Genomic DNA, 143,155 nt, shown 5'->3' on the forward strand with positions numbered 1-143,155 from the left:
ATGAACAAAAGGGACAAAAATCAGCCTGTCCCTGCCTGGATCTCTAAGCAGACCTGAGGTCTGGTGTGGTGGCGGACATCTTTAATCCCAGCACTCAGAAGTCAGAGACAGGCGAATGTCTATAAGTTCAAGGCCAGCCTGGTCTACATACAGAGTGAGTTTCAGGACAGCCAGGGCTACACAGAGAAAGCCTGTCACAAAAAAAGAAAGAAAGAAAAAGAAACAAAACTCCACAAAGAAGTCAGCCTATCTCAACTCTTCCTGCAGGGCAAGCATTAGTGACCAGCTCTGAGAATATGCTAATTTATTGTTCCCCTCACAGCCTACCTCTCCCCATGATATCTTAGAAACATGTTTTCTGCTGCTTAGCCCTTCATGTGGGGGGTGGACAGGGAAGAGATCTTTTTGTCATGGGCCTGTCCTAGTGGGCCTGCCAACTCTGCCCATATCCTCCACACATGGTTCCCTGGGTGGCTAGGTACTGCTCTGCATTTCCCACAGTAGGGTGCTCAGACTCCCTGTCATCACCCTGGGAGCTCTTCCAGGAAGCTATCCACATGGCTCAAACTAAGGTGGCCTGGAGGCCCTCAGGTGAAGTTATATTGAAGCTTTGTAAAGATGTAGCACCCTATGTTAGGGTCTGAACCATGCCCCCCTCCCTCAACTCATTGGGCCAAGACATAACTACTAGGATCTCAGAATGTAGCCTTATTTGGAAATAAGGCCTCTGCAGATACAAGTACTGAGGAGTTGGGACAAGGTCATGTTGGAGTAGAATGGGCCCTTATCCAGTATGACTGGTGTTCTTATAAAAAGGGAACTTGGACACAGAAGCACAGGGCCAAGGCCATGGGAAGACAGGAATGACACTGTCCTAGGCCAGGAAGCTATGAGAAGGTGGACAGAGGCCAGACATAGATCCTTCTCTGATGCCTCTAAAGGACTGCAGCCCTGCAGACCCTTGAGAGGGGCTTGTGGCTTCCAGAAACAGAGATGGTAAATGCCTGCATCCAGGGCACCCAGTCTCTGGTCCTTTGTGAAACCCTTCTGGGTTTTCATATGCCTGGTAAGGGGAAGCTTCTGAGCCCATAGTAGGTTACTTCTACTCACCCAGAGCCTATACGTACCCCCACCCTGCACCCTCCAGCTTCTAGGATTGGAAATGGCTCAGGGTAGAATGTGAAGTTTTGTGGTTCCATAGAGAATGAATATACCTAAGGAGCCAAAACTACAGTGGTCATGCTTTTTGGACAAGGGGAGATGGGATTTCAGGCTGAGGGTCTGAACCAAGTACCATAGCCCTGCACAAGCACCCCCAAACCCATGGATCAAAAGACCCAATTTTCCCTAGGTAGAGGGATACCCATCCAGTCTTCGATGCCCTGACTGATCACTCCAGGAGAGTTTCAGGGACTGGCACTGCAGGGCTGCAGAGGGCACAGGGCTGGGAAATGTCACCTGAGTAGGGAGAGCAGGAACAGTTATATAAACATACAAGTTAAAAGGAATCCATGTTAAAAAAAAAATGAGACAGAAGGGGTGGAAGGTTCTAGGAAAAACAGCAGAGTGAGTGAAAACTTCCAAGGTACCAGGTAAGCCACACTAGGGGACGATCTGGAGGACAGGTGGGAGTTAGGCAGAGTGCATGTGTCCAGGATAGCTCTAAACACTATACGTGCATGTGTGTGCACCCTCACACAACACCTTTTGTTAAAATACATGACTTCAGTAAAGAGCAATATACAAGATCAACATGGAAAGTTAGTTTTGTTTCCATACACTAACAATGAATAGCCTAAAATAAATAAATGAGAATTCTGATGCTAAAGATGTAGCTCAGTTGGTAGAGTGTTTTCCTAGCATGCATGAAGTCCTGGGTTTCAGTCCCAGCACACCAAAAGCCAGGCGTGGTGGTACATGACTATAAGCCATAAACTCAAGAGCTAGAAGTGGGAGGATACAGGGTTCAAGGTCATGTTCAGTTACCTATTAAGTTGGATGCCAGTCTACATTACAAGAGACTGTTTTTAAGAAAGGGGGGGGCGTGTTGCTGAAGTGGTAGTTCTGCGGTTAAAAGCATTGGCTGCTCTTCCAGAGGACCCAGGTTCAAGTCCCAGCACCCACATGGCAGATAACAATAGCCTGTAACTCCAGTCTGAGATCCGACACCCTCTTCTGGCCTCAATGGGCACCAGGCACATAGCTGATGTATAGACATATATGTAGGCAAAACACCCATACACATAAAAACTAAAAAAATAAAAAAGATATATATATATATATACCAGTCAATGGACCAGTGTAATGGCTCAGCAGATAAAGGTGCTTGCCGCCAAGCTTGATGGCCACTTGAGTTTGAACACTCGGATCCACATAGTAGGAAAGAACAGACTCCTCCAAGTTGTCCTCTGTACCCCTCATGTGCACATACAGATATACACACACACATTAAGTAAATGTTAAAAATAAATGAATGTAATAGTTAAAAAAAAAAAACTACTCAAGAATAAACCAAGGAGGCAAGGCAAATGACCAGATTTTGCTCAGAGTAATTAAATGGAAAGACAGACTGTGTTCACAGATTAGAAAACTTCATACACAACCATTTAAAAGCACTGTATAGTGCTGTCGAGATGCCTCGGCAGGTAAAGGCATTTGCTGCCAAGTCTGACAACCTGAGTTTGATCCATAGGCCCCATATGGTAGAACGAGAGAAACCAACTCCCAGTAGTTGTCCTCTCCAAAATAAATAAATAGTTTAATTAATTAAAACCTATAGCTTTTCCTACAATCCATAGCAAAATCTCATATTTAAAAAAAAACAAGTCTTCGGTCGGTGGTGGTGCACGCCTTTAATCCCAGCACTTGGGAGGCAGAGGCAGGCAGATCTCTGTGAGTTCAAGGACAGCCTGGTCTACAAAGCAAGTTCCAGGAAAGGCGCAAAACAACACAGAGAAACCCTGTCTCGAAAAACAAAACAAAACAAACAAACAAACAAAAGTCTTTATAAATCCTTTGTGTGTGTGTGTGTGTGTGTGTGTGTGTGTGTGTGTGTGTGCACATGGTGTGGCACCCATATGGTGATCAGAAGATAATTTTGTGGAGTTAGTTCTCTCATCCACCTTAATGCAGGTTCTGGAGAATCTATCAAACTCAGGTTGCCAGCTTTGCACGACAAACACCTTTACCTGGCCCCAGGAAAAATTTAAGGAAGAAAAATCTATGCTCAAATTCACTTTGTTTGAAACTTTTATTTTGTTTGTTTGTTTTTGGTTTTTGAGACAAGATTTCTCTGTGTAACAGTCCTGGCTGTCCTGGAAGTAGCTGTGTAGACCAGGCTGGCCTCGAACTCACAGAGATCTACCTGTCTCTGCCTCCTGAGTGCTGGGATTAAAGGCATGTGCCACCACTGCCCGACTCCTAAGGAATCTTAAGGAACCACAAGTAGCCATAGAAATCTTATAAAAGAGTTAGAAGATTCACATTTCCTGGTGACAAAGCTTACTACAAAGTACAGTAATGAAAACTATGTGACATCAGCATAAAGAGATACATTGACAATCTGGATACAACAAAGTGCCCAGAAACAACCCACCCATGTCAGAATTCTCAATAAAGGAGGGGCCAGATAAGACGGCTCAGCCAGTAAAGTGCTTGCCACTGAGCCTGACAACTTGAGTTAAGTCCCTGGGACCCACACGGTGGAGGGAACTGATGACTGCATAGTCAGTCGTTCCTTGGCCTCCAGGCACACACTGTGTCAGATGCATGGTCACATACATACACTAAATACATAAATGGGGTTGGGGGAAAACCTTGACAAGGAGGCCAGCACTATTCCAGGAGGAGAGGTCCATTTCTTTAGGAATGGTTCTGGGAAACCCGGTATTTACAAGCAAAACAATAGAGTTGCTCAGTGTGCCTCAGTGGAGGGAGGCTTGTCTATGCCTAGAAGCTGAGGTTCTGTGCGGTACCAAGGTTGTGGTGCCACTGGAGTGCCTGGGTACAAGGCTGGTGTAGGGATCACATAGCCATGAGCCAGTTCCCCTTACAGGGCCACAGGCCAGGCCAATGGGGATGAATGGTGGTGTGGGAACACAGGCACTTAAGGAGTGGAGGGGGTAGAAGCGCCAGTAGAGGGGGCCACCAGACCACACTGCCCTGCTCTGGAGCACCTCTTCCTCTTGGCCAGCAGGAGCATCCCACCATCACCTCCTAGTCCCCTCTCCTGGGTCATGTTCTCAGAGGATGACTCACCTGTTTGGCCTTTCTATGCTTTCCTCCACTGTCTACTCAAATCTAAGTTCTATCCCTGGCTCTCTCTACTCCACAGTGAACAGGAAAGCTGACTCTTCTCAGCTCTGATGTAAAGCTGTCAGCATACATTAGGTGCTCAATAAACATCTAAAGATAGGAGGTGGGAGGAGAGGTGGAAAAAAAGAACAGAAGTTAGAGGCAGAGGCCTGGGATGGGGTCTAGTTGCTGCCACACAGTGCAGCAACCCCAGAAGAGCTCTGAGAATCAGGAAAATAATCTGGCCCCCAAGCACAGGGACAGCTAGAGTGGGCACAGCCAGATGCCAGAGAGAACATCAGAAGGTAGGGAGAGTAGATGGAGGCACAGAGTGGCCAGTACCCCACAAGGAGGATGACAGGCTTTCTAAAATAAGACTGAGGTGAGAGGCACAGGTTTAGGACTTGCAGAGATGGGCCCTTCCCTTGCTCCCTCGGCCCCAACCCTTGGCAGGCCACTCCTCTTCTGCATTAAACTGCTCTGAGCTTCAGTTTTCACTTCTGCTAAATGGCATCAGCACCACCTCTTGGGAAAACGGAGGGTCCCTTAGGGAACAGGGGTAGTGTCTGCCCCTACCTGGACTCACTCTGGGTTTCCTATAGACTCCACCCTTTATTTGTAGGAATTCATACCTGGGGCTGATGCTATCCAGGGACAGTGGCTTCTCAAGAGAAGAACCACCAGGACAAAGGAGACCAAAGGTGACAGCTGGAATTCAGGCAGGTGGCTTGAATTAAGTTCATTCTGTATAGTTTGGAGGGGTACCCTGCCTGCCCCCAATTTCCCAGGTTGTTTTTCCTATCTTCCCTTCCACATGTGTGCCCTTAGCTAACGCACTGTTTGTCCTGGTCCAGATCCTGAGTTGTATTCCTGGGTTCACAAGTTTGGGGAGGGTAGGGGGTGGCTGAGGGCAGATTCTGGCTCAATGAGATGATCTCATTGAGCAAATGATGATCAGCAATGGAGCAAATGGTTGCTTGGCAGCTGAAGTTTGGGCAGGGATGTTGAGGACTCTGCCTTGACAAGGTAAGCAGAGGCCTGAGACTCTAGAGTTCACTTGCAGAGACTAGCATCTCCAAGTGTTATGTGGGGACAAGCGGAAAGGAGGCAAATCTAGCAGATAGGTTTCTTACTGGGTATGTGGCACACTGCTCAGCAGGGGCGATCTGGGTAGGGGACAGAAGACCCCCCACTCGTATCCCACCAGCAAATGAACAAACAAGCCCTAAGTAGGACAGGTGAGACCAGAGAGCCAGTTGAGGGCAAGGCTGCAGGGGCGAGAGTGTGGCTCAGATGCGAGTCACTGGACTGTCCTCCGCCCCTAAGGTCTGGGGGTCTAGGGGCTGTAATGAGGGCTTCTGGGCAGCACCAGTGCCAGGTAAGCTGTGTCCCACAGTAGCTCGCTCTCGGGTCCCCTGACTTTTGTCCTCCACCTCTGGGGGCCGGAGCATCAGGAAAGTTCACCGGATCGCGCGAGGGAGCAAGGCAGCCCCCAGTTAGGAAGAAAGGGAAGGGGAGGTTGTTCAAGAGCCAGCAACTCAAACGCAGTTCGGGATGGGAGGGAAGCTGCCGGGCCCAGGAAGAGGAGGAAAATCCCCCTGTCCATCCCACTTCGGGGTCAGAAGAAAGTTAAGGCCAAGGAGTTGCTTCTGGCTGAGGAAGGGCTGTGTGGACTGTGCCCACGCAGCCGGAGGCAGGGGGCTCCGCGGCTCGCCTCCCCTGTCGTCCCGGGGCCAACCTCTCCCCGCCGGGTCCCCCCGGCCTGGCTGCTGGCTCCCCCGGGCCCGCGGCCCACCTTCTACCGCGGCCCGCCTTCCCGGCGGCGGGAGCGGGGCCCAGGCCGGCGGGCGGAGGCGGCGCCACCCGGGGCGCTGACGTAGCGGCCGCTCGGCGGCCGGGGGTCCCTTCGGTGGGGCCGCGGCTCCCCGCCCGCCGCCCCCGCGCGTCCATTCGCTTTGTGTCCCGCGCGCGGCCGGGCCCCCCGCGCACTCTCAGCCTTGCGCCCCGCGGCCCGGCGGGCGGCTCCCGGCGCGGCCCCAGCAGCCCGCGCCGGCATTGTGTGGACGCGCCCGGCCGCGAGCGCGCGCGCGGGCCCAGCCGAGCGCCCCCGGCCCCGTCCGCTCCGGCCGCGGCGCCCGCGCCCGCCGCCCCCGCCGCCCTCGCCGCGCGGCCCCCGGCCCGGCCCGGCCCGACCCGGGCAGCGCAGCGGCGGGGCGAGCGGCGGCGCGGCAACATGGCGACGGTGCCCGTGTACTGCGTCTGCCGGCTGCCCTACGACGTTACCCGCTTCATGATCGAGTGCGACGCCTGCAAGGACTGGTTCCACGGCAGGTGAGCGCGCCGCGGCCCGCCCGGCCCACCGAGCCCCGCGCCCCAGCCGCGCGCCCGGGGCCCCGCCGGGCACCGCAGCCGTGTTCGGCCGCCGGGCCGCGCGCCCTTTTGTGCCCAGGGCGGGGGCGTACGGCCGCGGCGCACAAAGCGAGGCCCGCGGCCGGGGCGGGCGAGGGGCGCGGGGAAGTTGGGGCTCCGGCAGCTATGGGGCTGGGACCCGGCCGCCTGACAGCGGGGCCGCAGTGGCCGCGGAGGCCCGGAGCCGGACGAGGCCCAGGCCCGGGGCCCCCGCCGCCAGCCCCCTGCGAAGTTGCAGGAACTTTCCCCGCGCGGGCTCGGGGCGGCCGGGCCGGGAGAGGCGGGCGCGCGGCCCGGCGCGGGTCCCCCGAGAGGCGCGACTGGCGGGCTCCGGAGCTGGCAGGGCTAGGGCAGACCCGGGGACGGTAGCGAGGTGGTGGCCGATGCCCCTAGTCCCTGCCGGAGCCGGGAAACCTCCCCAGGACCTTGTCCTGGCGGGCAGGACCCCTCAGGGGACCCTGCGCGCCTACGGCCCGGGCTGGCCTGCGGGCCTAGGCGCGAGTGCAGTGACAGACCGATGTGAGTGTCTGTCTGTGTGTTGGGGTGGGGGTGTTATGGCTTGGCCACCTCCTTCCTGGCCTGCTCAGTTCCCCATTTTCCTCCTCTCCTCTCCATGCAGGGACACCCCAGTTTTGACATGACCTTATGCTCTTTAAGGAAGGTGGGGAGGGGGAAGGAGGTGAGCCCGGAGATACTAAACCCGCCCTCGCGGCCCTTGCCGGTGGCCATGACCTGGCCTTGTGCCTACTTTTCAAGAGCCTAAGTCCCTTCCTACTCAGAAGTAAGAGGAGGAGAAAGAGGTGATCATCCTGCTTAAACTGCTCCAACAGGTTCTCTTGTGTCTGACTTTGCCTGTGGGATGTGCTTGGGCCTCAAGAGGGTTGGCCCGAAGCTGGACAGGTCTGTCTGTCCCCTGGGTGTGAGTTTTTAGCAGCTAGTAGCAGGCTGGAGGGAGAGAAGCGTGTGTAGTTCTGGATGGTCTCTGACCTTCCTTCCAGAGAGAAGCCCCTCCTGTTTGCTCACATCCAGGATCTTTAGTAATCTTAAAAGAAAGCTGTGGCCTCTGGTCTAGTCAAGTATGGGGAGCTAGGAAGCAGGGATGCGATGGGCCTGCTCACATCTGTAGGCCCTGGGACAGAGGCTGACCCTCATGGGGTAACCTGACTGGCCTGAGGAAGGGGTGGCCTTTTATGGCCCGCCGAAATCTCTTGAGCATCCTGTGCTGCCTCCTCCAAATATCTAGGGCTGCGGAGAGCCCTCAAAGCTGTGTGACCCCTGGGTTCTGTTCCAAACAGGGCCGCTCTAAACAGCAACCAACTGATGTCCATCTCTAAGGGGCCGTGGACAGATCACAGTGGGTAAGAGCCTAGAGGCCTCCCCAAATGCAGAAATGCTGGAAATCTGGTCCTGAGTAGCCCCAAGAGTGGTGGAACCCCTTCTTCCTGTCTCAGTCCAGGGCTTGCAGTTGGGTACCTGTCAGTTGGGCTCCTGCCCAGGCAGGCAAAGAAAGGGGAGAGTAGATCAGTGACCAGTCTTGGTACTTTAAGAGATTTGTTGTCTGTTTTTGTTTTGTTTTTGGAGGCCTAGTCACCTTACTACTTCTCTGAGGATTTCAGTTTGATCTGAGACAGGCAGTTCATTAGCCCAGATGCATTTACACCTATTTGGGCTCTGGGTTCTAAAAGGGCTCAGTTATGGCAGGTGTTTTCTTATGCTCAAGTGCACCCTGAGTGGTACCTATTCGTGGGTTTAGACCTCTGGCTAGCTCTGTGCAGGGTCAAGGGTTGGGGCCTAAGTGAGGCAGGGAGGGAAAGGCCTGGGTCTCTTCCTGCTCCTGTAGCCTGGGACAGATCCCTGGGCTCCTCTCAAGTCTCACTTATTCAAGAGTGGAAGGCATGTGGTCAGCTCCACATGTGTCTCTCCCTCCAGAGATTCTTGGAAGACCCTTGATGATTCTCTTTAGAGCTCTGGATTGTTAATTCCGTCAGAGTTTACATCTTACCTCACTTTTAAACAGCCTGTATGCCTTTACACTTTTGGTCTTGAGGAAACAAGACTTACTGAAGAAAATTTTAAAGCAGTATCCCCAGGAGTGGTAGAGCATATCTATAATCCCAGCACACACGAGGTGGAGGCAGGAACATCAAGAGTTCAAGGCCACCCTTGGTTATATATCACATTTGAGGTCAGCCTCCGGTATATGACCCTGTCTCAAAAGTAGCAAGAAAGGCTGCTGAGATGGCTCAGCAGATAAAGGCTCCTCCTGACAGGCCTGTTGACCCCAGTTCCATTCCTAGGACCCACGTGGTAGATGTAAGCTGTCCTCTGATGTCCACAAGTGCACCATGGCGTGAGCTTCCCTCCATACTAAATTTAGAAAGTAGTAAGAAATGCACCCAAACACCAATAACAACAGAAGGGTAGAAGTTTGCTGCACATCCCCTCCAATCCACTTCTCCTAAGGGACTTAGTTGGCTATGCCAACTTTGAAACCAGGGCGAGAACTTTGGCCCAGTGCTAGGGACTGACTGAATGGCACACTTCACTCAGACTTCTTTAGCCAGGTTTCGCTCCTTGAAGTACTTTTCCTGTTTCCAGATCCCACACGGAATTGGATTCCTTACCCTGGCAAATGTTTCTTTTGAAAGGAAACTTTGTGTCATTCTTCAAAATGGAGCATTATTGTAACTTGCCATACACAGTAACCATAAAAATAAACACAGTAGCCAGGCGGTGGTGGCACATACCTTTAATCCCAGAGCTTGGGAGGCAGAGGCAGGTGGATCTCTGAGTTGGAGGCCATCCTGGTCTACAGAGTAAATTCCAGGACAGCCAGAGCTACACAGAGAACCCATTTTGAAAACAAAAACAAAACTAAATAAAATTCCATAGTAACCCAAAAGCCTCAGTTTGTCCTACCTGGGGTCACATTACACATTTCCAGCAAGCCTTTGAGGACAATTGGAATGAGGATCTCTTAAGTCACCTATGCTTACAATGATGGGGTGTTGATTCTTGGTTGCTTCTGTGGCCTAGAACTTGCTTGGGATGGCTGCTTACTAAAGCCTAGCTTGATTCCATGATGAGTGTGCCTCTGTAGAGGCACCAAGCTCCACAGCACCCTTGCAGGCAATTTATTTGGGGACAGTCCTGGTGGAATGGGATGAGGTGTGTACCACACTGAAGATGGTTTATCCTGCATTTTTTGGAGAGGATGGTGGGGTTTGGGGAGCATGGGGAAGGACCCTCACCTTTTGGTCCATGACATGTATTGGCTGAGTCTGAGTGGCCTCTCCCTAGGCCCCTGCAGGATTCTTCATCCAGTCCTGCCTTGGCTATGATGACTCATATCCCTTTGCTTTCCTGGGATCTCTGTGGTGCCTGAGAGTTGGGGCTTGGATGTAGGAGGGATGGATTCAAAGGCAGGACCCTGTAGGAAGCAGCTGGAGGCCAGTTGCCCCCCAGAGGTGTCATGTCTGGTCCATTTGGTAGGAACCTGGAGCCCTACAGAGGCCTTGGGAACCTATCTTCTTTACAAGTCTTAGCCTTGTGCAGAGCCTTGGGTCAGAACCCCCAGTCCTTCCTCGGGTCCCCTGTGCAGCACCCCTGCCACATGTGTTGGAGGACCCGGCCTCTCACTTGTCACTGCCTTGCTTGGAAGAGTTTTGACCTCTGGGAGGCAGGGATGGCTGCATTAATTCATCCAACATCTTTAAGCCTGACCCTCTGACCCTCTTATGGGTGCTCATTCCATCAGAAGGTTCCTTGGAGGCATTGCCAATAAAATCGACTTCAGAAAGCTTAAGAGACATGCAGGTGACTTAGCGACAAAAGTCTCACTCGTTCCTCAGGAAATATTTGTCCTGTGTTCTAGGAGGGGCTCAGAGATGGCGGTGAGGCCTCTGTAACTGGCCAGGTGGGCCTCTTGCCTGTCTGTCACGAGGCTCTTGTGTATGGTCTAGACTTGCAGATGGACTTCTAGCTTACTCTGGGGGGTGGGGTGTCTTGTCTCAGAGTGGCGAGTGAGATCTGTGGGAGCAGAGAAATAGGAAGGAAGGCAAGGAAGTCAAGGGAGAGGGGACTTAGGTGTAGGCAGAAAGTGCACCGTAGGGTCAGGGCGGGGATCTGGGCCAAGCAGTGGCAAGAGCAGGCTCTGAGGATTGCTTTTGTTTTTTGTCTGTCTGTCTGTCTGTCTTCGCCTCCTCCTCTTCTTCTTCCTCTTTTTTTTTTTGAGTCAGGGTCTCACTGTGTGTCACTCTTAGGCCAGCTTTTAAGTCTTTATCCTCCTGCCTCAGCCTCCTGGGTGCTTCACTTAAAGGTTTGTACCACCCTACCTGTTGAGACAGGTTTTGTCAGAATCCTAGTGATTGTGTTAGGACAGATGCAAGGTAGAGGTAGGGAGCCACCATTTCAGCGAGAGGGTGGGGCTCCTGGGGACATCATGTCTGTCCCCCTGGGCTACCTGGCCCCCTACCTGGCCTCTTCTTGGGGTTCTGTTTCAATGTCCAACTCCCTCAGACTGAGGTGGCCTGTGTGGGCTTTCCTTGTGTCAGCTTAGCCTTAAGGTCCTTGGAGCAGAGCTGCATCTGGAGTACCTGGAGACATGGAGTGGGGCTCATGGCAGTGCTCAGCGTGCCAGCTCTGTTGTTGGCCAGCAGAGTTCGTGTCCCACAGGAAGGAACATAGCCAAGAGCTGTCTGGGCTGTCAGAGACGCTGATACTGAATATGGGCAAGAGACCCTCTCCACTGAGATGGCATGGAGATGTATTTAGGAATAACAATCCATCATTTTTGTTAGATTTATTTATTTTATATGTAATGCGTTTTGTACATATGTATGTGTACCATGTACATGTCTGGTACTTATGGAGGTCGGAATAGGATGTCATATTCCCTGGAACTGCAAGTATGGGCGTTTATGACCTGCCATATGGGTGCTGGGATTTGAAACCTCTGTATTCTTAACCTCTGAGCCATCTCTCCAGCCACTAACCCATCATTTTAAGACAAGGAATTCTCCCTCTGTGAGTTTGCAAAGTTCTGGAAAAAATAGGAAGAGTGTCCACTCAGTATCGGAGGAGACTAGGGATCTTGGTTGTGTTTCCTGAGAGGGTGCAGATGTCTGGAGGGAGCAGCTTGGTGTGAGCCTCGTCCTAAGCTCCATGATGTTTGCTTTTTTTTCCTACTGGGAATATCTCGCTGGCAACAGGCATGGTACAAGCACAAGATTGCAGCCCGTATTTGTTTGGGGCCATTTGGGCACCAGGCGTAATTACAGATGGCCCAAGATCTGGGATGCCCAGTGCCAACTCCACTATCCCGGGCCACCTTCTTCTCTTTACCATCTCCTCATAGTACCTCACACTTGCCAGACTCTGATTTAGAAAGAATGAAGGGATTGCTGTTGGAACTGGGCCACCGTCTAATGCTGCATGGTGGCGTGGCCTGCAAGAATCTTCTAACTTCTCAACCTCCGTTGTGAGGAAAACAAGTCTACCAGCTGGGTCCTCAGACCATGATGGTGACAGTGGGGCTGCAGGTGCTTACTGTATTTAGGCCATGCTGAATGCCTGTGGGACTCTGCACGCCTCACCCTGTCTGGTCTTCATACAAACTGTGAGTGGAAGAAGTCTAGTCTAGTGGGTCACAGTGTCAACTTTGTTGTCAGCGCTGACCTAGAGGCAGCCAAGTCTCTGTCATGTATGGCTTTCCTGACCCCAGCAGTTGAACTGTGAGCCAGGGCAGGTAGAGGTGTTCACTCTTAAGATGCTGTGACGAGGAGAGGTGTCTTCTTGTGCTCTTCTCGGTCAAGGTTGGAACAGACACTGGGTGCTGATAACCACATGAATTCATGGATGTGGCAGTATGTTGTGGTGTGGGCCCAACGGGAGAGTCACAGGCAGTGCTGAGTGTGGAGAGGTCCTTGTCCCAGCAGCCGTCCGAATGGTCCCTGCTGGGTCTCAGTGTATCCCTACCTCTCAGGAAGGGGCTGTCACCTTTGTCCCCTTCCTTCCCTGCTGCTCATCTTCAGTTCCCTTATTTCTGGTGACTTTCACTTTTAGTTTTGTGGTTTGGTGGCCCTGGACTTCTATAGTAGTCCGCTGCCCTTATTAAAGCACTGAGTTTAAAGAGACAGAAAAACCTATCTGGAACTCTAGCTTGGTTGGCCGTCATCTCAAACCCTGAGACCTGGAGGTCTTTTTCAGGCAAGTGGAGCAGTCAGTCTCTTGTCTTTCTGAAAACACAGAGGTGAAATGCAGTTAGTGTGAAGTTGACCATTTTAAGGTAGACAATTTACCCCTGCACCACACAAGGAAGAGTTCAATGACATTCAATGCATATGTGCTGTGTGACCCTCCCCTCTATCCATCAAGCAGCCATGCCTCTTTCCCTGCCTGTCCCCATCCCCTACTGACTGGGCAGCCTTCTAGCTCCGTGGGTTTACCCATTCAAATATTTAGTGTAGACAGAATCATACAACGTTGAACATTTTGAATTTGACACCCATTTCTGTTTCTGAGGCTAATATTGAGGTTCAATTGTTAGTGTTTTTATTTTATTTTATTCAAGACAGGGTTTCTCTGTGTAATAGCCTTGGCTGTCCTAGAACTAGCCCTGTAGACCAGGCTGGCCTCAAACTCAGAGAGATCAACCTGCCTCTGCCTCCTGACTGCTGGGATTAAAGGCGTGCGCCACCACGCTTGGCTCTGAGTGTTTTTTTAATGACTGAATAATATTCTACTGCCTGGGTGACTAGGCCACAGTTCTCCACTGTCGGTTGGGTTGGGTTATCTCCACATGTGACTGTTGTAAATAGTGTTGACATGCACATTTGTGCACAAACGTTTGCTTGAACACCTGTTTCCAGTTTTTCTGGGTATACTAACCACATGTGTTAGCACTGAACTGCACCCCCAGCCCTATATTTAACTTTTTGAGTAACCAACAGGGTATTTGCTGCAGGGCCCGCCCCATGCTCCCATCTGCACCAGCGATTGCTGTTTTCCCGTCTTTTTATTATAACCATCCTCATGGGTGTGAGTGCGAAGTAGTGTTTGCTGGTGGTTTTGACTTGTTGTCCCTGATAATTGATGGTGTTGGGCATCTTGCCTCTGCTGGCTGGTGTTTTGGTCCTTGGCTTTGAGAGACGTCTACCTAAGGTCCCCGTCTCCCAGTGCTAGACACGGAATCCAGAATTATGCACTTGGTAGGCAAGGAGTCCACCACTGAGCTACACTCACTCCCAAAGCCCACTTTATTTAATTATTTATTGATTATGTGTGTTGGGCTGTGTGTACATGCTCGTATGCCATGGCAGCATGTGTGTGGGCAGAGGACAGCTTGCAGGAGTTAGTTTTCTCCTTCCATCGATTGGATCCAGGGCGTCAGCCTGAGGTCGCCAGGCTTGGCAGCAAGCACTTTTACCTGCTCCGCCATCTTGTCTGCCCTTTCCTTTTTTTTTTTTTTTTTTTTTTTTTAAATTGGATTGTTTCTTTTCATTGCTGAGCTTTAGAGGTGCTTTATGTATTCTAGCAGAATTCTAGCAATTACACCTTCATCAGATACATGATTTGCAAGTGTTTTTCTTTGTTTTCTATTTCCCTGAATTAACTTTTTATGTTCTTTCCTTTCCTTTTCTTCTTTTGGTTTTTTGAGACAGTGTTTCTCTGAGTAGCCCTGTTCTTGAACTAACTCAGAGATCTGCCTGCCTCTGCCACCCAAGTGTTGGATTAAAGCACGTGCTGTCAGCACCCCAGCTACTTGCTTGTGGTTTGATACCATCTGTTGGTGCATAAAAGTTTTTAGCCTTAATGAAATCTAACTTATTTATTTATATTTCTTGTTCATGCTTTTAATGTCCTAAAATCTCTTGTCAAATCAACTGTTATAAGGTTTAACCTAGTGATTTTTTTTGAAGTTTCATACTTTTAACTCTTTATTTAAAAACATTATTTATTTACTTATTGTGTGTGTGTGTGTAGGCACATGAACACATGCACACCATCATGTATATCAGTGTGTGTGTGTGTGCTTGCGTGTGCATGCATGAATACCATCATGTACATGTGAAAGTCAGAGGAAAACTTATGAGAATTGGTGCTGTTCTTTCTATCATGTGGGACCCAGGAATTGAACTCGTGTTACCAAGCTTGGCAGCAAGTACCACTTAGCCACTAAGCAGTCTGCCTGGCCCTCAACTCTTTGATTTAGGTTTTGAAAATCTTTTATTTGTAGTTGTTGTTTTTGAGACAGAGTCTCACTGTGTGGCCCTGACTGGCCTGGAATTTGATCTGCAGACCAGGCTGGCTTTGAATCACTGAGATCCACCTGTCTCTGTCTCCTGAGTGCTAGAGTCAAAGGTGTGTGCCACCAGGCTTGGCTTTTAAATTTTTTTTTTAAATTTCATTTATTTATTTGTGTGGCAGGGGGCACATGCCACAGCGTGTGTGTGTGTGTGTGTGTGTGTGTGTGTGTGTGTGTGTGTGTGTCAGAGTACAACTTGCAGGAGTCAGTTCTCTTCTTCCACCATATGGGTCCTGGGGATTGAACTCAGATCATCAACTTTGGTGGTAAGCATCTTTAGGTGTTTGATCCATTGTGTGAGGTAGGATCTTGGGATATTTCTTTTTTTTTTTTTTTTACAGGCCATGTTCACTGCTGTGATGAAATTCCTAAGGTAGATGCCTAAAGGATGAAAAGTTTTTGGTTCCTGGTTTTTGAGTTTTGTGACATGGTTACTTGGCCACATTGCTTTAGGCTTGTGTGATTCATGCTTTCTACATGTTTATGTGTGTGCACACATGTGTGCAAATGTGAATGTGGAGGCCAGAGGTCAATGTTGAGTATCTCCTATCACTACCTTTCTATTCTTTTTTTTTTTTAAATTTTCCGTTTCTTTATTTCTGGACAGGATCTCTCACTGGCCTGAAATTCCCTCATTTGGCAAGGTTGTCTGGCTAGCAAGCCCCAAGGAACCTCCTGTCCCATCTCACCAAGCGCTAGGACCACAGGGGTGAAATACCGCAACATGGGTTTTGTTTGTTGGTTTGTTGTTGTTTTAACATGGGCACCTGGGATCAGAACTTAGGTCCTTGTGGCAAGCACTTTAATGAATGAGCCATCTCCCCAGCCCCAGCTGCCTTGGTTTTTTGAAACGGTCTTGCTGTGTAGCCCTGTCTCTCCCCAAACTCATGGTCTCTCTGACTCATCTTTCCAAGTGCTGGGATTATAAGTGTGCATCATTACTCAGCTTCCCATGGTATTTTGAAGATAACTTCTGCTCTATTGAATGTCCTCCCTTGTTGAAAACCATGTATATACATGGGGTTTATTTCTGATCTCTCAATTCTGTCCTCTAGGTATTTATGTTTCTATTTAGGCCAGTGCCACATGATTTTGAGTACTGTGAGTTTGTAGTGTGTTCTGAAATCAGAAGTGAGCCTTTATGCTCATTCCCCCCCCCCCCCGAATTATTTTGGCTATTTGGGAACAAGTATTTAGCCCCTTGTGATTTCATGTAAATTTGAGGATTGACTGCTACATTTCTGAAAAATAAAAGTAAAGAAAAAAGGCAGCTGGATTTTGACAGGGATTGCAGTGTTTATAGGTTGCACATTGCACTCTTGACTTAAGACTTCTGACCGTGAGCACAGCATCTCTCTCCATTCATGTGCGTCTTCTTTAATCATTCCCGTCAGTGCTTTGTGGTGTCCCAGTCTTTGACTTCCTTGTCTTGTTCCTAGATATTTTGAGGGTAGTGTTTCTGTAAGTCATTCACTGTCACAAGTCTTTCTCTGTCGTGCCAGCCAGCCCCCAAATAATGACACGGAACTTATTAATTATGAAAGGCTGGCCTGTAGCTTAGGCTTGTTTCTAACTAGCTCTTATAACTTAAATTATTTATGTTAATCTATGTTCTATCATGGCATTACCTCTCTTCCAGATTGCACCTCTTGTTTCCTCCCCATCTGGCTGGTTACTCTGCCCCTTCTTCCCAGTTCTCTTTCTCTCTGCCCCAAAGTCCAGCCTATACCTCCTGCCTAGCTATTTGTTGTTAAGCTTTTTTATTACACCAATCACAGCAATACATTTTCACACAGTGTACAATTATCCCACAGCAATTCACTGGTGGTGCCTGGGTCTTTTGTTTTTGTTTTTTTCTTTCTTTACTGTTGGACATTGGGTCCAGGGCCTTGTGTATACTAGACAAATACTCTACCACTGAGCTATACCCAGCACCATTTCTGGCACTTTTTCTTTCTTTCTTTCTTTCTTTCTTTCTTTCTTTTTTTTTTTTTTTTTGACAGGGTTTCTCTGTGTAGCTTTGTGCTTTTCCTGGAATTCACTCTGTAGCCCAGGCTGGCCTTGAACTCACAGAGATCCGCCTGCCTCTGCCTCCTGAGTGCTGGGATTAAAGACTTGCACCACCACCCTTTTACTTATTTTCATAGTTCTCTTGTAACATATAACTGGATTTTTCAGAATCACACATGTGCCCCAACCCCCTTTGGGTTTTATGCCCATGCTGGTATGGCACACCCAGATACTGGGTGCACAGTGCATGCCCTCGTACCTTTGAAACAGGGTTACCATCTTCCTTTTTAACCACAAGCTTTCCCGGGCCCCTGTGCCAGGTGCAGGCCTAGGCATTTTTGTACGAGTGGGACTCCTTTTGTATCGTGCATACTGTCTTCTTGCACAAGTCTCCATCTCCTTCCTCAATCACCATCATCCTGGGGGTTGCCTTTATGGCTGAAGCCATGTTGGGGACCCCCAAGACTTAGGCCAGTGATGTTTTTGAGCTGTGCTGGCTGCTCCATGCAGGCAGTGTGTGGCCTCACCAGCATGCAGGCTCCCCTGAGAGCTTGGTGGGTTACTCTTGCCAGGCAGACAAGCCAACTGAAGCTTAGTGGGTTCAGATTGCTGGGTCAGTGCAACCGAGTACCATATGCAGCCGCTGTGTCTGTCCCAGGTCTCTGCAATAGCCCCCTCCACCCACAGTGGCAGGAAACCCCAGGCTTGAGCACAGGACCCTGTCAGGCAAGGATGAGCACGCTAGCAATGTTCTGGGGGGGATGTCTGGAGTTAGAACTAGGCAGATCCACTGAGTGTGTAGGCTGGATAGACTGTAGAGTTTCTGCAGGGACAGGCCGAGACATGATTCGGGGTGCTTTGGGGGGAGGGGTTCAGGGACCCAAAGACCTTACAGGGAGTCTAGGAAAGTGACGTCATTCCAAGCCTGGAGTAAAGTCTCCATTCTTTCTCATCTCTTCTGATGCTCCTCCAAGGTTAAAGACCCAAGTGAGGGTCAGGGAAGGAGGTACCTGACTAGCTGCCTGTTGTCCAGCTACACCGCCTGGAGAGGGTGAGCGAGAGTGCAGGTGCTGCAGGGGTGGCCATGGGCAGGCCAAGGAAAAACTGCTGTCCATTCTGTTCGTCTGTCTGTCTGAGGAACAGGCCTCCCTGTGTCACAAGAGCAGCCTGAAGGAGCTGAGAGGATGGAGGCTGGCATGTGTGCTGGATGGGGCTGTGTCCTGAGGAGCTCTGGAACACATTCTCTGTCTGTGCACGAAGGGCTGGTCCCACAAGCGGCCCATGTGGAGTGTAGGATAGGTAACCCTGAGAGAGAATATAAGGCCGCCACTTATTCTCAAACCTAACACTTGGCTGGGCACAGGCCAGCATTTGGGAAGTGTGAGGGCTTGAGTGAGGGTTGATGAGCCACACTTGGGGGCCAGGCTGTGGCAGAGACCCTGGGCCAATACTCTAGCAGTGTGGTGGTGGTGGTGACCTTGGGAGCAGACAAACACAGGCTGAAAGTCTGTGGTGTTGCCTCTCCATCTCTTTTCCCCTTAGGAATCCCACTGAGGCAACTGTCTGTATTCTCTGTGACACCTTGACAAGCATGCAGGGCAGGTGGGAGGTGCTCACGGGAATGCGTGTTGGCCACAAGGCCCTGTTGTGGGACAGGGGGGCCTTTTCTGGGAGCCTTGTGCCCTGACTCACTGGCATAGAACACTGACCTGTCTCTCTATGGGAAGAACTGTGAACCGGAGTTCTGAGACCCTTGACATCCGGGAACTGTCCAGAATCTATTTTGAGCCTGTCTGTCTTGTAGAGGAACATATTGAGGAAGGGATGTGGTAAGCTTGGTGAGTGGGGAGGACCCGAAGTTCTCACATGCAGCAGGTCACACAGCACATGATTGCCCACCAGTGCCCTTCCCCTTAAGTGTGAGGACTTGTCACCATGAGCGCCTGTGCTGTCTCTGCCTAAAAGAGGACAGAAGTCTGCCACCCTCTGCCTAGCTGCCTGTGACAGGTGCTGTAGGACCGCCCCCCTGGGAGCAGCCTTTCCTGCCCATGTTTTGCATATGGCTCTGGGCACCTCTGATGCCATCCTGATCTTGCAGCAACTTCCCAGTTGGCCTTGGGTGTGAGGCTGCTCAGAAGAAACCAGCCAGCCAGGTTCCCCTGAATCATGGCCCCACTACTTGTGGTGGCCAAGCAAGGATCCTGCCACCCTTGGCAGTGCCTGGGGACTACACGTCATGCACAGTGGTGCCTGAATCCCAGTGGGCACAGATACCCTGCATAGGCCATGCTTAGAGTCAGGAGACATAGTGGTAAGCTGGCTCCTTATTTGTCTGTCCATCTAGATAGCCACATTTCCTGGGGTGAGGGATGAAGACAGTGACAGTCCTGGGTTGAATGGCAGAGGAGCTCCTCTGTAGTAGAAGATCACCTAAGAAGGTGTCTCCTCCTGTTTGCCTCTTGGTAGGTCTGAGTCTGCCTGGCCCTGTTCTGGCCTTGAGCCCACTAGTGTTCTTTGGAGAGTGGAGACAGTAGCTGCCTTTGGCATTGAGGTTCTCATGGTGTACAGTGTTCCCGGGTGACCCACTTAGTCCAGTATGTGTATAACTGACCCTTAGTCTCCCAGCACTCTCCTGTCACTGATGCCTGCTGGCCCCTCTGGTCTGTCCCCTGCCTGTTGGGGACCCAGATGGGGCCTTGGAATTGTGCTCTCTGGATTGGAGGTAATCCAGCTGCTGGGCAGTCTCCTTGGTGGCTCCCCATGGCCTGGTAGCAGTCTTGTATTTGAGCCTTTCTCTCCCACTTCTGAACCACTGCTGGGGTGGGTCCCAGAGTCACAGTTTCAGGGCCGATTCAAACACTCCAGAGCTGCAGGATAGAAGTGGACAGCTCCAGGGGGGCCTCGTATCAGCCCTGGAGGGTTCAGCTCTAGCCTGGAGCTGTGAGAAACGACTGCCTTGAGACTGGAGAGATTGCTCAGCGCTTGAGAACTTGTACTGCGCTTGCAGAGAACTCCAGTATCACTACCCAGCACCCATGTGGGTGATTCACAGCTGCCTATTACTCCAGTCCAGGGCATCCAACGCCATCTCCTGGACTCCATGGGCATCTGTACTCCCATGTACATTCTCATCCACAGACCCAGACACATACACATGTAATTAAAAAATAAAATAAAAATCTAGAAAGGAAGAACAAGGAGGATGGACAGAAGTAAGGACATGTGGACTGCCTGGGCCAGATGCTGCCCTTCTCAACTTAAGGCACAGGCAAGTTTGAGGATAACTCAGAGTCAGGAGAGAAGAATCAGCTTGATGGATGCCTTTCCCCCCTCACCTCTTGAACTCTAGTGCCTAACGAGGCCCTGAAGGCAGTTCTGGGAGTGCCTTAATGGGATTTATGAGCAGGGCTACCCCTGTGGATCTTCTGGGGTAGTGAGAGCCTGAGGCTGCTTCCAGGGGCCTTGGGCCCCCGGGCTGGGACTTCTGCTTTGTGCCTCATGCCCCTTGGATCTTCTTTTGGTTCCTTCCACACAGCGCCATCTCATCTGCAGAGCTGGGATGGATCTGAGGGAACAGGTCCAAGCATGGAGATGGCAGCTTTAAACAGGAGAATTTGTGTTCAAGTTGAGAAACTTTCTAATAATTGACACTGCCCCCCGGGGATACCATCTAGGGAAATGAGGTCTATGGTGGACAAGGGATGCTCAGTTTTGTGCTGTCGACATTTGGACTAGAGGATGTTTTGGAGTGGGGCCTGGCCTATGCACTGTAGTATGTATAATTCTGGTCTCCATCATGCAGATTCTGGTGGCTCCCCGAGCTGTGATAACCAAAGTATCTTCAGTCTTTACCACGGGAGGCAGACATGGTGGCACCCAGGGACAGGACAGGCCCCACCCCGAAATACTCTTTCTCATCTTGAGCCCCTGCAGTGCTGGCAGGTGGGGACGTGGACCTGTCCACTTACTTCAGTGCATGTTGGCAGGTGTGTGTGCCACATAAACAGCAAGCACTGAGGGTGTGGAGTTGAAGGATAGAACACCCCAGATTGTCAGATGACTACAGGCCGTACTGATCTTGCTACACTCTGGCAGCTGAACTTTTGATGTCTGGTGCTATAGTTTTATTTTGTGATTTCCTACCTGCTGCTGTCCATTCACGGTGAAATCCTTCTTCGCCAGAGCCGTGGCACTCTACCCACAGTCCTGATTTCTTTCTGATGACAGAGAGCCAGCAGGTTCAACGTGAGGTGTCTGGGCTGGCTGCTTCCCACATGTTCCACTACTGTTTTCTTTGAGCCTTGTCTGCCTCGAGGTCAAAACTCACTTGCTTTTCAAACCCTATCCACTTTCCTCCCTTCCCCCAAGACTAGTTCTCATACAGTCCAGGCTGGCCTTGAACCTGCTATATAGCTAAAGATGACCTTGAATGTTTTACCTGGTGCTTCTTCCTCTACCTCCCAAGAGCTGAGTTACAGGCGTGTGACATCAAGCCCTGCTTAAATGGTACTGGGGATGGAACCTATGGCCTTGTGCATGCTAAGCAAGTGCTCAACCAGCTGAGCCACACTCCAGCCCTTCTGTACACTTTTAAGGTTAGAGATGCTTTAGATTTGCAGACAGGTTGTGTACATGGCACTCAGTTTCCCTGAATGCTCACATCCTACACCACTAGAACAGGGGCCAGCATTCATCACTGCTGTCCATGGTCTGGGCTGACTCACTCTGCAGCCCCGTTCACAGGCCCTTCTGCTAACACCACACTGGAGGCTAAATTGTGCTTGTACTCTCTGCCCCTCTGGCTGTCATGGTGACCTCCCTGTCTCTGTCCTATCACTCCGGAAGGTGAGACAGCAGTGTAGGCTGGATCTGAGGATCCTTTTGCCTTTGAGGGGCTGCTTTTCCTCAGGTAGCCCCAACGTACCTGTGTGACACCTTGACAGCTCGTGGGGCCGTGTTAGGCCAGCCAGGTGGTAAGCTGCTGAGGCCAGGGGAGAGATCCAGTGTCACTTGGCAGATATCATGGTGATATCAATACACACCTCTGGTCTGCTGAGATGTGGGTCATGAACCCACTCTCCACCCTGTGACTATCTGGTCCTGACAAGTGGCCAGACTACAGTTTATGGGCCTGGGGCATTTCCTATTTACAGTTTCTTCTTCATCTCACTTTCTAGAAAGGAGAGAATTAACTCCATGAGTCTCATCTGGCAAAAGCAGGACTCTGGGACAGTTTGGTTTGGCTGTGACTCTCCATTGGGTGCGACTCTTTGTTGGATACAGGTTTACTGTCTTGAGACATTTGGTCCAAGCTCCGCTTCTAACAAGTGGGAAACCCACACTGTGCAGGAGATGGTGACTGTGGGGACCAGGGTCCTTGCTGCCTCTTGTGGCCCAGGGCTCCTTCCTTTGAGCTGCTTTGCTGAAGGAAATCACTGTACAGAAGTCAGCTTTCATCTGAGAACACCCCAGACGTAAGGCAGGCAATGTTGGTTGGCTGCCCCAAGCCTGCTGGGCTGCAGCCATTGGACTGTGGTGTGCCTCCTGCCATCAGCCCTGCTCCTCACTGGGTTTGTTCCTTGTCTGCAGTGATGTTAGGGGTCTGGGTGTGGGGACACAGGAACCACTGAAACTCCTTCATCTGCTCTAGGTTTCCCTCACTTCCCACGGCCCTGGCATCTCTATATTTGAATGTTTACAGTGATGTTGGAGCTCTGGGCTGGGAGACACAGGAACCACTGGAACCCCTCAGTCTGTTCTAGATCCCCCTCACCTCCAAATGGCCCCGGTGTCTCAACTTTTGAACATTTGGATCTTTACCTAGGTAGAGGTCTGTATGTCAAAACCTTGGCCTCAGCTCTTATCCAGGTCAACTCAGAGTGTCCTCATTCTGGGAAAGCCCCCGTTCTGTCACCTTGGGATGGGGGCAGGAGGGGCTCTGTGGACACCTCTCAGGTGTGCTTTTCTACTGGAACAGCTTCTCTGATTTAAAAAAAAATAGATTTATTTATTTTTTATTTTATGTGTGTGAGTGTTTTGCCTGTCCGTATGTTTATAGACCACCTGTGTACCTGGTGTCCACAGAGGTCAGAAGAAGGTGTCAGATCCCCTGTAAATGGAGTTATAGACGGTTGTGAGCCACTTTGTGGGTGCCGGGAATCTAACCAGGGTCCTCTGCAAGAACTAATTCTCTTAACCACCAAGTCATCTCTCCAGCCCCGACTCCTCTGCTCTTGACCCATCAGCTTTCAGGGATTTCAGGGTTTTTCTCACTCCTGGGGGGGGGGGGGTTTGTGATGGTGATGTTGTGAGACCACCACAGGATGGATGGTGGCAGTGCCATGCCTTGGTGACTGACCAGCCTGAGTGGACTGTTCACTCATGGCATTCAGTGTCCCCACCAACCCACTTGGAAACACTGTCCGCTGCTTGGTCCCTCACACAGTACCCCATAGCCTGTGGGCCCTGGTGAGAGTGTCAGCCAAGACAGTCCCTGAATGCCCCTCTGATGGCCAGGACTCAGGGGCCAGACCTTGTTCTCCTGCCTGCTGTGTGTGTCTACATCTGCTCATCATATGTCCCTTGGTGTTAATTACCTGACGTGTGGCTAGGTATCTCACCTGCTGTCAGCCACCTGCTCCTGGCCCAGTGAGTGAGGCCATGTTCCCACCAACCACAATTATGAAGGCTGCAAATGGCGAGAGCTTTCGCGGGCGGGCGTCAGGAGGTTGCAGAGTCCTGGCCCGTGCCAGCTCTCTGTTCATTGGCTGTTCCTGTTCCATCCTAGAGAGCCCCACCCCATCCTGCCTGTTCTAGGCTCCTGATTAGTCACCTTCTCATGGAATGAGCCACCAGAAGGCACAATCTCCCCCCTGCACCACCTGCTCCAGTCCTGAAGCTGTACCTCTAGTAGTCAGGGGCAGGGCCCATCTGGAGGCCCATTCTGGAGAAGGGCTCTCAGGAGCCAGGTCTCTGCCAATCTTTGTGTTTCTTATCTTTCATGGCTTTAAAAAAGGTCAAAGAATAAGTGGTAGAACATTTCAGCAAGATGAGTCACAGAGCTCACCCTCTAGCAGCAGGGATCTCCTGGGGCTGTCAGAGGTCTTCTGACTGAAGGGCCACAGGACACAGCTGTCCCCAGGGTCTGTCCCTTGCCCAGGGCTGAAGAGAGTAAGCTCACCTCCCTTGGTCCAGAGTCCTTATCTCTGTTAATCGGACCTTGGACTGCATTTGCTCTCCAGTCAGGTTTGTTTGCTGTCTCTGAGGGTTTCATCCAGGGAGAAGGCTTTAATTCCCAAAGCTTCTGGGAAGAGATATTTGCTCTACATCTGCATACAATTGGTTTCCTTAGAAACCACTGGAATAGATGCTCTGGAGCCTGCTTCAGATTTTTAAAGAGACCCTGTCCTATATCTGGAAGATCTAAAAAACCCACAGAGTGATTTTAGAGTACATGCAAAGACATTGTGAATATTCATTTAATAAATCAAACTCCTAGGCTGTGGAATGATAGAGCTGAGGAGTGATTAAATAAATGGCTATGTGCACTCACAATGGGAAATTATCCAGTTGCCAACAATGTGTTTACAGCGGGTTTAATGACTGGGGGAAATGTTTGCAATGTAACATTAAATGACTTGCTGTATTTATTAGTAGGGTGACAGCTGCTATTAATTAGTCAAAATAGGCTCAAATTTTAAAATATTTAAAGTTAATATTTTAGTACTAAAATTTTATTTTTTAAAATGAAGGGTTTTAAGCGCTATGATACTCTCCCTCAAGCATGTTTATACTTTCCAATGTGTTTTCCAGATCAGTCGTGAGAAAGAATGACTTGAGGGCATGATGCTCCTAGCTGTGGGTTGAGGAGAAGGTTTGTTGTAGATACCAGAGAGAGCACAGCCGGAGGCCTCTGGAAGGGTCCAGATTTGAACCAGGTCTTGAGAGGAGAGTCGGGGAGTGAGAGAGGGAGAGAAGAGAGAATAACCTGGGAACCCAGAGACCCAGAGGCCAAGAGGCAAAGAAACTAGCATAGCTACAATGGCTGGGTTATACAGGAATCAGGAAGGCTGGGAGAAGGGAGGCCCAGCCCTGGCTGCAGAGTTGAGGGTAGGGGACCTGCCAGCATGTCTCTGTAACTGGTATTGGCCATGCTGGGAGAGGCCGAGAGGCTGAAGAACAGTGTCCGCTTTGATGTGTTAATAGGCACCTCGGCTATTTGTCCTGAGCTTGAGACCTAACACTTTTATAGTTAGAAATTGAGTAAACTGGGTGTGGTGGTGCACACCAGCTCAAGAGGCAGAGACAGGAAGATTGCAATACATTTGTGGCCACCCTGCTCTACATGGCGAGATTGCTTCAGAAAACTAAAAACAAAACAAACAAAAAAGAGAAAGAGAAACAAAGGAGGCAAGGAAATCAACTTGTGGGTGTGTACTGTCTGGCTCCTTCTAGAGAAGTTTCTAGACACTGGTGTGGGAATAATTCTCCTTGTTCCACAGCTGTTGGCCGCAGGACTCTTGATGCTGAAGGCTGAGGGGGAGGGTAGCCCCACTCTTTTGGCACACTCTGCCCCTCTACCACTGTGACCTCACCCCCAGAGTACTTTAGCCTACTGCCTGCCTTGTCCTCAACCCCCAAGGGCCTGGGAGCTGCAGGCTCTGCCCAGCCTTGGGGGCTCCTTTCTTTCCCCAGACTCTGATAGATCCTCCCTCTCCCCTAAGAGCAGAGACCACTGTGCAGAGCGGTGGGGCCATCCTGTCACCAGCTGCACTCCTTGACCCAAGGGTGCACCTCGGGACCTAGTGCTAAGCCTTGCCACCAGCTGAGGGGAGCGAACGAGTCAGCTCCGGACATGCTAAGCACTGCTTTCCCCAGCAATGGCTCCTGTGTGGCTCTGAGGGTGAACTTAAGCTTCTGTAGAACTTGAGGTGCTAGGCTGGTGTCCAGTGGGGAACCCACACTTGCCAAGATGACATGATTCCTCACAGATGCTAGGGTAGTTACAGATACCAAATGGTTGCTGGCAAGCAGGTTTCCGAATACTTCCAGATGCCAGCGACTGCTCATAGATATGGGCTCTTCCATGTACCACCCAGTTACTCCCTGGTACTGCTGTTTGCAGACACTGAACAGTTACTTGTAGGTATTCAGGTCTCAGTGGCTCTAAACAATCATGAACAGGTATTTGAATACGTAAAGAGGCTAAGTCATTGGTTGCACATGCCAAAATGTTTTGGGCAGCTACTCCATCTGGAAGCAGAGTGACCCAAGGCTGAAATATAAGGAGCCTTGTCAATAAGATCACTCTCCTCCAGAAATTTCCATAGAGAACTTGTGATCTGTTTGTTTGTTTTGTTTTTCGAGCAAGGTTTCTCTGTGTAGCTCTGGTTGCCCTAGAATTCACTCTGTAGACCAGGCTAGCCTTGAACTCAGAGATCTGCCTGCCTCTGCCTCCCTGAGTGCTGGGATTAAAGGTGTGCGCCACCACCACCCAGTGAGAACTTAAGAATTTTTATGAGCTTTGTGAAATTGAGGATTTTGAGACACAGAGAATATTTTCTGTCTACCTGCATTATGTTAACATAACACCCAACTCTGGAATAGCTTGATTATGCTTTAGGACCTTTCTGAGTGTGCCAGGCACACAGTACCATGCAGGAGGTGCACGTCCTGTGTGTGTGTGTGTGTGTGTGTGTGTGTGTGTGTGTGTGGTGGCCAGTGGCTGATGTGCGGTGTCTTTATCACTCTTCACCTTAGTTTTTGAGACAATGTTTCTCACTGTACTGGAACATGCCGCTTCTAGCCTGGCTGGCAGTGAATCCCTAGGATCTATTCTCTCTTTGCTTCCCAGTACTGAAGTCACAGATGTGCCCCTTCCATGCCCTTTTGTATGTTTGTCCTAGAGATCCAAACTCAGGTTCTCATGCTGACATGACAGGTACTTTACCTACTGAGCCATCTCCCCAGCCCAGAGGCATATCCTGTGTGAACAGGTTGAGTGTGGCTGGCTGCCTGCCCCCCTGCATGTGCATGTGTCCTTTACAGGGGTGTGTGTGTGTGTGCGTGCACGTGTGCGCTCCTGGCCGGCCTTCAGTTGCAGGCTCATGTAGCCAGAGACCTAGTGCTTGAAGGGTGCTCCCAAGAACCCTGGATCTGGGTCTTTTGAGGTGGAGCTCATGAAACAAAAAGCAATCCAGTGTCTGCTTCATCAGGGCAGGCTCAGTTACAGCGCTGTTCTGATGTGGGTTTGTGCCTGTCCACAGTGCAGGAGATGCCATGATAATTCAGATTTAACAGCTACTCTCGCTTGGAGTTCTCCTGTCCACAGTGGCCATTGCTCGCCCACTGCCGTCCTGAATACCCTGTCCCCAGCCCCTGCCATGCCTTTCAGTGTCAGACACTTGCTCTCCTGTGGGCCAGGTTTGGAGGTGGGTGGCATTCCAAAAGCTGATTTCAGTGCAGGGTGCTGCATGTCACTGGGTCACCCAGTTCCCATGCTCCCCTGCTTATCTGACACAGAAATTAAACTGCTAACGCTGGTCATCAGGTGCAGGCCATGGAAGACCTCGAGGCCAGGGACTCAGCACCCTATGCTGCTCCAGCCCTGTGAATTCCCCACTCTGACAGCTTGGCCTGGTCGGAGGAGAGCCCTTGTGTGTGCATGTGTTGATGCATGTATGTGATGTCTGTGCATATAGTGTGTATGTATTTGTTGTATATATCATGTGTGTTATATTCTGCTTGTAGTATGTGATATGTTGTGTGAGTGATGTATGCAGGATGTAGGGGTATTTGCTTGGTGTGTAGTTTGTGTAATATATATGTGCATATTTTGTGTAGTATGTTTCTATATAGAAATGTGGTATGTATATGTGTATGTGTGATGTTTGTGTGTGCTATGTCTGGAGTGTATTATATGTATGGCGTGTTGTGTGTGTGTGTGTGTGTGTGTGTGTGTGTGTGTGTGTGTCTTGCAGTGGCCAGGTGATATGCTAGGACCCTACCAGCCTTGTCTAGTTTTCTGAGATTCTGAGGGAGGTGGCTGTCATCTGTAGGTCTTGGCACCAGTCACTTCCTCTGGGAAGAAAGGAGCAGGACCTGACGGGTGGACAGAGCTTTCTAGAGCAGCACATCTGTGATTGTCACCTGTGGCCACCTGGAGCTGCTTCTGTGAAGCCCTACATAGCGTTTTCTTGCAGTGTGGGCTGCCTTGCTCAGCCACCTCAACTGGGGTCTGACAGGACCCCCCCAAAAAAAGATGACTGTGACACCCTACATGTCATCTTGTGGATCAAATCCCTGCCATATTTTCAGGACCAGGCAGGCAGCAGACATTCTGGGTTTACATCCCAGCACCCTGTTGAGCCCCAAGGACAGGGCTCAGTTCTATCTGATGACCCAGAATGGGTGGGCCCAAGGAGTGACCCTCTCAGAAGCCCTTGCAGGCTCCACGGGAGGCTGTAGGCATTTGTCTGTGCCTTCGAAGAGCAGCTAACTTGCAGCTTTGTGCTCTGGCTGTGCCTGTGAAGAGGGATGACCTCAGAGCACTGACAGGATTCCTTGTGCGGAAGTGGACAGACCAGCGAGGCACATTTGCAGTGGGAGGGCCTTCCTCCCTGGGCTTCTGTTAGAGTGCTTACATGAGTTAGGAGAAAAGAAAAAGTGTAATGAACAGGCACAGGACCCCGAGCTTTGGTCCCCGAGACTGTCCAGACTCTGCTGCCTCCCTGCCTGCCCCTGAACCCAGATGTCCTGCCTGTTGCCTGCGTTTCCACCCCCTTGTTTCTTCCCTGGAGACTTTCCAGACTTACTGAGGACTGGGTGTTTTGTGGGGTGTTTGCCCACCTGCCCATGTCCCTCTGCGGGCTGCAGTTAGGGTGCAGCTGGGCTGGAGGGAGCCATGCCAGTGCCCATCACCCACTCAGTTCTGTGTGACCCAGTGCAGGCTCTCAGGGCACACAGGTGTTAAGCCTTGGTTTCCACCAGGGTCTGCTCATGATGGGACCCAGGACTCGGGCCCAGCCTCCGCACGCCTGGCCCCTCTCCCCTTGCCCCGTTATAGACTTGCTTCTCCTTCAGGAAAAGGAGAAGCTCTGCCCTGTATCTCCCACATTCCCAGCTGACATCTCTGCAGGTGGGCACACACAATGTTTTTTCTTCCCCTTCCTTCCCTCCATTCCCTTCCTTCATTTTTGGGAACTGAGCCTTGGGCTTTGCACACACTAGGTAAGTGATTTTGTATCGAGCTGTATCCCCAGTACTCTTTTTCACGTTTTTACTTTGGAGACAAAACCTCCTAAGTTACTCAGGCTGATCTTAAACTTAAATTTGCTATCCTCCTGCTTCAGCCTCTTATGTAGGTGAGGCTAGAGGTTATGCTACCAGGCCCAGCCTGACTTTTAATAGCCAAGTTTTAGATCTATTTTAAATTTATAAAAGCAAGAAGAACGAAGTCCCTGTATACCTCCCCTACCCTGAACAGCACCCCGTTTCCTTATGAGAATCTTTTACATTCATGGGGTGATTTGTGACAGTTGATGGGACCAGTATTGCTGTTTTAGCATTAACAAAGTTGGTAGTTTGTTTTAGAAGCAAGTGATTCTTTGTTCAATTATTTTTATTTTTATAAAATTATTATTTTTTTGTTATTTTATGTGTATGGGTGTTTTGCTTTCATGTATGTCTATGCACCACATGTGTGCCTGGTACCCGTAGAGGCTAGAAAAGAGTGTTGAATCCTTTGGGACTGGAGTTACAGACAGTTGTGAACCGCTATGTGGGTGTTGGGGAACGAACTCAGGTCCTCTGGAAAAGCAGCCATTGGTCCTAACCACTCAGCCATCTTTCGAACCCCTAGAAGCCATTCTTTCTATCACATATCCTATTTTTAAAAATCTCTTGTGTTTGTGTGTGGTGTGTGTGTGTATGTGTGTGTGTGTGTGTGTGTGTGTGTGTGTGTGTGTGTGTGTGGTATGTGCATATATGTGTATATATAGTGTGTGTAGTATGCTTTATGTTTGTGTGTATGTGTGTGTACATATGTGAGTACTCATGGGTCAGAGGACATCCTCAGATACTGGTCCACACTGTCTACCTTGCAGACAAGGCCTCTTGTTCACCATTGAATGTGCCAAGCTAGCAAGCTTTGAGAGAGTCTCCTGTCTTCACCTCCCATCTTGCTGGAGGAATGCTGGGGTTACAGACATGCTGCTGCATCTGCCTTCACATGTGGCCCGTTGATCCAAACTCTGGTCCTCATGCTCACACAGCAGGTGCTTCTCCGGTGAGCCGTCTCCCAGCCCTACCTCCTGTGGAGTTTGACCATAATGCCATGAGTCCATTGTAGGACAACACAGAACAATTTCCCTGAAGTCTCTGTGCTCCATCTATTCACGCTTTCCCTTAACCCCAACCCCTGGGAACTGTTGATCTTTTTTCTGCCACCGTAGTTTTTCAGGGAGTCCTACAGTTGGAATCACACTCTGAAGACTTTTCAGACTGGCTTCTTTCACTTTGCAGTGTATGTTCAAACTTTCCATGTCTTCATTCCAGCTAACATTCCCTTTCCTGGGTTTCCCACAGTTCAGCAATTCATTCTCTTCCTGGAGAGCACTGTGGTTGTTTCTACATTGTAGTTCTTATGACTGTGCACAGGTTTTAATGGCGACATGAGTTTTCAGCTCTGGTAGGGATTGGGGAGAGCAACTGTGAAATCACATGGTAAGAATGAGTTCATTTTCCTGAGAAATGGTAAAGCTGCAATACTCAGTGGCTGTGGCACCGTTGACAAGTGAGTGTCCCAGTCACTCCTTTCTCCACCAATGTTTGGAGTTGTCAGTGTTCTGGACCATCCTCATGGGCATCTCCTGATGACGTGATATTGACAGCCTGCTCATGTAATGGCCGTCTAGAGATCTTCTTGGTGAGGAGCTAGTTGAGGTCTAGAGCCCACTTTAAAATCAGGCTTTTTTCTTGTCGAGTTTTAAGAATTCTTGCAAATTTTGGATACCAGTCTTTTAACAGATATGTTTTGCAAATATTGTCTCTGTTTGCGGCTCATCTTTTTAATTCTCATAACAGCATCCTTTTCAGAGCAGAAGTTTTAGATTTTAACAAAATCCAACTTGCCAACTCTTTCATAAATCATGGCTTTGGGGTTGCATTTAAGTCATCAACAGGGCTGGAGAAATGGCTCAGCAGGTAAAGGTGCTCACTGCAAAGTCTGGAGCTCATGAGCTGGTAGAAGGACAGACTGACTCTGCAGAGCTGTCCTCCATATGTGCTCAGTGGTGTGTATTTGCTCTCATATGCATGCACACCCCTCCCCCTGCATGTATTCATAATGCTAACTTTTAAAAAGTCATCTTTAAATATAGGCTGATCTAGATTCTCTCATGTGTTATAGGAGGTTAATGGTTTTACATTTTACACGGGGTCCATGATTCCTTTTGCTATGAAGTATATTCCGTCTCTGCCTGATTCTCTTATATTCTTTTGCATGTGGATGTCCAGTCATTCATCAATACTTTCTTCTCCATTGTATTGTCCTTGTTCCTCTGTCACAGGCACATGATTGTGACTGTAGGGTCTGCTCCTGGCTCTGTATTTCATTCCATGGGCCTGATCCCTTATGGCCACGTGGTTTCCATCATCACTACCACGGCTGGAGCTAGATGGTGCTTGTCGTCTGTTCTATTGTGGTAGCTGTTCTGGGCCCTTTGTCTCTCATAGAAACCTTGGAATCAATGTGTTAATCTCCATAAAACGACGCGTTGAGATTTCTCCGATAGCTCCCAGAGACCAAGTTGGGAATAGCTGACATCTGACAGCATCAAGCCTTCCTGTCCATGAACATGGATTATGTTTCCATGTTTTTAGTTCTGTGATTCCCTTCGTCAGTTTTGTGGTTTCCCTTATGTTTGCCTTCTGTAGAAATTTACACTTTTCTCATTTCATTTTGATAGTAGGCCGTGAAAAGGATGTTCCATTTCTTGATTTTAAGTGTTTATCGCTGGGCATATAAAGGGAAATTGATTTTGTTAGCAACCTTCTGTCTTGTATCTTTGTCACATACTTATGCTTTAGCTTCAGGAGACAGTCATGCATCTGTGAACAGTGACCATAGGATTTCTTCTTTCCCAGGCGATATTCCTTTTCTTGTCTTATTGCACTAGTCAGGGCTTTCACATGGAATTGCTGGGAAGCAGCAGGGAGAGAGATGCTTGCTTCTTTCTTTCTTTTTTTTCTTTCTTCCTTTTCTTGAGATCATAATTTTCTTGATCTTGGCAGGATTCTGCTTTCTCACTGTGGGGTTTTTGGTTCATGGTAAATGTTCTTTGTCACAAGTTTCTGTCTGTACCCAGTTTGCTGAGAGTTAATCATGCGTGAGTCTTGAATTTTATCAAACATTCATTATGTAATTTTTTCTCTAGCCTGTTGATATATTATGTATATTTACTTTCAAATGTTGAACCAGCTGTGCATACCTGGAATTAATCACAGTTGATCATGGTATATAATTCTTTATATGTGGGATTGAATTTGCTAGTATTTTGCTGAATTTTTTGTATCAATATTTAATATTCATGAGAGACTCTGGTCAGTGGTTTTCTTGTAACATCTTTGTCTGGTTATGTATTAGGGTAAGACTGCTGTTGTGGAATGTATTAGGAAGGATTCCCTCTGCTTTGATCCTTTGAAATAGATTGTAGAGACAAGTGTGATTTCTTAGTAAAATACTTGATAGGATTCACTAGTGAGCTCATCCCCAGATGGTGCTTTCTGTTTTGGAAGGCTGCTAATTACTGATTGAGTTCTTCAGTAAATAAAGGTCCTCTCAAATTTCTGTCTGTGTGCATTTTAGCAGAGTATATCTTTAGGGAATTGGTCCATTTCAGGTAAGTCAGTAAAATTTGAGCGCATGGAGTTGTTTAGTTTGATTTAGTGTGTTTGAGTCTTCACATACAAAGTAGGTTTCTGCTAGAACACACATAGTTGGGTCTGCTTTTATCCTTTTCTTTTCTGCTATCTATTCTACTGGTCTCTGCCTTTTAATTGGTACATTTAGGACATTAATATTTAAAATGGTTGTTGATATAGTTGGATTACTATTTACTGTATCTATTACTGTTTCTTTTTTGTTTTTCAAGACAGGGTTTCTTTGTGTAGGTTTGGAGCCTGTCCTGGAACTCACTCTGTAGCCAAGGCTGGCCTCAAACTCATAGAGATCCGCCTGCCTCTGCCTCCTGAGTGCTGGGATTAAAGGCATGTGCCACCACTGCCCGGCCTATTATTGTTTCTTATTCATATATATGTATACATGTACACACACTCTCACACACATTTGTGTGTATGTGCGTGTATGTGCATGGATATGTATGTGTTGATGTGCATGCACCTTTGTGCCTATGACCAGAGGTTAATATTACATGTCTTTCTCAATTGCTTCTTCACCTCATTTTTTGAAACAATGTTTCTCACCGAATCTAGGGCTCACTGGCTAAGCCACCTGGCCAGAGCCACAGGGATCCTGTCTCTACCACCCAGTTTTGGGGTTATAGGAGTGTACCACCGTGCCAGCTTTTTGTGTGGGTACTGGGGTTAAACTGAGGTCATCACATTGTGTGACACTTGACTAACTGAGCTATCGCCCCACTCTGTTCTTCTTTTTTCTTTCGTTCTTTTATTATGCCCTCTTTGGTTTTAATTAAACATATTATAAGATTTTAGGGTTTTTTTTCCTCCTGTCAGTGTAGCAATAATATTTTTTATGTAAACATTTTTAGTGGTTGCTGTGGTGGTTTGAGAATGTCCCCAGAGCCCCATGTATTGAAAACTTGGTCCCCAGTTGTGGATTGTTTGGAGGTGTTATGAAACTTACAGGATGTGAAGCCTTGCTAGAGGAAGTGTGTTTCTGGGGCCTTTGTGGCCTCACCCTGCTTCTAGTTTGTTCTCTCTGCTTTGTGTTTGTGGTTGAAGATGTCATCTCTTAGCTTCCAGCCATGGTCCCTGGCTGCCGTGACTCTCCGACATTATGGACTCTCCCTCTGGAAGCATCAGCCAAAATAAACTCTCCCGTAAGTCACTCCCAGTCATGGTGTTTTATTACAGCAGCAAAAAGCTGCTGATACAGTTAGTTGCTTTTGAGTTTACAATGTACATTTATGACGACTCCAAGTCCTCTCTCACATAGCACTCTAGCTGCTCTTGGTAGAGGAAGAAACAGTATTTTAAGGATTCTTTTCTGTACTTTATAACATTGCTATTTTTAACTTGACTTATCCATAAACAACAGGCTCAGTATACACTGTTACTATTATTTTGAACAAATACTTACCAGTTAGGTCAGTTAAGGGTATGAGAAATGGGAGCCAGTGAGATGGCTCAGTGGGTGAGGGGACTACTGCCAAGTCTGACCACCCAAGTTCAATCCCTGGGCCCAACACCCTGGGAGAGAACCAGTTCCTGCGAGTACTTCTCTAGCCTCCATGTAGGCACCATGGTGATATAGCATCCTTGGATATATACTGAGGCCAGCATGGGCTGTGTGAGACCCTATCTCAAAAAGAAAAACTAATTAATTAAATTGAAAAGGGGGGCTGGTAAGCTGGCTAAGCCAGTAGGACACATTGCACACGGGCCTGGTGATCTTAGTTCGATCTCAGAATCCCAGAGGAAGGACAGAATTGCTCCTGCAAGCCTCTCTCTGACTGCCATATGCACATGAAAAATTTAGAGATTGCTAGACTCGGGATTCCATATGTCGCCTGATTCCCCAAGCCCTTTAAATAGTTCACTACATACTCTTGTTGCTCCCATGGTTTTTGAGAACTTGGATGTAAGTCTATCCTTGCTTCTCTGTAGGTAAGGAGCTTTCCTCCTGCCCATGGGCTTTTCTCAATCTTCTCTTTGTGTGTGAGTGTGGGGCTGAGTGTGTGTGAACATGCACACAGTGCATGTGAATGCATGATCACACATGTGGAGGTCAGAGGACAACTTTGGGAAGTAGGCTCTCTCCTTCTACCTTGTGGATCTTAGATATGGAACTGAGGTCATCAGGCTTGGCAGCAAGTACCCTACCCACTGAGCAGCCTTGCCCGTTACTGTCTGGGTTTGTTTGTTTTTGCTTTTAGTGTGCTTTATATTTTCTCTTGCAGATATACAGTTTTGAAAACAAGCATTCTGTTTACTTACTCCCCGCCGCACAGAAGGCTTGGCCTTTCACACATACCTGCATGCTTGCCTCTTTGTCTCTTCTGGAAGCTGAGATCACGTGGTTTGGTGTGTCCCACCTGGAGCTCCATGGTGTCTGTTACTGAGGCTGTATTGCGTTAGAGTTGTACCCTAGGAAGTGTCTCTCTTCACACTCGACCCCTCACGTGGTGCTGATGGTGACGGCCCAAGGAGTCAGGGTGTCCTGGGCGACCAAGTCTCTTGCTTGGGCTTCATGAGCTTGAGTCGCCAGCCAGAGGGTTGGGCTGGATGAGTGACAGTCGTAAGAGCGCCCCATTCTTGCTGCCTTGAGCCACTTTCTCTGAAAGCTCTGCACATACCAGCACTCGCTTTGGCTTGCATTCTGTAAAGACTTATTTGTGAGTGTCAGAGAGTATATATTTGAGACAGGGTTTCACTCTGTAGACCAGGCTGGCCTTGAACTCAGAGATCCACCTGCCTCTGCCTCCCAAGTGCTGGAATTAAAGGTGTGTGCTACCACACTCAGAGAAAATATTTTAAAATAAATGTATATACACTTATAAATTCAGATAGCTTCGACTGAAACAAAATCAGACTTTCATGATTAAAAATCTTTTAAGGGCCGGGCGGTGGTGGTGGCGGCGGCCGCGGGAGCACTCGGGAGGCAGAGCCAGGCGGATCTCTGTGAGTTCGAGGCCAGCCTGGGCTACCAAGTGAGTTCCAGGAAAGGCGCAAAGCTACACAGAGAAACCCTATCTCGAAAAACCAAAAAAAAAAAAAAAAAAAAAAAATCTTTTAAGGGCTAAGGGTATAACTCAGTAATAAAGTGCCTGCCGAGAACGCATGAGGTCAAACCCTAGCATCACACACTCAAAGGTTTTACATTTCCTTGTGTGGATGCTAACAAATACGAACTTTGGGGGATAGGGAGATGGCTCACTTGGTAAATTGTGTGCTGTGTGAGCATGAGGATCTAAAGTTGAGTCCCCAGCACCCACTTAAAAGCTAGGTACATGCCTGAAACCCCACTTGATAGGTGGTTCTCTGGAGTGGGCGGACATTCCAGCCTACCGGAATCAGTGAGCTCTAGGTTCAGTGAGTGACCCTGTCAGAAAGGAAGGTGGAGAGCAAGCAAGAAAGACGTCTAGTAGTGTTGACCTCTGGCTCCACATGTATGCTTACACACTGTACATTTACACCCACATATACACGCACACACTTGGATATGTGCACACATGTATACCTCATACATACACAAACAAATAAAATGCCAGCAATCCCCACCCATGAACTCATACATGGGCTCCTGCTAAGACTGATGCACTTGCTTGTTCTACAACATCAGTGTTAACGTTTGGATATTAACGTCCGCTAAGGGCCTGCGTGTGGATGCTTGGTTGCAGCCTGTCGCGCAGTCGGGAGGTGGCAGAACCTTAAGGAAGTGAAAGCCAGTGGCAGGAAGGCAGGTCTTTGGGGGTAGTGCCCTGGAAGGGTATGCCCACCCCTCCCCCGTACCTCTCTCAGTCTGCTTCCCAGCTGTGCTGAGGAAGACAAGCTTTTTTTTGCCACTGTTCCCACCTTCATGCTCTGCACCACAAGCCCAAAGTAGTAGATGAGTGACTCTGGACCAAGACCTCTCAAACTACAAGCCAGAATAAGTCTTTCCTCTTTTAACCCAGCGCTTTGATTTTCTCAGGTGTTTGCCACAGTGACAGAAAGCTGACTCACAATCAGCAACACCCTTTTAACTGCAGGTTCCATTGAGCATTTCTGACTGTGGTGTGTCCTTTTCTATAACTGTAAATTACAACTTAGTCATTGGTCAGCCAGATACCATTTCCTCACCTGATTTTCTTACAGAAAATGGTCTTTTCACAGCTACATCCTTAACACACAGTTCAGCACTAGACCAAAGTCTCTCCTAGGCACTTGTGACTCATTTGCAAGTGATCATTTATTTTGGTTCCTGATGTTTTCCATTGTCCTGAGTTGTCTTCATTACTGTGCCCAGGAGGGATGCAGTGACCCCTTGGGCTTCGGGGAGGAGGGGGGGGCAGTGTCGTGTCTATGTCTATGTGGGTGGGAGGGGCCAGTGCTCTTTCAGGTACACGTGCAGCCAGCCCTGACCTGGTTTTTTCATTCTGTTTTGAGATAGGGTCTTACCAGGTAGCTCTGGCTTTCCCAAAACCCACTATATAGACTAGGCTGGCCTTGAACTTCTGCCTCCAGAGTGCTGGACTTGCAGGTGTGCACACCACAGCCCACTCTCGACCTGGCTTTAATTAGAATAACAAGTGTGGGCCTTGCTGACTTCTTTCCAACAAATGCTGCTTTAAATAACCCTGTAAATGTGATTTTACACCTTTAAATGAGTTGGAAGTCGGATTTCCTGAACGCAGCCCTTCAGATTCCTGTCAGCTCAGTCCTCATGAACATCCTGGCCCTCAGTGCCATGGCCACTCATTCTCCCAGCTCCGGTTTGCTTAAAGACCTGGGGACATCTCTGCTGTGTCCTGTAAGTGCAATGATGGTGGCAGTGAAATGTGAAGGGACTCGAGGCTTCTCCCTTCCTCTGGGAGTGGTACAGCTGCCTCTGGGAGACACTCAGCTCACCCTGAGTTTCTTAGAAAGGTCACAGAGCATTGTCATCAGGGATGTTTGAGAGTACCCAACAAAACACATGGCTTTAGAGCTGAGTAACAATAAGTGACAATAAATGGGTTTGAATGCTGTATGGCACTGTGCCAGTGTTCCTTGGTCATAAACTCACTTCCCATCAAGCTGCAACCCCAAATCCCTTCTTTTCTCACGCTCTGGCACCTAACTTGCCATGTGTCTCTCTAGACTTAGCTGTTGTAGATATTTTACCTGAAAGTTGTTATACAGTGTTATCACTGTGTATTGGGCTCCCCCCCCCAGACTAATCTAGTTTTTTTCTATTCATATGTGTTGCTGAATATGTAAACTTTAGGTCAATTAATGTGTTACTTGTATGATCACATATTGTTGATCCATCCACCTGTCCTTGGATATGGGATGCCTTCGGTTCCCGTACATTCCACTATTTTTGGTGACTACAGCGTTGAGGGAATACAATTCTTAAATCTTAGATATATAGCTGAGTAAAACTGCTGGCTCTTATTTCATTGGATGTTTATTTTCTGGGGCAATCAATCTTCTTTTCCTGTGTCCGCACCATTTTACGTTTTTCTCAATTGAGGAAATTATGGAAGGGTCACAGTCTCTCCACATCCCACTGGGTGTGAAGTTGCATCTTGCTGGATTTTGATTTGCACTTCTCTAATGACTTGAATGCTCGGTGTCGTTTCATGCGCCTGTTGGCTGTTTACTCATCCTCTCTGGGGAAATGTCTGTTTGAGTCATTTGCTCATTTTAAAATTAGATTATTTTATTATTGAGCTATAAGAGTTCTTTCTGTATTTGGATGCTAGCCCCTTACCTGATGTGTAATATTAAATTTTTTCCTCCCATTCTGTAAGTGGCCTTTTCTTTTTCAACAGTGTTTTTGATGAACAAAAGTGTTTTTTAATTGAAAAATTCTTGGACAGCCTCCTACATACATACGATGAATTTTGGCCTTTTCCACACCCGCCCCATTATATGTTCCCTTCCGTTCCCTCTCCACTGAAGCTCATCTATTTCCAATAAGCCCTCTCCTCCTCCTCCTCCTCCTTTTTTGAGCCACTGAGTTTAACTGGAATTCCTTGCACAAGCATGGCTGGGGGATTACTTACTGGGCACAGGTGACTTATCAAAGGTACAGTACTGAAGAAAATGGTACTCCTGCCCCTGCCTAGTAACCATTAGCTGCCAGTGCGTCCCTCAGGAAGGGGTGGGGCTTCAGGAGCCCCTCCCCCATCCATGACGAATGTTGCCTGGCCCAATCTTAGAGGCACAAACGGTTTTTAATTTTGGTAAAGCTCAGTTTATCATGTGTGGTTGCTGCTGCTGCTTATTCTTTGGGTGTTGTTTCTAGTCATCCATTGCCAGATCCAAAAGCATGAAGATTTTGTTCATGTTTTCTTCTAACAGTTTTATCATTTTAGATCTTATATTTGGTTGATCAGTTTGTTTTCAGTCAGTTTTTGTGTAGAGTGTCAGGTGGACATTAAGGGGTAGAGACAGGCAGACCCCAAGAACTCACTGGCCAGCCACTCTAGCTAAATGGTGAGCAAGCAGGGTCAGTGAGACCCTGCTTGCTCGAGGCAGTAAAGCAGAGGACAATGGAAGAAGACACCCACTGTTCAGCCCTGGCCTCTCCATGCATGTGCACAGGTGTGTGCATCTGCAAACCCACGTGCATGCAGTATAACACACACACACACACACACACACACACACACACACACAGAATAGTCTTTCCTTATTGAATGATCTTAGAACTCTTGTCAAAAATAAATTGACCAGGGTATGTGGGTTTGTTTCTGGGTCTATTTTTATTCTGCTGTCTTTTTCTAGCTAGATGCCAGGGCCACACTGTTTGGGTTACTATGGCTTTGTTGTAAGTTGTGAGGTGTATGTTCTCTTAACTTCATTTGTTTTTGAAGATTGCTTTGGTTATTTGGGGTCCTTCACAATTCCATGTGAGTTCAAGGTCGGCTTTACTCTGGTCTCAGCGGCGTACAAATCTTGCCTGTATTTGAGGTACATTCCCCCGAATAGTTTATCCTGCTTGATGCTCGTGTAATCGATTTCTAGATCTTCTTTTCGATTATCTACTGCCAGTGTCTAGAACACGGCTGTGCTTGTGTGTTAATCTTGTATCCTAAAACTTCCCCTTTTATTTATTAGTGCTAACATTCCCCCCCCCCCCCCCCCCCCCCCCCCCCCCCCCGCCAGCTGAGGACCAAACCCAGGGCCTTATGCTTGCTAGGCAAGCGCTCTACCACTGAGTTAAATCCCCAACCCCAACTAGAATGTTTTATATACAGAGCTTCCATGTGATTTTCTGAATATTTACGCAAGTCATCTGCAAATGAAGATCATTTTACTTATTTCAATTTGAAGGCTCTTTATTTAGTTTTTGCTGCCTAATTGCTCTGACTAGCACTTATTCTTATTCTTATTATTCTTATTATTCTTATTAAGAGATTTTCTATTTATTTTACATACCAACCACAGATTCCCCTGTCCTCCCTCCTCCCATCCCCCATTCCCACCTCCTCCAAGGCAAGGTCTCCCATGGGGAGTCAGCAGAACCTGGTACATTCCGTTGAGGCAGGTCCAAGCCCCTCCTCCCTGCACCAAGGCTGCACAAAGTGTCCCACCATAGGCACTAGGCTCCCAAAAGCTGGCTCATGCACCGGGGACGGGTCCCGATCCCACTGCCTGGAGGCCCCTAAACAGTTCAAGCTAAACAACTCTGACTAGCACTTCTAACATTGTGTTGAGTAGAAGTAGCAATGGCTGACATCCTGCCTCATTTCAGATCTTCTGGGGAAAGGCTTTTGGTTTTTCATCATTCTGTGTAATATTAGCTGTGAGTTTTTCATATTACACCTTTATCTTGCTGAGAAAGTCCCTTTCTGTTCTTAGTCTATAGATTAAAAAATATGTATTTTATATATTTATATAAACACACACACACACACACACACACACACACACATATATATATGAAGAGCTGGGTTGTGGCACATGTCTTTAATCCTACCACTCAAGAGACAGAGGCAGGCCAGTCTCTGAGTTCAGGGCCAGCCTGGTCTACAGAGTGAGTTCTAGGTCAGCCAGGGCTACACAGAGAAACTCTGTCTCCCACCCCCAAATAAAAATAAATAAAATTATGTATAGGTATTGGATTTTGCCAAGTGTTTTTTTCTGTATCATTTGAGGTGCTCCCATCGTTCTTCCCTGTGTTTGTATGAGGTGAGACCATCTTAGGGAAGATGGGGGTTGCGGAAGGACTGGGAAAGATGGGAACAGAAGTGTGAAGGAGAAAGGACCACGTGAGCTGTGCACCTTGCCCTTTGCCTCAGAAGGGGTGAAACTTGCACAGTCCCTGCTGCTGTGTGACCTCCAGGGTGGGGCCCCAGGGCACACTCTTTCCTTGTGCAGTGTGATGCTGCAGGGATTGAAGCACAGGCTTGTGTCATGTATTGAACTGTCCTTGCATTCCTGTGATGAGTCTCACTCGGTTGTGGAGTACCACCCCCTTGTATGCTGCTGGATTTTATAATATAGGCTTTTGTTTTCCCCCTCTGAGACAGGGTTTCTCTGTGGAACAGTCCTGGCTGTCCTGGAACTCACTCTGTAGACCCAGGCTGGCCTCAAACTCACAGAGATCCACCTGCCTCTGCTTCCCAAGTGCTGGGATTAAAGGTGTGTGCCATCACCACCCAGCTTACGATATAGTTTGCTGAGGATTTTTATACTGCTATTAATAAGAGATGTTGGTCTGTTTTTTTTTTTTTTTGTATGCCTTTGTCTGGCTTTGGGATCAAGATATTATTGATCTCATAAAAGGAATCAGGATGGCTGGGGATAAATGATATAATCCTTGTCTAGCATATTTGAGGCCCTAAATTTTATTCCCAGCACCAAAAGAGGGGGTGGGTAGGGAATATTACTTTCTTTTCTATTTGTTTCTGAGACAGCTTGGTATTATTTTTTATAGAATTCACTAGTGGCGCTTCTGGGCTTTTCCTTTTTGTTACTTTATTCCGTGTGTGTGTGTGTGTGTGTGTGTGTGTGTGTGTGTGTGTGTACACATGCTCGCACCCAGGCATGTATCAAAAGTTGGGGGTCAACTAGCAGGTGTCTGTTCCTTCCACCCTTCGTGTCCAGGGAATCACACTCTCATTGTCGGGCTTGTGGTGAGCGCCTTTACCCTGAGCCATCTTGCTGGTTTCTGGAGTTTTCTGAGGGAGGTTTTGAGGAATGGCACAATGACTTACAGATCTGTTCATTTTTTTCTATTTTGTCGGTGTGTGTACATATATGTTGCTGGGTGGTGGGAATCAGTCCTTGGCTTTAGATGTGCCCAGCAAGCACTCTGCTGCAGAGTTACAACTTACTCTCCTCTTTTTGAATTACCTTTTGTAGTTTGTGTGTTCCTAGGAATTTGTCCATTTCACTTCGGCTACCTAGTTATTAGTCTGTAAGTAAGTCTGGTCTCTGTAATCTTTCTTTGAGCCCTCTCTTTGTGTCTGGTCAGTCTAGGTAAGAGCCTGAACACTTTGGTTTGATTGCTTCTCTCTGGTGTTCCTTGGTCAGCTTGTACACATTCTGCTCCCTCCCCAAGTCCTTAGTTAATGCTGGGTGTGGTGGCGCTCGCCTTTAATCCCAGTACTAGAGGCAGAGACAGGCAGATCTCTGAGTCCCAGGCCAACCTGGTCTACAGAAGTGAGTTCCAAGAAAACCAGGGCTACACAGAAACCCTGTCTTGAAACAACAACAACAACAACAACAACAAAGATGTCCTCATTTGATGAGAAAACAAGCCCAGATACAGAGATATGCTGCCCCATCAGGTGATGTTTGAGGAACGCAAGAAGTCAGGAAAAGGCCCTCCCTTTTCTTGCCCAAGGGTGGCAGAGGTCAACCTTGTCTGTCACTTCCTAGAAGACGATCACCTTGTTTTTTGAGACAGGTTCTCTAATTGCGACCTGAAGCTCACTGATTAGGGTAGGTCATCCGCCAGTGAGCCCCCTGGAAATGCCTGTCTTCACCGCTCCAATACTGGGTTGTAAGCATGTGCCACGACTTCCTGCTTTTCTTGATCAGTTCTGGGGATCTGATCTCTGATCTTGGTGCTTGCATAGCAAAGCCTTAACTGACTAAACCATCTCGTCAGCTCTCCTTACTCATTTTTAGTAGGTATAAAATTTATAGTGTTTCCCTATGAGCCAGTACATCATGAGCCCATATATTAAAAAAAAAAAAAAAAAAAGACAAAAGAGCACATTTGAAAAGTCATGCTAGACACAGCTGGAGGCAGTCTGGGAAGTTTGACTTTTGGTGGACTTGTAGAGCTTGCCCTATGCAAAATAGTGTATGGTGGTGGCTTCCAGACAGCCAGTTCCCTTAGCCCTTCCTGGGTGGAGACTCTGTGGCTGCCCTCAGGAAGTACCACTTTAAAATATACCAGGTAGCTCCCTCTATGCTTCTGTGCTTGCTGGAAGGTGGGTTGGTGTGTTCTCCAATCCAGTGCGATTTACCTGTCCCAGCACCCTGCCCATGCACTGAATTCTCACCCTGTTCTTCCGCTGCCTCCTTTACCCTAACCAGAGTGGAAGGGGTCGGAATAGAGCCCCACGCTTTCCTTTTGCTGGTTGTGATGTTAGAAGCCTGTGGGTATTGTGGGTCCTATCCATTGATTGCGTCCTCATTCCCTAAGGGCCTTTGGCTGCCAACTAACCAGGACCAGTGGCTGTCTCCTGGGCAGGTTTTCAGGCCTGGAAGAATCCTGGGAGGGAAGAATGGGACACATGGATCACTGTCTCTCAACCTTGCCCTGGCCTCCTGAAACTGAGTGGGGTGGGTGGTTGTGGTGTAGCTCAGGGTTCGCAGGTCTTCCCAGGTGTGTTCTGTTCCCTAGCTACCACCAGAGAGGCTGTGCCACTGTCTCCGAGACACTCCCCTGCCCTCCCAGGGTGATGATGGAGGTGGTCCTCACCGAGGCAGGCTTGCTGGATGACTGGCACAGCACTGGGTCCCCACAGCGAGCAGCTGCAGCTGCGTGCGGATCCCACTGCAGATTCGTGTTTGAGGAGGGCGGCTCTGCAGCCCTTTCTCTCCTCCCTCCCCAGGGACCACGGTCCCACACTGCTCCCCTGGCCTCAGTCTCCAGCAGTGAGCAGGAGCTAGCCCTGAGCTTATGGATGGAAGGTGCTGAGGGAGGCTGACGGGAGCATACTAACGTCTCTCTCCTCCTGTTTCAGCTGTGTTGGGGTGGAAGAGGAGGAGGCACCCGATATCGACATTTACCACTGTCCGAACTGCGAGAAAACCCATGGCAAGTCCACGCGTAAGTACCTCTGCCCTCATGGAACACCAAGGTCACGGCCCGGTGGCTCTGGTGCTGGGGACAACTCCAGTTTAGCTGACTGCCTTCTGATCGACTCTTGCCCCTAGAGGCAGCCATGCAGGTTCCACCATCACCAAGGCCTTGCCAGGACCACCCCTAGCACCTATAGTGGGCAGGTTAGCCCAGTGTGGGTTTGCGGCTCAGGTGATAAAAGAGGTGTTCAGGGCTCCCCGCTCACTCAGGCTGCACATGGATGTTTGTGAGTGGTTCTGTTGTCCATCCTCTAGGAGCTCGGCTTAGCCCACCCAGCATCCCTACAGGAAGTCTTTGAGGGTCTGGCTTTCCCACAGTGCCTGCTGCTGTGTATCCGATGCTTCTCCTTCCCACCCCTGTTCTCTGGGCCCTACTGTGCAGCAGGTGCTAAGAGAACACCCAAGGTGTAGGCTCAGCTCATACTGTGCAGTTTCATCCAAGCAGGCTTTGAGCTCCAAGGCTGAGGCCTAGTTACAAGTAGGGAGCAGAGCTGTGGCCTGGAGGAATACAGGGACTAGACCTGTGTGCGCATGTGTGGGTGTGTATCGCTGTCCTCAGGGCTCCTGCCTCTGTTGGTGTTAGAAGCACTCACATACACTACAGGTAGACATGCTCTGGCCGTTTCACTGTTCACATCCCATGCCCGGGGCCAGACTGGGGGATCCGGATGGGTCAGAGGGCACTGTGTCCAGCCGCCATCATAGTCACTGTGTTGCCCCCCTTTCAGGAGAACCTCACCCAGGCACTCAGTGCAAGCCGAGAGACCATATCCCCTGCTTAAGTGCTGTGAATAGAGAGAGACGAAGATGAGAGAGATGCAGACAGCGGGGTGGGGGTAGTGAGGTAGGGATGCAGGCAACGGAAGGGATACAGGCAACGCAGGAAGTGGGAGACAGGCACCAGGGGACTCCAGTGCCACGGGACTCAGGTAACAGTAGGACACAGACAATGGAAGGACCTGGGCAATAGAGGGTCCACACTCCTGTTCAGTGAGCCAAGGTTTATCTGAGAACCTGGAATATTGGAGCCTGGCCTGGCTTCTGGTGAGGCTGGTACTAGGTGGGTGGGCACTCCCTGTTCCTAGGCTCTGTCTGCTGTCTCTTGGCCCTTCGAGGGCCTGGCCTATGTGCATTGTTGGAGTGGTGGGGCAGCTCTGGTTTCTGGTCATGCCCTAGCACATCCTTAGCACCTGTCGCTTCAGGACTCTTAAGGCACCTTCCAGACCTCCCCAGGCACACAGCACTTATGCTCAGAGTGTCTTGCCATGGGGACAGCTAAGTCACTGATGATAAGGACTCTTCTGGTATCTTGTTAAGCTCAGGGTCTTCTTTATCTTTATATTAGAAATGAGACAAACATGGACCCAGAGCTGTTCTGTGGGGCCTGGGAGGCTGGGTCATGGCCGAGTGGGGTTAGATTGAAAGACATCAACAGGTGTGTTCTTAAGGAGGATGGGGTTAGGTCCCTAGTGAAGGTGATCTGGAAGATGCTGTGATCACGCTACCCTGGGTGGTTCATGGTGCGTCAGGGAGTCATCTCCAAGAGACTCTAGACTGGAGAGGAAGAAGTTGGAAACTGGGCTTGAGCCTCTCCCAGCAGTCACAAATGTTTGGAGAGGTCCTGACTTGGGGGCTCTTGCCTGAGTCTGCCCAGGGTAGAATGAAGGTGTGGTGCGGGGTTGCATCAGTGGTGAACAGTTTGATTCTTTTGGTGCTGTTGGGCATCCTCAGAAAGAGCATTTGTACAGTGTCAACAACCTATCCACCGGGGAAGGCATGTGTACTGCCTCACCAAGACCCAGCCCCTGGGCGTGGCTGGGGTTTGAGCAGAGGCTCCACAGTCAGCTGGGAGCCCAGGTACCAGCTCCAGTTCCCATTCCCACCACCAGCTCCTAGGGGGTGAGTGACATGGTCATTTTACCTGTGTGCCGCCTACGTGCGTGTTTGTCTGGTTTTGCCACTAGAACAAATGCCACAGGCTGGGTTGCTTAAGTAGCAGGAAATCCATTTTGTGCCGTTCTGAGCACAGAAAAGTCCAAAATCAAGGCACTAGCTCCTCCAGCATCTTCCCACAGGGTAGAGGGTGAGGGAGCCCTCCTGTGCTTGTGTCTCCACCACCAAGACTTCAGTTTCATGACTTAGTCTCCTCTCAGGTGCCCCACTTCCTAGTCACCTTGAGGACTAAGGATTTCAACATATGGATCTGGGGCACAGACCAGTCAGAGCCTGCTCAGGTGTGTGTGCACACATGTCCATTTGCGTGTGTGCTCAGAGGGGGCTGTGTAAACACTGGGGTTTGGACTCACTGCTGTTATTGAGAGTCTTGTACTCTATCAGACGCCATGGTCCAAAGTCCGAGCCCTTTCTCTACCAGCATATGGTCTCAGTTTTGAGCTGAGTGCCTATGAGCTCTGTGAGCAGTGCCTGTCTGTGACACTGGTCATACTTCCATCCCCAAAGCCTTGGTGACAAAAGGCCCTTCCATGCTCCTGGAAAGTTCCGGCCTGTGGCTGGTACTGGGAGCCCTCTTGAGGTTGAAAGCCTTGCTCCCCGTTCCTGTCCCTTCCACCCTGGCTTGAGGCAGGGCCTGCAATGGATGGGTTCAGGGAAGAGCAGGAGCCAGGGCCTCCCATGCTGCTTTCTCTTCATTAAGCAACAGTGGTGTGGGTTGTAAGCCCAACCCCACACAGTCTCTGGTGCGTTCTTTGAGGTGATTTTGGCCTGTGGGTCTTGGTCAAGGCCATGAGACAGGTTTATTCGACCAACAAAAATTTGGTACTAGAGTCTCAGGCTCCTAGACATGAGCCTTATGTGGCAGAGGCCAAAGGAGCAGTGTTGCTCTGCGGCCACAGCAGAGTCATATCTGTGGGAAGTGTACTCAGCTGGCTGATGGACCCCCCTCCCCCCCTAACTCAGGCTGTCACTGCCATGCTCCCTGTGGGGTTGGGGTGAGAACCCAGGTGGTCCCAGCACTGCCCTCTGTTGCAGAGAGCACTGCATGACATCCCTGCCCTTCAGGCCATCTCCATGGGTCTGTTCATGGGCACACTGACTGGGAGGTGGGGAAAGAGGATTGGATAAGGAAGGTCCTGACAGAAAGGTGGTAGCTCTTCATGTGGAGGCCAAGCAGGGTGTGTCCTCCCAGCACCTGGGCTGAGAACCTTCCAAGAGATGCCTGAGTGAGGAGGGCCAGGGCTGGAGTGGAAGCGTGACCTCCCTTGTGAGAGGTGGGGATGAAGATAAGGAGGTGCAGGTGTGGGCCGGCAGGCTCTGTGGGAGAGGTTTTGAGTTTGCTGTGTTGGGACTCCCTAGCTTCCTTTCTGCCCGCTGTGGTGCCCAGCTGGGATGTCTTCTTATAGGTGTGAGGGCCTCCCAAGTTGGGTGGGAGTTGTGCTTGGAACGGACCCATCCCCTGTCTCCTCTACAGTCAAGAAAAAGCGGACCTGGCACAAACATGGCCCTGGGCAGATGCCGGACATGAAGCCAGTGCAGAACGGCAGCCAGCTCTTCATCAAGGAGCTGCGGAGCCGAACTTTCCCCAGGTAGGTGACCTTCCTCAGGTGGGTGGACCGTCCCTACCCTCACCCATGTGGTGGTCCTCCATTGGGTGATTGGACCTTCTCCAGGTGAACTGCCTTCCACAGATGACTGGCTTTTCTCACTGGGCAGACCTTCCACAGGTGGGTGGGCCTTCTGGGGAGTCCAGGCCGTGCTGTCTAAGGGGCGGACCCATCCGCTGAAGCCCGGCTCCTCCCTTCATCTTCTGATCACTGCGCCCAAGGCTGTGTGTACTGTCCCTTGGTGCACACGCCTTTCACTGGGGACTCTCAATGTCAGGAACCTGTTGTGGGGCCAGGCCTTCTGGAGACAGGTCACTTCTCTCCTCTGTCTGCATCTCTTGAGGACATTGGCACTACTCTTACCTTTCTTCCTCTGAGTGGAAAGTACCTGACTCCGTCCTGGTGTCCGGCCACCTGCCCCATGCCCTTGTCACCTGGTGGAGGCCCTTGCCCTCCCTCTATTGCCTACACCCTGGTCTGTCTGAGGTCTGGCAAAGAAGTGGGCAAGAGCAGTCTCAGGAAGCTGTTCTGGGTCAGCCACAGTTGTGAGGCTGGTTCCGTTTGTCTGACAGAAAACTTTATTTCTCTCTTACTTTGGAAGGATAGTATCACTGGGCAGAGAGTTTCCAATTGCTGGGTTTCTTTTGATGCTTATTATGTGACTTCACATGAGCAACTGAGCTGCAGTTTACCCTGGCTCCTCTGAGTCAGGTGCTGTTCCTCCAGCTCCCTAACCTTCACTGAGATGTAGTTCACTTACTGTAACGCACTCATATAAAGTTCAGAAGCTCTTGGTATGTGTGCCTATCTTCATAGATATATGCATCTTGACGAACGTTCGCATCCTCATTAGTCAATTTCAGAGCCTTTCATCTCCACAAAGAAATCTTGTCAACTTCTCTTTCCCCATGGCCCTGAGGAACCACGGCACCTTTACCTGCTGAGAGCCCATTTTCTCCTGTGTACGTCTGCTTGCTGAGACATTTCCTAGAAATAGAACCACCCAGGATTTGGGTGGCTTCTTTTATTCCGATTATTTTCAAGGCTCATCCCCACTGTAGCGTTTGTCAGGACTTCATTCTCTCTTTGGCTGAATAGTCTCCCATTGTCTGGCTGGACCACTGGCTGTTTATAGCGTTCAGCTGATGGCCATTTGGGCTATTTCTGTTTTTGTTTTTATATTTTTACTTTTGACTACTATGAATAATTGTGGTCTAAATATTTATGTACACGTTTTTGTGTGGTCATATGTTTCCATTTCTTAGTGTGGAGCCTCTGGGTCGGATGGAAATCCTGTGTTTAATTGTCTGAAAACCACCAGGCGGCTTTGCAAGGCAGCTGCATCCTGTGACATCCCTGCTAGCCTTTCAGGGAGTTCTCCAAATTCTCCCAGCTCCCCCAACTGTCGAGCCTTTGAATCTGGCCGTCCTGGGGATGTGAAGAGGTCTCTCATAGTTTGACGTGCATGTCTTTCGTGACTAGAGATGTTGAACAACTTTTTGCTCACATGTGAGTCTTTCTGTCTGTTCTTAGAGAATCTACTGAGAGCCTTTGCCTCATACATTATGTGTGTGTGTACACACATGTGTGCACCTGCATTTGCAGGCCAGAGGGTAACCTTAGGCATTGTTTAACAGGCATGATTCTCTCTCTCTCTTTCTCTCTCTCTGAGATGGGGTCTCTCAGCCCACACTTTAAACATTATTTATATGTTTATTTGTGTACATGTGTACATGCATTCATGTGTATAAAAAGGCCTGGTGGCAGCTACCTTTATCTGCTGAGCCATCTCACTGATCCTGCCTCACACTTAAAGTTTTTTAGATTTATTTTATTTTATGTGTATGAGTGTTTTGCTTGTATATGTGTTTATGTGTGTGTGTGTATATATATATATATACATATATATATATATAATATATATATATATATCTCCCACATGCATGTCCAGTGCCCATGGAGGTCAGAAGAAAGTATCAAATCTCCTGAACCTGGAATTATGAGTGGTTTTGAGCTACCGTGTAGATACGAGGCACTAACCCTGGGTCCTCAGCAAGAGTGACAAGTGCTCTTAACCACTGAGCATCTCTGCAGTCCCACCACCTCACACCTTTTAAAATAATCTTTTTGTTGTTGACTTTTAAAGGTTTTTTTTAAACATTTTAATGACTTTCAAAAATTCTGTGTATGTGTTTGTATCTGAGTGGCCATATGTGCTCATAAGTTCAGGTGCCTGTAGAGTCTAGCCGAGGGCATCGGCTCCCCTGCAGCTGGACTTAGAGGCAGCTGTGAGCCACCTGACAGTGTTCTTAGCTGCTGAGCCGTGGCTCTGGCCCCTCTTTCCATAGTCTAGATGCATAGTCCTTGCACGTCATTGGCAGATATTTCCTGCTCCGTAGTTTGTCTTTTGACTTTCTCAATGGTGGCCTTTGAAGCAGAAAGTGCTTTTGGTGTCGTTGGTTTTATCTAATCTTTCACTTGTTTCTCCTGCTCTTGTTACTGTCTAGAACCTCCACCAAATCCAAGGTCATGAATATTTCTCTTCCTGTTTTCTCCTAAAGGCTTTGCAGTTGTAGCATTTAGTTTGTACCTGAATACATTTGGAGTTAATTTTTGCACATAGAGTGGAGTAAAAATCTGCCTTCCTTCTTCTCCCCAATACCACTTGTTGAAAAGACTTTCTTCTGCTGTTAGATGGTCTTGGCATCTCTGTTGAAATCATTTGTTCATAAGTGTCCTCAGTTATGTCTGGACAAAGTTCTAGGTACTGGTCCAGGTTTGTTCTTGTGCCAGGACCACACTTGACTCCTGTAGTCAAGGTTTGAAGTGAAGAGGTCCTGAAACTTTATTCTATGTTTTCAAGATTGTGTTTGTTATTCTGGCCCTCTCATGTGGTTCCCTCATGTGGCTCCCTCATGTGGTCCATGTTGACTTTAAGATCAGCTTGTGAGTTTTGACAAGAAAGTTACCTGAGATTCTGCAAGATGAAGTAGAAGGATTTGTTTTGCTCTCTCTTTGCCATGCAGGGGAGAGAGAGAGAGACAGAGACAGAGATACAGAGACAGAGACAGAGATATTGATCCACCCAGGGGATGGTGTCTCTCTGCCTGCCTGTGCTGCAGTGGAAAGGGTGGCCAGCACACAGGAACATAGCAGAGCTTTGCTGTCCATCACCATTGTGGTACCAGGCTTCCACCTCCCCATCAGTTACCAATGGACCTGTGTGCCTGCTCTCAGTGGTGGGTTGCTGGAATCAGCACCACAAACTTGCCTACAGCTGTCTCAGTAGTTTTCGGGGTGCTGCAACAGGCCAACCTCCAGGAGCACAGGAGGCACGTGGCCAGGTATCCTGAGGCCCCTAAACCACCCTTTGTCCGCAGTGCTGAAGATGTGGTGTCCCGTGTGCCAGGCAGCCAGCTCACTGTGGGCTACATGGAGGAGCATGGCTTCACTGAGCCCATCCTTGTCCCCAAGAAAGACGGACTGGGCTTGGCTGTCCCTGCCCCAACATTCTACGTGAGTGACGTGGAGAACTATGTGGGTGAGTACTATCCTTTGTGTATCTTGTAGGAGCCTGGAGTAGGGAGGTGTTGGGATGAGGAACTGTGCTGTGTATAAGTGTCCGGCCTTATCCATGATCTGATGAGGGTAGGTAAGGCTTAAGGCTCTTGAGACAGGATCAATTACTGAGCTTGGAGCCTCAGTGACCCTCCTGTGGCCATTCTGCTTCTCTCTCCCAGTACAGGCATTACAGGCATGAATGGCCACTCTCCCCACTTTAAATGAATGCTAGGAATCTGAGCTCAGAATATGTAAATACTATGCTTTACCCAATGATCCATCTCCATGACTTTCATGAGGATTTATTTATTTATTTGTTTGTTTGTTTGTTTGTTTGTTTGAGACAGGTCCTCACTGGGTAGCTCTGGCTAGTCTAGAACTCTTTATGTAGACCAAACTGGCTTTGAACTCCCAGAGCTCTGCCTTCTTCTGCCATCACACCTGGCACATGGAACATTTTAAATTCACAAAATGAAGGAAATAAACAGCAAGCCTGTGTACCTGGCTGTTGGCCACACACCCACCAGCTTCGTGTTGATTTTCTCCTCCCCAAAACATCTTTTCCCTTAAAGTGTTTTAAGACCTACCTTTGCCTACCTCTTTTTGCCCATTAACAACAATGCTAGCTGAACATGGTTTTAAACATAATTGCAATTCAGTCATTGCACCACATTGATAATTCCCTGATAGAGTCACATGATGTTATCATCTACAAACGTGTTGGGCCACATTCTTAGCTATCCTGGGACATATGTGGCTGTGGGCTGCAGGTTGGATATGCTTATACTTTGGCCTAATTCTCCCAGTTCCTTTAGAAAATTCCTGTTTAGAGTTGTGGAGAAGGCTTGCCATGTAAGTCTGATGACCTGAGGTCACATTCCCAGAACCCACATAAAAAGCTAATGGGGTAATGTATCTCTATAATCCCAGCACCCCTACTGTGAGATGGAAGCCTAGGACAAGAGAGTCACCCAGATGCTCACAGGCCAGCTGGTCTGGAGTATGTAGCAGCAAAGAACAAAGAGAGCCTGCTCACACCAAGTGGAGTTGAAGGTGTGGACCAACTCCTGAAAGTTGTCTTTTGACCTCCACATGCACACTTGCATTCACATACATAATACACACGCATGCATGCACTCGTTTACATGTGCAAGGTCCTGGGTTTTATCTCCAGAAATACAAAAGACTCTTTATATTTGGCCACTTGATACAGACTTTAAACAGGACCCATGGGTAGCATTTGGTTTTCATGTCCTTTACATCTTCTGTGAAAGCCTCACACCCCTGCCATTTTGTTAGTTTGGTGGGTCCTCCAGAATTTCTCATATCCAACATGTGATTGGTTGTCAGAGTCTCTGCTATGGCATCTGGCAGATCACTGGGTCCTGGGTGTTTTCCTGTAGGCTTCAGCTTGCAGCCCTTCTTGCATTTCCACTCAAGAATTTGTGGCTCTCCCTTCCCAGTGGGTGCACCTCCATCTTTGAGGACACCTACAGTGCCTAACACACACCTGTAGTGATGCTGCCATGCTCAGTGGGGCCTGGTGTCCAGGCTTCTTGTCCACGGATGCTCCAAAAGCTTCCACCTTGTGTTTGAGCAGCCACTGTGGACCCCGACAAAAGGGCATGTTTGCCTGTCCATTCTGTGTTGTTTCTTCCTCTCTTGGGCATGACTCTTCTGTAAAGACTGTTCTATCCTTGATTATTTGAAGAGCCTCAGCTTTTCCTCATCAGCTACAGAAAGGGCAAGATAAGAGTTCTCCCCTTTAGTCATCAGTTAATCAGAACAGGAAGTTGGTGCCTATATTAGTTCTCCTATATTAGAGTTCTATCATTGTAATAAAATATTTGAGACAAATAATTTATAAAGGGGGGAAAAGGTTATTTGAACTCATGATTCTAGAGCTGCAAGTCCACAGTCATCGGCCCCAAAGCCTTGGGTCCCTGATAAGGTTGTGTGTGATGGAGATAAACTATGATATGAGGAGCAAAAGGAAGAAGGAACCAGGGTCCTGCAATCCTGTCCAGGGACTTCATTGTGACCTAGGATTCTCCACACTTCCTAAACGTTCCACTGCCTCCAAATAGCAGCACAAGCTGGGACCAAGCCTCTGTATATCTATCCCAAACAAATGCCCTTGAAATGCAGGGCCCCTGGCTTTTAATTTTAATATTATCCTGGAAGTATTTATGCTAAGATGTTTGCTGTTATCTGAAGCTCAACTTGACCATGCATCTGTCTATTTATTTGCTGATGTGGTCTTTCTAGCTGAGGTGAGATTCACTTCCTCACAGTGTTACTGGGTCCAGGAAAGGACCATCGGTTACTCTGAATTCACAGCAATTATAGGTAGAGGAGATAAGGTCTGCCCTTGTCTGTTCTATGGGGTCACTGCCCATAGGACAGTGTATAAGGGCAACTGAAGACATGTAAGTGTCCACCCCTGTCATGTCCTTCAGGGAGGCCATAGCACTTTCCTCCCGTGCTCATGTCCTCCACTTCCTCCCCAGGGCCAGAGAGAAGCGTGGATGTGACAGATGTCACCAAGCAGAAAGACTGCAAAATGAAGTTGAAAGAATTTGTGGACTATTACTATAGCACCAACCGCAAGCGTGTCCTCAATGTGACCAACCTTGAATTCTCAGACACCAGGTGACAGGCTACTCTGGGTTGGGGCTTGGTGGGTCTGGCTCAGGGTCCATGCCGTCCTGATGTGAGGGCTGTGAGAGCTGGCTCTGGTTCCTGCATGGGGTCCTGGGGTTGTGAAGCCTGGCTCGGGGTTCAACCCTGGTGTGGGGACTGTGAAGCCTTACTTGGGGTTCTGCCCTGGGTGGAGGCTGCAAGGCCTGACTTGGTGTCCTGCTCTGCATGGCCTGCTGCTGTCCTGTGAGCTGCCCAGGAATCACCATGCAGGCTTGGTTCTCCTGTCTCTTAAAACACACTGAAACAACTCGGATGAAATAGGAGCAAACAGAGAAACCACCCCCCTCCCAGAGAAAGCCACTGAAGCAGTATGAATGAGTCCCTTCCAGAAGCACGTGCTCCTTATCCACATTCATGGCGTGCTGAGATGACACACTGGCACACACACTTGTGACACACAGAAACTCACGGAAGTATGACGCACAAAACAGAAGCACAACACATTGACATACACTCAGGACACACAGACAATGCACACACCCACTCACACTTGTAATACACTCATGCATGCCTAGGGACACACTAAGACAGCACAATGACATACTCTCATGACACACTGAGGCAGCACACTGACATACCCATAATCATGACATACTCATAGAACAAGCTGTAGACACACTCAAGACACATACTTACAGACATTCACACTCATAAACACTCTGAGACACAGCACTGACATGGTCAGGATACCTGCAGCATATTCATTGTATGAATACACAGTTCCCTCCTGACCGTACCATAACCACTGAGACTCAACACACCGTGACACTCACTGCACCACACTCAGCACTTCCGTGGCATACTCACCACCCCATGTACCAACACCCTCGTGTGCACATACTTACTCATCTCCGTGGAATCGCACTGTGGCGGCTGCTCTGCACCTCCCAGGCCTACTGCTTGCCTTGAAATAGGAGGCCACTCCCAGATGTCCCAACAGGTCCCAAGCATTATCATTAGCATGATCCCTGTGGGATGGGGTGTCTGTGGGTCAGTTATGCACAGGCTCTGCCCTATCTTGAGGCTGGGGCAACAGGACCAAGCTGTGACTTGGGAGCATTTTCATGGAGATGGAGAGTTCCCATACACTAATCAGGAGCAACGTAACAAGCCTGGAGGTTACACCATGAGGAGCAGGGAGCACAGACAGCAAGAGGGGCCTGGGGGCTGATGCCTTTATGGGTCCTAGGCTTCATCCAAATGCATTGAACACCTAGGAGGGTTTTTATTGGTCTGTTTACAGGAGGCGTGAGTTTCCTGGGGGTCACTGAGAGGGATTACCGGGACAGGTGTGCATCATGCACACTGAATGTGGGCATCAGCAGAGTTGGACATATAAGCTGCCTGCCCCACAGAGAGGGAGTCCCCAACTGCAGAATTTATGTGGGTCATATTGAAGACGTGGAAGGAGGTTAGGGACTGGGGGTTGAGTCAGGGTGCTGGAGTCCTACCTAGGTATGGAAAAGGCTAGCTCATATGTAAGATGGATACAGAGGATCGGGCTATATGGAGCTACTCCAGACAGGATCAGGGTGTATGTGGCCTTCAACAGAGGCAAGGTAGAGATGTGCGGGCATAGGAGTTGAGGCTAGGTGTAGAGGTGTGAGAGACCTTGTTAGGCCCGAGGCAGCAAGAACACTCAGATCTGGTTTTTTGTCACTGCACATGGGTGCTGACATTTCACTAAAACCCAGGTGTATTCGATTACTGTCTATTGCTGTGGTAAAACACCATGATCAAAAGCAAGTTGGGGAGGAAAGGGTTTATTTCATTTTATAGCTATAGTCCATCATGCAGGGAAGTCGGAGGGAACCTGGAGGTAAGAACTTCACCAGAGGCCATGAAGAGTGCTGCTTACTGGCTTACTCCCCATGGCTTGCCCTTATATATGCCAGGACCACCTGCTCAGGGGTGGCACCACCACCCACAGTGGCCTGGGCCTTCCCATATTGGTTATCAGTCAAGAAGATGCCCTACACCAGACTCGCCCACAGGCCAGTCTGACATAGGCATTTTCTCAGCTGAGGTTCCCTCTTCTCAGATGACTCTGGCTTGTGTCAAGTCGGGGAAAAAAAAAACAAACAAACAAAACAAACAACTAACCAACACACCGGGTCACCTCTGCCTTTTCCCACCTTCATTGGAGTGATGTAGCTGATTTGACAGCAACTAAATGTGACAGGGAGTCTCTGGGCGCCTGTGTTTGTCCTGGAGGGAGGTGGTCTTTCTTCAAATGGTACAGGAGGCACTGGGCCATGTGTGAGAAACATTTCTTCTGAAAGTCTTGTGGTACCAACCCCAGTGGACCATTTTAAGGGCTCACCTCTCTGGGGTAGAGACAATCTCCATGGCCTCTGCAGCCCTACACAGTGGCCGGGCTCCTTCCACCCTCTGGAGCCCTTGGTTTACTCCCCTATAAAGTGAGATGGATGCCCAGGGCCTGCAGATTTACGAAGTAGCATGTGGAAGGAGCCTTGTACTGCTCCTCCTTAGAATGCATTAAGAATGGAAGCTCTGGGGCCTGTCCCCTGACTACTCTTCCTTTTATGGCCCTAGAATGTCCAGCTTTGTGGAGCCACCTGACATTGTGAAGAAACTTTCATGGGTGGAAAACTACTGGCCTGATGACGCATTGCTGGCCAAGCCCAAGGTGACCAAGTATTGCCTGATCTGTGTGAAGGACAGCTACACTGACTTCCACATAGACTCTGGGGGTGCCTCAGCCTGGTACCATGTCCTCAAGGTGAGCCACACTCCTCAAGACATACCTCACCCTTGACCTCCTTATTCTCTGTCCTCAGGATTACAGCCCCTCCAAGCCCTGTCTGTGGCCAGGAAGTCACCCACTTTCAGAGAAGGGGGACCCTGGGATGGCTAGTTCTGGGGCAGGAAGCCAACAAGATGTGTATGGGTAGAGGAGTGTCTGGGGCCAGTGACAAACATGTCCTTAGGGCTCATTAACAATTAGGGGAGGCCAGTGGTCTCCAGGGCCCCAAGTAGAGTGCAGAGGTGCTGGGAAGACTTCCCAGCAACCACACTGATGTCAGCAGGCCAGATGGCAGGTACCTGAGCCAGTAGGAGGGTTGAGGGGCTTATCACTGAGGCAAAGAGGGAATTAAGAGAACAAGATGTATAGAACAACAGAAACCCTGAGCTCTGGCTCCACCAGCAGCAAACTATACTTCTCCAGACCAGCTCTACTTGAGCTGGGGTGGTGGATTCACATACCCATTCTGGCCCTGTGAGACTCTGAGCAAGCCATCATGGTATCTGTTCCCAGAACATGGAAACGAGGCTCTTTCTGCTCTGGATGCAGAGCCTGGCCTGGGCTTGCCCATGACCACTCGGGAAATGATGACTATCTTTTAATCCAGTCTGGAAGCCCAGAAGCTCTCGAGAACAGAGCTGCTAAGCACTTGCTGTATGGCAGTTTGCATTTTTATTACTCCCTGAGCACACATGTAGTGCCGTGGAATGTGTGCACTGCTCCTGACCGTATCGGGCTCACACACCTAGAACCTTCCTAATAGGGAAACTTCCAAAATGCAAAGCAGTGTTGCAGGTGATAGTGGAGAGCCTGAGAGGATGCTTTTCAAGTCAGAACCCTCACCTGACCCCAGCAGGTGGTGAAGGGCTCCACTCTGGGCCCATTGTCCCCAGCACCTGCTGGACTCTGCTATCTGTCTCTGTGCTCCAGCTTCTAGTGGACTGTGACCCCTGGCAAAGAGTCTCTAGCACCTGGTAGACTCTACCCCTATCCATAATGTTACCAGAACCCTGTGGGCTCTCCATCTGTCCTGGTGTTCCCCAGCATCCCATGGCTTTTGCCCCACCCTCATCCCCAGAAACCTAGTGGCCTCTGCCCCCACCCCAGCATCCTCAGTACCCAGTGGGCTCTGCTCCCTGCCCCAGCATCCTCAGCACCCAGTAGGCTCTGCCCCCTACCCCAGCATCCTCAGCACCCAGTGGGCTCTGACCCCACCCCAGCATCCTCAGCACCCAGTGGGCTCTGACCCCACCCCAGCATCCTCAGTACTCAGTGGACTCTGACCCCCACCCCAGCATCGTCAGTACCCAGTGGACTCTGCCTCCCACCCCAGCATCCTCAGCATCCAGTGGACTCTGCTCCCTGCCCCAGCATCCTCAGTACCCAGTGGGCTCTGCCCCCACCCCAGCATCCTCAGTACCCAGTGGGCTCTGCCTCCACCCCAGCATCCTCAGTACCCAGTGGGCTCTGCTCCCACCCCAGCATCCTCAGTACCCAATGGACTCTGACCCCCACCCCAGCATCCTCAGCACCCAGTGGGCTCTGACCCCCACCCCAGCATCCTCAGTACCCAGTGGGCTCTGCTCCCACCCCAGCATCCTCAGTACCCAGTGGACTCTGACCCCCACCCCAGCATCCTCAGCACCCAGTGGGCTCTGCCCCCACCTACGCACCCAGCAGACTTCTTCCACCTCAGCAGCCCAGCACCAGGTGGGCTCTGGCCCACATCCCTGGTGTTGCAGCTCTGCCACTGGCCTCTTTTGGCAGGGGGAGAAGATCTTCTATCTCATCCGGCCAGCCTCAGCCAACATCTCCCTGTATGAACGCTGGCGGTCAGCCTCCAACCACAGCGAGATGTTCTTTGCCGACCAGGTGGACAAATGCTACAAGTGCACGGTCAAGCAGGGCCAGACCCTCTTCATCCCCTCAGGTGAGTGCACAGGGCCCAGGCTGGCTGCCCATCATACTCACTGCCTCCAACCCCCACTGCATCCCCCTGACTGGAGTGTCTGGCTTCCCTGGCTGGCCCCTGCCCTGGCCCAGTCCTCATGGAAGGACCAGTAGTGGGCCTTTCACAGCAGGAGGCCTGTGTGCTGACCCGCCCTAGTCAGCACCAGGTTACCTCAGGGGTGTGGCCAGCTGGCTTTGGCATGGGAGACCTTGCTCAGTCAGTAGCTCTGGAGGAGGAGTGTAGGTATTTAGAAGTGTTCCTAAGGAATGCTTAAACTAATGTAATATAGTATGCCCTGAGCAGCCAAGGCTGCCTGGTTCTCCTGGAAGGGTGAATGTCAGAGCTGAAAAGTCCACTCTAAAAGACTCCTTTCCTCTAACGTAACTTGACCACATCCTGAGAGTAGAACACAGGCCCCACTGTACCGTGTAGGAGCTGATCCACCTGCAGGTATCCTTGTGATTATGTATATGGTTTTTCGCTTACAATCAGGATCCAATTGAGGCCCTAGAACCCAACTAAACTTGGCCTCTGACCCCGGCTCTAGGGCCTCTCCTTCCCCGAAGGGAGGAGTTATAGGTTCTCTGGAGTCCGGCCCCAGCTCTGTCCCCTGGAATAACCTAAAGACAAATCTCAGCCTCTAGGGAGAGTGACAGTTTTGGCTCTGTCTCTTCTCACCCCTGTGTGGGCAGGTCTGAGGTTGGGCTCCCTCTCCTGATGGCAGTGCTGTCCAGGGGTGTCCTGACTATGTCCCCTCAGCTCCTAGGCCTCAGTTTCTATCTATCTGGTAGCACGGTGTTCAGCAGACACACCGTGTTACCTCAGACACACTCTCTCCATCTTTCTCAGAGGTTCCTACCTGTCGTGAGCAGGGAGGACCAATGAGGCAAAGGTCTGGGATGGCAGGAGCTGGAGTCCATGGTGTGTGGGGGAGGTGAAAGCAGTCATGGAAACAAGATAGAAGCTAGCCACAGCTCTGCGTTTCTCTTCCAGGCTGGATATACGCCACACTCACCCCCGTGGACTGCCTGGCCTTCGCTGGACATTTCCTCCACAGCCTCAGTGTGGAGATGCAGATGAGGTAGGGGTCTCCTGCACTGCTGTCTACCCTTGGACCGGATCTCCCAGTGGGCACCGAGGCCAGACTCCTGGCTGGGCCCGGCTGCGGGTTGCTAGGCTGACATCTTTGTGCCGAGGGGAAGGAGGAATGGGTTCCATGGTCTGGGCCAGAGCAAGCCCAGTGGTGGTCTGGGATTGTCAAGGCTGCTGTCATCTTCCTGGACTATGGCCAGCCTCTCTAGTAACCACAGCCCACTGCTTCCACCCATGGTGGCCATTGTAGCTTAAGTTGGGCCCCACGTTGGGCGCCATTTGTAGCTTGAGTTTTCCTGCCAGTCCCACAGCCACTCAGACCCGACCAAGTAAACACAGAGAGTTATATTTCTTACAAACTGTATGGCCGTGGCAGGCTTCTTGCTAACTGTTCTTATGTCTTAAATTAATCCATTTCTATAAATCTGTACCTTGCCACGTAGCTCGTGGCTTACCGGCATCTTCACACGCTGTTGGTCATCATGGCGGCTGGCAGTGTCTCTCTGACTCAGCCTTCCACTTCCCAGCTTTATTCTCCTCCTTGTCCTGCCTACACTTCCTGCCTAGCCATTGGCCAATCAGTGTTTTATTTATTGACTAATCAGCAACACATTTGCCATACAGAACATCCCACAGCAGGCCATCACTTGGGGTTACGTCGGGCCCAGTGGGGAAGCCCGAGCTGGCTCAGTAGCCTGGATCCTCCCTTTGACGTGGCCTGCTTGATGCTTCCTGCACTGATTAATTCTTTCCTGTGGCTTCCAGGGCATATGAGGTGGAAAGAAGGTTAAAACTAGGCAGCCTGACTCAGTTTCCCAACTTTGAAACTGCCTGCTGGTACATGGGGAAGCACCTATTGGAAGCATTCAAAGGTACCTGTCACTCCAGGTTGGGTGACTTGAGCTGGCAGCCCTGGACTAAGGGACATCTTGGTCCTTTGTGAGCCCTGGTCATGATACAGGATAAGAAGGTGCCTAGAGGCTTGGTGTAAGCTCTGACCCACTAAGACAGGGCTGGGGGTTCCTTGGTAGAGAGGGGAAAGAGAAGTGGCCTGCTCAGGGGCCTGTTGGGTAAGCTTCATGTGAGATGGGAGGAGATGGGAGGTCAGTCATTCCCCTGCAGGGCAGGTGCCAGGTGGGCGGGTACCCCAGATTCCAAGGAGAACCGTTGGCAGTTGGACGAGTGGCCTGGGGAAGTGGCCTCTGGAAGGCCTTTTGCTGGGGCAGGCTAAGCAGCCACCACACTAACCTGTCGTGTCCTTCCCAGGTTCTCACAAGTCTGGGAAACAGCTGCCCCCACATTTAGTTCAAGGAGCTAAAATTCTCAATGGTGCTTTCAGGTCATGGACGAAGAAGCAGGTAGGAAGCAGCGCACTGTGTACTTGTCTGAGGGAACAAGGAATTGGGGGAAGATACCAAGGGTGTGTCCCACAAGTAGTAGGCACTGTCTCCCCAGGCTGGCCTAAGCTGGCCTGCTGACACTAGCCTTTATTGAGGGGTGTGTTGGACAGATGTAGATTGTCTGGGCCAGCCTGGGGTCACTGGCTCCAGGGCTAGATTCCCTCAGGAGTTTGGGGAAGGACAACTTCGTTAATCTGGAAAGGGCAGAGAGGGTCCCAGGAAGCAGCTGGTACATTGACCACACATCTGGATCTGGACAGGAAGTGCTAGGGATGCACATGTGGCTCTTGCCACTCAGCTGCTGTAAAGCCTGGTGTGGATGGAGCCTCCCAGCCAAACTGCCTTGTGACCTGGGGACCCCTTTCCCTCCGCCTTACCCTCTCCTGTGATCCTGTGCACTGGTTTCCTCCAGCCCCTGGGAGCTGTTTCTCAGACAAAGGCCACAAGGATGCCAGCTTTCCACTTACTTTCTCCTCTTGTCTGGGTTGTGGCTACAAGGTCCGGCTTAGCCTAGGGTAACCTTGTGATGTTGTCTCCCATTGAGGGCTCTCAATATTCAGAGCACCTGTCCACCTGCAACTTGAAGGACAAGAGGTCCCTTCTAGGTCAGGGAGAACAAGTAGGAGGCCTTGAGGGCCTTGAGGCAGAGGCCAGGTAGGGAACCATGTCCATGGCCTGTTTCCACCCATGCGGGGGCCGGATGAGGTGGGCTGCCAATGTTCTCCTGGGACTATCCTATGGCTACCATCTTCTTGAGACTCAAAGCTGGGACAGTCCAGGGGTCCCTCCCACCTCCCCTTCACCACATGGTCAGGAAAAGAGAGCTGGCTCACATCCACTCACAGCCAGCTAGCTAGCTGCTGGTGGCATCAGGCAAGGCCCAGTCTTGATACATTTTTCACTAACAGAAGTGACTCACAGAAAGCTGCCTCACAGGGAAGGGCCCCGAAATCCTATGCACCAGGCCTTGCTCCATGGCAGCCTCTCACCCCAGGGGGTGGCCCTGGCTGGGTGGACAGGGAATGGCTGAGGTACACAGTGGCCAAGTTGGCACTGACCCCACTGTTCCACAGGCTTTGGCAGAGCACGAGGACGAGCTCCCCGAGCACTTCAGGCCCTCACAGCTCATCAAGGACCTGGCCAAAGAGATCAGGCTCAGCGAGGTAAGGCCATGCCAGGGTGGCAGACCCCTGGGACAAGGGTGGGCTCAGAGCCTGCCAGGGAAATTTCTCTGCATTAGTGTTGTGCCCAGGGCTTGGAGTGTGCTTGGAAAGAAGAGATGAGGGAGGGAAGGGTGGAGAACCCTGAGTCTAGTCTTTGAGTCCCAGTTTTCCTGAGTCTGGAGGAAGTGGGCAGAATAGCCCCAGGAGGTGGGGACTGAGTGATGATGGTCTGGAACAATGTGAGTGTGTCACACAGGGCTGTAGAGTTGTGTGAACATTTCTTGATATTATTGGACAATGTGATGAGCATGCCACTTGACAATGTGGAACAAATATGAATGTGTCACGTGGTGTGGGCTATGTATGCCTTTCTGGGCTGACAGCCTCTCCCAACATGGCTGTGAGGGTCCCCTGAGTCCTGGCATGGTCTAGAGGGAACACAAATGACCCTTTCCTTTTCCCATACCAGAACGCCTCCAAAACTGTCCGACCTGAAGTAAATGCTGTCGCCTCCTCAGATGAGGTCTGTGACGGGGACAGGGAGAAGGAGGAACCACCATCTCCCATTGAGACTACCCCACCTCGATCCTTCCTGGAGAAAGTGTCCAAAAAAAAGACTCCCAAGACTGTGAAGATGCCCAAGCCATCCAAAATCCCCAAGCCTCCCAAACCCCCCAAGCCCCCTAAACCCCCCAAAACCCTGAAGCTCAAGGATGGAAGCAAGAAGAAAGGGAAGAAATGCAAGGAGTCGGCCTCACCCACCATCCCCAACCTGGACCTGCTCGAGGCCCACACTAAAGAGGCGCTGACCAAGATGGAGCCACCCAAGAAAGGAAAGGTGAGGCCTCAGCTCTTCCCCCTGATGTGCTGAGGCTGCAGCCCCTGCCTTGGCCAACTAGGGCTGACATGTCTTACTCTCCTTCGTTACTGGGTGGAGAGGGGAGACCAGCTGTGGGGAATGGACTCCAGAGAGTGCAGGGGTCCAGGGTCTGCCTATCAATAAATCTGCACAAAGTATTTCCCTGTCTGTGCCAGCTGCTAGGCCTGCACATCGGGCCAAAACCCTAGGCAGATCCTGCAGAGCAGTGAGGCCCCCTGGAGAGAGGTAGCACAGCGTATTTGTTCTGTGGCAGGGGTAGCACTCAGGAAGGCCACTGGATTGATGCGGGGTGGTCTCTAGGCAGAGGCCACCCTGCTTAGTTTTCCCAAGTACTAGAACCCACCCCTGGGCTAAGGCCCTGAAGATATACAAGGCATCCGTTTGAGGAAGAACTGGGAGAGGGCAGAGGGTTAGGAGAAGGGATTGTTAGGAGGGCCTGAGCCACTGTGGACAGAGATGGGCTCACTAAAGAGTCCTACTGAACCTATGAGATTAAGGACTGTTGGTCATGAACTCCTTCCAGGATGGGTACACTTCTGTCCTACATCTTGGGGCCATCCTCATGGCTTGTAATATTCCATTGGTGCTGTTATTCTGGGGCAAGGAGGGAAGGAGGGAGAGAGGGCTGGATGTATGAATGGGTAGGTGGATGGGTGGTTAGGTCACTGATGGGCAGTGGATGGATAGATGGACAGGTGGATAGGTGGATAAATGGGTGAGGGACCGATAGGTAGGTGGATGGTTGAATGAGAAATGAAAGACTAAATGAACAGATGGATAAATGGGCGGATGAAAGTATGGATGGATGTGCTGTGTGTGGACCAGCAGGAGTGGACCACTGGGTTTCTGTGACATTGTAACCCAAGCCCATTCGCCTTCTGTGTCTACCTTTGGGTCATGGCTGCTCTGTTTGCAGACCCCAAAGAGTGTTCTGAGTGTTCCCAATAAGGACACAGTCCACACACAGAATGACGTGGAGAGGCTGGAAATCCGAGAGCAAACTAAGAGCAAATCAGAGGCCAAGTGGAAGTACAAGGTGAGGATGGGGTGTAGACCTGTGGTAGGGTATGTCCTGTCCCCAGGAGGCGGGGCCTAAGGAAAGTCTTGTGAGTCTGGAGTGCCCATGACCTCCTATAAACCATCCCCTGGGTATAAAACCCAACGTGCGTTCTTCGCCATTTTTCCCTCCACTGTCTCTCACCTTCTTCACGGTCCCACTTCTGGTCTGTGTTACCATTCTCTGAGACTGGGCAGCATCCCAGGGTGGGTCCTGCATGCTGATGGCTTGGCCAGCCTTAGCATCTGTGAACAGCTTTCCTGGGAATGTTCTGGTTCCCAGTTATGTCCAATAACATGGGTTGGACTACTGCCCCTCACTGGACTCAGGGACCTTGGTCTTCTTTCAGAACAGCAAACCTGACTCTTTACTGAAGATGGAGGAGGAGCAGAGGTTGGAAAAGTCACCCCTGGCTGGGAACAAGGACAAGTTCTCCTTTTCTTTCTCCAACAGAAAACTTCTCGGGTATGTGAGAGCCTGGGCAGGGGTGAGGGTAAATGTACAGATGTCCCACATCATATACATGTCCCCATACTGTGCATGCAATCCACACACCCAACAAATACTGTGCATCATCCTGTACCCACAGACACATTTGTCACATGCACACTCCAGTGGATGTTCCAAATTGTACTTCATACCATGCACCCACATGTATATATGACATCATGCACACACCAACATATACATTGCATCATAACCTCCACTAACACTATCCATAGCAGGCATGCATACCCACACACCATATGTATACAGATAGTTATATACCCTCATCACATACTCATTCCATACATATGTAAGTAATGCAGTCATCCCATAGGCATCTCACATCTACACTCCATACATGCTGCACACTACGTGTACCCCCCACATAATAGACACGTGTGCGTACACACACACACACACACACACACACACACACACACACACACGCTTGGTTGACACCCTTGAGTGATTCTTTTCCGAGCCATTGATCTCAATCACAGCTCTGTTGCATCAAACACCTTGGTTTCTGCTTCCAGAACAGTCTGCAGGTACATGGAGGGTACAGTTGTAGTGAGGGCCAGCAAGGCAGCAGGGGACCCTGACAGAGTGGCTGCTGGTGTGAGCTGACTCTGAGGATATCAGTAGGATCAGGAGACAGTTCTCTGAGCCCAGTGGCCAGCAGGGCAGGACGGTGCACTCAGTAAATTCATGACTCCATGTGACTTCGTGGGGAAAAATGTGTGGATTTGGGTGCTGAGGGCCTCAGGAGAGGTGCTGAACTCAGGGAAGCCATCAGCTCTGGAGCTGGGTGAGCCTCAGCATAGCCACTGCGGCCTCGGTTTCAGTTGTGGGCAGGAAGAATGACCACACAGGTACCTTTATTGCATCCGTCATCCCCACAGTGTAGGGTGACGAACGTGTCCTGCTGAGATATCCCCATTGCCCGCAGGAGTGGCAGCCTCTGCTTTCTCTTCTGAGAATGGAGGGAAGGGCCTGTGGGTGATGGAGAAACAGAGTGTAGCCAAGTGGATGCACTCAGAGTTACTTGGTAGAGTAGAACCCACACAGGCCTGGTCTTGCTACCCTGATTTGATGAGTCTGCTGGTCATTTCATTAGAAGTGTCCCTTCTGGGTCCCAGAGAAGCTTTCCACTAACATCAGTTCTATGACACATGGTTTAGAAATGCACACAAAGCCGGGCGGTGGTGGCATATGCCTTTAATCCCAGCACTCGGGAGGCAGAGCCAGGCGGATCTCTGTGAGTTTGAGGCCAGCTTGAGCTACCAAGTGAGTTCCAGGAAAGGCGCAAAGTTACACAGAGAAACCCTGTCTCGAAAAACCAAAAAAAAAAAAAAGAAATGCACACAAAATAGATAAGTCTCTAGAGCCATATGTATATACATGTACACAGGGGTGGTGGTCCTGAGGATGCTGGAGGCTACTATGGCCTGGTGTGCCGTCTGTCAACACGGCTGGCATTTTGTTCAGCTTGCTGTCCTTCCTATTGAGAAAAGTCTGTCCTGAAGGCCCAGAATGGCCTAAGCCTGATCTATGGGGAAAACATAGCAGCATCCTTGCCTTGATGTAGCAAGAAGAGAGATACACATTTCATAGCCCAGAGGAGGTGCACTGTGGCTCAGCCCTGGGTGCTGCTGTTTTCTTTGTTTGTTTGTTTTGTTTTTCAAAAATAAGTATGGAGAAAAAGACATGAGGGTTGGATTTATTTACGCTCTGGCAGGCTGGCAAGGAGGGTAGAGGCTGTGCTTGTCAGAACCAAGATAGATAGATCATTCCAGAATTTCACTTGCTTAGATCTTTCTCTACAGTGCTTGACTATATCCTGAGCCTCATACCAGGTGACATGGAGGAAGGAAGAGGCTATAGGATTGGGCCGTGTGCCTCCCCATGAGCAGACTTTCCACAGTGAACTAGTGGTTGTATAGCCCCTGACCAGCTGCTTGCCTTCCAAGTGGATGCTTTCTTCCAGGTCCCTGTAAGGTTCTGTTGCCTGCTGGCCTCAGGGCCCTGGGGTCACCTGCTGATCTATCCCTTCTACTCCAGCTCCAAAGCCCTCAGGCCTCCGGGCAGCCCTGGTGTGTTTGGGACCTTGCAGAGCTTCAAGGAGGACAAAGCCAAGCCTGTACGCGATGAGTATGAGTATGTATCGGATGATGGGGAGCTGAAGATAGACGAGTTTCCCATCCGGAGGAAGAAGAACGCCCCCAAAAGGGACTTGTCCTGTGAGTGTGGTGGGCGTGGGCAGGAGGTTCCAGGTGGTCTCGGCAGACCCTTGGAGGCCTCATTGATCCCTGTCTGCTGTGCTTTCAGTCTTACTGGACAAGAAGGAGGCTCTCCTCAGGCCCGCCGCAAAGCCAAAGCTGGACTCTGCGGTATACAAGGTGAGTCAGCTAGCTGTGCCCTCAGCCTCTGCAGTCTGCTTCTGCTTGATGTGCCAGGATACCCACCCTCGCCCTGCCTGTGGACTGGGCTCAGCTGTGGGGTTGGCATAGGAAGGACAGGGTCTTGCTCAGTCCATGGTACCAGGACTAGCTGCTCCTCTGGGCCTGATCCATGGGAGATAAATGCAGCGAAGCTTGTCCCCAGGTAAAGGAGTGACAGGGAGTGGTTCCCCGCCCGCAGGGTTCTTATACTAAGATGACCTCCAAGACTGGCTTTCTAGGGGAAAAGGGTCATTGCTGAGATCCAATGTTTCCTGGGGAGCCCAGGAAGAACATGAACCACCTGCTGGGGTAAGCTTATCCACGCCAGAGGTTTTTAGTCACAGCATCCTGATGGAATTCTGGGGCTGCCTCTTGGAAAAGCAGTATAGGATGTGAAGACAACTTTAACCTCTGTGATTTCAAGAACCTCAGGAAAGACTTGGCACCCACATCTGTCTTATGAGGGCCTCGTCCATTGCATGAGCCTGAGACTATTCTGTAGCGTTCATTAGAACAGAGCTCCTGGAAACTCATTTCCCCTTGAAGGGAAGAAGCTCCCCCTCCCCGCTGCTCTCAGTGCCCTGTCCTGACTGGCTGCCCTGTCTCTGGCTCTGCAGAGTGACGACTCCTCTGATGAGGACTCTCTGCACATCGACACGGACACCAAGCCGGGCCGCAACGCCAAAGTCAAGAAGGAGAGTGGGAGTTCTGCAGCAGGCATCCTGGACCTGCTGCAGGCCAGCGAGGAGGTCGGGGCACTCGAGTACAACCCCAACAGGTGGGCCCTGGCTGCATCGTGCAGCACGCAGAGAGCATGGCTGGCCCGGGCGGGGCACAGGCCGGGTCACACAGTGGGACTCAGGCTTGCCGAGTAGCCAGGCTAGGCCTCATCTCACTCGTGATGGTCCCACTTCCCGTCACACACTGTTGATTTGAGTTTCAAGCACTTGTCCGTTGTTCATTGCTCATTGAAACTTTCGTGGCATTTCCAGGTGTGGCACTGACCGGTGACTGAGGGGGCACAGCCTGCACTCCCTAAGACACCAGCAACAGTAGTTCTTCCCAACTCTATAGTCACATGACAGCTTTGTACTCTAACTGTATAGTTGAAGAAACCGAGGCTCGGGGAACTTAGCCTTCTTAGGGCCCCACAGCTTAGAGGTAGCAGAGGCAGGCCCAGGCTCTGGATTGTAGTTGGTGTTTTTTTTTAGTCTTTGGGGGCCCACCATCCAGCTCCCAAATAAATACATGGAGACTTATTCTTACTTATGAAGGCCCGGTGTTAGCTTGGCTTGTTTCTAGTCAGCTTTTTTAACTTAAATTATCCCATTTCTCTTTAACTACATTTTGCCTTTGGGTTTTTTACCTTTCTTTAGTCTATCTATCTTTCTTTCCTTCTTACTCTGTGGCTGGATGTGTGGCTGGGTGGCTGGCCTCTGGCGTCCTCCTCTCCTCTCCTTTTCTTGCTCCTTCTTTTTTTGAGCCTAGATTTCTCCTCCTGTTTATTCTCTGCCTGGCAGCCCCGCCTATTTCTCTCTCCTGCCTAGCTATTGCCCATTCAACTCTTTATTAGACCAATCAGGTGTTTTAGGCAGGCAAAGTAACACAGCTTCACAGAGTTAAACAAATGCAACATAAAAGAATACAACACATCTTTGTGCCATTAAACAAAAATTCCACAGCATAAACAAATGCAACACATCTTAAGCTAATATTCCACAGCACTGTATTGACCTGACTCAGGAGCCCAACTTGGGGTTGCTAAAGAGTTTTTGGGTTCTGAGCTTTGTCCACTTGTGAGTGCCAGTCCCTCACAGTCCCTCATATGCAGGAAGGCAAGTCCCATAGGCCCCTCTTGGGTGCCTGCTCCCACATCTGCCTAGGTTTTTAGATGACTGCCTCGGGCAGCCGCCCACACCGACTCCAAGGCTGCACCAGCAGGTGGAGGCCTAGGTCAGGCCTAGATGATATGAAGATTCCGGTAAGGTGGATTAAGGGCTTGATTGAAACAAGCTTTTGCTAAATGAGTTGGCCATATTTTATTTCATAGATTGCTGTTTTGAACGCAGTATCATGTTCACAGCCAGCTAGCCTCAGGCGCTTTCCTAGTGAGAGTGAAGCATGATGGGAGATGTGTGCATGGCTTTGGGCACAGGATCCTGGCTCAGCCTGACATGATGCAGTGAGAGCTTGGTGGCCACAAGGTGAAGCCTGGCTGTGGCCTCTTCCCCATTGGAGGCAACAGCCCCTCCACATTCCAGACTGTGGCCCCCCGTGCAGGACTTTACACAGTCAATGGTGGTCGGGATGCCTGGCTTCTGGCAGAAAGTACATGCTAACTAACACTTCAATGACTCATCTTGGAGTCTGAGAGACTCCTCAACACCCGGGATCCCCCATGACCTCAATGGAAAGGTCTGGGAAGTTAGAACATGGGGTGAACGTGGCACCACCCACGATGAAGGCAGACAGGGCCTTGGTCCTAGCCATCAGGTACCTTGTTATGGGTGTTGTGGAGAGGGAACTCTGGGTGGCATTGAGATGGAACACAGATGAGGAGGCCATTTGAGCCCTTATCTGTGAGGCCAGGAGGGGACGGTCTGCTAATGAGAAACCGGAGCTTCCATGGCCCTGTGCCCCAAGTCTGGGGAGAGTGCTCAGCAGACACTGCATGTGTCCTCACACATGTGTCTGCCGGAGCCTCAGAGGCCAGCCAGCCCCCTCAGACTGCCGCGGGCAGTTCCTCTCCCAAAGTCTTCCATTTGGAGCATAGGTCAGTTTTTGATGGTCCATTTGCTCTGTTTTAAGTACTGACTGTTTGGGAAAAAACAGCTGAAGAAAACGGAGGAAAATATGTTAATTTCTTGTGAATGGTTTGCTTGGTGTTTACCGCTGTGGGAAAAGGAGGGGATTTGGGTATGGTAATTGGAGGATTAAAGTATTATTTTCCACGCTGACTGGTTAAACTCTGTTCATTGATTCTCCAGCAACCTTGCAGATAGTTGGGCCAGCTGGGTCTGGGGTCACCCAGATGGCATGGGTGGGCAGAGCTCATGCCCAAATGGGCTCTCGTGGGGGTCCTACCCTCAGTGTTTAGGATCCTCATGGTGGATGCCTTGGCATTTCCCTGGGACCTGCGTTTAGGGCTCTGCACCTAGAGAGTATAAGGTGAGCTATTTGTTCTTGACAGTGATCTGCCCCTGCTCAGAGAAGTCCATGAGACTGGCACAGCTGGGCAGTGCCCGGGCAGCTGCTGGCCTGTGAAACGTAGCCCAGGCATTTTGCAAGGGCAGGGCTGGCTTTACGAGGGAGGCTTCAGCATTGCTTTTTGCAGAACTCAGGGCTGTGGGACTTGACCCTCCATTTTGACTTCAGACTAGGAGGCCGCTTCGGAGGGCTGTGGAGACAGTGGCTCCCCTCTCCTCCTCAGGCTCAGGAAATGTCCCTCGGTCCATGGGGCATTAGCCTAGGAGATAGCTTTTGTCTAAGCTTGCCTGTCCAGCCCCAGTGGGGCTGTTCCATCTCTTCTGACACCCCTTTTCCCCCAACAGGGCCTTTGTCTCTAGAATCCTCATGCTTCTGAGTTGTGGCTTTTCTAGGTCCCTTCTGCCTGGGTCCTTCAGCCGGTACATAAGGCGGGGGGGTGGGGGGGGTTCTGCCCACCTCTGTCTCACACGTGTGTCATCTTGAGCAAGTGGAGGGAAGCATGGAGGGGATACCTGGTCTGCACAATGCTGTGTGCTCTCACTGCCATTCATTACCATTCTGGTCCTGGGCTTGTCATGAGATCATCTCCTAACACCCTCTTCTCAGAGGCTGGCATGCTTTCTCCTGCCAAGGTCTTTCTAAAAGTGCTCCAGATACTTGGATGCTGTTCCCAGGATATAGCAAGGTAGAAGCTGGAGACAAGAGGACTTTGATGCAAGAGTCTCAGGAGAAAAGGGACCAAAGAGTACAGGGTAGGGACAGTGGGATCTTATGTGCCTCTAGTATGGACCATGATAGACTGATGTAGGTGGCTGATGTAGCTGGTACCCCTGGTACTGATAGAGTTCTTCTTCACCAGCTGGAGTAAGCCATTCTTTTCTAGGCTGGGCTCAGCTATAGGGCTGCTGAGCTAAACTAAGTACCAGGAAGTCCCCCGAGGGAGCTCTCACTGGGCCAGGTCATCATGGAGTCATGGGAAGTTTGGCTCTTTGCTTGGGCATCAGGTGACATTTGGATCTGTGCTAGACCCTGACTCAGAATCTCCTGGCAGGGCCTAGGTGTAGGCACTTTTAAAGCAGTTCAGGTGGCTCTAGCTTATACAGGTGGGGAGTCTAGGCTGGAGGAGGTGAGCAGGCTGGGCCAGCACAGGGTGCTGAGGAAGCAGGAGCTGGATCCTGTTGGGAGATCTGGTGGAGATTGTGGAGACTACCCAGGAGTGGCTTAAAACCTAGCCCCAAGAGCCTTTGCAGTTCAGCAGCAGCCAGGCCTCAGGTCTATGGTATAATGGTGAGCACTGCTCCCTGAACTTAGTTTGGCATGCTCTTTCTGGAAGTCAGGGCACCAGTGCAGCCGAGATGAGGGCATGGGACAGTAGATAAGGACATTGCTAGACAAGCACAAAAAGGGCATGGCAACAAGGACTCCACAGAAGAATGCACATGGAACTCTATGGGCATTCCTCCATGGAGCTAGAGGAGAGGAAGACTGGGGAGCAAGAGAAAGCTTGCAAGTCTGCATTGAGGGACCCAGAGAGGGGAGCCTGGCTGAGCTCAGATGTGTTGTTGCAGATACAGATATGGGTGTGCATACAGGTGTACATGGGGAGAGTGCAGAGCTGAGTACAGGTAGAGGAATGTGTGGAGGCAGGTGTAGATGAGGGTATACATGCAGGTGTAGATGAGGGTATACATGCAGATGTAGGTGAGGGCATACATGCAGGTGTAGGTGAGGGTATGCATGCAGATGTAGATGAGGATATACATGCAGGTGTAGGTGAGGGTATACATGCAGGTGTAGGTGAGGGTATACGTGCAGGTGTAGGTGAGGGCATACGTGCAGGTGTAGTTGAGGATATACGTGCAGGTGTAGATGAGGATATACGTGCAGGCGTAGGCGAGGGTATACATGCAGGTGTAGGTGAGGGCATACATGCAGGTATGCATGAAGGTTTAGGTACAGGTGCAGATATAGATGAGGGTGCAGGTATGGATGTATATGCAGGTGTAGGTGTGGATGTAGATGAGTGTGAGTATAGGTATAGGTGAGCGTGTGTGTGTGTGTGTGTGTGTGTGTGTGTGTGTGTGTGTGTGTGTGTGTACAGGTGGACATGAGGGTGTAGGTATAGATGAGGATGGGGTACAGGTATATATGTATGGATGCAGGTGTGGGTGAGGGTATATGTGTCAATGAGGGTATGGATTCATACTTGGGCATGGATCACCTTGGTATAGTGTGTCATGGGAGAGAAGTGAGGACTTCTCCATTTCAATGTAAGAGTGAGGAGAAGGAATGCTCCTGGCTAGGACTGAGGTCAAGGTCAGCCATGGAAGGGCATAGAGAGCTGGCAGGGTACAGGACTCAGGCAGCTGAGCCTCTGGCCAACTCACATTGTAAGAACCAGTGCATGACGGTGTAAGACCTCAGCTGCTCCCTCTGCCCACCTCGTGCATTTCCCTGTGACCCAGCTCCATCCCAAGAGCCCCTTTCCCTCCCCAGAGTGTGGCTGAGTGTACAGAGGAGCCTGACAGGCCTTTCCCACTGTTAAGTCACCAGCCCGTGTGCATCACTCTGTCATCTACTGGCTGTCCAGGCCGAGTGTGTGTGCAGCTCTGGGCTTTGGGCTCCAGTAACAGCACCTTGAACTACAAATTGTGGATCGTGGGCTACGGGCGCTAGTCTGTGGTCCAAATGTCCTGGGCTGTGGGTCAAGGGCCATGGCTGAGTGCTTGTTGTCTCTCTGTGTCCCCAGCCAGCCCCCTGCCTCCCCCAGCACACAGGAAGCCATTCAGGGAATGCTGTCCATGGCCAACCTGCAGGCCTCGGACTCCTGCCTGCAGACCACATGGGGCACTGGCCAGGCCAAGGGTGGTTCGCTGGCAGCTCACGGTGCCCGGAAGAATGGCGGTGGCAGCAAAAGCACGGGCAAACGCCTGCTGAAGAGGACTGCCAAGAACAGTGTGGATCTGGAGGACTACGAGGAGCAGGACCACCTGGATGCCTGCTTCAAGGACTCAGACTACGGTGAGTGTGGCTGCAGGCAGGGCTGCTGCCTGTAGGGGGCAGCACTGGCTAGGACCTGGTCAAGGAGGCCGGGGATCTACAGTCCAGACTCTAAACTCCATCTTGGGCTGGGGTGTGGTGGTGCCTGCCTTTAATCCCAGCACTCCAGAGACACAGACAAGGCGGATCTCTGTGCTCTGGGCCACCCTGATCTACATAGTAAATTCCAAGGCTAGCCAGGGCTGTATAGTAAGACCCCGTGTCAAACAAAATACGATCCTTTGGTGGCCTCGGTACTCCAGCCATGGTCCTTTTCAGAATGTCTGCCCTATGAGGAAACTTTGTCCCCATCCACAGTTCGTCGCTCCCCTAGCCCTGACCACTTGTCAGGTTCTTCAGATCTCTGTGGATCTGTTTTAGACACATTATCTAAATGGATCTTATAACATGTGACTCTTTGTGGGGCCCTCCATACCGTGGCATGTGCCAGAATTTCCTTCCTTTTTCAGGCTGAGTAATATTCTTTCCTGTGTGTAGGAAGTGTACTGTAAGTCCATGCGTGTGTTCATCCCTGGCCTTGGCCTCTTCTTTTGGCTGATGTGAACCTGTGGGTACAGGTTCCTCTTGGGACCTGTACTCTTGTCCTGCTGCTGTGTTTCTGAGTGGGCCCTGCTGGGTCAAAGGTCACTGTGTATTTAGCTTTCTGAGGTCTTGCCTGACAGGTGTCTTTGCAGCTGAGCATTTAGCAGTGACAGGGCTTTGGGGTCACTGTACCCACCCTGTCTGTAAGATGGAAAAACTGAGGCCTGAGGATGACCCTGCAGCCATATGTGAGGTCAGAAACCAACAAGGCTCTGGCCTTCTGCCATGGGCACAACCACCAGGCCTCCGACCAGCAGAATCTGCCGGACTTAGGCACCCGATTTCTTCACCCCACCTGAGGGAACATTCCAACAGTGTTGCTGGCCCGGGCTTCTCACCCCCATGGCTGACTGGGTTTAGTCCAGTACCCTCCTGGTGGCCAGAGCCTGGGATTTACTGATGGAGGCCCCCGTGAGAGCTCCTGAAAGAGGGCTCTGCCCTGCAGCTGCTGCAGATCCAGGCCCCGTGGTGTGTGAGCGTTCTACATTGATGGACAGACTGACAGCAAAGCGAACTCCTGTCTCCACTCTTTGTGGGTTGGAGGGCCAGGGCTGCTGCCACCCACAGAATCACCAGTATTGGAGAGTCCTCAATTGGCCTTGTTGATCGGGGAAGTAGGACCCACAGTGCAGGGGTCACTGGGGGAGGGGTGCCCCGAACCAGGGAAGCACCCCAATGGCCATGTAAGCTACGAGGCAAGCACCTTCTTCCGATTTGCTAGGAGGGTCTTGGGGCCTCAGACACAGTGGAATTAGCCCAGCTGCTTCAGTTTCTCACTCCCCACTGCAGCAGCCTCCAGAAGGACTGCATGTCTCAGGCTCTTGAAGCCCCTGTGAGCAGTGATCCCAAGTGCTGAGGGCTTTCAGGCCCCAGGCCATCCTGGGGTGGGTGCGGCTGGCAGCCTGTGCATGCCCGCCTGCCACGTGTAGGTGCCCTTGCTATGGGCAAGTCTGAGAACCTAAGGACAGATCCCTGGGTCCCGGCAGCGGCAGCCCCTCCCCAGCCCTGGCTGCACCCAGCCACTCAGGGGTCTGCTCTCTTATTGCCTCCTTCAGTTTACCCCTCACTGGAGTCTGACGAAGATAATCCTGTCTTCAAGTCCCGGTCAAAGAAGAGGAAAGGCTCAGATGATGCCCCCTACAGCCCCACAGGTAGAGCCGGGCTGGGGGTCTGACACGGGGCCACTGAGGACATAGGCGTGGCTCTAGGCATGTCCAGAAGAGTTTGGACAGCTCCCCATAGGGCCCTGACTGGGGCTCTGCCTTGTGTATTGGGACCTCTGAGCCTAGACCTTACTCTAGAACCTTCTCACTTGGGCCCCTCCTTTCCAGTGTCCTCGGTTAGAAGATCCAGGAGGGGCACCAGACACGTGCTGGGGTGGTGGGTGGGATCAGGCATGCCCACCCCTTTCCAGGTCCCCTGCCTACCTGGCTTTCCTTGCCCAGTTTGCTGGGCCTCCTATACTCCCTCATAGATACCTCAGCGTGGCACCAACCTGGGGAGAACAGATGTGATATGGCTTCCCGTCCAGAAAGTTAGATGCTTGTGGTGCCCCAGACTCAGAGATGGTCTGGGGTAAATGGGCCACTACTTCCAGAGCCTGATTGGTTGGCCTTCCCTGTGTCTTCCACAGCCAGGGTTGGCCCGTCGGTGCCAAGACAGGACAGGCCTGTGCGTGAAGGGACCAGAGTGGCCTCCATCGAGACTGGGCTGGCAGCTGCTGCAGCCAAGCTGTCCCAGCAGGTGAGGAGACTGAGGGCCCTTACAAGAGGAAGTCTCCATTGTGTGAAATTAGGCTGGCCTCCAGATACCTCAGCCACTGCCTCCTGGGTGGAGATTGCCAGGCTAGGGACTGTCAGGCCGCATAGTGGCTCCAGATTCCAAGGAGGTACACAGCCCCATGCCCCTTAGCCAGACAGGCACCTCTCACTGACATATGGTTGCTCTCTGGTGCCCAGGATGCCCTCATTAAATGCCCCTGGGACCTCCTCTCATCCCCTGGGGTCCTGGCGCTTTAAGTGGTGCGCACAGGCAGGAGCTGCCCCCCCCCCCCCCCCCCCCCCCCCCCGTCTCCACCTGCTCCTCCCATCTCCTCTCATTGGTCATCTCTTGGCAGAACTCACAGTGGCTAGCGTGGGCCAGACTTTCCGCCCTGGGCTCGGTGGGAGAGGCCTCCCAGCCACTGTTCTCTGTGCTCCCTACCTGGTGGAGGTCCGAGCCCCCTGAAGCCTGCATCTGGGTGGAGGCAGAGTTGGCTGTGCCCCACTGTGGTGTATCTGGGGCAGCTGATGGGTAGCACAACTTCCACACTTTGTTCTTAGGAGGAGCAGAAAAACAGGAAGAAGAAGAACACCAAAAGGAAGCCGACTCCTAACACTGCCTCCCCCTCCATCTCCACCTCCACCTCCACGGGTACCACCTCGGCCTCCACCACCCCAGCCTCCACCACCCCAGCCTCCACCACCCCAGCCTCCACCACCCCGGCCTCCACCAGCACAGCCAGCAGCCAGGCCTCACAGGAGGGCAGCTCACCTGAGCCCCCACCTGAATCCCACAGCAGTAGCCTGGCTGACCACGAATATACAGCAGCCGGCACATTCTCAGGGGCCCAGGCTGGCCGTGCCTCCCAGCCCATGGCCCCCGGAGTCTTTCTCACACAGAGGCGGCCTTCTGCATCATCCCCCAACAACACTGCTGCCAAAGGTACCCCTTTTGCCCTCTCTGCCCCTGCCCTTAGGAAGAACACTGTAAGGGGGATTCTGGCCTCAGGACGGCAGGTGCTGGGCATCTGAGACAGTTAATGTCCATGCATCTGCACGGCCCCCACCCTTCACATGAGTGTTTGCTGCTGGCCTGCTTAGTCGAGTGAAAGAAATAGGCTAAAGTCAGGAGACATGGCCTGAACAGGCCTTATCAATTACAAACTGAAGGACTGACTAGTCCTCAGCTCAGGGCGCTGACTCAGGCATGTGGTCAGCCATTTGCCACAGGTGAAGATGGGTATGATATGAGCCAGGCTGGTGAGTTAAGCCCCTCTGTGGGTGAGTATCATACCAGCCAGGCCTGTGGCACCCCTGTAGTCTCCTTCATCCCACCTACCTCCGCTCCAGCCTGAGCCTAGTGGTCCAAGTTTGGTGGCATGGATATTTACTGGTGGTACTTGAGATGGCCCTGTTGCCAGGGGTTGGGGCCCAGGGTGGCCTCACTTCCTAGCCACGCCATCCTGAACCAAGTCCATGATGGTCTCTGTACCTCCGAGCACTTGGGCTCCATGAGGGACTTCTGAGCCCAAGGCTCAGCCTAGCTGGCTGGTTATATAGAGGTGGGTGGCACTTAGGGGCCTGTGGGATCCCTTCCTGCTCTAGCTGTCACTCTTGATTAAAAAAAAAAAATCTCTCCTCACCTCTGTAGGAAAGCGTACAAAAAAGGGCATGGCCACCGCCAAGCAAAGGCTTGGAAAGATCTTGAAGATCCATCGGAATGGGAAACTGCTCCTCTAAGGCTTGGGAAGCCAGGATCCTTCTGCTCTGCTCAGGACCCCCGGAGCCCCGCTACATCAGCCCCTCCCAGGAGGGTGGCTGTGCCGCCTGGCCCAGGAGGGCCTTGCCTCCTCCCAGCCACCTCTCCCCAACACGAGCATCTGTCCCTTGAGCAGGTGGAGCGAGCGGAGCATGGCCGTCCCTTGTTGTGAACATGGACATCCTTTCTCAAGTCGCTTAGAGTGACCAGTTCCTGAAAGTGGCCCTGCCATCTTTAGGACCATTCCGGTTTCAGGACAGCCTCCAGGCACCCCACCAGAGCCTGGTGACCTCTATGGCTCTGCTTGGGAGCATGAGGCCTTCAAGGAAGGCGAAGTGAGCCACGCTCACCAGCCCGAGTCCGAGCTGGCCCCAGGCTGGCAGCCTCCAAAGGCGTAAAACAAGGCAAAGAAAGGACACAGAAAGAGAGGAGCTGTGGGGTATTGAATGTCCCCTCCCTCCTCTTCCTGAGTGAGTCTTACGGCACTTGGCCAGTGAGGAGAGGTTGCCCCAGCTTCCTGGCCGGCAGGTAGCAGGCTAGATAGTGGGTGTCACACCCCGAATGCCTGGGGACATTTGCGGTTGTCAGGACCCACAGTTAGGTTGGTGTGTTAGTGGGTGGAGGAGCCACTGTGGGGTCACAGGGGAAGGGTGACAGCTCAGCCACGTCTTAGGGTCCAGGGGACCCAGGCTAAGCCACGTGGAGGGGCCCCACTCTGGAACAGCACTTCTAGGCCAAGGCACCCTGCCCTGAGTGGGCAGACAGGTGGGCAGGGCCACAGGGCTGGAGCCAGCATGGCAGCGCTTGTCTGAGCCCCTGGGTGGCATCATGAGCATGGGCCAACCCAGGTGGCGTGTCCACCCATCGACACAGAGGGGCTGGGTTTGTTTCTCAGGCAATCCTGTATTTTCATTTTAGATGTATTTCCGGAAGCATATTTTTCATAGAATGTAGCGTGTAAATAGCTTTTTAAATGACTTCTTTTTTATAAGAGCAAAAGTATCTCTAGGAATTTCTTTCTATAGAGTCCTTCATTAACCTTTATACGAGTTTTTGCTCCCCTCTCCCTGGCTCTGATGGATGGTCGGGTTCCGACCCCCACCCCTTTTCTTTCTTTCTTTCTCTCTTTCTTTCCTTTTGTTACTCTTCTTACTTTTCCTCGTAGGAACTAAGGTATTGCCTGAAAAACAACGGCGTCTGCGCAGCCTTACACTCTGTCTCTCAGAGCGGATAGTACACAGATTCCCTCCCACACGCCCTGAAGCCGCGTCTCCAATCTCACACCAGCTCTTCGCTCTCCTTCTTGTATGACGAGGGGTCGGGGATGCAGTTATTTTACTAGCACCTTGTGAAGTATTTGTGTTTCGTGATGCTGTAATTTATTAATGTTTGTAGCTTTTTATATTTGTACATTTCTTATGAGGTTTGTTTCTACACCCGTTACCCGGATGTGTTGTCCATGAGGAGATGCAGCTTGGCGGAGGCCTTATTCACTCCCATTTGACCTGTTTGGAGGGACGCCATCCCCAGGGCCCGGGGCTGGGAGAGGGGCATCTCGCGGGCCCCAGGCTTACTCAGAACTGGTGTTTTTAAAGTTTCCTTGACCCTGTCCTTGTGAACATTTCTATAATCTTAACCCGGGCATCAAGCTGTTTTCTCTTCTCTTTTTAATTTTATTATTATTTTGGCGACATGTACATTTCTAACAAAGTTTATCGTGGCTATTAAAGTGTTCTATTTCCCAGTTCATATTACTCTTGTATCGAGTCCATGAGGTCTAAGGCAACTTAGACCAAAGTTTTAAAAAAGTAAAACTATTTCAGGTTTTGTACAGAACCATGTCTTTGTCGTACTTGCCTCCTTCACCGCCCTTCTGTCACCCCATGGGACACGTGAAGATGGGGCCAGCTCCCCCCGCCTGGGCCGTGGGTGCAGCGCTCCCCGGGGAGAGCCTCAGATTGTACTCCGAAGCCACCCTGCCTCGAAATGTCAAGCAGGAGTGTGCATTCAGAAGAACTCTTGGGGTCCCCAGGGTGGCAGCCTGAGTGAGACCCTAGCCCTGTAGGCCAGCCAGAGCCCAGTGAGGAGGCCTCCATCCTTCCTGCGCTCCCCACGGTGTGAGGCTTACTTGGCTCCAGTGGGCTCTGGCCAGAGGCATCCCTGGGGGGCCTCTTTTGGCCACCATTGATGTTATTTGCAGCCAGGCACCCGCAGCTGCCCTTCCCATGCCATTCCCTAAAATGTCATCACAGGATGTCCGGCGTGCAGGTCTGAAGACGCTCAGCAAAGGCTGCCAGATGAGGCTCAGTTCCGTTTCGGGAGGAAGCTGATGACAACAGGTGACCAGCCACAGAGCACATGTGAGTCTCTCAGGCAGCACCGCAGGCCCCTGTATCCTCCCAGCCCCGTGTGCCCCTGGGTGTCACCCAGCGATAGTGACCAGAGCTGGACACGAGGGTGGGCTCCCATTTTCCAGATAATGAGCTGGAGGCCAGTCTGCAGCCAAGGTCATCTAGATACAAGGAGCTAGCAGGAGACCTCTCTGCCAACACCCTTAGCAAGCCTGGAAGCAGATGCCCAGGGGATGGGTACGGACTGGTGGCTGTCATTCCTTGTGCCTACTGACATGTGACACGTCACATGACCTTGGGGGAGCCCCTCTTCTTTAAGCATTATGTTCTCTGGAGCCTGCTGGATGCTCAGAAGAGAGGCTCCAACCTGAGCTGTGACTGAGCCCTGTGGTGGGGGAGGGGCAGCTACACCCCCTTTTCCATGGGGGTGGGTCCCAGTGTTGCCACTAGGTGGCGCCTTGGGCCCATGCTGAGCTGCAGGCTTCAGGCACCTGGGTGTGTATGCCCTCTCCTGCCCTCAACCCTAATGAGCCACAGGGTGGTCTATGGCTCTCCTCCCACCCCCAGAGATTACTCTGGGTTGCCTCCACCTTATCCCTGAAACATAGGAGTCAGCACCCAGCCCGGGGTACCTCCATGCAGCCACACCCCAAGTCCAACATCTGGGCCTCACACCACCCTCAGGTGGGCAAGGCTTGGAGCCCAGGATTCCTGCAGCAGGCTGATCTATCCACCCCCTTCCCAAGGTGGCTCTGGGGCTGTCAGGGAGCTGAGGATCTTGGGTCTGGGAAGAACTTCCCAAGGCCACCCAGCATTTCCCAGGGCCTGGCTCCAATCCATGCTGCCTTCCAACCAGCCTGTACCATGTGGAGAGCTTTTACTGTGTGCCGGGCAGCCTGTATGTCTGTGGGCAAAGAACACAGGAAGGACCCACCAGGCACGACTCCTTCCTTCTCCACCATCACTGGCTTTTGTGAGCTTCTAGGAAGAGTCAGTGCAGCCCAATTGGAGCTGACACTTTCCTGGTCAGCCAGACCTCAGGCTTCTCAGACAGACCCATGGGCCAAAACAAAATGAGGGACCATGGCTACCCCTGAGCAGGCCCCAGGGAGCCCACATTGAGGAGGTGGCCCAAGTAGGCAGAGGGAGAAGTGAGCCAGAAGCAAGGGACCCTCCCACCCCGTCCCAGCATGTTCTCATCTTCTCTATGCATGGCAGGAGAGCAGCAACATGGTGGCTCCCTATTCCCGTGTGCCCTCCTTCTTTAGATACCTAGACCCTTTGTCCACCTGGTCCTCAAGCCAGTCCCTGAACCTGTTGTTGGAAGAAATGGATCTTATTGAGAGCCCGTGGGGGGCAGTGCTCAGAATGAACACCAGGGGGCAGGGCAGGGCTGGGAACAGGCCAGTGACCAACGGTTACTTCTCCCCCAGGGCATAAAACAAAGTTATAAACACGTGCTGGGAAGGAGACGAGGAAAATGGCATCGGTTCAGTCAGTAGCTACCCTAAGCACAAGTGTCAATATTGTCTCTTATACACAGGACATCACACATGACACAACCACTCTCTGAAAAAGGTCTTGCAAGAGTGTTTTACTTATGGGGAAACTGAGGCACAGTACTTTACAGCTGCTAGAGCAGACTTTAAGTGAAGCCCAATCAGTTCCACTACTTTTGGGCTTTTGAGAGGTACTCTCCTGCAGATGGTGGCCAGGAGGGCAGCTCTCAAGGTTTCCCTGAGGCCTAGACCCCTGCAAGGGTCTCAGTCAGCGCCCTCCACCTAGACCCCTGCAAGGGTCTCAGTCAGCGCCCTCCATCCACCTAGACCCCTGCAAGGGTCTCAGTCAGCGCCCTCCACCTAGACCCCTGCAAGGGTCTCAGTCAGTGCCCTCCACCTAGACCCCTGCAAGGGTCTCAGTCAGAGCCCTCCATCCACCTAGACCCCTGCAAGGGTCTCAGTTGCCACCCTCCACCACTCCCTCTCCTCTGGGTCCTTTTCTGTCCCCAGACTTATCTGGGTCTGCATCCACCCTAGACTGCTCTGCCTTAAACAAGGGTCGCACTTTGCAGATGGGGACACTAAGGCAGGGCAGGCCTGGGACACATGGCCACCAAAGGTCCATGGCATCAGAAAACTGGACACTGGTTCAGTCGGAGAGCTGAGGGTCCACTGTCAAGTGTCACTGTAGTCCTCTGAGAAGGTGCCACAAGAACTTGGAGTAAGTCATAGGGTATCAGGACTGAGGGTCAGAGCTTTCCTAAGTGTTCCTGTAGCTGGTGTGGTCACATTTCCCATGTGTCTGCTGTGTGCTGGCCAGAGCGCCCCCCCCCCATTCTTGTGACTTACTTTGCTCTTAAGCCTAGGCCCATGGAAGAGGCAGCTGGGTACATGTCAGCCTTTCTGAGGGGGTGACTTGAGCACACAGAGCACTGAGACCCTGAAGGGAGGCATGGGGCAAAGGCCCTGGGGCAGGATCAAGTTTGTTGAGGAGGAGCTGGGAGGCAATGTAGATGGAAAGAAGAGGTTGGGAACTCCCTCCCTTCCCCATCCCTTGACAAGCCCTCGCCCACTCTGGCTATGTAGGCTCAGCTCTGTCATCTGCAGAGTGGGCAGAACAGCCCTGACTTCCCTCAGAGGAACTCTAGGCTAACTTCTCCCCACCAGGACCCTGTAGGAAGTGATCCTGCCCAGAGGACCTGGCTTCCTCTGTGACTTTGGGCAGGGCCATTTCCCTCTCCTGGCCATTTCTTTCTTTTTTTTAAAGATAGATTTATTTATTTGTTTGTGTATTTGTTAGACAGTATCCTGCCCGTGTGTATGCCTGCATGCCAGAAGATCTCATTATAGATGGCTGTGAACCACCATGTGGGTGCTGGGAATTGAACTCAGGACCTCTGGAAGAGCAGCCAGTGCTCTTAACTTCTGAGCCATTGAGCCATCTCTCCAGCCCCTCCTGGCCATTTCTTTCTTTCTTCCTCTTCCTTCCTTCCTTTCTTTCTTTTTTTCCTGAGACAGGGTTTCTCTGTATAGCTTTGGAGCCTGTTCTGGAACTCACCCTGTATACCAGACTGACCTCGAACTTACAGAGATCTGCCTACTTCTGCCTCCCGAGTGCTGGGATTAAAGGCGTGTGCCACCACCACCACCACCCCTCCTGGCCATTTCTTGCATTGCTGTCTTGATAAAAGGTCGTTTCCAGCTGGAAGAGGAAGGAATCATGTCCTCCTTCCTGTGGCCAGGTCTACCCCGGGAGCTTCTGCAGCGGGATGGCTGGTCCTGAGATGTGAGGGCAGGTGGAGGCTGCCTCCAGCTGCATAGCGATGCCAGGCAACCTTGAACCCCTGTGGCCAGAGCCTTCTGGGGTGTTCTCCCGACTCAATGCTTAATTAAACACTTAGTGTTCCTGGGTCTTGGTGTCCTTATAATCTAGACTTTGTCACATTTTGCAACTCACACTCTTTTTTGTGTCCAGACCCACCCCCCTACCCTGGCCACAGGCTCTATTGAGAAGTGGACATGCTGGGTGGTGTCCACTATGGAGTGAGGGAAGGCCATGGGAGGGGAGCCGGCCAGTCTGCCTGCAGCCTAACAGATGGTGTCCTCTCTCTTGAGCCGCCCACTGCTCAGTCTGAGTCCAGCCAGCCTCCTTCTCAACCCCCCCCCCCCCCCCCCCCCCGCCAGGGATGCCACCTCGGCAGAAAAATGATGCAGTTCCATTAACATCTGACACGGATTTGCTGGCCCCAAACAGACGAGTACGGTGTAAACACCCGGCGCTGGGCCCTAGCCCGGCCTCTGCATGATCCCAGTAATTAATTGTCCTCTGTTGGCCGGGCCACACTGGGCCCCTTGATGCAGCCTGAGTAGTTTCCAAATCGGAATCCGGCCCTGCCCCTGTGCATGGTGTTTACCAAACAGCGGATGTACTGGGCATGGCAGGAAGGAGCAGAAAGAGGGGGTGAGTCTCACTTCTGGTACTGATGTCAGGGTGGGGTCCTTCTTTGCCTTCCCCCATCCAGTGAGCAGGAACCTTAGCTTTCTCTTTGTAAAATGGGGCAATAGTGCCGTTCTCCCAACGTGGCTGAGCTTGAGCCAAGTGCAATGGGGTCTGAGTGTAAATGCCACCCACGACCGATTTCTGGGGCTATCTAGCCTTGAATGGGAGAGGACAGACTGAGTGTCACACAGGAGACTGGAGACACTTCCATTCATGTTGGTTAATTTAATAAGCACACAGGCCACTTAGATATCATTTCAACTGTCTTTTTTTTTTCCTTTTTGCCACAGAGGGACATTTCTTTCTGTGCATTGTCCAATAGTAATAGACCAATTATTATTTCTTTTATGTGTCTCATAGGGAGCTTTTTTCTTATGAGACAGAGTCTCATATAGCCCAGGTTGGCTTCAAACTCTCTATGTAGCTGAGGATAACCTTGATTCTCCTGTACCCATCTCCTGAGTGCTGGGTTTACAGGTATGTACCACCACACTGGTTTAATGTGGTACCCAGGGTGTTGTGCAAGATAGGCAAGCACCCTCTAGCTGAGCCCCATGCACGTCCAGGAACTCTTATATAAACATGTGGAGTTCCCTGGGCAGTGGGATTGGTTCCAGGGTGCAGCTGGCCCTGGCTGGAGAAATGTCAGTGTTTTTTTTCTCCTTTGGCAGTTGAGGAGAACAGCATGCCCCTTTTTTCTAGGGCCCTTCATGATCTGGGAGCTCTGACCACTTGGGAGGAGTTCCCATGAGCTGCGACCTGGGAATAACCATGATCCCCTGGGGCACCACCAGGATTACAGTGATAAACTGCATCATCTCTATGCCAGCTCCTGGAAGGGCCATATGGAGTCACTGGGTCCTTCTCACTGGTCAGAAAGCCACCCATTTCCCCTTAGTTGGGGAGACAAAACCTGCTTCTTTGCTGTGAACTGCCTGGCTCTGCCTTCCAGACACAGTGCAGTTCATGGCTGGGGGTCAGCATGTCCCGGCCACATTTGGGATCTATGTTATGTGTCATACTGGTACCACAGGGGACCTGGTTTCCCAGTGGGTGGGTTGCTCCTGCCATGGAATCACCATCACTCTCTGGGTGCTGGGTTAGGGTTGCCTGTGGTAGTGGCCTGCCAGGGTGGCTGGCTTCTGTTCATAGGGAGCAGCTAGGGTTGGGGGCACACCTAGGTGACAGTTCTGGGTTTTCCTCTTCTGTATTTTCCCTCTGGGCTTGTTTATTTATTGTTGACGTAAACTTCGTATCATTTAGTTGTTTCCATGGCTTTGTGTGTGTCTCCAGCCCATCAAATCCTTTGCCCTTTCCTTGGATGGACAGACTGCAGATCTAAGAGACAATTCTGAATGTTGTCCAGGGCCTCAGGCTGCATTTTGCTGGTTCAGAGAGGAGGGGCCCAGTACAGAGACCACACCCCGAACAAGGGCCTGTTTGGGTCTCACTGCCTCGTCACCCCTATATTCAGCTTTGACACACCATCTCTTTTGGTCACTGTCCATTTCAACCTGTCAACATTCTGCTCCCCCACCCTCTCAAGTCCCACAGCTAAGCAGGGAATGACATCCTTGGGGCGGTCAAGTGTTGTGGAATAGAATATTTATTTAACTATGTAAAGATGTGTTGCTGTTTCACCTTGCCTGCCTAAGGTACCTGATTGGTCTAATAAAAAGCTGAACAGCCAATAGCTAGGTAGAGGAGGATAGGTGGGGCTGCTAGGCAGAGAGAAAAGGGGACAGACAGACACACATGGAGGAAGCAGGAAAGCAGGACAGATAGTATGTAGATGAGGTAAACGAGCCTCCGGGTGGCACATAGATTAATAGAAATGGGTTAACAAGTTAAAAAGGAGCTAGTTAGAAACAAGCCTAAGCTAAGGCCAAGCATTCATAATTAATAATAAGTCTCCATGTCATGATTTGGGGGCTGGTGGTCCAAGAAAGTTTGCTACAGTCAAGCAAGCCTCCCCATGGCCCAATTTGTCTCAGAAGACAGTCTGTATACTTGACCCTATACCCAATGGTATGGAGCCATGATGGTGGACAGGATGTTTAGTTCATGGAGGTTGGAGTGATCAGGCCCCTGGAAGAGACAGAGTAGAACAGTAATGGTTTTTAGAAGAGGAACTACCTGAGTGGGTCTTACAAAGAGAGATGGTGGCCTGCTAAAGAAGGAAGGAGATTCCAAGCAAGAGATTCCAATCCCCTATGGTTTACGGGAAGAAGTGGGGGACACGGAGGGACAGTGGACAGGTATGTCAGCCAACATGAGTGACACTGGGAGCTTGGATACGTTCTGGGGCAGCGGGGAGTAGGCTGTGCTGAGCCAGACCAGCCAGATTAAGACAGACAGCATCCGGGTGGCCCTGCTGAGGTCTGGGGTTATCACCGCTTCCTCCTGTGAGGGCCGGGTGATTCATGGGCTCTGGGCACTGGACAGGTGGTCAGGGGCCTGAGTGGGAGGCAGATCAAGTTGCTTGCACCTTTGGTGGGCAAACCAGGGCCTCCCAGAAGCCCAGAAGGCGGAGGCCACAGTCTGGAAATTGCCAAAGCACCTATGACACACAAGCAGTCTCTGTTCTCCCGTTCCACGCTCAGGCTAAGGTGTCACTCATTACCTCCTGAATAGTCTGCGTCACCCTGAAGTTGGCTGAGCTCAGTGAGATGGAAGCCATCTTTCTGGGCAGCCCAGGGTGGGATGTGTAAACCAATGCCACAAGGAACTCTGGTTCTGTCAGCTCCTGTCCTAGTTCCTACCCTGTTGGTCATACAGGGGTCAAAAGTGACATAAATCTGCTCAGTGCCCATCCCATCCATCCCCTCTAACAGCAACTATGTCTGGCGCCTGTGAGAGAGTCATGTCTTCTCTGGATGGGGAGCCCACAGAAGCCCAGGTCCTGGGAGCCATGAGTCAGGCAGGGCGATACATGTGACTTTCTGAGGGAGGCATGCCTCTGGAAGCAGAAATGAGAATGGAGAGCAAGATCTGAAGATTAGGAAGGAGGGAGGTCCAAAGTTGGGTCCAAGGCCGGGTCATGGAGAGGACAGGATGGATTTGAGAAGTCCTCCTAGAAACCTCAGGGAACTTAGAAAAGATGCTGAGCTAAGAGAAGTGGGGTTGCTTGGAAAGTGAACGCCACCCTTTTGCAGCAGAGTCATTGTTAGCATTCAGACATCTGTACTGGACTGTCCTTAGGGTCCTGACAGGATATGGCCTCAGCTGCAGCACTAAGAGCACCCCTGCTCATTCCCTACGTTCCCTTATAAAAGGCGGGCCTTGTCCACCTCCTGTCTCTCTCTCTCCACTGCTCTTGTCCCCAGGGGAAGATCTCTGCCCCTTCTCTTCTTCCTCTTCTTCTTCTCTCCTCAGCTCTTGTCTCCCCAATAAACCCTCCATGTGAGTTGTGTTGTGTGGCATGACTTTTTGGGGTCCCTTGGCTCCAACCCACCAAGGTCGCCTTCCACCATTTTAAAATAAAGTTTAACAGTCATCACCCCAGGCCCAAGTGTGGAAATGTTCACACCACTGCAGTTGGTACCAAAGATGTAGCTAACAGGACTGAATATAGAAGTTGAAATTTTTACTTAGTTTTAATTACTTTGCTTTAAATTTAAACAGCAGAATAAAATCCAGTGGAATAGAAGATAGAAAAACAATAGGGGAAAAAATCCATGAAAACCAAAAATTGATATTTTAAGATCCATAATATCAGTATAGCACTCCCTAGAGAAGACAAAACAAACAAAAAACAATACGAACAAGACAAAAATCCAGAGAGAGTGCACATGGCAAATGCCACAGACAGAAGCTTGGCTGTGAGGGTTGTAGATTCCGTAGGTTTAGTCAGGGCTGGAAATAGCAACAGGACTGGACAGATGGCTCAGTGGTTAAGAGCCCTTCTTTCAGAGGACCTAAGTTCAGTCCCCAGCACCCATGTCAGGAGGCTCACAACCACCTGTTACTCAAGCTCTGTGGGGGTCTGATGCTCTTTTCTGGCCTCTGTGGCCTCCCCTTCTCTCTCTCTCTCTCTCTCTCTCTCTCTCTCTCTCTCTCTCTCTCTCTCACACACACACACACACACACAGACACACAAATAAAAATGAAAAAAAGTACTTTAAAAATGAAAATGGCAACAAGTGCAGGGCTGGGGATGGTTGAGCAGGTAAGAGCGCTTGCTGGGCAAGTATGAGGACCCAAGTTCAAATCCCCAGCACCCACATAAAAATCTGGGTGTAGTCACCCATGCCTTTAACTCCATGAGGACCTGAGTTCAAATCCCCAGCACCTACATAAAAATCTGGGTGTAGTCACCCACGCCTTTAACTCCAGGGCTGTGGAAAGTAGAGACAGGAGGATTGCTGGGACTTGCTGGCTTCTAGCTCAGCTCCAGTGAGAGACTCTGTCTTGAGAGAATAGTGTAGACAGTGATAGAGCAGGATACACAATGCCTTCCTCTAGCCTCCCCGCACAATGGATGGATAGACTTGTACATGTACATGCATGTACACCACACACATGCTCACAGACATGTGAATAAAATAAAAAATAAAAAACCCAAAAATCACAACAGTGAAATATTATGATCAACTGAGTTTGACCATTTGTCAACTTAGATGACTTGGGAAGTTCCTTGAAAAACATAAATGAGGAAAAAAGATCAAGAAAAAAACAGAAAATCCAGTTAGCTCTCTGCACATAAAAAGTTTGCACTCATAATTAAAAGGCCCTCTAACAAAGAAGTCTAGGCTCAGATGACATCATTGGTGAATCACGGTGAACATTTTATGATGATATATTATAAGTCTTTTTCTGAGAATAGAGAATGGAGCAATACTTCTCACTGTATTCTACATGGCTAGAGTTATTTCAGTCTCAAAAGTAGAATTAGGCTGGCTAGTGTCTCATCAGGGAGTTTGCTGCCATGACAACCTGGAGGTAATTCCAGGGACCCACAAGTAGAAAGAGTTAGGTTGTCCTCTGACTTCCACACACGAGTCAAGGCACGTGTACCTCTCTCCTCAAAAAACAAATTTGATTTAAAAAAAAAATGAAAACCATTCTTTGTGTATACAGACAGACTCTCATAAAAACAGAAAATAAAATCCAACAGTGTGTAAAAGGCAATATGTTGTATTTCAAGACAGCTAATATCCAAAAGGCAAAGCTGATCTTACCATCAAATCAATTCAGTTCTCCATATAGGGAGAATAAAGAAGAAAAACATATGATTAAAACTGCCTGATAAATTATGTAGCTATGTAGCACAATGGCTTCTCAGAGCATAAGAACAGAAGGGGTTGTCTTTGTCTTGATTGAGATGATCTGTGCATGATGTTTCATGGTAAGGAAGCTAAATCTTTTCCCTAAGAACAGAATTGAGGTAAGGATGTCCACTCTCAACCTTTTTATTCACTGTTGTACTTTGCCAGTGCAATAAGACAAGAAAAATAAATCAAAGACATACAGATTACATGACATCCACAGATGGTGCTATCATTTTCTTTTTTTTCTTTTTCTTTTTGGTTTTTCGAGACAGGGTTTCTCTGTGTAGCTTTGCGCCTCTCCTGGAACTCACTTGGTAGCCCAGGCTAGCCTCGAACTCACAGAGATCCGCCTGGCTCTGCCTCCCGAGTGCTGGGATTAAAGGAGTGCGCCACCACCACCCGGCCGGTGCTATCATTTTCAAAGACTTTTTTTAATTCTACAAAGAACTTCTGGAACAACTCTGTGCAAAAAAAAAAAAAAAAAAATACAGAGCATAAATCAGCTGTGTGTGTGTGTGTGTGTGTGTGTGTGTGTGTGTGTGTGCAAGTGCATGCTTGTGCTCTCATGCAAGTGTTTGCTAAGATGGAAGATACTGCAAAGGCCAGCATGTTGAGGTTCTAGGGTGTAATATCAGCACCAAACAAATTGACTGTATTTCTACATGGGAGTAGCAGGTATCTGGATACTGAAATGATACACGTATTTCCGTAAATATCATTAAGAATACAAAATATGCTTATGGATCAACTCAACAAGAATATTTGCAAACCTATAAGGTAATCTACCAAAGCCAATGAGAGAAATTACAAAGGATTTAAATAAACGAAGAGATAAAACACATGTATTGATTGGAAGAGTCAATGCTTTTAAGACGTCTATTTTCCCCCAAACCACTCTACACAGTTATTGTAATTCATTGGCATGGAAATACAAAGGGCCCAGAACATTTAAAAGAGTTTTTTGAAAAGAACAAAATGGAATGACTTCACAGTGGTTGATTTCAAGACTGGATGAGATGGTTTTAAGGCTTATGTAAACTAAGTGAACAAAACAAAGTAGTAGCTATAGAGAAATGGAACTGAAGATGATATCTAGAAATTAATCTGCACGGATCTTTCAACAGAGGACCTGGGAATGTAACATGAAAAAGAAGAGGTCTTTACAAATAAGGTATCTGTGTGGGGGTGGGGACTTAACTTCGATTTTTCAAAAAAATGTTTTCAAGATTTAACTAAGTGTATGAGTGTTTTTGCTGCGTGTATGTATGTATGTGCACCATTTGTGTGTTTGTTGACAAAGGGCCACAAAAGAGGGTGCCAGATCCCCTAGAACTGGAGTTAGAGATGGTTGTGAGCCTCCATGGAGGTGCTGGGAACTGAACCTGGGTCCTCTGCAAGAGCAGCCCGTGCTCTTAACTGCTGAGCCATCTCTTCAGCCCCTAATTTTGATCTTAACCCCTATCACTTTTAAGAATTAAGGCCAATGACTCCAGAAAACTAAATGAAATGTTAAAAGAATGTATTTTCTCAAAGACACAGTGGAAAGTCTCCACAAGTGGGTTAAGTTTTAAGCTACACACACACACACACACACACCACACAAAAACAAACATAAATTAAAAACTGGCAAACTGGGCTTCACCAAAATGAACAGAAAACCCCTTTGCCAAATCATAATAAGAAAGTCTCAAAGAAAATCCATGAAAGGCATAAACCTGGAGCCTGGGGAGACCAAGAGAGTCTCATACAGAACAGCCTGAAGAATCGACATCAGCAAGGAATGCCAGAAGAAGCTCTGGAGACTAAAGATCTCCAAAACATCAGATTTCAATTGGCTGTTACCAGCAAGGAAGGGCCAGTTCTCAAGGAGGGCAGACTTCCCATCAGAAACCACAGTATTCAGGTAGAAGCGGTCCAACCATTTCAAGTCTTTCAAGAGAAGCACTGACTGTGGGCAGTGAACCTCTATATTATGACAGAAAGGAGGACAAAGACGTGCTCTGCAGACTGGCACACTGAAGAGCATCAGTCTACTGAAGGACTCAATGAACCTGTTGTTCGAATCTTAGATGGTCTTTTAATAAAAAACCCAGAGTCAGATATCAGGATGAAAGCTGAAAGATCAGAGAAGCAGAGCAGCAGCCACTAGTTCTTACCTCTACGAAATCCTCAGTCTAAAGAGAGTGAGTTCCTGTTTCCTCATGCCTTATATACCTTTCTGTGTCCTGCCATATTACTTCCTGGGATTAAAGGTGTATGTGCTTCCCAAGCAAAAGCATGAGATCTCAAGTGCTAGGGATTAAAGGTGTGTGCCACTACTGCCTGACTTCTATGTCTAATCTAGTGGCTGGCTCTGTCCTCTGATCCTCAGGCAAGTTTATTAGGGTACACAATATATCACCACATGAACCTAAGAGTTTAAGTGCTAAACAGCACAGCTTCAAGGCATCCAAAGCAAACTCTGATAAAGCAGAAAGAAGAGACAGATTCACAAGTGCTTGGGACCTCAACACTGGACTCCCAGCAACTGATGGAACACAGACCACCCCATCAAACAACCACGGAATGTGGGTTTTTTTTTTTAAACAGCCATGTAATATTAAACAAGATTGACTATATTGTGGGTCATAAAACACATTTTGGCAAATTAAAATTGAAACCATGCAGAAAGTGTTCTCTGACTAAATTGATTCAATTTAGAAATTATAAGGCAAAGTCAAAAGAAAATTTCAAAATGTATGAAAAATAACATTATTTTGCAGAAAAAAACAGACTCACAATGAAAATTCAATAATAGCTGGGCATGGTGGTGCACACCGTTTATCCTGGTGCTCAAGAGGCAGAGGCGGACAGATCTCTGTGAGTTCAAGGCCAACTTGGTTTTTATAGAAAGTTCCAGGACTACATACTGAGACCCTATCTTAAAAAAGAAAGAAAGAAAGAAAGTTCAATAATAAATGGAAATAAGTAAAAATAAAAGCATATGAAAACATTTGAGATTTAGTTAAAAACATGCTGAGGGAATTTATGGCAATGAACACTTGTAGTGACTCTTTTTGATGGTGCTAGAGTTTAAACCCAGAGCCTCATAGTTCAGTCAGTCACTGGACCACTGGAGAGGCTCTTCAGCCAAAAAGTCCTACAGTAGAAATGGGACAAGGCTTGCAAATTAATTCTACAAACTCACAATGGAGAGAATGTTTGCACCCCTCCATCCCAATCTGTTTTCGATGGAAAAAATCTAGCAAACAATTAATGAGTAATTAGCATTATTGTTTAAAAGCCAATCAACACAAACCATTGTTTTGATTGGTTAATAGAGAAAATTCCTATGAGTTTGTCAACTGGTGATAATAGGTTTTTGATGAAATCCAACTATCATTCATGGGAAAAAAAAAAAAACCCGCCACAAATTAGGAGCAGAGAGAACTCCTTCAGTTGGCTAAAGGCATATACAGGCAGCCTATAGCTAATTATTGTTAGGGATTTTTGGTCTTTTGAGGGGCCCCATCCAGCTCCCAAATAAATCACACACGGAGGCTTATTCTTAATTATAAATGCCTGGCCTTATCTTGGCTTGATTCTTGCCAGCTTTCCTTAACTTTAAATTATCCCATCTACCTTTTGCCTCCGGGTTTTTCCCGTTCTCTTACTTCTGTAAACCTGTAATTCTTACTCTTACTCTGTAGCTTGCTGTGTAGCTGGGTGGCTGTGTAGCTGGGTGGCTGTGTAGCTGGGTGGCTGGGTGGCTGGGTGGCTGGGTGGCTGTGTAGCTGGGTGGCTGGGTGGCTGGGTGGCTGGGTGGCTGGGTGGCTGTGTAGCTGGGTGGCTGTGTAGCTGGGTGGCTGGGTGGCTGGGTGGCTGTGTAGCTGGGTGGCTGGGTGGCTGGGTGGCTGGGTGGCTGGGTGGCTGGGTGGCTGTGTAGCTGGGTGGCTGTGTAGCTGGGTGGCTGGGTGGCTGGGTGGCTGGGTGGCTGGGTGGCTGTGTAGCTGGGTGGCTGGGTGGCTGGGTGGCTGGGTGGCTGTGTAGCTGGGTGGCTGTGTAGCTGGGTGGCTAGGTGGCTGGGTGGCTGTGTAGCTGGGTGGCTGGGTGGCTGGGTGGCTGGGTGGCTGGGTGGCTGGGTGGCTGTGTAGCTGGGTGGCTGTGTAGCTGGGTGGCTGGGTGGCTGTGTAGCTGGGTGGCTGGGTGGCTGTGTAGCTGGGTGGCTGGGTGGCTGTGTAGCTGGGTGGCTGGGTGGCTGTGTAGCTGGGTGGCTGGGTGGCTGGGTGGCTGGCCCCTGGAGTCCTCCTCCTTCTCTGGCTACTTTCCTCCTCTCACTCTCCATTTCTTTCTTCCTTTTCCTCCTAGATTTCTCCTTCTATATACTCTCTCTGTCTGTCAGCCCCACCTATCCTTTCTCCTGCCTTGCTATTTGGCCATTCAATTCTTTATTAGACAGGCACAGTAACACAGCTTCACAGAGTTTAACAAATGCAATATAAACAAAAGTAACACACCTTAAAATAATATTCTACAACAGTTAATGGCATGCTTGATGGTAAAAGACTATACTCTTTCACACACACAAATTACAAAGGAAGAAATAAAAAACTGTCCCTGTTTACAGACGACATAAATGTATAGAAAACCTAAAGGAAACAAATCAAAACAAACTTCAAAGCAAAGTTGAAGGCTAAAAGATTAACATAGAAAAGTTGGTGTTTGCATATACCAATGATGAGTGCTTGGTGATCGAAGCTGAACCAACAGCTCTGTTCACACCCCAAAGAAAAGGAAGCAGCAATGATAGGGTCCCAGTGGAAAAGGTGGGTTGGGGCTCTGAAATGGCAGCAGTCACAGAAAGCTGATGGGACCGATCAAAGACAATTGGAACAAATGGGGACGCATCACACGTTCATGGAGTGAAGAACCCTTGGGGGCAATGATAGCAGCTTGACATATAGACATAATGTAATTTCTATTAAAATCTCAAGGCAATCATCATATACATTTATATACAAAAGCATAGGATATTGAGCATTGTTAGTTGTGGAACTGTGTCATCCCAAAGCCTCCACTGACTTCTTAACTTTCAGTACCTCAGAATGTGATCTTATTTAGAGACAGGAGAAGGAAATGAAGATGAGGTTATTAGGGTGGGTCCTGACACATCCCACTGATGCTTGGGGAAGCTTGGATGGACACACACACACACACACACACACACACACACACACACACACACAGAGAGAGAGAGAGAGAGAGAGAGAGAGAGAGAGAGAGAGAGAGAGAGAGAGAGAATGCCAGGTGAGCATGGAAAAGGCCATCTGCATGGCCATGGGGAGAGGACTGGAGCAATCCTTCTCTCACTGCCGTCAGAGGGAGCCAACCCTCCTAGAAGGGAACATGACTTGAACATTAAGTCTCCAGAACTGTGAATACATTTCTGTGTTGTGGTGCTGGGCTACACCAGTGCTAACAAACAAGACAATTAGCCAAAGCAACGTAGGACAAGAGGGATAGAGTGGGAGGAGCTACCTGTGATCAACTCAAGAATTTCTGCACAGCTCCAGTGGTCGAGACATGTGATCAGTGAGGTGAAAGAGAGCATCCAGAAGGAGACCCTCACAAGCACATGTGACTGGCTTTTGGCAGAAATGTAGAAATAACTCCAGGGAGGAAGGATAGCTTTTCAACAAATGGTAATGCTCATGGGTGATACAATGAGCCTGCATAATCTTACATCTTAAAAAAAAAAAAAAAGATTCACTTTGTAAATTCATGTACGTGTTTATGTGTGTCTGCATACGCACATGTGAGGTTGGATTCCTTGGAGCTGGAGTTACAGGCAGTCTCGTGAGCCACACAACATAGGTGCTGGGAACTGAACTTGGGTCCTCTGCAAGAACAGCAAGTGCTCTCAACTGCTGAGGCATCTCTCAATACCCCTGACTATCACATCTTATTAAAAATGAAGTCTAGGCTGGTAAGATGGGTCAGTGGGGAAAAGGTATAGACTGCCTGCCTGATCACCTGAATTTGATCCCTGGAACCCACATGGTAAAAGGAGAGAATAGACACCTTCCTCAAGTAGTCCTCTGACCTCCACATACGCCATGGGTACAAGCACATGCATGCACACAAATAGTCAAAAATAGTAACTCAAAACAGATCACTTTAGTATAAAAGTATAGAAGTTTTATACTTTACATTTATTGGCTTTGGTTCCCAGTTCAAACAAAACAAACACTCCTGTGTGAGTTTTAGAAAAAAAAAAGAAAAAAGAAAAATATCTCTAGTTTTCAGACTCATCAAAGGGTCCTTGGACTCAACACCAAACCAATCCAGGAAAGGAAAATTGGTGAAAACAAAATGCCTTTGCTCCTCTAAGAAGGACACTGTTAAAAGGATGCTGGGCACACAGTGAAGGTACACAGGCACAGAGATCCCAGGGACAAGATCTAGACCTCAGAAAGATCTTCAAAATAAACTGTGAAAACAAGCCGTCTCACTGGGACACTAGCGCAGGGAATGACTTCTGTTATTGTTGTTGAAGATGGAAGCCAGGACCATCCAAATACCTTGGAGCTAAGCAAGTACCCTACCACTGAGCAACACTCCCAACCCCATGAGGCATTTTCCTAGAACTGCTAAGCACATGGTAAATGCTAACAGAATAAGTAGTCTGGCATCACCAGCCAGCAGAGAATACAGATGAAAACACCAAGTGTATCACTCTACACCTATCACAGCAGCTGGCCTGAAAAGTGGGGTGCACTTAAGGCTGTAAGGACCTGGGGAACTGTGTCACTCAGGATCTTCCTGCTGCATGAATGAGAAGTGGTGGGGTCACTCAAGAAAGCACCCTCAGTTTTTTAAAGCAGAAGACACACAGCTTGCATTCTGGGGCCCTGAGGAGAGAAATGAACATTATTGTCATTGGAATATTTCTATCAGTTTTCTATGCCACAAAGTCCGGAAACAGCCTCAATGACCTTACGGATGAACACTGACATACATGGTGGAGCATCCCCAGCATGGAGAGTCTGGAGGATGGAAAGGAGTTAGGGGCTGGGTGACACGGCTCACTGGGTAAGAGCGCTTGGTGTGCAAGCATGGAATCTTGAGTTTGAATCTTCAGCATAAATAGTCAAGCATGGCTACACATGCCCATAACATGGCTACACATGCCCATAACCTCAACACTGGGAGATAGAGACGGAAGAGCCTGAAGATTCTTTGGTTAGCCAGCCTAGCTAAAAACCTTAAGTTTCTGGTTCAGTGAGAAACCCAGTCTTAAGGAGAGAGGCATCCTGCTCTGGCCTCTGCGTGTGTACAGTTGCACACACACACACACACACACACACACACACACATACACACACAGAGTTTGGTTTGTTTGTTTTCTGTGCTGGATTGAACCCAGGATCTTGCACATCCTAGGCAATCACTTTGCCTCTGAGCTAGATCTTCAGCCCTTATACTTTTTTATTATGAGACAGGTCTTACTAAATTGACCAGGGTGGCCTTTACCTTGTTCTGCAGCCCAGATAGGCTTTGAACTTATAATCCTCCTGCCTCAGCTTTCTAAGTAGTTAGAATTGTAAGCCCGGACTACCGGGTCAGGCTAGGAGTTAGTACTGATTGATGTTTGAGAAATGTGACTCAGGGGAATTATTTTGAGCCATAAAAGCCAGTTTCAACAGGACATGTCTGGTATGATTCTTTTTCTAGAACATTCATTAAGTAACATAATTATAGAGATGGAGGCAGATTAGAGGTTGCTACGGGTTAGGGATAGAGTTAGGCAAGGTCGTGTTGGGACAGTCTTTATAAGACAGTATGGATGAGAGAGCTGATTCTTGGGACCGTTACCTTAAACTATGCAAGATAAAACTGCAGAGCCCCAGAGCATGTACACATGCAAACACATGCTCGTGTTTAACATTGACTGATGTCCATGTCCTCATTTTAATATCCTGCTCTACTTCTATGATCCATTCCCATTGCGAGAAGGAAGTATGTGCAGGATTTCTCCTGTATGGTTTTCTGAAAATTGTTTGCAATCAGTATCCAAATAAAAAAATGTAAAAAGTCACATTGTAGAGGAAAAAAAAATCTAACTAGGATGTATAGACCCCCCAAAGTGACAAAGAACTCTTACAGATTAATAGTAAGACACACAACACAGTAACATTGGATGCAAGATGCTTTAAGAAAATATGCAAATAAAAATTAGCATATGGAAAAGTACTTGAAATCATTTCTTAGGGATATGCAAATGAAAACTACGCTAAGGTTCCATCCATTAGGCATGCACTAGAGAGATCACCATGGAAATGACTCTTGGGCAGTACAGGTTGAGAAGGAAGCAGGCCCACTGTGTGAGACATTGTGCTGGTTGCCTGTTAAGTTAAACACACTGTAGAGGCCATCCAAGATTTTTTGGGGTGGGCATTTTCCCCAGAGTAGCTGGGTTTATGAGTTAGATGGAGAAGCCCAACCACATAGAGGTAGAAGAGTAAGTGAGAAAACTGGTCTGTCAGCAGCGAGTCTGCTCAGTTCTGAATGGATGAGCAGCTGATGGCTTCCCACAGGTGTGGCTTTGGGGGCTTGAAGAGGTAACAGAGCCCCAGAGCAACACCAGAGAGGTGAGCAGGGCCGCATGGGCTTCAGGGGACATTTTAAGGAGATGAAAGGGCTCCCTACCTTCACAGTGGTGCCAACTCTTCACAGAATGAGTTTTGTGGCACCTAATTCAGACCTTGTTTTTAGTTTTTGTTTTTCCGGCAATGCTGGGCATGGGATTCAAGACCCGCACCTTCTTAGGAAAGAGGTCTACCCCTGAATTATAGTTCTCTTAGGCCAATATAGTTGGTTTTAACACTTTCCCATGTGTCCCTGAACCCTTTTCTGATCAGGTCTGAAACACATCTTGAAAGTCACTTCCAACAAGGGAAGGACCAAGGTCTGGACCAGTCAAAATCTGACTTGACTGCATGTTCCCTCTGTCTACTGTGGGCAGACCGTATTAAACAACTACCTACCCACTGGCTCACCCACCAGCACCTTCCTGGGGCTTGATTTCCAAGGCCCTCCCCTTCCATCTCGGTCAGCTGGATCCTTTTTCTCTCTGGTGTCTGTGACAAGATTGCCTACTCCAGGAAGCCTTTCAGGATGCTCCAGGCTGAGCCTGATTCCCTATGGGTCCCTCACAGCCCTTGGTGTCTCAGGATTGACCTGTCGTTTGGTGTTGTTTAATTCTTCCTAGAAAGCCATGCTCTGCTCCCCACTCCACTGGGATCTCTCTTCGAGGCAGGGATCTCCATGGGGCTCCTATCCCCTGCTGCGCAGGACCCTGTGCTAGGCAGGAGATCTGCATCCAATCTCAGAGGCCTACCTGTGTTTGGAAATTCAAGCCTGACAGGTGGGGCGGGCCCAGCAGTAGGGGAGGGTTCTGAGCTGATTCGTTAAAAGGTTTTATGAAAGCATGCTAAATAGACCGTGCAATTGCGAGAATAAGTTCTTTTCTGGTGGAAATTACTCAGCCATTTGGTTCTTATTTTGGCGAACGCGGCTCGGCCCTTTTGAACGCACTTGATACGCCTCGGCTGCCAGAGCAACAGGAAGATATGCTTTGAATTCCCTGTAAACCCCGTGTAAACACCAGGCTTACGGGTAATTGCAACAGAACCCGGCTCCGCCCCGCAGCCTCTGCGAGCCACCCCTCCCGACTACTGCCAAGGCCTGCAGCCCCGCAGCTCCACCCCGGCTTCAAGGTCTAACACGTGCCAGCCCAACCAGCATCCAGACAGATGCAGGGCTTTAGAAGGGCTTTCTCCTGGCAAGAAGGAGCTGGTAGCTTCCTGGCCTCAGGCCTTTGCCTCCTACCAGCCGCCCTGGCTTGGTGCAATCCGTGGTCTTCGGCTGGGCTCCTAAGCCGAGTCTTCCTTCCAAGGCAGGAAGATTCCTGCTCCAGTTTCAGCAGAGAGGCTTTGGTCTCTGGGGCCCCTTTGCCCTGTCCACTTTCCTCAGGCCTGCGTGTTCTACACCACACCATGGGGTCCTCAGCTAACGGGACGCCCACCAGCTCCGACTTTTGGTGGACACCAGGACTTTCGGTGGGTCTGGCATTCAGGGTTGTGCCTCACATCAAATCTGAAGGTGGGATTCTTGTTTCCTAGCTTCCAGAATCTTGTCAGGCTCCACTAGACCATCCCTCAGGGCCAAGCTGGATCAAGGCACAGATCTGGGGCTGAGCAATGCTGGTCCCAGTGTTCAGACTGGAGTTTGGGTCCCCAGCACCCACGTAAATGCTGAGTGGATGTAGCAGCCCATCTGCAATTCCAGCACTTAGGAGGAAGAGAGGGGAAACACCTTGAGCAACCTGACTTGCTAGGCTAGCCAAATTCTCAAGCTCTGGCTTTAAGTGAGAGACCCTGCCTCAATATGTAAGGTAGAGGGCAGTTGATTAAGGCACCTGATGACAACCTCTGGACTCCATATTCACCCACACATGCATCCACATACATGAACACACACACACACACACACACACACACACACACACACACACACACTTAGGCTGCACCCAGCCCCCATAAAGAGTGACAGAGAGATGAAGAAGAGGTGGCTATTCCAGAATACCACCCCCCTTCAGATGGGATTGAAGCTCTTTCTAAGGGCCCGAGGCAGTCCTCAGCTCACTGGCCTTTCTGCCTTGTCATTGGAGGCTCCAAAGCTCCCCCTCTGGAGGATGAAGCATTGGGCACCATCTTGGGATCAGAGACCAACCCTTGTAGGCCCAGGTGCTGCTGGTACTTACTTCATCCTCAACCCCAGCCTCCAGAACCATGAGGAATCAATCTCTGTTCTTTATAAATGGCCCAGCTTCTGGCATTTTGTTACAGCAACCTTAGTGAACTAAGGACCAGATCTTGCTGATGGGAGTGCTCTGGTACCCAGCAGCACCTGGGATGGGTGCTCCTGTCATTCTGCACTCTGCTTCTTCAACTCTCTTGGTAACCATGGTCATCTCAGAATCGATTTCTTCCCATATCTCCATGGCAAGTAAGTGACTCAGCCCAGGAAGGGACTCGACACACTGTAGCTAGGAACTGCCTTGAAAGATGCAGGCAACTGGATGCTTTTGGATCATTTAGAGACTTCCTTGCTCACACATCTAGCTGGGGGTGGAGTGACCCCGTGAGACTTGGGCTTCGTGGTGGCATGGTGACCTTCTCTAGATAAAGGCTCTTAGGGGGTTCCAGGCTCTGTGGGAGAACTTCCTGGGAGCCCAGGCAAGGTTTATGGCATCTGTAGCTGGGAAGGCTGTCACAGAGTCACCTCCCCCCACTCTGTTGGTCAAAGACTTCCCAAGTCCAGACACATTCCAGGGGAGGGATGTGGACCCCACTTCCCTACTTCTTGATGGGAGACACATCAAAAGTAACAACTAGTTGCAGCCAAATGTCCCATCAGAACAAATGGCAAGAATAACATGACCTTTCCCAGGGCTGGGCCTGGGCTTCATCCTGGCCTGTGCCCCTGAACCCTGCTTATGCACTAGTGGATAAGCATCCACTGAGTGGATGCTTCTATCCCTGGGGTCCCTTTGAGGCAGCAGGCATGCAGTGCAGGCAGGATTTGGCCCTGGTGTCTGCCTCCTGGGGTGCAGAACACCCTCTGCTTGGGCAACTGCTGCTTATTAAAGTCACATGAAAAACTTCATTCTGTCCACAAATGTTCACCGTGTACCAGTCCCAGTGGCCAAGCTGGATGAGGCTTGTTTCCTGGAGCTCACAGTGGGGTTGTGAGACAAGAAAGCAACTGGAACACACCAGTCCCAGGCAGGCAGGATGGGATGGAAGCTGCAAGAGAGAGGGGGTTCCATAGAAAGAACTCAGACCTATGGAGGGACCCTCCAGGAAACAGTTACAAGCCACAAAAAGGCCCTGGGGTGCCACCAAGCTGGAAGGATCTGTGGGCCAAAACCATGAAGTCAAGAGAGGTGTGAGTAGCATGCCCCTTGGGGCCATCCAGAGGGTTCTGTGGATGCTAGTAGAAATGAGAGGACTGAGTAAATTAGGGACTCACCGAGGCCCCTTCAAACCCAGCCTGTGCCCTTTCCTCCTACCCCAGGCCACATACTGTGGTCTACCAGGAGCACTGGCCTCCACAGGGATTTTGTTCAGGCGGGTCAGTGCCAAGAGCAGCCTCAGATTCGCCCTCCCCACCCCACCTCCGCCTGGGTGCTGGTGGCTGTCAGGTAAAGCAGGCGGCAGATCAAACGCCCCCCAGGGCCTGGCCTTGCCCATCAGGAAAACATCACGTGGCACTGGAATGAGGTGATTTCGAGCAGCCGATGTGAGGAAATGGGTATTTATGTAGCTGTGGGCATGGTTTTTATTTTCCCTAATTTTCAGATTACTTTCGATTAGGCCTCTTCGGAGTAGAAAAGGCTTGAAGTGAAATCGATCCTGCCTAAATCATTATGGCCAGCTCAGCCCCAGGCTGCCTCTGTAGACAATTACCCCAGACCCTGGGGTTAGGGGGCAGACTCCAGGCAGGGGACACTTCCCGGGGCTCACCGAGACTTGAGCAGGCCCAGGGCCTTTGTGCCTCATGGCACACAGCAGCCATTGATTCCTGGTCTCTGGCAAGAGGGGCAGGGAGGGCGCTGAGCGTGGAGTAATCCCCACCACCATCTGGACTCTATCTCTGTTCCCGCCCCTAAGTCAGGACAGGGAGGGGGCTGGGAGGGGAGAAGGGGAAAATGCCCAGGCCAAATTCAAATGCTTTCATGAATTTTGCAGTAGAAATGTTTTGACGTGAGTATTTTTGTCAGTCTCTAGAGTTTGCCAAAAGAAACTCAACTCCCCACCACAGCTCGAGTGTGTCCTGCAGTTGGCTCCGTCACCACTGCAGGGCAGGCAGTGGGCCCCAGCACCTGCAAGGCTAACTGGGGTGGCATGTGGGGGGCTCAGGGGTCCCAGTGACACACAGGGAAGACCCCATGGGGCACTTCGCCTCCAAGGGGAACGTTCAGACATCTGAGGGGTGGGTTCAAATACAGGGGCAGCTGGGAAGCTGGAGGAAAGTGGACATGAGAAGGCCCCTGTGACAACAGGGCTTTGCTTCGGGAACTTGGAGGCAAAACCAAACTTTTCTTCTTCTTCCTCCTCCTCCTCCTCTTCCTCCTCCTCCTCCTCCTCCTCCTCCTCCTCCTCCTCCTCCTCCTCCTCCTCCTCATCTTTACAGAGTCTCATGTAGCTAAGTGTTCTCAGACTGTCTGTGTAGATGGTGACTTTGAACTTCGATCCCTCTGCCTTCACCTGCTGAGCACTGGGATCACAACCATGTACTACTATGCCTGGTTTACTGGGTGCTGGGGAGGAACCCAGCTTCATACGTATTAGGCAAGCACTCTACCAACTGAGTTACATTCCCAGCCTCTATATGCTTTCTTTTTAAAAGTATAAATTTTGGGGCTGGGCTGTGGGGACACATGCCTTTAATTCCAGCATTTGGGAGACAGAGGCAGGTAGATCTCTATGGGTTCCAGGCCAGCCTGGTCTACAGAGCGAGTTCCAGGACAGCCAGGGCTCCACAGAGAAACCCTGTCTTGAAAAAACAAAAACAACAACAAAAATATACATTTCTATTTATTCACTGAAAATTTCATACATGTATACAATGTATTTTGATCACTTCTACCCCAAACATTCCCCCTCCAACTTCCTCCTAATTTTTTTCTTCCTTCTCCTCTTCCTTCCTTCCTTCCTTCCTTCCTTCCTTCCTTCCCCTCTCTCTCTCCCCCTCCCTTGCTCCCTCCCTCCCTCCTTCCCTCCCTCCATCCCTCCATCCCTCTCTCCCTCCCTTTTTAGCTCCTTGAGTACAATTTGTACTGCCTGAATGCTCATGAGCATGGAGTCACCCACTAGGGCATGGGAACCTACTGGTGTCCATACTCTTAAGGAAAAGTGACTTACCCTCCCTCAGCAGCCAGTCTCATTGAGGGTTGGGACCTTGGGAACCCCGCCCACTCCAGGCTGGAATTTGTAACTCATTTGATCTTGTGCAAGCCTTGAGGGGTAACCAGTCCTGCTGTGAAATCTTGTGTACAACAGCTGTGTCCTGTCCAGAAGACATTTCAAGCTCCTCCTCATCTTCCAGCTCTTACATTCTCTCCGGCCACTCTTCCGAAATGTTCCCAGAGCCCTGGGGAGGTGGTTGATATAGATGTTTCTGCAGCCAAGCATTCCAGTTGTTCTCAGCCCCTAACAGTCTTGAATTAACCACTACCCACTGCAGCCACAAGCTTCTATGATCAATGTTGACAACTGCACAAATCTGGCAGGAGGCGAAGGGAAGTGTAGCCTTTCTTATTGTTTTCCATTTGCAATGAGTGTGAATAACTAAAAAGACTTGGAGTATAACATTTTTTTTTATCTCCCTGAAGAGATTAAGCATAGAATTGACATGTGACACAGCCATTCTGCCACTGAGGGCTTACGCTGAAGAATCGGAAGCGGGAACTCAGCTGAGTACTTAATATTCTCAGTGACAGACTAGGTGGGCCATCCTTTTGGATGCAAACATCCTTTTGGATGTTTGACTGTGATGAGGAACCCTCTCCAAATGGGAGACTAGGACAAATTTCAGTGAGTGATTATAATGACAGAGACCTCGGTGGGCTACCCAGGACACAAGAAAGGATCACAACCTTGTGGTGTGGGCAAGCAACCTGGTCATGGCCTGGGACTAGTTGAGCCTATAGGAGGCTTATGTCAACCAGCTCTGGTTGACTACTTGCACACAGCCTACACTGCTCATAAGGACTCCCCACTCAGAGACTGACATTTTCCTCATTGAAGAGCTAGAAAAACTCAGTCACCTAGTATTGGAACCATCTGATACCATGAGCCACTGAACCTGACACTGTTCAGCTGCCTTCATGCCTTACCCTTATTTTTTCAGTTGTGACAAAATATGCACAACATGATTTTATTGGCTTTTCCATTTTTAATTATGTAGTTGAGCAGGATTAAGAATATCACAGTGGTAGCCAGGTGTGGTGCGTACCTTTAATCCCAGCACCTGGGAGGCAGAGGCAGGCAGATCTCTGTGAGTTTAGGGCCAGTTTGGTCTACAAAGCAAGTTTCAGGACAGCCAGAGCTGTTATACAGAGAAACTCTGTCTCAAAAAACCAAACCAAACCAAACCAACCAACCAACCAACCAACCAACCAACCAAACAAACAAACAAACAAAAGTGCTTGTCATATAAGCAGGAGGCCCTGAGTTCAAATCCCAAGACTCCACTCACAGTAACATGCCCCTGTCATCCCAGAGCTCCTACAGGGAGATAGAAGGTGGAGACAGGAGACTCCCCAGAAATTTAGGGGTCAGCTAGCTTGGTATACACAGCTATAAACAACAAAGAGACCTTGTTGGAAGATAGAACAGGAGGACAGACATCCAGTGCTCTGACCTCTACATGCACACCATGGCATGGATGCTTTCACACATGCACACATCATACCCCCCCCCCACATGCACGCATGCATGCATGCACGCACGCACGCACACACGCACACACGCATGCACACAAAGACCATATCGCAGTATTGTTTACCATTCTCTCCATCTATCTCCATAGCTTTCTCAGCATCCCCAGCTGACCTCTGTCCCCATTTGCAGTTTCACCTGGGCCCTGGCAACCACTGGCAGTTGCTGTCTCTTAATCCATCTCCTCTGTGTACGTCAGGTCAGGAGAGTCAGGCAGTGAGCATCCTTCAGTGACTGCCTCGTTTCACTTAGTGCACTGTCTTCAAGGCTCATCTCTTCCATGGTGTGTCAGCATGTCCATCCTTTTCACGGCTGGATAATATTCCATCCCATATCCAAGTCACCTTTTATTGCTCCATTGATCCCTCGATGGACACTTGTGTTGCCTTGGCTCTAGGCTGTTGGAATGGCACTGTTATAGATGTGGCTGTATGTTCTTCAAGTCCTTGATGTCTGTTCTTTTCGAGGGGGCATACCCAGAAATGGAATTGCTGGGTCGCATGATCACTCATCATTTGACTTCCTGAAGAACGACCAGGCTGTTGCCGGGCAACATGCCACTCTCCAGTTCCATCAGCTATGCACAGAGGTGCCAGTTTCTCTACATCTGGCCGGCATTTGTTCTTTTCCATTCTAAAAGCAACAGCTGTGCCAGCGGTTGTGAACTACTTACTCCCTATGTTCTGAGTGTGTTTCCTTCGTGATGAACAGTGTTGAATGCCTTTACATGAGTTCATTGACTATTTGGATGTCATCTTTGGCCAAACATCTATTCAGTCCTTTGCCCATTTGTAAATTCAGGTGTGATTTTTGCATGGTAGTAGATTAAACATTTTCTTTACATGCATGTATTTATTGTAGGTGCGTGCACACGTGTGTTTAAGTCAGAGGACAACTTGCAGAAGCAGTTTCTCTCCTTCCACCAGGTGAGTCCTGGAGGTCAAACTCAGGTTGTCAGGCCTGGGAGCAAGTGCCCGATGAGTCATCTCACCAGCCCCTGGCAGCAGATTTTCACATGTGTCCTTGGCATGAGTCTCAGTGGTTTGATTTGCAAATCTCTTCTCTTGGAATGCGTGTTGTCTTTTCATCCCTATGTTTTTAGTTTTAGCCCTGAGGTTTAGGTTTTTGATTCATTTGGAGTTAATTTTTAAAAACGGTATGAGATAAGGGCCCAATGCTGGTCTTTCTTGTGAGGAGGATATCGAGTTTCCCCAACATTTTTGGTTGAAGAATGCTTTTCCCAGTGAGTGGTCTTGGCAGCAAAACAGAAAATCCCTCCCTGTGCACGGGCAGGCCTAGCTCCTCTTCTGGGTTGCACCCCGCTGGTCTGTGTGTCTGTCATCCCGCCAGACCACACACTTCTGGTGCCTGTAGCTTCCTGGTAAGGTCCTCCAACTCTATTCTTTTTAGAGATTATTTTGCTTCTCTGGATTCTTTTGAGGTTCCCCATGAGTTTAAATGTGGGGCTTTCATTTCTATAAAATGCCATAGAGACCCTGGAAGCAGTTATGGCCATTGGTGATATTGACAGTGCACAGCCTTCCAGGGGGTGCAGGGGATGATGGGTGTCTCCCACTCACACCTTCTCTGGTTTCTTTCTGCTGTACTTTAGCAGAAAGACTATACATGCGCACAGGTCTTTCACACCCTTCATTACAGGGATCTCTCAGTACTTTGTCATTTTTTACGTCAATCAAATAATTTTCATGATTTTATTTTTATTTTTAGTCTCTAGAAATGCAATGTATTCTGGTATGTTGTTTTTGTGTCCTGAATTTTTGATAATTCATTTCTTGGTTCTGATAGTTTTTTTGTTTCACTTTTTTCCCCAGGTATAATTGCAGTCATTTCTATATAGAATATATATATATATATATATATATATATATATATATATATATATATATATACACACATTATTTAAGGTATTATATGTTATCTAATATATAAATAAGGCATTTCTATGTGTCTTATATATAGGGTATATATAATATAATACATATTATATAAAGTCATGATGTTGAATAAAGATAATTTTACTTCTTTTGAATTTAAAAGCCTTTTATTTCTTTTTCTTGCCTAATTGTTCTGGCTCAGACTTTTTAATTTTATATTTTGAGACAGGGTCTTGATACACAGCCCTGGCTAGCCTGGTATATACTGTGTAGCCCAGGCTGGCCTCAGACTCATAGTTATCTCCTTGCCTTAGCCTTAGTGCTGGGATTGCACCATGGGCCACCACACCTAGGTCAGGCTAGGAACTCTAACACTGTGAGCAACAGAAGTTGTCAAAGTGGACATGCTTATGTCATTCCTTTTATTTTTATTATTTTGAGTTATGTACGTGTATGTCTGTGTGTGTGTGGTATGTTGTGCACATGAATGAAGGTGCTCATGCAGGCCAGAAGAGTCCCCAGAGCTGGAAGTAAAGGCAGTTGTGGTGGTTTGAAAGCAAATGACCCCCAAAAGGGAGTGGCACTATTAGAAGGTGTGGCCTTATTGGAGGAAGTGTGTCACTGTGGAGGTGGGCTTTGAGGTTTCCTATGCTCAAGTGTCCCTCAGTGTGACTGTTCAGTCAACTTCCTTTCGCCTGAAAGATACAGGACTCTCAGCTCCTCCAGCGCCACATCCATGATGATAACTCTGAAACTGTAAGTGAGCCACCCCAATGAAATGTTCTCTTTATAAGAGTTGCCATGGTCAGCCGGGCGGTGGTGGCGCACGCCTTTAATCCCAGCACTCGGGAGGCAGAGCCAGGCGGATCTCTGTGAGTTCGAGGCCAGCCTGGGCTACCAAGTGAGTCCCAGGAAAGGCGCAAAGCTACACAGAGAAACCCTGTCTCGAAAAACAAACAAACAAACAAACAAACAAACAAAAAAGAGTTGCCATGGTCATGGTGTCCTTTCACAGCAATAAAAACCCTAAGACAGCAGCCATGTGGGTACTAAGAACAGAACCCAGGTCTCCTGCAAGAGCAGCAGGTGCTCTTGACCACTGAGCCATCTCTCCAGCCCCAAGTTATAGCAATCTAATTCAAACTGACACCAAATTGACTTTCACAGTGTGTCATGCTGTGCTCTACACAGCTCTGTCCCCTCCTGCAGATAACTGATGTCACAAACCACATCTTTGCACATTGTGTGCTCAACAAAGTAGGCGTGCACTGTTTTATTCATTGGTCTTTCTGATCCTATAGTAAATAAAAAATAGAATTTTAAAAGTGGTCTGGTGTTTATATTTTCCCGTGAATTTATCTTCATTGGAAGTTTTTATTTCTTTCTATCACTTCAAGTTGTATTTGGTAGGCTTTTATTTCAGACTGATCAATCCTCTCAGCATTTCTTGCAAGGACAGTTTGAGGACAACAACTCATTTACCTGACAATGTCTTACTTTCAAGACAGACTTTTTTTTATTTTCTGTGTAACTAGCCCAGGCTATCCTGGAACCTGCTCTGTAGACCAGGCTGGCCTCAAACTCACATAGATCCACCCGCCTCTGCCTCCCAAGTGCTGGGAGGCCAATCAGTTTTTTATTAACAATGAGAACAACACATTTTCACAGTGTACAGAAGGATTATTACACAGCAATTTTTTTGTTGTATATACACAACTTTCTAAACTTTTCTATGTATAATCATTACGTTTTTATTACATTTATTTATTTAGTGTATGTGTGGTAGTGTTGGGGACATACATGCCAGGGCATACATGTAGAGGTCAGAGGGTAAGTTGAGGGCACTGGTTTTCTTCTATCATATGGATCCTGGAGCTGGAACTCCCATAGTCAGGCTTGGTGGCAAGTGCTTTTGCCCACTGGTCTCATGATCACTTTTGAATTCCCTGATTTCCCAAACACTCTCACCAGAGCTTCCTTTTGGGTCTTGGGTGGATTATTTTGTGTCTTGACCTATGACCTCTCACCCCAGGCATCTATGGGTCTTGGGTCTACAGTGAAGCTTCTACAAAGTGGCATCTACCACTTTCCCGCCTGAGTCAGATGGGTGAGGCAGGTATCTGTCTAGTCCTGCAGGTGTCTGCTCAACTTGTTAGAACACACACACACACACACACACACACACACACACACACATACATAACAGTTTGACAGTAAGGTTGTCTCTGCTCTATCCGGGGTCCAGAGAACACAGACACACAACAGTTTGTCAACAGGATTGTCTCTGCTCTGTCCGAGGGCCCAGAGAACACAGACACACAACAATTTGTCAGTTAGATTGTCTCTGCTCTATCTGAAGGCCCAGAGTCTTGGTCTGGGTCCACAGACAGTCACCACTTCACAATCGAGGTTATGGATGATTGTGATGGAAGGCAGCAAAAGGGGAACAAAACACCCTTTCCTTCTGGAGCCTTCCCTTAGATGCTGTAAGCCCTTGCCTCATCTCAGAGTCTGACGAAGTGGATCGTGACAGCTGTTGTTTGTTTGTTTTGCTTCTGTCTTTCTGTCTGAAAACAGGAGCTCCGAGCCCCCAGTCCATCATTCCTGAGCACCCTTTCTTGCTTCTCCTCTGCCTAGAGCTAAGGTACCAGTGGGTACCAGTGTCAGCCAGGCCTTGAGTGGGTGTCCTCAGTCACTACAGGGCACTAGAAGGCAGGAGTCTTGGCACTGAAGGCATGTCCAAGGAATGCTTGAGTGGGCTGGGATTGGTCCCTAGAGGACCCAGAGCGAGGGTGGAAAACAGTACAGTGATTAACTAATAATGTCTGCCCAGGAAGGAGAATGAGTAAGCTGTATATTTGTCATTTAAGTTCTGTTATCAACTTAGACCCCTGCACGTGGGAGACTGAAACTCAGATTCGCCTAACTGGTCCATGGTAGTGTTGGATCTTGGACCAGTAATCCTAGTTTCTGATTATCTTTTGCTACATAGCGTATAACCTCAAAGCTTTGTTGCTCAAAATAGCAGTAATGTTATTCTCATAGGTCCTGTGGGTCAGAGGTAGGCAGGACACTATGGTGATGAGCTGTCTCTTTTCTGAGCTATCTGGTGCCTCTGCTAGCAAGACTGGGGATTTGTGTGCCCTCTGGGCTGTGCCCTCTGGGCTGTGCTCTCTGGGCTGTGCCCTCTGGGCTGTGCACACTCTGGGCTGTGCACTCTGGGCTGTGCTCCCTGGGCTGTGCACTCTGGGCTGTGCACTCTGGGCTGTGCTCCCTGGGCTGTGCACTCTGGGCTGTGCACTCTGGGCTGTGCACTCTGGGCTGTGCTCCCTGGACTGTGTTCTCTGGGCTGTGCACTTTGGGCTGTGCACTCTGGGCTGTGCTCTCTGGGTTGTGCACTCTGGGCTGTGCTCCCTGGGCTGTGCTCTCTGGGCTGTGCCCTCTGGGCTGTACTCCCTGGGCTGTGCTCCCTGGGCTGTGCTCTCTGGGCTGTGCTCTCTGGGCTGTGTTCTCTGGGCTGTGCTCCCTGGGCTATGCTCCCTGGGCTGTGCCCTCTGGGCAGGAGCATCCACATAGGACAGCCATTTTAGATGACCTGATGGAACAGGCCTGTCATCTGATTGGTTGGGAGGCTGAGTCAGGAGAATTGAAAGTCCGAGGCTTGCCGAGGCTACAGCGTGAGTTCAAGTCCAGTCTAGGCAACTTAGTGAGATTTAATGTTGTCTCAAAATTAAAAAGCAAGACTAGGGGCTGGAGAGACGGCTCAGAGGTTGAGAGGACTGACTGCTCTTCCAGAGGTCCTGAGTTCAATTCCCAGCGCCCACATGGTGGCTCACAACCATCTGTAATGAGATCTGGTGCCCTCTTCTGGCCTGCAGTCATAAATGCTGTAAACCTAATAAATAAATAAATCTTTAAAAAAAAAAAAAAAAGCAAGACTAGTGAGATGGCTCTGCTGATAGAGGTGCTGGTCACAAGCCGAGAACCTGAGTTTGCTCATGTGGGACGCACACGGTGGAGAGAAGGAAACGACTCTGAAACACAAGCCCTGACTGCGCGCGCGCACACACACACACACACACACACACACACACACACACACACACACAAAATATCAGTAATAAATGGGTAAAAACAAGGTTCTTCAATAAGTGGCTAAACAAGCTGGTACATGTAGCGTGCCACAGAGTAAAAGTTCATCAACTATTACACCCTAACAACTGGGATGGATCCCTAGGATGTTACATTGAGCAAAAACACCAATCGCCAAAGTTTGCATATTACATTCTGGAGATGGCACGATTGTGGGAATGGAAGACAGATCGGTAGTTGGCACAGCTAACTGTGAGGGAGATTGGGGAGCTACGGAAGGACAGCAGGAAGGCTGCTCTGATGGAGGGCCTCTGCCTCCACTGTGTTGGTAGAGCCACGAACCTATGCTAGACTTAGCACTACACAGGCACATAGGCACACAGACGGACAAGTCTGCAGAGAAAAGCTGGGAAATCAGAGCATATATACCACCCACTGTCGATACTTTGGCTGTATAGTGTTGTACTATTAATCTACAAAATGTTACTTCGGGAGAAGCAGAGCAAAGCAAAAGGTCCACAGAATCTGTCTATAGAACATTTTTATCACGGCTTGGATGGATTTGTAGTGACCACAACAAAATATTCAGTTGAAAAATAATAAGGAACTAGAGAGATGGCTCTGTGGCTAAGAGCAGTGGCTGCCCTTCCAGGGTTCAGTTCCCAGCATCCGCATGGCAGCTGGCAACCTTCTGTTACTCCAGTCTCAGGGATCTGATGCCCTCTTCTGGCCTCCATGGGCACTGCACACACTCGGTGCACAGATACACATTCAGGCAAAGACTCATACACAAAGCAAAAATAAATAAGATCTCAAAAAAAAATTAGAAAGAAAAATAACAAAATGTCTGGAGAATTTTGATGAGGGGGCCAAAGTCATAAATAATATTTTATCCAAATAGGAAAAAAATCACAAACATTCAAATATTTAGAAAAATTTAAATATCCACTGTAATAGTTGTTTATAAACAACAGTATATTGTATTTTATAACAAAATCTCCTCCTGATAGAGGACACCTGTCAGTAGCAGTCTTTGCCCTAGAGGAGTTTCTATTAGGTGTCTATTTTTAATTAATCAGCTGATTAATTACTTTAATTACTTGGAGGCAGTGTCTCACTACGTAGCCCAGTTCTGGAACTTACTATGCAGCCCAAGCTGGTCTTGGATTTGTGATCCGCCTCCCTCGGCCTCCTGAGCTCTGGGATGTCAGGTGTGTGCCATTGTGCCTGGCTTGGGTCTCTGTCAACGCAGAGGCTGTAATTATTCCACGGGTGTCATCGTGCATTTCACTCTGTCAGCACATTTGTCCCATCACCCTCTGCGTGGACTCTGGAATTTCTAGTGAGGCTTCTCCTGACATCAGATCGGAATGCAGAGCTTTGTGATCATTTCATCGCAGACAGAAGCGCGAGGACAGCATCTGCCTGAGCATCGCCCCTGTGCGAACCTTGTGGGATACAGATGTTGATGTCACAGAAGTGGAGTCACACAGTTGCATTCTCCAAATCAGCTGAAGGTTTCCCCGTACTGGTTATCTAGTCTTCAAAGATTTAAAGGTGCGAATAGCCCTATTCTCCGTGGTAAGGAAGACAGTGCCAGGGCTCTGGGTGTAGCTTGCTTTCTCAGCAGGAGAACATTTGCCTAGCACACAAAAGGCCCTGGGTTCGAGCCCCAGCATTGCAAACAACAATGAAACAAATAGCTGGTCTGGGTCAAGATGTGGTGAAATACTGAGATTATTCCTGTTGGACATTAATAATCAGACGGAGAGTGTCTGTGTAGCCAAATATTTGCTACATTAGAACATTTGAGTTAAAATAAGGAGGATGGTACTGAGTGATTTTTTCCTAACTGAAGGGGACTGGAAGAAAACAGGAACTCAGGCTGGAGTTCTTACTCAAGTTCTACATTAACGACACAAGAGTCTCTGCCTGCCCTGATGTCCTTGTCCCCGACAGCTACGGGGCTGAGATTTCTGCAAAGCAAGCTCAGAAGCTCATTCTGTGTATGGCTGTATCACTGCTCACGGTGGTCAGTTCTGTGAGGAGGTTCTATTCCCACCCTCACATTGCCTTTGCATTAAAGTAAAAGCATCACGTGAGAAGGAATGGGAGTCTTCCAGTTGCAGTCATAGGGGTCAAGGGGGCAACCCGAGTAAAGCCAGGGACACCAGACTTTGAAATCCCATTGCATCCTCTCTGCTGATGGAAGCAGTCTTTCTCACCTGCCTGGGAAGGTAGACCTCTGCCTGTCACGTCTGAAGGGCCTTCATTTTTCTCCCCTGCCTGGGAAGGAACAGCTGCAGAGTCTGCAGGACCTTCCCTGTCCCAGACTGCTGTTTCACAGGGCACCACCTGCTTTCCACGGGACTCACCTCCATCATGTATTTTTGGTTTGAGGTTTGGAACTAGCCTTGGGGCTGGGGCTGTAGCTCAGTGGTGAAGCACTTTGGCCTAGCATGTGTGAGGCCTTGGGTGTGATCTCCAGTGCTGGGAAAGGAGGAGAAAAGAAAAAGCTAGCCATTGACTTAAAACTAGATGTAAAGCCCAGCAGCGTTCAAGGCAAGGCAAGAGGTATTCGTGATCCACGAGGAAATTTGCTTTACTCCAAAATCACCCATTTCCTGTGCCCCAATTCAGACAGAAATTTGGGGGAATACACGTGAGAATGAACAGATGCCAAGGACATACAACAGCGGTAGAGGGGTACAATGTCGGGCAGGAGGAGCATGTTGGTCTGTGCCTCCTAGGTGGGTGAGCATATGGGCTTACTGTTATAGGAGTGATGCTGACGTGCTAGTTGGCTGACTGACATACGAACCAAAGAATCCATCATAAATCATACAAGAGTGTGAGCATCTCATGGTATTCAGTCTATGAATGTTCTGGGGTCCTTAAGAGCCTGGGCCTGGTAGAATCCCACATTTGTTTTCCATGATGATGGAAAGGGCCAAGCAGGAACTATTCGAATCCTCTCCACCTCTAAGACAGTCAACTGAGTATAATTTTTTGGGAAACCAGAGGTATAAGTGCCAGGGGTGGTGGCTCCGCCTCCTGCCATTCAAAAAATCCTATTTTCTTTTCTTTTTTTTTTTTTTTTTTTTTTTTTTCGAGACAGGGTTTCTCTGTGTAGCTTTGCGCCTTTTCCTGGAACTCACTTGGTAGCCCAGGCTGGCCTCGAACTCACAGAGATCCGCCTGGCTCTGCCTCTCGAGTGCTGGGATTAAAGGCATGCGCCACCACCGCCCGGCCCAAAATCCTATTTTCATTCAAGAAGAGAGACATTCAGGAGCAGGATGTAGACTGCCCTAAACTCAGCCAAGTGGGGACTCCACTTGCAGGTGCCATGCCAGATGTGGTTTTATTATTTGGATACATGAACTCATGCTCTGGCAAGGGCACGCTGGGACCTGATGTGTAGCATCAGATGCAATAGATACTTCTCCAACATCCCTGTGCATGGACACCACCAGAAGTAGTTTGCTGTTAGCCAACAAGGCCAGCGGTACACCTTCACCCATTGTCCTTGCTCAGAGGCACGGCAAGTCTCTAACTCTGCTAGAATTTGTTCCCAGGAATCCTTCTCACCTTTCCCTGACAGGATGTTGTGCTGGTCTCCTGAATGGACAGTATCATGATGATTATACTTGAGGAAATGGTAACAAATCTAGACAATAGCTAAGACATTGACACACCACAGAGTAGACAATGTGATATGTGTGACATGTCCAGGGACTTGCACTTCGGAAAAGTTTCTCCGGGCCTGGTATATGGGACATGTTGTTGCTGTAACAAAATGCCTGACAAGGCAACTTAAGGAAGAGAGTTTATTCTGGCTCACGCTCTAAAGGTACACAGTCCGTCGTCCATCGTGGGGAAGGCAATGGTGACAGGCACATGAGGCAGCTTTGCTACCTACATTTAGGGTGGGTCTTTTTACCTCACTTATTATAATCTCAAAATCCCCTCACAGATGTGACATGCCTAGAGGTTAGTCTTCAGGTGATTCTAGACCCTGTCATGTTGGTGATCAGTATCAACCATCATACAAGGTGAAGGATAAACTTGCATCTGGCCACTCACACAGTCAAGAAGAAGGCCTGAGGCCTTGTGGGCTTCTTTACACTGAGGAGACATAACTCTGACCTATTCACTGAGTGACCCAAAAGCAGCAGGTCTTCAGTGTGGTCTGGAATTGGACCCCATTGCAATAGGTCCAGGCTGTTGTACAGATGACTTGGAGACTTGGGCCATCAGCTCCAGCAGATCCAATGGTGTGTCACTGGCAAAGATAGGTGTTGTTTGGAACTTTTGTCAGGTGAATTTCTGGTTGCTGGGATTTGGGAGCAAGGCCCTGACAGGGACAGATGACAGCTCTCCTTTGAGTCCATGCTTGTTCTGCTGCTGGGTCTCAGTAAAAATGGGAGTACTGGCTGCGGGATCGGCTACCAAGTCACCACATGTGGTGGTTTGAAATAAAATGGCCCCTAAAGGGAGGGGCACTATTAGAAGGTGCAGCTTTGTTGGAGGAAGTGTGTCACTGTGGGGGTGGGCTTTGAGGTCTCCTATGCTCAAGCTACTCCCAGTGCCACAGACCACTTCCTGTTGACTGAAGGATGTAGGACTATCAGCTCCTTCTCCAGCACCATGTCTGCCTTGCACACTGCCATGCTCCCCACCATGATGATAATGGACTGAAGCTCAACTATAAGCGAGTCACCCCAATTAAATGTTTTCCTTATAAGAGTTGCCGTGGTCATGGTGTCTCTTCACAGCAATAGAAACCTCACTAAGACAGAAGTTGGTACCAGGGACTGGGGTATTGCTGTGATAGGCCTGACCATATTTTTATTTGGAGGAATTTGGACTTTGGTACTTTGGGTTAGGAAAGCAGTGGAATGCTTTAAGCATACAAGTAGGAGCTGGGTGGTGGTGGTGGTGGTGGTGGTGGTGGTGGTGGTGGTGGTGGTGGCAGTGGCAGCGGCAGTGGCGCACGCGAGGCCAGCCTGGTCTACAGAGCGAGATCCAGGAAAGGCGCAAAGCTACACAGAGAAACCCTGTCTCGGAAAAAAACCAAAAAAACAAAAACAAGTAGGATCATGGAAGACAGTGGCGCTGAGGGTGATTTGAACTGTGAGGAGCTAGCTCAAGAGTTTCAGAGGAGAAGAACATTAATATGTGGCCTAAAGACTGTTCTTGTGATGTTTTGGTGAAGAATGTGGCTGCTTTTTGCTCTTGTCCAAAAATTTGCCTGCGGCTAAAGTGAAGAGTTTTGGATTGATTCTGTTGGCAGAGGAAATCTCAAAACAGCCTAGTTTTGACTCTGTTGTGTGGTTATTAGTGTTAACTCTGATGAAGATTTATAATGAAAAGGAGCAGGCAGAGCAAATAAAAATACAAAATGAACAGATTGAGAAAAGGGGCACCAGGAAGTGGGATAGAGCTAAATCCTGAGTTTAAGGAGATAAAGGAATTAAGAAATGGAATAAAGGGAGTGGTGACCTCAGGACAAGATTCCACCCAGTTAACCTTCCAACTTGTGAAAATGAATTAAAGAAAAGCTTAGAGCCAGGTGTGGTGGCACTCGCCTTTAATCCCAGCACTGGGAAGGCAGAGGCAGATGGATCTCTGAGACTGAGGCCAGCCTGGTCTACCGAGCGAGTTCCAGGACAGCCAAGCTTAGCCAATGAAGGTAATCATCAAAAACAGAAAGCTGGTGAAGATGTAATTGAACAAGGGGGCCGTGTTCCAGCCCTCGCAAGCAGCAGAACTTGGCAGTTTTGGCCACATGGTTCTGGCTTTAGAGTTAAGGATAGAAGAAAGGGGCTGTGAAGTTTGCCTCCGCATTTAAGGAAAGCCGCAGTGTATTCGGTCAGCCTTCCATCTCTGTGATGAAATACCTGAGGCAACCGACTGAAGAGGAGGAGAGTTTGGTTTGACTCAGGGCCTCAAAGGTTTCAGGCCACAGACATCTGGCTCCATTGCCTTGGGCTTGGTCAGCACAGTGGAAGCCAGTGATGGGGAAGCCGCTCACCTCACAGCAATCAAGAAGCAGAGAGAGGAAAGGGCAGGGTCCCAATATTCCCTTCAAGGCCACATATCACACCCTAAGTTCCTTCCGATTGTCCCCACCTCCTGAAGTTTCCGCCACCTCTCAGTAGACCATGGGTTGGGGACCAGGCTCTTGATACAGGGGCTCCTGGGCATACTCAAGGCCTAACTATGACACCTGGCTTATAGAACCATCCCCCAACCCTGCCTCCATCATCACGGTCCTCCTCCTGGCATCTCCTCTGGTTCTGTGTCTGCCCATGGTACTCTTACATGAATCTAGAGAGTTTCAAGCTAGCCTGGCCTACCTTTATCTTAGTCATATCTGCAGGATTCTATCTCCCAACCAGTCCACATTCCAATGTTCTGGGGATACCTGGGTCTTGAGGGAAATTGTTCAACCCAGTATTTGACATAAAATAGCAGAGATAAGTGAGGATCATTTCTGCATACTTTTTTCTGTCTCTCTCTCTCTCTGTTCTGTCCCTATTCTCATTTTCTCGGATCACACTCTGGGGTAGGTCAGTTGCCGTGTTGGAGTTCCCTCAGACAGCCATGGGATAGGCCCCTGTGGTGGGAAGCTGAGGCTTCTAGGCAACAGCCATAGGGCGAGTTCAGAGGCAGGTCCACTGACCCCAGTAAAATCACATGACACTGTGCCTGTAGCCTCAGGGAGAGTTCAGAGGCAGGTCCACTGACCCCAGTAAAATCACATGACACTGTGCCTGTAGCCTCAGGGCAGACCTAGACCCAGAGCCATATGGCCAAGCTGTCCCTGCCTTCCAGATTCACAAAAGCCACATATTAATAAGGGTTTGCTGTTCTCAGTTATTAAGTTGGGGGGGTCATCACGTGAGCTAGCACAGACAAGGGGACAGGTCGGGTGTCCTCCAGTAAAGAACATACAAAAGCCTCAAATGGGGTGGAGTCTGAGAGAAGCCGGGGGAATGTTCTAGAGGTGAGGGCTGTTTCTGGCCCTAAGGGTCTGGCACCCACAGAGAACTCCCTGATCAAGGCTAATGGCACAATGTTTCTAGAATGAACTAAAGATGGTCCCTCTCTTTTGGTCTCCTGCATAATATAGGGGAGATGTCTGCCAGTGTGTATGTGTGGGAGGGGGGCATAGGCCCCCTCCTTTCATGGCCCTCTGTCTCCTCCTGTTTTCATTTTCCTGGGTTCCTCAATCACCCTCAACAGCTATGAGCCTCTTTCCACCATGCTGGCAGACCTTCTCGGAGCTATGGAGGAAAAGCGCGACCTGGTCTTGTGAGTTATAAATGAGTCCATTAAGGGAGGCGGATTCACTAAAAGGCTGCCTTTGCTCCACCTGGTCCAAAGCCTCCCTTGCATGATCGATGACTCCATAGCCTGCAGACGGTCCTGAACCTCGGTGCATTCTTAATGCCTCAAAAGTTTCCAATTAAAGGCAAATGGCTCTTGGCAAAGTGCAAAGCATTTTTACTAACTAAAATAAATACCTGGGCAGGCTCCATGGTTTATGACTTCTCCACATAGCTGAGAATAAGCAGCTAAGGAGTCAGGGGGTGAGGGATGGTAGGAATGAAAGACCCATCAAGCCTGTGAAAGGCACCCCAGATAACAGTTTTGGGGTGGTGCTCCCGGGCTCCTGGGTGCCTGGGCTGGGAAGTCCTACACATGTGGACCTTGGTTGTTCCTGCTGTTGTTTGAGACAGGGTCTCATGAAGCCCAGGCTGACCTCAGACTCTCTATGTAGCTGAGACTAACTCCTGCCTCCTCCCAAGTGTGGAGATTACAGGTGGGTGCCAACACCCAGTTCTGTGAGTTGTTGGGACTCGAACCCAAGGCTTTGTGCATGCTAGGCAATCTCTCCACAACTGAGCTGGGGCCCCAGCTTTTCAATCTTCCTAGGCATGGGTGAAGTAGGTGGTGATTAGTAGAGGTCGCATGGAGACCCTGCAGCCCCTTGACCTCCACTGTGTCCCTCCACAGCCCGGCTCTGAGGCTCCTTCTGCACCTGCCTCACAGGAGGCTGGGCGGTGAAGAGGGCTTAGAGTTCTGGGAGATCTGGGGTCAGGCATCACCATGGCTACCATTCCCTCTGCAGGTAATCTTTTCCTGTGATGGCTCCCTGCCCTCAGCAGATACTGAATGTGTGTTTTCTCTCCTTTTTCCATCCGCCCTTTGAAATTCAGAGTTTCCTGGACATGCTGGTGGATTGGTGTCTGTAGCAAGCTGGACAGAGAACACTTCCTGAAGGCACCATCCCATTCAGGGAGTAAGAGTGATACTGACCTGGCAGCTTTTAGACCCCTAGAAATTTCACCTGCTGGACCAAAAGGGAATTGTCCCTTCCTTTCGTCTCCCAGCCCAAGGAGTTGGGACCTCCCCCTACCTTTTCCTTCCTCCCCCCCTCTATGTTCATGGTGCCCCCTTTCAAGGGACCATGGACATTACCCAGGACCAAGGATTAATCAGGGCCTCGCCATGGACAGAAGGGAAGCTATCTTGGGTAAGGATCTGACCTATCAGTTGGGAAGGGACATTTCCAGTGTTGGTGGTTCAAAGCCATTGTACATGGCTTGAGTTGAGGATGGGAATTGTTCCCTACCTGCCAGGCTACCCTCCCTGTGCTGCACTTAGCTAGGCAACCATGAGTCAAGACCCCACACATTTGATTTGTAGAGAGGACCTAGTTTCAAACTGGGACTTTGGAGCAAGACAAAGGACTACCACAGTTCAGAGTCATTAACAGCACTAGGAAGGTGGTAATGGACTAGGAAGAAATAGCTGGAGGAGCCTGGGCGCTGGGTCACCAAGACTCCCATTCCCAGCATCCCACTGCCTCACATGGGGTCCCAAATATAGCCGGCTGAGGCATGGCCACCTCCCGCTGTCTGTGAACGATGTAAGTGCTCAAGGTTCGGCTTTCAGACATGCATGACCTGTCACCAGAAGCCAAGGGGCCCTTATGACAGTCCAGCGGTCCATAGTCCTATCTGCATGCCTAACAGTCTCAGGAGGGAGGCAGTGTGACCCACTCTGCAGATGGCAGCTCAGTGTAGCACTTTCAGAAAGGTCCCTGGCCTAGGGACGAGCCATGCTGGAGATGAGGTCAGCTCAGCCTGTGCTGGGACAGCTGCTGGGGCCTCCTCTGTAGTGGACTACATTCATGGCAGCCAGGCTTGGGGGACTCCTGTGGATGGGTAGAGGTGGTCCATGGGTTCTCCAGGTGGGGGGCGTCTTAGCCCTGTGTGAGAACCCAGAGGCTGATGTTACTCCCCCGGGAGGGGGTACTGAAAGGAGGTCAGCTGCTGGTCCTCTTCCATGGGGGCCCCAGGCACTCACAGTAGTAGGCAGAGCATCATCCTTCCTTCCTGCTTGTGTCCCACTGTCTAGGTTGGGCCAGCCTTCCTGCCTCAATGGGTCCTATTTGTCCCACATACCTGTGGTTTGGTTGGTATTTGCCATTCACAACTCCCGATTCTACCTTCTCTCACAGACTGGGTATGAAGTTGGCCTCCATTAGCTGGAGGCTCAATTTCCTGGTGGCCCATGACCTCCCTTCAAGGTCACCATGTCCCTTAGAACCCCACCCTATCTGCTGATAGGTATTTTAGGACATATGGCCATAACTGGCACACATTCGTGAAAAATAAGAAAATAAAGCCTGGACTAGTAAAAGGATACCTTACATCACACAAGGAGGGGAGGCACACAGCATATGGGGTCTAAACAAGTGGAACCTGGAACTTGGAACATGGGTGTGGTTGCCTGAGGTTCGTGGTGGCTCTGGGTGCATACTTCTTTGTATGTTTCATACAACACATGGGTTATGGAAAATCACTCATGTGAGCCTTTATTAAGGAGCCCATGATTTTACATCCTTCTCCCCTGAGTCATGCTCAGAGCACTCTGGCCCTGCCTTCCTCCTAGGCTTTCCTTCCCATGGCAATCCTTGGACAGAGAGGACAACATTGCTCATTGCTGGAGTCCTGTCAATCCTGGCTCTGTGAAAGGCCCAGTGTCCCAGATCAGTCCTCAGAAAGGACAGTGTTCATAAGATAGTCTGATACGATATCCCCATTGTCTCTATTCCAACAGCTCATCCTGAGAGGCCCCACTCTCTCACTCTCATTCCTTATAACCCAGGGAATAAACCAGGAAACCATTCCCTAAGACTCATGGGCAAGAGGACAGCTGACTCTGAACTCAGACCCTTGTCCTGGAGTTCTCCAGCCTAGACCTCCTGGGAACACATCCTCTTTGCCGGGGGTGGGAGGTGAGGGGGGATATGGCCGCCTCCCTAGAGATGGAATCTCAAGTGAGAAGACACTGTCCACTGGGACGCCAGCTAGGGCTGAGAGGAACCTGTGACTGGCCAGGAACACAGAGTTTTCTGGCAATGGGCGCCTTCATGGCCACCCTCCACCTGCCAAGGTCTATTTTCTTGTCTTGGAGTGTTATGAGCTGTACTGAGTTCCTGCGAGAAGTCACGCTGAAGTCCTGAGGCCTAGGACCTTGCGATGCTCCTCGTTCGGAAACAGAACCACCATGCACATGTCAGGTTACAGTGAGGCCATACTGCATCAGCCTCCTCATCCAACATGTGGGACATCATTATGAGGACACAGGCACAGGAGACCATGGCCGAGTGACCTCAGAGGCAGGGACTGAAGTGTTACCACCACAAGCTAAAGAGAAGCAAAGCTTGGCAGCCTCCACAGAAGCCAGCCAAAGCAGGGGGGACTGTCCCCAGCACTTTCAGAAAGTTCACATTCCAATCAGCACCTTCAGCCTTCCAGACTCCGTATCTGTGGGAATATGTTCAAACCACATCCCAGAAAATTCATACATCATTATCTCATCATGGAATAAAGTTAGCCCCCCCCCCCTCAAACCTACCCCTCACCTAGAGGAACTTCAATGGCTGTTCCCAGGGTGGTACCAAGGCAGAACTTCTAGAGCTAAACTAAATACTAAAATATCCCTGGTCACTTACACTGGGTCCCAAGGCTGACTTTACATAGATGAAAAGTATTCCCATAGACACAGAAAACACTTTCACAAGAATGCCCTTGGTGGACACTGAACCCATCCCCCGCCTCCCCCTCCTCCCACTCCCCCCCACTCTTGCTCCCCACCCTCATCCCTTGCCCGTACTCTCAAATCTCCCTGACTCTTTAAAGCAATGAGAAAACACAGACCTTTCTGATTGCAAATGTTTTTAAATGCCTGCGTATTAATGACTGGTTGAGTATGCACGCTGGCGAGTGGAGGGCTATCCTTCTTGTCTTAAATGAGAAAAAGTCATAGGAAAAATGGGCTTTGTGTTGTCAAACATTACTCTGAGCAGACGCCCTCTGAGCGCCCGGCTCTGGGGGCTTCCTGAAGCCAATTGCATTTTTCCTGGAGTGTGTTTAACGTCAGCACCCTGAGGAGCTTGGCTGAGAAGAGCCCCGAAGGCCAAATATTTACACAGCCAACCCTGAGCCCCATGGAAATGACCTCAGGAACATTGTTTTTAATTCATGAGATGTGGAGAGGAACGGGAGGCATGGCCTTTTCAACACTTGTTTCTGGACCATGGAAGCTCAGGGATAGGGTTCCTGGGTAGGGACACTATGGGTCTTTTCTGGACCCAACTTCCTTCCTCTGTCCTTACATAAGTCACAGAGCTCGAGCACACTTCTCCTGTAAAACGCAGGTAGAAACAACACAGGTTCCCTGGGGTACTTCGAGGATAGGGTGCTCTGGGGAGGCAGCCGCTCTCCAGGTGAAGATATCAGCAGAGAGCCACGCTGATGGATCCAGGGGATCTGGGTGGAGAAGCTTCCAGCAAAAGGGCAATCCAACCAGAAGACATAATTGGTCTTCCCTTCCCTTCCCCTTCCTCTCTCCCCACCTCCCTCCCTCTATCCTTCCCCCCCTCCTCTCCTTCCTCCCTCCCTTTCCTTTTTCCTTCCTTCCTTCCTTCCTTCCTTCCTTCCTTCCTTCCTTCCTTCCTTCCTTCCTTCCTTCCTTCCTGTTGCTTCTTTTCTTTTAGCCAAGGAAGACCTTGACCATCAGGTTCTCCCAAGATTATAGGTGTGAACCACCACACCTGGTTTGCGCAGTGATGGGGTTGGAACATAGGGCTTCATGCATGCCAGGCAAGCATCCTGCCAGTGGAGCTGTTCCCAGCCCCTGGTGCTATTTCCCTCTCCAACTTCCCTCCGCAGCTGAAGAGTAGGTTTGCTTGGAGCTGGCCTTTGGCTGCCACCAGGCCCCTGCCCTCTCCCCTGGCCTTCTCCAGCCTCCGTTTCCCTGCTGGACCTACCTGACACTTGGTAAACCCCGGTTCCCAGAGCCTTGCCTGTTTTAGGTGCAGCAAATCTTCCAAATCTACTGGCCCTCAGGACACCCCTTCAGCCAACATTCCAGCTCTCTTGTCCCCCAGGCTGCGTCTCTCTGAAGGGCAATGGTCCCTTGAGTTCTCCTGTAGGCTTAGGCTCTGGTTGCCTCTAGTAGAATCTTGATACAGCTTCTCTTTATCTGCCCTCCCCAATTCTGCATCACAGCCCTCCTTCCCTTTCTGACTTCCTGGACTTGCCCTCAGGAAAGCTATCTACCCTACAGGCTTGTAAGCAGGTTGGCTTCTGGAGGGGCCCAAAGGGTGTGTTTTCTGAACTTCTAACCAACCCAACTACGGTACCATAATCTACAACCGCTGTCTGTCCCTTCCTGTTGTCGTGACTTCCCCGAGATGATGGACTATTATACTCACTTTGGAATGGCAAGCATTAAGCCTTTTTTTTTTTCTCTCCTCTGAATTGTCTTTGGTCACATTATTTTATTACAGCAACAGAGAAGAGACAATACAGAAATTGATACCGAGACGCAGGGTGCTTTTGATAACCCTGACCGTGTGGCCTTTCTGTGTTTGGACTGTTTGTGGAAAACTTTGAAACTATGAGCAGGAAAAGTGTTGAGTGCCGTGAGCACACGTCATATTCTGTGCAAACTTAGAAGTCAGAAATGTTGAAAGAAACATGGGCAAAAAGTTCCACCTCACAAGGGTTCAGAGGGAAGCAGGGACAGGCCCAGGACCTGGGTTAGAGACAGCTGGTGATAAGCAGGCTGAAACTCTGGCTGCACTATGACTGTCTTGGAAGTCTGTGTGAGGCTGGATTAAAAAGGAGGGGACTAATTTCTTCGGTGGAAGAAATTTCAAGACAGCATACAGTTGGGTCTGTGGCACAGTTATTCCTGATTACTCTTACACTGGTTTACAATTTAAAAGGGCAATCAAAGAATTTTAATGCACAGTTTGGAGAGGAAAAGAGCACTAAGTAGCTTAATGTTACAGCCAAGACATGTGCTGAAAGAGAGGCTATAATTGTGACAGGCCACATCCAAACAGATGAAGTGCTTATGGTTACAACAGAGAGGCCAGCCTTTACCAAGTAGAGGAAAACTCCTCCTGCCTGACGTCTCTGGCTGGGGCATCAACTCTTCTCCTGTCCTTGCACTTAAACTGAAACACAGGCTCTCCCAAGGTTGTGAGCCTGTTAGTCTTAGGGCAAGAACCATACCACCAACTCTCTGTTGGAATTCAGCCTGGAACCAAACCATGGGCTTCACTGGGTCCTAGTTATGTTTGTTTGCAATAAAGATCCAGGTGTTTATATAACTTCATAGTCACATGAACCAACCCCCCCATCTCTACCATTGTATATAAGTACATGTGAGAGACACACACACCTATAAGGATCACTGCATACACATGCCTGGGAAGTTAGAATGGACTTTGGTTTCATTTCTCTGAAGTACTCTTAATGAGACAGATTGTGGGACTGAGAATATATGTTATTCTCAGCTTTTGTTGCTGTGATGAAGTGTCTACCCTGCACAGCTCAGGGGAGGATCCTCTGGTTGGTTTTTCTAGTTCACAGGTTCTGGTCTGCCATGGTAGGGCAGGCATGGAGCAAATTAGTTCATATTGTGATGGCAAGGGAGAGGAGGGAAGAGAGAGAGGGAGGGAGGGAAGAGTGTGTGTGTGCTTTCTTCCTTTATTCCCTCTGTCCCTCTAACTCATTGGATAGTGCCATTCACGGCAGGCCTCCCCTCTAATCCTTTCTGGAATTTTCTCAAAGACATCCTTAGGTGCTTTTCTAAGTGCCTAGGCATTTCTTAATCTAGTCAGATTGGACATCAAGAGCAGACATCACAGCGTGGCTCTGGTGGAACAGGATTTTTAAAAATGAGTTTACTGAATTGGTCCCAGAGTTTCTGGAAGATTCTCTAATAGGATTATATCTAAGGACATAAACTACTACTTCCAATAGTCAGTGAAGCCCTTGCCATAGACAATTCTATCACCATGACCGGGGACATCTCAACTTTCAGAACAGTGAGAAACTTGAGGATCTGAGTTTGATCCCCAGAGCCCATGTGAAGAAGCTGGGCATGGAGGTACACACTTGGAGACAGGCATCTAGGTCCTTGGTTCTCACCAACCAGTTAACCTCGCCTGATGGCAAGTTCTGGGCCAATGAAAGGCCCTATCTCAAAAAATAAGAATGATACCCAAAAATTACCTCTGCCCCACCCTACATGTTCATGAATGTGCATACACACCAACACACACCAACACACACACACACACACACACACACACACACACACACACACAGAGAGAGAAAAGCTTTTTTAAAAAAAGAATGCTAAAGGTGTTGGTGAGATTAAGGGTGGGCTAATCAGCCACGTCAGCATACGCTAAGCTAGAAATGACTATACCCAAGAGACTTTGCTAGCTGGGGCCAAAAGGCATAAGTGCTAGAGGAATAAAGGAAAGCTCTGAAACCCTGGTGTCACATAATATGGCATTCAGAGTTTCTGGCTGTGAACACGTTTTATCCTTTAAGAAAATGTGAGAACGACCCACAGGTGATTCAGAGAACATCAGGACTGCCACCACAGTTCCAGGAAGCAAAGCAGTGTCTTCTTTGCTTTCGAAGCCTGGGGCTGTGTGGGCCAGGCCACCCCACTCAATGCTTCAGAGGCTGGACCACCAAGAATGTGGACAGCCACACAGAGCAGCAGCTGGCCAACTTGAATGGGTGATGTTGCTCCAGTGAGCACAGGTGGAACAAGACAGTGATTCAGCTTGGGACAGTTAGTCCCCATCCTCAGGGTCTGATGGAGTATGCTTTGTTTGGTTTTGAACTTACTTGGGACTTACCAATGCTCTAAAAATATCACTTTATTTTTATTTCATTTATTATTAATAATATTAATTATTATTATTTGTGTGTGTGTGTGCACAATTAGGTGAGTTCATCTACTGTGGGCTGCAAGGACAGAGCTCAGGTTGTCAGGCCTGGTGGCAGGCACCTCTACCCACTGAGCCATCTTGCCAACACAGGGCTCATCACTCCTTTCTCCTTTCCCACACCCCCTCTTGGAATGAGCATGCCATGCTCTACGTGCCTGGTATTTTGGGAGTACATAACTTGTTCTGGCTTCAGAAGTCCACAGGTAGGAGGAATCTTTGTTGAGTCTCTGGACTTGAAACTGATGCTGGAGTTGGTTAAGAACTTAGGGGCTGTCAGAATGAAGTGGAATTATTTTACCGGTGAGAAGGCTATGAACTTGGAGGAGGGAGCTATGGGCAAAATATTATGGAGTCATATCCCTTCTCTAGATTCCTGTGTTGAAGCCCTAATTCCCAAACAAAGACTGTTTGGAGAAGAAGGGAGGTAAGGTAGGCCAAGTGAGGACACGCGAGTCAGACTCTGAGCAGATGGAATCTTTAAATTTCCTTTAAAGAAAGGAAGACGGGCACTGAGGAGATGGTCCAGTTGGTAAAGCGTTTGCTGTGCAGCATGAGGACCTGAGCTTGTCCTCCAGAACCCATGCGAAAAACCAAGTGTGGTTGCATGCACCTGTAACCCCAGTGCTGGGGAGACAGAGAGAAGATTCCTGGGGCTCACTAGCCAGAGAGTCTGGCCACATGGGTGAGCTCCAGCTTCACTGAGAGAGAGACCATGACTCAAAGAATAAGGCAGAGAGACAGAGACACTTGACATCTTACTTGGACATGCACACCAGCACACATACCAGCATCAGATATACACACAACAAAGAGGAGACCAAATTCCTCCAGCCCCTGTCTGTATGCACCCAGACACGTATGAGAATACAGCAGAATGGTGGCCAGAGAATGCAGCATCTGGGAAGGAAGCCTCATTTCAGAAAGCAGATTTCTGTTGTTTGAGCCATGCGCTCTCCGATGTTTGGTCATGGCAACTCCAGCAGACTAATAACTAGAACACTGGTGGATGAAAAAGAGGCACACTGATCAAGAGAGCAGAACAGACAGCCTGGAAACAGGCCCAAGCCTATTTAATGGAGAGACTATGTTTTTTAAAATATGTATCACTAAAATAGTTGTGATGTGCATAGAGAGGAAAAATCCTAGACACACATTTTAAACAAGATCAACTCAGAACAACTCTATAGACCCAGAGGTAAAGTGCAAAAACTACAGAACTTATTGAAGGGAACAGAAAATCCACATAACCACAGGTTTGGTAATGGGTTTAAGCAGAACACAAACAATACATTCTGTGGAGAAATTCATGGGGCTGTGCAGCTCTGAGGTAAAGAACCTGCCTGAGGTGCAGCTCTGTGAAAGAGTGCCTGCATGAAAAATGCAGTATTCGAGTTGACTTGTGGACTGGGTCGAACAGAGAACAGAACCATGAACTCGAAGACAGATCGCTAGTACTTCTTCAATCTGAACAATACATACAGAGGTACTAGTCTGAACAATAAACAGAGTTTCAAGCATTTCAAGCATCTATGAGGGCATAATGTGTGTGCATGTGTTTGTATGTGCATGTGCATGTGTGTGTGTTGGTCTATTGATTTTTAAGTATCTTGCTTTGTATCTCAGACTGGTCTTGAATTTGCACCCATCCTCCTGCTCCAGCTTCCTGAGAGCTGGGATTGCAAGCATGTGCTACTCTGCCTGGCTATATTGCCAAAAGTAGCCTACAGGTTCAACGGCATCACCACCCAAAATACAACGGCACTCTTCACAGAACTATCCATACAAGAGCACAAGAGAGCAGCAAAGCAAGCCTGAGCAAAGAGAAGCATCTCACACCTGAGTTCAAGTCCATGGTACACATGGTGCACGCCACGGAACAGAGGCATAGAGGCAAAGCCCTGCATAGGACGGGCACAAAAACAAACATGTAGATTAATGAAGTAAAAGGACCTGGAATTAAGCCACACAGCTTCTCTGACATGAATGGCTGGGGAAACTGGATGTTCATATGTAGGAGAATGAAGCTAGATCCTGTCTCTCACCTTGTACAAAAATCAACTCTTAACTAAGACCTTAACATAAGACTTGACACTCTCAGACTATTACAGGAAACACAGGTAAAGCACATTAAGATATAGGCATAAGCAAGGTCTTTCTCAAAAGGACCCCAACAGCTCAGAAAACAATAGCCCAAACTGACAAATGAGAGCACGTGACATTTAAATATGTTTGTACAGCAAAGGAAACAATTGAGGGAAGAGATGGACTACAAGAAGGGAGAGAAAAATGTGCTAGCCAGACATCTGATAGATTAGTACTTAGGATATTTAAAGATCTGAAATATTAACTATCAGGTGCCAGCAAAATGGCTCCACAGGAAGAGCACTCACCAGCAAGCCTGACGACGACCCAAGTTCTATCATGATGGAAGGCGAGCTGACTCCTTCACGTTGTCCTCTGCCCTCCACACGTGTTTCATCTGCACATTGATGGAGCATTGCTTCATCCATCTCTGCTCCTTGGAGTGGCCAAAGACTTGGTTCAGCAGCTTGCTGGGACTGCGGCCTCACTGTTTCTCTCCAGACACTGAGGGCTGAGGGAGGCCTCAGATGTAAGTCAGCCTGAGGTGGGCAGGTCACTTGGTTTCTCACCCATACACTGCGATGATGTATTAGTTAGTTACTCATGCTGCGGCAAAATACCTGGAAGAAACAACTTAGAGGAGGAAAGGATGGGTTTATCTTCTCTGTGTCTTTGTCTTAGTTAGGGTTTTATTGCTGTGAAGAGACACCGTGACCACGGCTACTCTTACAAAGGAAAACATTTAATTAGGGCTGGCTTACAGTTCAGAGGTTTGTTGTGGAATGTTATTTTAACTGGGCAAATGTGTTACTTTTGTTTATCCTGCAGGATATTACTTTAACTGTGTAAAGGTGTGTTACTTTTGTTTATGCTGCCTTTGTTTAATTGTGTGAAGATGTGTTGAATCTGTTTCATCTTGCCTGCCTAAGGCACCTGATAGGTCTAATAAAGAGATGAATGGCCAATAGCTAGGCAGGAGAAAGGATAGGTGGGGCTGGAGAACCAAGAGAAAAAAATAGAAGGAGAAATCTAAGCCTGAGAGAAGAAGGAGGAGGAGAGAAGAAAGGAGATGCCCAGGGTCAAAAGCCAGACAGACACTAGCCAGCAGACACAAGAAGCAGTGAAAGTAAAATGTACAGAAGGAAAGAAAGGTAAAAAGACTCGAGGCAAAAGATAGATAAAGAGAAACAGGTTAATTTAAAGAGCTAGCCAGAAACGAGCTTAAGCTAGGCCAAGCATTCATAACTAATAAGGAGTCTCCATGTCACAATTTGGAAGCTGGTTGGTGGCCAAAAAGAAAAAGCCTGGTACAGAGGTTTAGTCCATTATCATCATGGCAGGAAAGATGGCAGCATGCAGGCAGACATGGTGCTGGAGAGGTAACTGAGAGTTCTACATCTTGGTCCACTGGCAGCTGGAAGTGAATGCCGCTCTAGGCCTGGCTTGAGAATTCTGAGACCTCAAAGCCCACTCCCAGAGACACACCCCCTCCAACAAGGCCACATCTCCTAATAGTGCCACTCCCTATGGACCTATGGGGACATTTTTATTCAAACCACCACGTTCCACTCCCTGACCTCCACAGGCTTGTAGTCATATCATAATGCAAAATGCATTTAGTCCAACTTCAAAAGTACCCATAGTCTAACACATATCAGCACTGTTTAAAAGTCCAAAATTCAAAGTCTCTTCTGAGATTCATGCAGTCTCTTAACTGTAATCCCCTATAAAATAAAAATAAAAAAACAGATCACATACTTCCAACATATAATGGCAAAGGATATACATCACCATTCCAAAACATAGGGAAAGGAGTGTAGTGAGGAAATACTGGACCAAAGCAAGACCTAAAACCAGCTGGGCAAACTCCAAACTCTGCATCTCCATGTCTGCTGTCAAAGCTCTTCAGATCTCCGACTCCTTTCAGCTTTGTTGACTGCAGCACACTTCTTTCTTTTGGGCTGGTTCTTCTCCCTGTTAGCAGCTCTCCTCGGCAGGTACTCCATGACTCTGGCATTTTTAACATTTTGGGGTCTCCAAGGCCATGCAGGCTTCACCTTCACAGTTTCACCAAATGGCCTCTCTAGGCCTCCATGCAGGGACACTCCAGGCACATGCCTGGCCTCGGCAGCTGTCCTTAGTCAGAGAGGGAGATTCCATAATCCCTTTCTTCTACCTTTGACTTTAAAGCCAGAACCATGTGGCCAAAGCTGCCAAGTTCTGCTGCTTACCGGGGTTGGAACATGTCCCCCTCATTCAATTACATCGCCACCTATTTTCTGTTTTTGATAGTTTCCTTCACCGCCTAAGCTTGGCTGTCCTGTAACTCGCTCTGCAGATTAGACTAGCCTCAAAATCAAAGACCTGCCTGCCTCTGCCGCCCTAGTGCTGGGATTAAAGGTGTGCAGCACCACACCTGGCTCTTTCTTTAATTCCTTTTCCCACGTTGGAAGCTTAGCTGGGTGGGGCCTTACCCTGAGGTCACCACTTCCTTTATTCCATTTAACATCATGCTTTTCTTTAATCTGTTTGTCTCCTTGAACACAAGATTTAGCTCCATTCCACGTCCTCATGCCCCTTTCCTCCTTGAACTGTACATTTTATAGTTTTCCTTGCTCAGCCTGCTCCTTTTCATTGTGCATCTTCATAAGAGTGAACACTAACAGCCACACGACAGAGTCAATCCTAGCCTGTTTTGAAATTTTCTTTGCCAATGTTATTAATCCAAAGCTCTTCAATTTAGCCTCAGGAAAAATTTTTGAACAATGACAGAAAGCAGCCACATCTTCACCAAAATATGACAAGGACAGTTTCTAGTCCACATACTAACATTCTTCTCCTCTGAAACCTCTTGAGCCAGGCCCCCACACTTCAAATCGCCCTCAGTACCATATCGTCCATGCTCCTATTAGGATAGACCACTTAAATCAATCAGCTGCTTCTCTAATCTGAGGACCCAAAGTCCACAGTCCTCCAAACAAAAGCACAGCCAGGCCTGTCACAGCAATACCCCAGTGCCTAGTACCAACTTCTGTCTTAAGATTTCTATTGCTGTGAAGAGACACCGTGACCACAGCAACTCTTAAAAAGGAAAACATTTAATTGAGACTGGCTTACAGTTCAGAAGTTTAGTTCATTGTCCTCATGGTGGGAAGCATGGCAGCACGCAGGCAGACATGGTGCTGGAGAAGGAGCTGAGAGTTCTACATCCAGAGTGGCAGACAGCAGGAAGTGAACTGTCAGCCGCTAGGCCTGGCTTGAGCATTCTGAGACCTCAAAGCCCATCCCCTAGTGACACATCTCCTCCAACAAGGCCACATCTCTTAACAGTGCCACTCCCTATGGGCCTATGGGGGCCATTTTTACTCAGAGCACCACAGCCTTGCTCCGGGTTTGAGGGAGTACAGTCCATCATTGTAGGGAAGGCACAGCAGCAGGAGTTTAGGCAGCAGGTAACCTTCAATCTGCAGCCAGGAAGCAGAGACAGTTGAGTGCTAGTGCTTCAATCCCTTTCTTCTTATTCAGTTCAGGACCTCAGCCCATGAGAGGGCGCCACCCACATTTAGGGCGCATCTTCCCACCTCAATTACCCCAATCTGGAAACTCTCTCACAGGCATGTCCAGAAGTTTGTCTCCTCAGTCTTATTGAGTAGACCATCAGTACTAACCGTGCACGCAGCCACACAAATGTCCACCCACAGAAGCATGTGTGAACAAGTCCACACACACACACACACACACACACACACACACACACACACTAAAATAAAAAGAAGTGTCCTGTAGAGACAATCTGTGGGGAATTGGTCCTCAATCAGCACGTCAGCAGATGGAGTGTGAGACCTGTGTAATGGAGCAGGGAGCTTCGTGCAAAAGTCCAATGACGGCACCACAGGGTAACGCTGTCAGTTGCTGGTCCTGAAGGTTGGTGTGTGAATCCTGCTGTGTTCACACACACATGATACCTGCATCTGTGAGCTCTGCAGCTCACCTTCTCAGGAGGCTGAAGGGTTACTTTGGGGATCCTACCTGCTTGATACAAGCTGAAGTCATGTGAGAGGAGAGAAACTCAGTTGAGGAAATGCCTCCTTAAGGTCTAAACCTGTAAGGTATTTTAATTAGTGATTGATGGTGGAGGGCCCAGCCCATTGTAGGTGGTACCATTCCCCGGCTGGTGGTCCTGGTTCTATAAGAAAGCAGGTTGAAAAAGCCATAAGGAGAAAGCTAGTAAGCATCACTCCTCCATGGCCTCTGCATAAGCTCCTGCCTCCAGGTTCCTGCCCTGACTTCCTCCAATGCTCACAACAGTGCTGTGGAAGTGTGAGCCAAGTTAACCTTTTCCTCTCCAGTTTGCTTTTGGTCATGGTGTTTCATCACAGCAATAGTAACCCTAACTAAGACAGGCTTCAACATCACTTCCTGGGGAAAGCCTTCCTGATTAGCTAGTGCTGGGCAGCCTGGAGTTCCCTGTGGTACAAAAAGATCATAGACTGTCTTGGTGTTTGGGTCTGTCTCTGTAGAGCTGTTGTCTGAAGACCAGGCTGGGGATCTCTGAGGGCCATGCCTCAGCCAGTCCCAGAGAGTCCTTGTTTTAGAAGACAGCCCCATGTTAGAAGAGCCTGAACCCACTGAGAGCTGTGGCTGCCTCTTGTGAGCCAAACCAGTTGAGTCATAATGGAGGCTTGTGGGGTTGAACACTTGAGGGGGCAGCAACAGCCACCTCCAGTTGACCAACTAGAGTCACTTGTGGAGAGGAGAGCTCAGCTGAGGAATCTCTATGAGACTGGCCTGTGGACATGTCTGGGGGGCATTTCCTTAATTGCTAATTGCTGCAATAAGGTCCAGCCTACTGTGGGCGGGGCCATCCCTAGGCAAGTGGGCCTGGGCTGTATAATAAAAATAGATAAGCAAGCCAGATGTGGCAGGCCAGATGTGGCAAGCCAGTAAGCTGCATTCCTCCATGGTCCCTCCTTCCGTTCCCTGATTCCCCTTGATGATGTAACCGTAAGCCAAATACACCCTTCCCACCCCCAAGTGGCTTTGGGGACAGTGTTTCCTCATAGAGACAGAAAATGAACTAGAACAACAGTTCTTGAGCCACGAAGTTGCACTAACTCCACCCTGACCTGTCTGTCCCTGGCTGTGCCACACTCCTGCTCTAGGCAGGTTGTCAATCTTCTCTTGCTCCATGAGATCATGATGATAGGACATGACACCCTGGAAGTGCAGAGCACCCAAGGGTGCCTTAGGAATCATCAGTCATCTTCGAGTTGTCATGTGTCTACATGACACAGTCCTGGTCCCTGGAGGCGTGGGAGTGCTCTGAGGTCCCTGGCCACCAGCCTCTTAGTTAGTGAAGAGCTGACAAATGGACTTTCTCTGGCCATTCAAGTGGCAAATGTTGACACACTCAAAGCAAGTGTCTAAGGCCTGCACTGTCAGCTAACTTCCTAGGACAGTACAGGGAATGAGTCCAGATCCAGGGTGGGTGAGGACAGGGCAGATACCAGGCTATCGGTGACACCTCAGAGGGGACAGTCACATTGGACTCACATGGGGGTGAGGTGCAGAGGGGCAGTCCTGGCATCAAAGCAGGTTTTGACACCCTGCCTGTGACCACCATTGGGTCCTTGGCTGCATCCACATCCATCTGGCCAGCATCACATGGGACTGACTATGGTAGGACGTGGTTAGATCTACCCCATTAGTCTCCCCAACAATGGTCATTCACTTTACACACAGTAATACAATGACAGTGGGTAGTAGCATCAGGAGTGCTGTGTCTGTGGGGATTCTAGGTCCCAGGCTGTACTGGGATGGCCTCAACAGCACCTCTCACTGAAGCAGCCACAGCCACAGCCACAGGGGCTGAAATGTGGAGTATTCCCATGGGAGTTGACTTTCAAGGCTTCTCTGGGAATTTAGCGTATAGAAAATGCACACAGCAGGTGCTACATAAGTGCTTGTTGTCCTTGGCAGCAATTGTCACCTGGCTGCACTTGCTCTGAGAAGTGGGACAGGCCTTGACACCTGTCTTAGGGTTTCTAATGCAGTGAAAAGACACTATGACCATGGCTACTCTCATAAAGGAAAACATTTAATGGGGTGGCTTACAGTTTCAGAGGTTTAGTCCATTGTCATCATAGCAGGACATGGTGGCATGCAGGCTGACATGGTGCTGCAGAAGGAGCTGAGAGTTAATACATCTTGATCCTACAGGCAATAGGAAATGGTCTTAGACACTGGGTGTGACTTGAGCATATATGAGACCTCAAAGCCCACCCCTACAGTGACACATTTCCTCCAACAAGGCCACACCTACTCCAACAAAGACACACCTCCTAATAGTGCCACTCCCTATGAGCTTATGGGGGCCAATTCCATTCAAACTACCACAACTCTCCTTCCTTTGCATGCTGCTACCTGCCCTGGCCCCCATTTCTCACCAGGCTGGGGATCAGGTCTTAGGGCCACCTGCCCACATGAGCAGAAGGCTACCTTGACCTGCTTTGCACCTGAGGAATGATCTTGCTTTTCAGAATGATCTTACTCTCCTATGGGGGGCAATCCAGACCAGCCAGAGGCTCTCCAGTTCTCTGCCTGTACCCAGCCCTAAGCCAAGCCTGTTGGGCAGAAGCTTAGCCCACACCGTCCCCTGGACTCCAAAGAGGCATTACTGCTCTGATCCTGTCCGTAGTGACCATCTGAGCCAGTGTGACAACAGACCCCTGCCTGTCCAAAACGTTACTGAGTTCCCTGGCAGAATGACTTCAGGATGTCACCCAAACCTGCCAGACAGTCACCAGTGCATGGGCTGGTGAGGTTTTGGAACTGTCCCCTCTCTCTCAAGTGCTCCCCCAGAGCCCCTCCCCCCACCGGTGGCCCCTTCCGCCTGTGGCCAGCAACTGGTGGTTGTGTTTAAGTGAGTAATTTGGCCCCCGTTTAAGGAGAGGAAGTAATAATAGTGGCCGTAATTGTCCAAATTACTGCTGCCCCTCTGAGTTTGACATTTGCCTAATGATGGCAGACGGAAACCTGACCTGAGGCCCAGGGCGGGTGGGCAGTGATGACTCCTGGGAGTGTCCCCAAAGCCAGCCAAGCCTCAGTTGGCCGTGGCCCTGGAAGATGAGCCCAGACACTTGCAAACCAGAGCCCAGAGAGGGAGCCACTGCCCACTGCATTAAGTGTGGCTGGAGACAAGTCACCTTCTACTATTTGGTAAGCTTCCTGTCTGAACCAGACAGAGCACCGTCCATCCAAAATCGAAGAACAGACCCCTAACCCTTCAGCGTTGGTTTTGCTTTGCTGCTGACGGTTGGTAAGTGACATCTAGGTGAGACTCCTGTAGTACTGGCTGGAGTCCAGGGGAGGTGCCTCCTGCACTGACTCCCAGAAGAAAAGTGCACGTTTGTACGGGCAACTGTCTGGGTGAGGAGTACCCATTGTACTGGCATTCCGGTGAGATGTTCACCATCCTGGCATTCAGGTGAGAAGCACCTGCTATACCAGAATTCAAGTGAGGCATCTTCTGTATCGGTGCCCAGGTGAGAACCTGCCATACTGGAGTCCAGGGGAGATGCTCCTACTGTACTGAAGTTCAGGTCAGACACTTGCTATATTGATCTCCCAATGAAACACCTGCCATGCTGTCATCCAGTATCAATATCCAGGTGAGATACTGGCCATGCAACGCCCAGATGATCAATCCTTGCCATGTGGCATCCATGGGAGACACCTGCCACACTAGCATCAGGTGAGACATGCCTGCTCTACTTGGCACTCAGTTGCTCCACATGTGGCTCTATTGTCAACTACCATCCGCTGACAGTGCCTTTGCCATGGTGACATACAGATGAGTGAAGCCTTGACATGCAACACTCCTGTCTGCGGGCTTAGAAGCTCCAGGTCATGGGACTTCATGGATCATTGCTTCTAGAAGGTAGAGAAAATGTGTCAGGCTATACGTCTACCCATACTCACCCTGTGGTCCTGTATGAGCCCACGGCCACTACTACCATCAAAGAATGACTATCTCAACAAAGACTTCCCCAGAGGGTCTGAGATGACACTGTCTGGTCATGCTGGCTGTGAGTACACCTCCTACTTCAGCTCAGGGAGCAGTGGCCCATCTAACCTGAGAGGCTCTGGGGGGACACGTTTCTACAGCCCAACAGGCCCCAGGGGTGACCCTAGAAGCATCTCCCATCTGCCTCCAAGCTCAGGCAGGGGATTTCTTGGGTACAGGAGAAGGCCAAGAGCAGTGGAGTCTAGGGGGACTGGGGATCTAAAGGGGTGGTCTCACTCCTGCATATTTGGGGAGTTGAGGCTGCCCCCACCCACTGGAGCTGACACCACAAGTGTCCTAGGAGTCCCTGGAGGCTCAGGTTCCTGCTTGGGGGATTCCTAATACTGACTCTGATCCAGTGGTTGAGGGCTGGGCAGCAGACTCTGGTTGTTAAGACACATGATGAGCATGCTGCTTCCTCCACCCCAGGTGGCTGAGCAAGTCTGTCTTTCTCTCTTTCCTTCTTTTGGTTTTATGTACAATATGCGTATTTGTGTGTGCACATGTGGAGATTGGTGGACAATCTTGGATGTCCTTCTCAGGAACACGGTCTACTTCCTTTGAAACAGGGTCTCTCATTGGCCCAGAGGTCACCAGTTGGGCTAGAAATGCTGGCCACTGAGCCCAGGGACCCTCCTGTCTCCATGTCCCGAGTGTTGGGATTACAAGCACACGTCACCATGCCTGGCTCTTCACAGGGTCCTGGAGCAACAAGTCCTCATGCTCGCTCAGCAGGCGCTTTGCTAGTGAGGCCATTACCTCCCCATCCTCAGCCAGTTCTTCCCATCTGTGGTTCTGATAACGCGGAGCTCTGCGGTGGCCCTGGCCTGGTCCTAGGCTGCAGGACCACACACTGGGACACTTCAATTCCTGTTCCTGGTCCACCCTCTATTCATTCAGCAGCAGCTCTGAGTGTTCCTGGCTGTGGGGAAGGTGATGGGCCATACACTTCCCATAGTCACTTCAGAACCTCTGTTTGTGCCTCACGCCTCCATGTACCCCAGGGTCTCCCTATAGGGCTGGGCCTGGAGACCCCTGTGAGCTACTTGCCCCTGTGTCTGGGGTTCACTGTGTGTCTTCTGACCCCCTGTTCAAAGGTGAGGGGACACATTGCTGCAGGGCCCATGAGATCGGGTGGGATCTGAGACTTCAGATGGCGGTGGCTGAAAGAGTCCTGCATGCCTGTAAGGAGGTCATGGAGGCCCTAGACCTGCAGATGGTGGACTCTGGTGAGCAGGAGTCCTTGCCCAGCCTGGGTGAGCACACCAGGTGGCCATCTTGGCCAGACTCCCATGCTTGGTAGAAACTCACTATAGACTGGGAGAAAGGAGTATCAAGGGGTGGGGGGCTAGTGGGGTACTGAGCTTGTCCCAAGTACCAGTCCTGGAGATAGGGAGGAAGTAGTGGGGTACTAAGACTGTCCTAAGGGCCAGTCCTGAGAAAGAGGTCCCACTGACCTCACACCATACCACAGCCTCTTGGCTTCCACAGAAGGCAGGGATGGGCACCCTTAGGACAGGAGACCTTGTAACAGTTAAGACTCCTCAGACTTAGCCCACAGTTAGGAGCCCTAAGAGTCTGGGGCCACCCCAAGCTGCACACCTTGGAAACTGGACTAGTCTCTGGGACACTGGGCTAGAGCAGAGTATCCCCAGAACCATACCTCAGAGCAGAATAGCATGTCACCGTCACCAAAGACACCCACTGGTACCTCCAGGCTTTGCAGGGAGGAGGCACAGGCTGACTGGAGCGGAAAGGGACTCAAAGATGTGCCCAAGCCCACCCCAAACTCCTTTGGCCTGGAACCTTTTCTAGACCTTTAGCCACTGGTTAAAAACTCATCCTTCCGGCCACGAGACAGCTGGGGCCTCTGGAAGAGCATAAAAACCTCCCGCTGACACTCAGTCACCTTTATTATACACAGAGGCCCCTCATCTCCGGCCTCTTGAGAGGGCTCTCCAGCCAGGCTGCTGCCTGCCCTTGATCTGTGCGATGTAGTAAGTGGGCCTCCCCCACCCATCCAGGGAGGGCCTTCACAGCCTGACTGGGGGATCCTGGCTCCTAGGCCACACTGTCTCCAGGAATGGATTAGGAACAAGTTGGCCACGATGGGCAGGGCCACTGCACCACAGGCCAAAGGGATGGGACAGTCACACTGCTCTGTGAAGCTTTGCCCTGTGCTTTCAACCCTCCAGGGGACTCTGGCATAACTGTGCATCTATTCCACCATACCCCATCCACAGCTGCACGTGTGTAACACACATGTAGGAAGGTGTTGAGCCAAGCTGCAGAATTCTGAATTCTCTCACCCAAACTGTCTACTGTGTGTAACCCGGAACATACATGATTCCCGCCCACTGTGCTTGCCTATGTTGAGACACGCCTTTAAAAGGGAAGTGTGAGGGCCTGAGGAGATAGCTCAGCTATGTCACTTGCCACGCAAGTGTGAGGACCAGAGTTTTGATTCCCCAGGACTCATTTCAATGCTGGGTGGGTGAGGTGGTCTTACAAGGTGGAGACGGGATCGCCAGAGTCATCTCTGGCTAGAAAGGCCAGCCTTATCAGCAAGCTCTGGATTTACTAGAAAGACCTTGTCTCAATGAATAAGGTGAAAGAGTGGTTAAGGATTATTTCCCACATTAACCTCAGGCCTTCATGTGCATAAGTACATGCACATGTAAAAACATGCATGCAAATACATGCACACTACACACACACACACACACACACACACACACACACACACACACACACACACGAAACCGGAGTCAAAAGCACTGACTTCCTCCTGCATCTTTCAGTTGCAGTAGCAGTGTTACACGGAAGCAGGCATTCCGTCCTATTTCAGGAATAACTCTGGCTGAGATCCCTCCACCTCAGTCTTCCTTCTCCTCCTTCCCCTGGTCAGCCCCACTGCAGGTGAGCAGCCTCTGGGAGCCACAGCCCTCTTCCCACCTCTGCATTAGGAGGTGGAGGGACCCGCAGTTCAACGTGAGCACAGCCCACCCCCACTCTCATACCCTTACACTGTCTCACACCAAGTGCCCTCGCCAAGCACTGGGTGACACATGTCTGGATCAGACTGATCTCTGCCAGGTCCTGCTGCAAGTCATAAACACATGCGTGAGCAAAAGCAAACCTATGTGCCAAGCTTCCAAAGCTGAATGCTCTGATGATGAGGAACATCAAGAGGAGACACCTGCAGAAGACATATGTGTTTGTGAGAGAAGGGGGCTGTGAAGAAAATCATGTCATGGAGTAGGGTCTATAGTTCTGCACCAGGTGGTTCTGGAGGTGACGTGGGTCAGAGACATGTGGGATGTACTAGATCTTGGGTTCAGACAGTGCAGGAGTAAGGGGAACATCCATCCTCCCCACCAGGGTACAGGGCCAGCAGCTTTGGTCCCCTACGCCTCACTTCTTCACTCATGGGCACAAAGAAGCTGCCGGAGTTCCAGACATCAATGCACACTGAACTGTAGTTCTTGGGAGGATATGCCTCTGTCCGATGTCTGTGTGAAAGAGTTTATCAATCTACCTTTCCCCCATCCTTGCCTGAAAAGTGAGAAAGAGAAGTGTGGTGAATTGGACAGGCTTCCAGTCAGGACTTCACAGAACCTGCAGTTTGTGCCTGGAAGCTCTTCCAGGCCAATTCCCAAATGCATCTGACTCTTTCCTCCCAAGGTACCTCTCAGGACTGAACTCTGGGGATCCCTTGGTCTCCTGGGTAGATGTGTTGAAGATAAGAGGGAGCCCAAATGTAGAGGGTGGTTGGCAGGGAGGGAGGGGTGCAGGACCCCTGGAGTTGGAACCAGGAGGAGGCTGGACAGGGGAGTCCTCCAGACATTTTGACACTTACAATTGTGATAGGAGAAGAAACAAAGGACAGAGGATTCCAGACCTTGGAATCCATTATGCGTTGTCTTGAGAACCAGCGAATCAGGTGGGGTCACATGAGACCTGTTTGCCTGTGAGATGGAACAGGGTTGACATCAAGATTTTCCAGGGCAGAATCTAAACCTCTTCCCCTTCCTTTCTCTCTGGCTGCATCCTGCCTTTATGCTGTCGCTTGAGCCCCGACCTCTCAGCATCGTCCCAGGGCTTTTGCACCTGCTCTTCCCTAGAACACTTCCCCAGGCCCCAGTCCACAAAGCCACTCCTCTCCCCCTCCCACACCCTCTTTTGCAGGAAGCCCAACCCATCCCAACCTTGCCATCTACCAGGGACCTTCCTCTTCAGCATGGACCCTTCTCTGACCCTTCACAAGCTTATTGCCTCTTGTGTTCTCAGCCTCCTCACAGGGCCTGCCTAGGATAGATGCCAAGAATTCATTTAGTCTTTGCTTTTAATTCTTTATTCCATTCCATTACTCATTTGTGTGTGTGTGTGTGTGTGTGTGTGTGTGTGTGTGCATGTGTGTGCTTACACATGGTGTGTGTGGAGGTCAGGGGACAACTTTCAGGAGTCAGTTTTCTCCTTCTACCATGTGAGTCTCAGGGATGGAACTTATGGTCCTCAACCTTGGGAGGCTTCATCCACTGAAGTCATCTTGCTGGCCCTCAATCATTCTTTATCTGTTCATTCAAAGGCTGGTGGTTAGCGCTGGGAGGGGAAGTGGGGTCCTTAGCATCCTCCAGCAAACTCCCTCTGTCAAGGAGACATCACGGACACAGTAAACTCCAGCAAGCCTGGAGGGAGGAGGCATGAAGGCTCCCGAGACTTGGACGCAGATGTGGAGGAGGAGTGGACTCAGCAGCAGCTCGGCACAGGCAGAGGGCAGGGAGTGTTTGAGTGCAGTCCGGAATTCTGTCCCCAGCTCTGGTGGGAAGGGGGTGTTCTGATGGGTTGCATTTTTATCTCCTCTCCCTGTGGGCAGAAACACCCCTGGTGGTCCCCAGCCTGGTTCCCTGTGCTGGGAGGGGTGTCCCCAGAATCAGGTGCACAGGGTGAGTCCTTGCCTCCTGGTCTTCCCCTCTCTAAGCCCTGTGTTTACAGGAGCAGCCCACAAATCACCAGCCTGTGCTAATGGACCCTGCCCGTGGGCCTCTGACAGCCCAGGAGGCTTTTAGGAAAGGCCTTTGACTCCAGTGACTGTGGATGCACTCTCTCCTCCACCCCCCTGCCTCAGGGCACACACAAAGGAGGGTTTGGAGGACAGACACAGGGCTGGAGGATGCTTCCTGCTTTCTTGGACATTTTCAGGCAGGGTGAGACCCCTTCGCCCACCACCTCTGACGTCTGGAGGGAACACTGAGGCCCAGGCCTGTGTCTTCTGCCTGCCAGCCAGGGAGGGCAGAGCTGCAGCAGAGGGTGTGGGGCCTGTGTGGGCCACCCTTTCCTTCTGGTCTCCAGACCTATTGTTTTCAAAGGGGCAGCTCAGCTTGGCCTACGAGCCAGGCGGCACAGGTGTGTACCCCACTTGGAAATGCCCCGCTCCTGTGGGCCTCCTCTTCTCTTATATTCCACCACACGGCTTAGGGAGAGGAAGGCCGAGGAAACAGAGACTCACCATGTACACAAGTACCAGTGGAGTGGCTAAGCCCAGCGTGGCTTCAGATAAAGGACATGCAGGCCAGGACAGGTGAACCTCACCACAGAGTGGGAAGGGCTCCTGAGAGGACCAGGATGCAGGCGGCAGGGCTCTTTCAATACCTCTGAGGGTTTATAGGATCCAAACATGCGGACATGGTGTACCAGAAGTTACCACGTGACCTCGCAAGCAAAGCCACACTCCCATCACCTCCTCCAATACCTTAGTAACCCATTTGAGGGCTGAAGATGGGGCCTTTGCACTCCCCCCCAACCCTGGCCTATGTCACCTGGTAAAATAATGCTGGTAAAAGGAGCATATCACTTTCAGCCCTTTGAGTTATTTCTTTAAAAAAATTGGTTACTTCTTTTGCCATATATATGTACATATTACATATGGAAGAGAAAATACATATGGTTGCATGTGGCCAGGATTAATCTCAAACTGCCTCTGTAGCCAATAATGACCTTGAATTTCTGATCCTTGGGCCTCTACTTCTCGATGCTGGCATTACAGGTATGCACCCACCATGGCTCTCTGTCTTTATTTTTTGTGATGGGATGTGATAGAATTATTTGCCAACTTGAGATTTAGAAGCAACTGGGAGAGAGACCTCTGGAGGATTATCTTGATTCCATTAATTGATGTGGGAAGACCCATATTAATTGTGGGTGAGGCATTCCTTGGGCAGGGGATCATGGAGAAAGTGACTGAGCATGAATGCATCCGTCCCTCTGTGCTTCTTGACTGTGGATACCATGTGACCAGCTGCTTCCGGCTCCAGCTGCCCTGACTTCCTGCCATGGTGAACTGTACCTTGAACTGTGAGCTGAGATTAAACCCCTCCTTCCTCAAGTCGCTTTTTAAGAATTTCCTTTCTTTTTATTTTCTGCGTGTGGGTGTTTTGCTTGCATGTATGTCTGTGAACCATGTCCATGTGGTGCAGGCCAGAAGAGGGCGTCAGATACCCAAGGACTGGAGTTACAGGTGGCTGTGAGCCACCTTGTGGGTGCTGAGGCTCAGACCTTAGTCCTCCAGCAGGACGGCCAGTGCTCTTAACGGCAGGACGGCCAGTGCTCTTAACGGCTGGACGGCCAGTGCTCTTAACGGCTGGACAGCCAGTGCTCTTAACGGCTGGACGGCCAGTGTTCTTAACGGCAGGACGGCCATTGCTCTTAATGGCTGAGCCTTTGCTCCAGCCCCCTGAAGTTGCTTTTGTCAGTGTATTTTATCAGAGAAACAGGAAAATAACTAAGACATAGGTCTCATTCTGTAGCTTAGGCTAGCCTGGAATGCAGCAATCCTCCTGCCTCAGACT

The 143,155-nt window shown here is 49.7% G+C and overlaps 1 protein-coding gene and 1 long non-coding RNA gene across 2 annotated transcripts; one reads left to right on the forward strand and one right to left on the reverse strand.

The window, feature by feature from the left end:
• The first annotated feature begins 6,491 nt into the window (after positions 1 to 6,491).
• On the forward strand, positions 6,492 to 79,495 carry Phf2 (PHD finger protein 2). The gene is made up of 22 exons (XM_059262987.1): positions 6,492 to 6,624; positions 44,113 to 44,198; positions 47,658 to 47,772; positions 51,171 to 51,331; positions 53,862 to 54,003; positions 56,611 to 56,797; positions 58,589 to 58,751; positions 59,766 to 59,853; positions 60,630 to 60,736; positions 61,131 to 61,222; positions 62,338 to 62,427; positions 62,897 to 63,265; positions 64,224 to 64,343; positions 64,714 to 64,829; positions 66,912 to 67,090; positions 67,179 to 67,249; positions 67,909 to 68,069; positions 73,248 to 73,519; positions 75,196 to 75,291; positions 75,774 to 75,883; positions 76,462 to 76,843; positions 77,552 to 79,495. Exons 1-22 carry the CDS (start codon positions 6,527 to 6,529, stop codon positions 77,638 to 77,640), a joined length of 3,294 nt encoding a protein of 1,097 aa, XP_059118970.1. The 5' UTR covers positions 6,492 to 6,526; the 3' UTR covers positions 77,641 to 79,495.
• Positions 52,502 to 60,103, reverse strand: LOC131910996 (uncharacterized). The gene is made up of 4 exons (XR_009379279.1): positions 59,632 to 60,103; positions 54,900 to 55,022; positions 53,984 to 54,281; positions 52,502 to 53,084 (listed from the first exon to the last, which is right to left on the reverse strand). It is a non-coding gene; the product is annotated as an uncharacterized LOC131910996 (long non-coding RNA).
• Positions 79,496 to 143,155: the final 63,660 nt, after the last annotated feature.

The sequence above is a fragment of the Peromyscus eremicus genome, chromosome 5 (genome assembly GCF_949786415.1).
Source record: "Peromyscus eremicus chromosome 5, PerEre_H2_v1, whole genome shotgun sequence".
NCBI classification, from domain to species: Eukaryota; Metazoa; Chordata; class Mammalia; order Rodentia; family Cricetidae; genus Peromyscus; species Peromyscus eremicus.

What these genes read in the sequence shown, in the direction of transcription:
- Phf2 (XM_059262987.1), top strand. Translation starts at nt 6,527, where the DNA reads ATGGCGACGGTGCCCGTGTACTGCGTCTGCCGGCTGCCCTACGACGTT. An exon ending in AACCCATGGCAAGTCCACGC is followed by an intron (nt 44,199 to 47,657) that starts GTAAGTACCTCT and finishes TCTCCTCTACAG; the next exon opens with TCAAGAAAAAGCGGACCTGG. An exon ending in TGCCCCCTACAGCCCCACAG is followed by an intron (nt 75,292 to 75,773) that starts GTAGAGCCGGGC and finishes TGTCTTCCACAG; the next exon opens with CCAGGGTTGGCCCGTCGGTG.